This window comes from Carcharodon carcharias, chromosome 13, assembly GCF_017639515.1.
Source record: "Carcharodon carcharias isolate sCarCar2 chromosome 13, sCarCar2.pri, whole genome shotgun sequence".
In the NCBI taxonomy this organism is placed as follows: Eukaryota; Metazoa; Chordata; class Chondrichthyes; order Lamniformes; family Lamnidae; genus Carcharodon; species Carcharodon carcharias.
The window spans coordinates 83,246,171-83,390,349 of NC_054479.1; the positions used below are offsets into that span (position 1 = coordinate 83,246,171).

General features: G+C 47.1%; 1 protein-coding gene across 3 annotated transcripts; it reads left to right on the plus strand.

Annotated features, from left to right (window-relative positions):
* The first annotated feature begins 16,087 nt into the window (after positions 1 to 16,087).
* On the plus strand, positions 16,088 to 97,337 carry ntn4 (netrin 4). Of its 3 annotated transcripts, XM_041202029.1 has the most exons (10): positions 16,088 to 16,342; positions 17,760 to 18,277; positions 46,784 to 47,059; positions 59,283 to 59,409; positions 60,899 to 61,087; positions 75,299 to 75,512; positions 78,688 to 78,821; positions 81,267 to 81,335; positions 85,305 to 85,475; positions 96,280 to 97,337. In XM_041202029.1, exons 1-10 carry the CDS (start codon positions 16,279 to 16,281, stop codon positions 96,411 to 96,413), a joined length of 1,896 nt encoding a protein of 631 aa, XP_041057963.1. In that variant the 5' UTR covers positions 16,088 to 16,278; the 3' UTR covers positions 96,414 to 97,337. The 3 variants fall into 3 exon arrangements, with proteins under 3 accessions (XP_041057963.1, XP_041057964.1, XP_041057965.1); XM_041202030.1 differs by lacking the exon at positions 81,267 to 81,335; XM_041202031.1 differs by lacking the exons at positions 75,299 to 75,512; positions 78,688 to 78,821.
* Positions 97,338 to 144,179: the final 46,842 nt, after the last annotated feature.

The following is a 144,179-nucleotide window of genomic DNA, read 5'->3' on the forward strand; positions in this document are numbered from 1 at the left end:
CCGCCTCGGGGACATGCCCTCTGTGCCTTTTGGCACGGCAAAGAGGAGCTTTTTGTACGGACTGCTGCTGCACACCTTCCATTTTCTCGCCCTTGTCCGTCGACCGGACACGCCCTGGCGTGCCTTGTTGCCGTCCGGCGGCGGAAGCCCCCGATGGGAGGCCCTCTACGGAGGTGTCCTCCCCCTTTCTATCGGAGACCTGGGTTGGAGGGTGTTGCATGCAGCAGTCCCTTATAATAAGAGGATGCATTGGTTCGCGGACTCTCAGGACACGTGCCCTTTTTGCGGTCTTGTGGAGTCCGTGGACCATGTATACATAGGGTGTTGTAGGCTGCACTCCCTTTTTAGTTATTTGAAAAACCTTTTATTGATGTTTTGTTTGCACTTCAGCCCCACGCTCCTGATCTATGGGCACCCGGTGCGGAAGGGGGTCGGGAAGGAGGAGGACCTCCTCGTGAACCTGCTCCTGGGCCTGGCCAAGTTGGCCATTAACAGGTCCAGGCAGCGGGCGATCGACGGGGGAGTCCCGCCCGATTGTTTGTCCCTCTTCCGCGGCTACGTTCGCTGCCGGATGTCCCTGGAGAAGGAGCACGCGGTGTCTGCTGGCACTCTCGAGGCCTTCCGTGCTCGGTGGGCACCGCGGGGACTGGGGTGCTTTGTTGACCCCTTTAATCACATTTTGATTTAAAGTTTGTAAGTTTCCTTTAAAACTTTGTTCTTGGTTTTACAGCTGACCTGAATTAGGGGCTGTGCCTGATTTATCCCAATTTTGTTGATTTGGTTTTCATTTAAAAGATTATCAAGAGTTCAAATCTCACAACAGCAAACTATGAAACAATGTAACTTCATCTGAAACAGATGGAAACGTGTTTGTACTTGAAAGAGTTACATTTTGCCTCCTCTACCTGGGGGTCCATCTCTGCCCCGCTGAGGAATCCTGGCTGGCAAACTGGCAGGAACTGGAGACGAAAGTCACCGCTCGCCTGCGGCGCTGGACAGGACTGCTCCGAGTGCTATCTTACCGAGGTCGAGTTCTGGTCATAAACCAGCTGATCGCCACCATGTTGTGGTATCGGCTGGTCACTTTGACCCCTCCCCCGGACTTTGTCACAAGAATCCAGAGATTGTTAGTCGACTTCTTCTGGGACAAAAGATTGCACTGGGTCGCTGCCGAGGTTCTGAGTCTCCCGCTTAGGGAGGGTGGTCAGGCGCTAGTGTGCCTACGCACACAGGTGGCAACTTTCCGCCTTCAGACCCTGCAGCGATACCTCTACGTCGAGCCTCCTCCTAGATGGTGTGCCCTGATGACGTATTTCCTCCGTCAGGTGCACGGCCTGAATTATGACGTGCAGCTCCTGTTTATAGAACAGCTGGGCCTCGGTGGCTCCTTGCAGGCGTTGCCCGTCTTTTACCAGGACCTGATCAAAGTCTGGAAAGTGGTCGCCTCGCGACGCAGCTCTCCCCCGTCAGGAGTAGCGGCTATCGTCAGAGAGCCGCTGCTCAGGAATCCGCCCCTCCGTCCTTTTCAGTGGTTGGCGGAGAGGAGGGCTGTGGCCGCAGGGGTGACCAGAATCGGGGACGTGCTGGGTGGCGGAGGACTGGGCTGGATGCTCCCGCAGGAGTTGGCGCGACGCGCGTCTGTGAGTGTCCAGGTCGCAGCCGATGCCATCCAAGACCTGAGAACGGTCGTGCTCGGACCCGACGTTATTTTGGGTCTTGAGGCGGCCCAGGTGCGCGGTGGTCTTCCGTCTGAGCGTTCCCCTGTTCGGACGGAATTCCACATTGGCCCCAAGCCCCGAACCCTCCCTCGGGTGCTGGTGCCCTGCAATATGAGCCGCCTCGGGGTCATGCCCTCTGTGCCTTTTGGCATGGCAAAGAGGAGCTTTTTGTACGGACTGTGCTGCACACCTTCCATTTTCTCGCCCTTGTCCGTCGACCGGACACGCCCTGGCGTGCCTTGTTGCCGTCCGGCGGCGGAAGCCCCCGATGGGAGGCCCTCTACGGAGGTGTCCTCCCCCTTTCTATCGGAGACCTGGGTTGGAGGGTGTTGCATGCAGCAGTCCCTTATAATAAGAGGATGCATTGGTTCGCGGACTCTCAGGACACGTGCCCTTTTTGCGGTCTTGTGGAGTCCGTGGACCATGTATACATAGGGTGTTGTAGGCTGCACTCCCTTTTTAGTTATTTGAAAAACCTTTTATTGATGTTTTGTTTGCACTTCAGCCCCACGCTCCTGATCTATGGGCACCCGGTGCGGAAGGGGGTCGGGAAGGAGGAGGACCTCCTCGTGAACCTGCTCCTGGGCCTGGCCAAGTTGGCCATTAACAGGTCCAGGCAGCGGGCGATCGACGGGGGAGTCCCGCCCGATTATTTGTCCCTCTTCCGCGGCTACGTTCGCTGCCGGATGTCCCTGGAGAAGGAGCACGCGGTGTCTGCTGGCACTCTCGAGGCCTTCCGTGCTCGGTGGGCACCGCGGGGACTGGGGTGTTTTGTTGACCCCTTTAATCACATTTTGATTTAAAGTTTGTAAGTTTCCTTTAAAACTTTGTTCTTGGTTTTACAGCTGACCTGAATTAGGGGCTGTGCCTGATTTTTCCCAATTTTGTTGATTTGGTTTTCATTTAAAAGATTATCAAGAGTTCAAATCTCACAATGGCAAACTATGAAACAATGTAACTTCATCTGAATAGGAACAGATGGAAACATGTTTGTACTCAAAAGGGTTTCAGTGTTTCATTTGGAATAGTCTGCATGAGTTACGGTGAAATTAGTTTCATCCTCCAGTATGTCAACATCCAAGTTCATCTGGATATGTTGTGGTGGTGTTAGATGGAAAAGAGGTTCGTCATACAGTTCAGAGAATATTAGAGGATAATCATACCCTGATAATTTTTACTTGTGTTCTGCCCTTTTTTGTTAATGGCTATTTGATTGTAGTTTTCTGTCTGAATTCTTTTTTCTTAGTTGCAACCTTCACCTTTAGGCCACCACCTTCTGTTACCATGTTATAATCTAGAAAGTTAGTTGATGTGTGGTTAAGGAATCTAAAAGCACTACTTGCATTACGTTTGGTCACTACAGAGAGCTTGTATTCCATGTGAAATAGTTGGAGTAAGCCATTTTATAAGTACTGGTGTAATCTAAAGCGAGATACCTATGCTATTCAGTGGGCCTTTTGTGAAAAAGGCACAAATGAAACTTGACAATGGAGCACGATAAGGCAACTATTTTTGGATCATTTTGGTATATCTGCAGTTTTCCCAGGACATATTGTATTCCCTTAACAAAACTTTGCATTTCTCATCAGATTGTTAGACAAATATTAATGGCATCAGGTAATAAGAATAAGTGAGAGGAAAAGCACATACACAAGGCTAACCAAAGAGATTATTGAGATGTGTGAAATCTGTCAAAACTATTGGAGGAAGCCACCACATCCTCTTGTAAGCCTTCCACTGGTATATGACCTTAACAGATCTAAAGGTATGGGACAAAGACAGAAATAGTTTCATTCTGCACTTTGTAGAACTGATGGCCAGATTTAGATTTTCTACAATAATACTGAGTAAAGACAGAATGGTTATTATAGACAAATCATGGAGAAATGGATAGAGACTGGACTTGGGACACCAGTGAAGTTTCTGTGATATGGAGGAGAATATTTGAATGACGAGTTCACAGACATGTGTGAAAACATGAACATTATGTCAGGAAGACCGCAGCTGAAAACCCTTTCTGCAGCAAACTTTGTGAAAGGAATCACATGATGATAGATGAAATGCTGCATAATATCTTAGCTGTAACCAGACTACTATCCTGGCACAGGCAGTTTGTTTTTAATTCTTCCATGTGATGTGGGCAAGGCCAGCATTTGTTGCCCATCCCTAATTGCCCTTGAACTGAGTGGCTTGCTAGGCCATTGCAGAGGGCAGTCAAGAGTCACATTGCTGTGGGTCTGGAGTCATATGTAGGTAAGACCAGGAGGGATGGCAGATTTCCTTCCCTAAAGGACAGTAGTGAGCCAGATGGGCTTTTAGTCACCAGTACTGAGACTAGCTTTCAAGTCCAAATTTTATTTAAACTCCATCAGCTGCTACTGTGGGATTTGAACACATGTCCTCAATGCATCAGCCTAGGTTTTGAGAGAATAAGTCCAGTGAATTACTGCTACACCACCATTTCTCCAGACCATGCAAATGATTCACTCCAGGTGGTTTAAGGGTATAGTCCCTATCAATTAATTAATGGGCAAAATCCCAAATTCCTGTGCTGTGTGATAATCCTTCTGCTTTAGAAGGTACTGCAATTAGTTTCATCTTTTCTGCACATTCGAATGTTTTACATTCCGAGTGATGGACTTCCATCAAGCCTGAGATCTCAAAGCAAATTCGGAGAGCACTGAAACATCACATAACATCATCTGAGAATTTAATTCAGGAGATTTGGTGTATTATAAAAGCGAGAGTCATAGGGAATGGAAACACCCTGGTAAAGAAATAGGTTGTGATACAAAGACAGTACTTATCAAATGTGATAATCAAACTAGTTAATTAGAAAATCTCAAACTCTGATAGAAGTAAACAAGGCATTTTGTACCTCAAATATTCACTTATTTTGTGGTGAAGATTCTGAGGAATAGAAGTAGATCAAGAGATGGATTGTGGTCATGTAAGTGATCATGATAAACATGACAGAGCTTTTACATGCAAAAGCCAATTGCCCAGAGTGGGTGCTCACATGACATATGTTCCAGAGGGTCTATTGACAATTGTGACAATTGTGGGGCCTGCAGGAAAAGTTGAAGCAGAAAAACTGACAAGTTTAATTTTTTTTTTATTCATTCGAGGGATGTGGGCTTCGCTGGCTGGGTCAGCATTTATTACCCATCCCTATAACTGCCCTTGAGAATTGGTGGTGAGCTGTCTTCTTGAACTGCTGCAGTCCATGTGGAGTAGGTAGGAGTAGGAGCAGCACAGCGCTGCTAGGAAGAGAGTTCCAGGATTTTGACCCAGCGACAGTGAAGGAACGACGATATATTTCCAAGTCAGGATGGTGGGTGACTTGGAGGGGAATTGCCAGGCGGTGGTGTTCCCATCTCATAGAGTCATAGAGGTCTACAGAACAGAAAAAAGCCCTTCAGCCCATCGAGTCTGTGTCGGTCAAAGAAGTGCCTAAATATTCTAATCCCATTTTCCAGCACTAGGCCCACGGCCTTGTATGCCATGGCATCGCAAGTGCACATCCAAATACTTCTTAAATGTTATGAGGGCTTCTGCCTCTACCACCCTTTCAGGCAGTGAGGTCCAGATTCCCACCACCCTCTGGGTGAAAAAATTCTTCCTCACATCCCCTCTAAACCTCCTGCTCCTTACCTTAAATCTATGCCCCCTGGTTATTGATCCCTCCACCAAGGTGAAAAGTTCCTTCCTGTCTATCCTATCTATGCCCCTCCGCATAATTTTATACACCTCAATCATGTCCCCCCTCAATCTCCTCTGCTCCAGGGAAAGTAACCCCATTCTATCCAATCTCTCCTCATAACTAAAACTCTCCAGCTCAGGCAACATCCTGGTAAATCTCCTCTGCACTGTCTCTAGTGCAATCACAGCCTACCTATAATGCAGATTCCAGAACTGCACGCAATACTCTAGCTGTGGCCTAACCAGCATTTTATACAGTTCCAGCATAACCTCCCTGCTCTTATATTCTATGCCTTGGCTAATAAAGGCCCATATGCCTCCTTAGTCACCATATCTACCTGTCCCGCTACCTTAAGGGACCAGTGGACATGCACGCCAAGGTCCATCTGATCCTCAGTACTTCCCAGGGTCCTACCATTCATCGTGTATTCCCGCCCAAGTGCATCACCTCACACTTATCCAGATTAAATTCCATTTGCCACTGATCAGCCCATCTGACCAGCCCATCTATATCCTCTTGTAATCTAAGGCTATTCTCCTCACTACTTAACACCCCACCAATTTTCGTGTCATCTGCAAATTTACTGATCAACCCTCCTACATTTATATAAATCACAAACAGCAAGGGACCCAACACTGTTCCCTGTGGAACCCCACTGGACACAGACAACCAGTCACAAAAAACACCCCTCGACCATCACCCTTTGCTTCCTGCTACTCAGCCAATTCTGGATCCAATTTGCCAAATTGCTTTGGATCCCATGGGCTCTTACCCTCGTTATCAGTCTCCCATGCGGGACGTTATCAAAAGTCTTGCTGAAAGCCAAATGGCTATGTCAAATGCATTGCCCTCTTCTACACAGCTGGTCACCTCTTTGAAAAATTCAATCAAATTGGTCAGACGTGACCTCCCCTTAACAAAACCTTGCTGACTGTCCTTGATTAATCCCTGTCCCTCAGAATTGCTTCCTATAGTTTCCCCACCACTGAGGTTAGAATGACTGGCCTATAGTTTCCTGGGTTATCCCTCCTCCCTTCTTGAATAATGGTACCACATTGGCTGTCCTCCAGTCCTCTGGCAGCTCTCCTGTGGCCAGAGAGGCATTAAAATTATTTCCAGCACCCCTGCTATCTCCTCCCTTGCCTCACTTAACAGCCTGGGATACATATCATCCGGGCCTGGAGATTTATCTACTTTTAAGCCTGCCAGACCACTTAGAACCACCTCCCTTTCTCTGCTAATTTCTTTAATTATATTACAGTCCTTGTGCCTGATTTCCATACCCACACCATCCCTCTCACTTGTGAACACCGACACAAAGTATTTATTTAGAAGCCTACTTACGTCTTCCGGCTCCACATACGAATTACCACTATGGTCCTTAATAGGCCCTACTCTTTCCCTAGTTATCCTCTTACTCTTAATGTACTTGTAAAATAACTTTGTAATGGTTGAATATTTAGGATGATGGTCAAGAAGCAAGTTCCATGGACTGGTAGAATGGAGTGTAAGAATGGAAAGTAAGAAAGTCCAGGGCAAGAACTGATAGTGAGTCCTGAAGTGGAGCACAATAAGGCAATTATTTTTGGAAAGTCAATGCATCTGCAATTTTCCCAGGACTTTATTGTATTCCTTTAATAAAACCTTGTGTTTTTCATCACATTGTTAGACAAATATTAATGGCATCAGGTGATAAGAATGAGAGAGAAAAAGCACGTATACAAAGCTAGTCAGATTAGTAAGACATATACATCAAAAAACGATCAAGTACTGGAAGAAGACCCTCTGATAGTGCAAGAGGAAGATCTCACAGTAGTGCCAACAGACATAAAAGTGCAAGTAGAGGCCATAGCTTTAATTGATTAGACAATGAAATAAAGACCATAGAACAGAACGGAACAGAATTAGAAGCAGAAATCCTCATGATCGTGAAGCTTAGGTGGCTGCCAATAAACCTGAAGATAAGCTACCAAGAGAGGCAAAACAAAGAGAGTTAAATAATTGGAGAGAGTTTGGAGTTTATTCTGAGGTCCCAGATAAAGGGCAACCAACTTTGCCGTGTATTCATGAGAGTTTAGATCAACTGATATTACCACCACATTTCTGAAGGGCGATATTTTTCAGAAAGGGATGTTTCTGAAACCACCCAAAAAGGCAACAGATATAGAAGGAAAACTTAACAAATATCTCTATGGCCCAAATGATGTTTCCAGAGTGTGGAATTTTTCAGTGATATCTGTTTTGCTGAAAATAGGTTGAATTCAGCTAAAAGCAGATCCCACATTGTTTAACTGGCATTATAAAGGAAAACTTTCAGGCATCTTCATGATGGGTCTGTGGAATTTGAGAATTGTCTTATTAATAAGATTAGAGTAAAATTTAAAATCGGGAGTCAGACTTGTAGAGATTTTAAAATATATTTTGTTTAAATATTAAGCAACATGGGTCTGAAATAACTTTAAATAAACAACCCAATTCAGAGAATGTTACTTCCATCATGGTTACTCATTCTAGGTCCCCACAGGAAATGACGTGATACTTAAAGAGACAGAGTAATTACAAAGCTTGATTGGTCAGTTGAACTAGTCAGGCACTCAGACTAGACCAGATATTAGTTTTGATGTGTTGGAGTTAAGTACTACAATGAAATATCCTAAAGTCCAAAATGTTCCAAAGGCAAATAAAACATATTTTAAAAAATCTTTTGACATGTATGCTTAAGTTCCTATCCTTAGATGACCCAAAAAACATGAAACTAGTCATTTTTAGAGATATATCACATGATAATCTTCCAGATGAGTATTCTTAGTGCAGCTGGTTTCATAATATTTCTTATGGTTGAAAATGGGCAATGTTGTTCTTTCATTTGGGAAGCTAAGAAAATAAAAAGAGTTGTTAAAAGTACTTTGGCTGTGAAACACTGGTTGTTGTGGTGGTGTTGGATGTGAGATGCTAATTGTCAAATATTTTAAGTAAGATCCTGTAGATTGGGAATATTAAAGATAATATGCCTGTTGAATGTTATGTAGGAAATTGTCAGACAGTATACACTCAATGAGAAGTGTGAGTGAAAAAAGATTACATATTAATGTTGCTGGTTTGAAACAAATGCTGAAGAGAAAGGAAAACTTTATAATTAATTGAGTGGATGCATAGCATCAACAGTCTAATTGCTTTATAAAAGAAATACATGTACAAAGAAATTGTTAGGGGTCCTAGAGGAGGGGCATCTCACAATGTAATGCTTTAGGAACGTAGGAATATAGGAGCAGGAGTAGACCATTCAGCCCATTAAGCCTGCTCTGCCATTCAATATGATCATGGCTGATCAGCCGTCAATGCCTTTTTCCCATGTTATCCCCATATCCCTTTATGCCATTGGTATTCAGAAATCTGTCAATCTCTGCTTTAAACATACTCAATGACTGAGCTTCCACCACCCTCTGGGGTAGAGAATTCCAAAGATTCACGACCCTCTGAATTAAGAAATTTCTCCTCATCTCAGTCCTAAGTGACTTCTCCCTTATTGTGTCCCCTGGTTCTAGATTCCCCAACCATCTTACCTGCACCTACCCTGTCTATCCCTTTAAGTATTTTGTAGGTTTCAATGAGATCACCTCTCATTCTTCGAAACTCTGGAGAATACAGGCCCCGTTTCCCCAATCTCTCTTCATGGGACAGTTCCGCCACCCCCCGGAACAAGCCTGGTGAACCTTTATTGCACTCCCCCTATGGCAGTAATATCTTCCTAAGGTAAGGAGACCAAAATTACACACGGCACTAACCAAGCTTCTGTACAACTGAAGAAGACTTCCCCAATCCTGTACTTAAATCCCCTTATGATAAAGACTAACATAACATTAGCCTTCCTAATTGCTTGCTGAAGATGGAGTTTTTTGATTTAGCTTATTTTGAAATTTTGGCTGTACATATAAACTCTAAGTGTAGAGTTTTATAGCAGCGGGATTTTACATTCCCACCAATGTTCAATGGAGTTTAGAATGGCTCTGGAACTTCTGCATAAATCAACCATGATTATATTCTGAGAAAAAAATGTAAAATCCTTGATCTCTGTGTTAAAGAAAAAAAGGAGTCATTCCAAAACTCCCTGAGAGATGGAAAGACCATCTGAAGAATATTGCACGGGCCTGTTCTCTAGAAAAGTGTGTGCAACAGGGCCGTAAGATTCCAGCCTAATTTTATTTTAAGAGAGAGAAAGGAATTTGTTAATTGTGTTTAATAGTATGCAGGTGATGGGCATTAACTGGGGATTCACTTGTGCCCCGACACACACTGAAACTGTGGTCATTGGGTAAGGAGGTGCATGCTTGTAATATATAACTCTGTAAATAAATGCTCATAAAAGTGTGTAAAGGCTGGCTTGGATTCTATCCTTCACCCACTGGCTTTCTGGAATATAACAGGCAGTGGGCCCCTACTATCTATTTGACTCTGTCCTGGGTTTGAATCCAGCCTGGGCTGATTTGGTGATAATTTGGACTGTAAGTGAAATGTCTGGGCAGTGCCCATTGACCTTCTAGACCAAAGACTACATTGAATTCTGGCACTAATTGCCAATCCCACTCAGAGAGGTGGTAAAGATAACAAGTGTGAAGTGAAACTCATGCCTCTCCAGTATGGTCTGTTCTAATGGTAGGGTTAGGGCATGTTTTGGGGGGTCAGGCAAGACCTTTTCTCCATGTAGAATCAGCATTAAACTTCAGCAAGAAGTCAATTTGTACAGTGTTGGCTGTGCTTCAGTGAATAGTACTCTCACCTCTGAGTCAGAAGGCTGTGGGTTCAAGTCCCGCTCCAGAGATTGGAGCACACAATCTAGGCTAATAGTCCCAGGGCAGTATGTTGGGAGTGCTGCATTGACTGCAGGTGTTGTCTTTCAAATGAGACATTAAACTGAACCCCTGTCTGCCCTCACAGATGAGCGTAATGGATCACGTGGCAATACTTTGAAGTAGAGCAGGGAAGTTCTCCTTGCTTTTCTGACCAATATTTATCCCTGGACCAACATCACTCAAACAGATTATCTGGTCATTGTCAGATTGTTGTTTGTGGATTCTTGCTGTGCACGTATTAGTTGTCCTGTTTCTTACATTACAACAGGAATCACACTTCAAAAAGTACTTCATTGGAAGTGGTCAAAGATGCTATAAAAATGCAAGTTATTTTTTCTCTTTGACCAACAAGCCATCTGTATTCCTTACAGATTTTCTTGGATTTTCACAGTTAACGGGTCTGACAATTCTCCTGGAAATTTGTTTGGGCCGTCTCCAAATTGACCACCGGAAAGTCAACAGTTGATTGGCACAAACACAGCACACACTGTCTAAACAGAATTTTCACTGATTGAGGAACCTTCTGGCTTTTCTCTCTATCATAAATGATTTTCAACAATATTAACTAAACTAGAATTAAACTCCTGTAATTCGCAGGCTCTGGAACTTCTGCATAATCAACCATGATTATATTCTAATGAGAAAAAATGTAAAATCCCTGATCTCTATGTTAAATATGGGAAAGGAGACATTCCAAAACTCCCTGAGAGATGGAAAGACCATCTGAAGAATATTGCATGAGCCTGTTCTCTAGGGAAGTGTGTGCAGACTTGCCCCAGGCATGATTTTTAAAGGAAGCCTCAGGCCAGGATATGGCACATTGTCAAAAGGAGCTCCATTTGGTTCAAAGTACAGAAAGCTATAGGACTGGCTACTACAGGAGCTTCTGGTACACAAACCCATCATTTATCACAGACTCATCACTCAGCACAACCAGAGCCTCCTCAGTGCAGATGTGAACTCTCAGCTCTCCCAAGGCTTCCTCTAACCCCTCTGTCTTTCACTCTGAACCCTCCTGTGTCTGCATTAACTTTATCACAGCTCTTTCCCTTGCTCTTGCTCTCCCACCAAAGTTGTACTTGGTACTGGGTAAGGTTTCCCTCCATAGCCTTCCACCAGGGATTTTTCACAGGAGGAACACAATGAGTGCAGTCGATAGTCACACTAATTATAAAAAGTCACTAGCTTTTCCTTAAATGAATCCTTAGAGGGCATAGAGATTAAGGTTTGTGGAAGATTGTTCCAGCCCTTAACTGTTCTTGGGAAAAAGGAGATAGCAAAGGTAGCACATTGGACTGTATACAGTTGGAGCTGTTGGCTATGAACTCTTTGAGCTCAGTACCTTTTGGGCTTAATGTGCCACTTAAAAATGTTTAATTGTTAATTCAAAACTTTATAGCGGCATGTCAACCTATAGGCTTTTCTTTGGTTCTATAGATTTTGCAAGTCTAGCAATGTGACCAACTAGGAGACACTAGTATCTCAAGTAATTTTTTGCAACAAAACAAACTGCTTGGTATTGAACTTTCTCAAGGATGGTAATGTTTTTAGCAGTATATGGGCTATGCCATACTCTAACTATTCTTATGCACTACTCTATATGTACAACATCCCATTTTCTTTTCCATCTGTTCCTTAATTTTAATCTCTCTATCTCTAATCTCTCTCTTTCTTACAGTCTCTCTTTTTCAAATATCAAGTGATCACAATTTATACTACAGGAGAAAAGGGTGCTGATTGGTTGGCAAGTCAATTCTGATCAGCAGAGATATTGCCATAGAGAAAGCAATGGGGAACTATAGGTCACTCAAAAAAGGTGCAAGACTTGAACTTATTCCTTTTGTTTGCAGGGAATGGGTCCCTGCGAATGAATGTATAACGCTTCTAGCAAACGTAAATGAGCCATGTTATGAACGGGACGGATTATCTTAAATTGGTTGTTAGTGTAGCTATTAGTGCACTCAGGAATGTTCAGCAAGTGCTGCCCAATCGCAGAATCTAACTGTAGATGTTTTGTTTTGGGTTTTGCAAGCGCAAGCTGGCTGACTACGGTCTGTACTCTGTCTATAACTGAAGGAACAATCTTGTATATAAGCACTAGCCAATTACTCACCTTGCAAGCTTGATGCAGAAATAGAGTGCATCCAAGCTATCCTGTGGGACAATGGCTATTCCGATCACATCACTGTTCACTGTGTTCACACAAACTAAAAAATTGGCCAAGGACTGTCACTTTCAAACCTGAAAAGTGCCCGGTCAATCTCAAATTACCCTGGAAAGGCAAAGAATCTCAAAAATTTGAATGACAGGTTAACACTGCTACTATGCAAGAGGTATTTTTCACTAGCAGGAGACCACACCTAGAGCACTGTGTATAGATTTGGTCACCTTACTTAAGGATTGCATTGCAAGATGTTCAGACAACGTTCACTAGACTGATTCCTGGGATGGAGGGGGTTGTCTTATGAGGAAAGGTTGAGCAGGTTGGGCCTATACTCATTGGAGTTTAGAAGAATGAAAGGTGATCTTATTGAAACAGGTAAGATTTTGAAGCTCAACAGGGTAGATGTTGAGTGAATATTTCCTCACAATGGGAAATCTAGAACTAGGGCACAGTTTAAAAATAAGGGATCTCCCATTTAAAATGGAGATGCGGTGGAATTTCTTTTTTCACTAGCAGGAGACAATGAATGCATTGGCTGTGATCTTCCAAAATCCTCTAGATTCTGGGAAGGTCCCACTGGATTGGAAAATTGCAAATGCAACACCTCCTGTTCAAGAAAGGAGGGAGACAGAAAGCAAGGAACTATAGGCCAGTTAGCTTATTTCTCTCATTGAAAAAATGCTAGAATCATAGTATTAAGATTTTCCAAATGTCCTGCTACTATCAGGCTGAATCAATATGGTTTTGTGAAAGGGTAATCATATTTGACAAACTTATTCAAGTTCTTTGGGGATGTAACAAGCAGAGTGGATAAAGGGGAGCCAGTAGATATGGTGTATTTCGATTTCCAAAAGGCATTTGATAAGGTGCCACATAAAAAGTTACTGTACAAGAGCTTATGGTGTTGGGGGTGCTATTTAAGAATGGATAGAGGATTGGCTAACTAACAGGAAAAAGCGAGTCAAGATAAATGGGCCATTTTCAGTTTGACAAACTGTAACTAGTGGAGTGCCTGAGGGATCAGTGCTGGGGCCTCAACTATTTACAACCTATATTAATGACTTGGATGAAAGGACCGACTGTTTTGTTGCCAAATTCTCTGATGATCTGAAGATAGATAGGAATGTAAGATGTGAGGAGGGTACAAAGTGTCTCCAAAGGGATATAGATATAGTGAGTGGGGAAAAAATTGGCAAATTATGTATAAAGTAGGAAAATGTGAGGTTGTCCACTTCAGCAGGAAGAATAGAAAAGCAGAATATTATTTAAATAGAAAGAGACTGCAGAATGCTGCAGTACAGAGGGATCTGGATGTCCTTGTACATGAATCACAAAAAGTTAGCAAGCAGGAACAGCAAGTAATTAGGAAGGCAGATGGAATGTTGGCCTCTATTGCAAGGGGGATGGAGTATACAAATAGAGAAATCTTGCTACAACTGTACAGGGCATTGGTGAGACCACACCTAGAGTACTGTGTATAGATTTGGTCACCTTACTTAAGGATTGCATTGCAAGATGTTCAGACAATGTTCACTAGACTTATTCCTGGGATGGAGGGGTATGTCTAATGAGGAAAGGTTGAGCAGGTTGGGCCTATACTCATTGGAGTTTAGCAGAATGAAAGGTGATCTTATTGAAACAGGTAAGATTTTGAAGCTCAACAGGGTAGATGCTGAGTGAATATTTCCTCACAATGGGAAATCTAGAACTAGAGCACAGTTTAAAAATAAGGGATCTCCCATTTAAGATGGAGATGCGGTGGAATTTCTTCTCTCAGTGGGTCCTTAGTGTTTGGAATTCTCTTCCCCAGAGAGCAGTGGAGGCTGGGTCATTGAGTTTATTCAAGCTTGAGTTAGACAGGTTTTTGATGTACAAGGAAGTCAAGGGTTATGAGGGGCAGAGAGGAAAGTGAAGTTCAGGTCACAATCAGATCAGCCATTGAATGGCGGAGCAGGCTCGAGGGACTGAATGACCTACTCCTGATCCTATTTCTTATGTTAATTACCATCCAAGTGGGAAGGTTGCCCATGAGCCTTCCCCCTCTGAACCCAATCAGGTGGAGACAGGAAGGCAGCATTGTTCCCATCCCTTACCCTCCCTCCGATTAAATGCCCCACCACCAAATTTGATGCAGAGGGGTCATTAATTCCGTCCTCCATCTCAGTCTCACTCTGAACAACTCCCTCTCCCTGTCTCATTCTCTCTGTCCCGCTCCCTCTCCACATCTCACTCCCTCTCCCTGCCACACTTTCAGTCCCACTCCTCTTCCTTTCTCACTGTCTCAGTCTCTGCCTCGCTCTCTCTATCTCAGTCCTCTTTCCCTCTGTATTTCTCACCTCCTTTGCCTTCAATCTTTATGTCTGTTTCTTACTGTGTTCTCTCTTTCCTCGCCTTTTCTTTCCCCCTTCTGCCCCTCTGCCTTCCTCCTTGTTTCGATGTCTCTCTCTCTCCCAACCTTTGATTTGCCACACTTCAAATTGTTTCAGACACCCTGGGTTCTCCGACCGTTCAATGCTCCAGCTCTGCCTATAAGAAGATGACAGGCCCGATTTGATGTTCGCTCCCCAATGTTGGGGTTCCCGGTTGCAGGTAGCCGGGGCTGGGTTGTGTGAACCGGACCCCGAGATGGAACACCCACCCTGAGGGTGGGGAGGGGGCTTATTACAGATTCCGGAGTTTCCCACCCTCCCGCCACAAATTCCCATTGGCTGGAATTGGTTAAAGGGTTGAACGTGATCAAACTGAGTTTCCTTTTATACTGGGGACGATGTTCAGGGTTATTACTGTGTCGGTTAAACAGGTTCAGCTTCCGCCGAGAATAACATGTATCCAACCGGCGGAATGAGCAGCCCGAACCCAGAGCTAGCGACTCCCACACAACAGTCTGAGCGCTGGGGTAAAACAGAACCACAGGATCCAGAGTCAAAACAGACTCCGGAGAGGGTGAAAGAGAGAGAGAGACAATGAGAAATAAACTGAGACAGAGATAAATAGAAAGAGAGCGAGACAGAAATAGACTGAAAGACAGAAATAAAGTGAGAGAGAAATAGACACACAGACAGATCCAGAGTGAGATAGAGAGAAATAGAGAGGGGGAGGAGGTGCAGAAGGATCAGAGAGAGACAGATAGAGACAGATTAAAAGAAATAGATATAAGGAAACACGAAGAGACAGAGAGAGACACAAACAGGGATACAAAGAAAGGCAGATTACATAGAGAGAGAACGAGAGAAAGGGGATAGAGAGATAGAGCGGGAGGGAAAAGAGAGGAGGCAGAAACAGATACCCAGAGAGATAAAGAGAAAGTTATCACCGAAGAGAGAGAGAAAAATATACTGATAAGGAGAAAAAGAAAGAGAGAGAAAGTTACGGCGGGGTGGGAGCGGCGGACAAGAAAGAGAGAGCAGGACAGAGAAATAGAAAATAAGGAAATAAATGGAGAAAGATACAGAGAATGCAGGAGGAATAACTACAATTGGGAGAGAGTGTGTAGGGAGAGGGAGGGGAAAGTAGAGAGGGGGAGCGAGACAGGGTGTGTGTGTGTGACAAAGGAGGTATTAAACTAACAATTAGAGGGAGCGAAATACAGAGAGAGGGAGGGGAAGTATATGTGTATTTATAGATATACAGAGAGAGAGAGAGATGTAGGGGGAGGAGGAGAGAGGGAGAAGGAATCAGAGAGAGGGACAGCCTCTCTTGAGCAGAGCCGGGAGCCGGCAGTTTCCATGCGGAGGAGCAGCAGCGAGCAGGGGGATGCCGATCACAAGGAGGTCCCGGGAAGGAGCAGCCTGACCCCCGTGTCCGGAGAGCCTGAAGCCCCCATTCAGACTGAGTGCAGCGGAGATGAACCGCTTGTGGGTGGCCGCCTGTGTCCTGCTGTCCCTGGGCGGCCAGCCCCGGCTAATCGGTAGGTATCGGGACATGGACAGGAGGGTGGCCAGGGAGAGGGGGGTGGGAGCTGCCAGGTTGTAGATCCAAACGGAGAGTGTCTGCCCTCACCCCCTACCCTCATCCACTGCCCTCATCCCCTCTTCTGTCCCCTACCCTCTCATCCCTGCCCTCTCCACACCCCCTGCCCTGAACCCCTGCCCTCAACTTCTACCCTCACCTCCTTCCCTCACCCATTGCCCTCACCGCTTCCCTCATTCCCTGCATTCACTCCCATCCGCACTCTTTGTCCTCAAGCCCTACCCACAGCCCCTACCCTCACCCCTAACCTCACCCCTTCCCCCGCCACTGCCTTCTCCTCCTGCTCTCACTTCCTCTCATTTGCCTCTTTCTAGAGTTTTTCCCCCCGAGTTTGTGAACCTCTGATGTGAGTCCACAAATCGGGAACATTAAACCTGCTGGATCCTGATGAATTTCAGTTTTTGGCTGAGACTTCCCTTCCAGGGTAACTCTTAACAGTTAAACAGCAGAGACCAACATTACTGCCGTGACTAAAAGCAAAATATCGCGGGTGCTGTAAATCTGAAACAAAAACAGAAAATGCTGGAAAAACTCAGCAGGTCTGACAACATCTGTGGAGAGAGAAACACAAAATTAATGTTTCGAGTTTCAGAGCTGAAGGGAGTCATATGGACTCGAAACGTTAACTCTGGGAGCTCTCAGACCCGCTGAGTTTTTCCAGCATTTTCTGTTTTTGTTACTACCGAGACTACCTGGTCAGCTTCACCATGGATATACCAACCTGACCAATCACAGGGAGAAAACAACTGGACAGTGGCTATAAATTGATCAATCTTAGGGAGAGAGTGACCAAATTGACTAATCCCAGGGGGACAGAAATGGATGGACCATGGCAACAAACTGACCAATCACAGGAGATAGTAACGGGACCAGGGATCAAACTGACCAATCAGGGGAAGAGAGTGACCAGATTGACCAATCACAATGGAAGTAGTAATTGGAACAGGGATCAAACTGACCAATAACCAGCAAGAATAAAGGAGGGAGCAATGAGATACGGAATAATTTCAGATTGACACGTGACCTCAAACGCATTTTTACAACCTTGAGTTTGGACTGATGTCTTTCACTTCACTGCACAAAATCAATGCCTAAAGATTACTACATTTGAAAACAGATAAAAAGTAAATTTATGTTTGAATAGCATTTGTTAGAGGATTATATGTAGATATCTTTTTTTATAGTAGTTTTGTGTCTGTGGTTTTGTCAGACTGGAGTGAAAGTGGATTGAATTTTGAAGTCAGGAACTTTTGATAGCCTTTTTGGAGCAGTGCACCTTGATGACGCGTAGATTGTATGGGTATGATGTGCTAGGTGCTGGTTGTAATTTGGATTCCTGTTTATTTCTTTTTCAGGATCAATAGATGCGCCTGGGGTGAGGCGGCACTGTGAGTCTGGAGCCTGTAACCCTCGGCTGGGGAACCTGGCTGCAGCCAGAGAGCTACGAACCAGTACCACCTGTGGCATTAACTCCACCGAGCTCTTCTGTTCGTACTCAAGGAGGGGTTGTGAGGATCCACCAAGATGTGAGAAGTGTAGTGGGACCCATGGCCACCCAGCCACTGCAATGACTGATTCTTCATTCCAGTTCCCACACACCTGGTGGCAGTCAGCCCTGGGGAGCTACAGGGAAACCATCCAGCTGGATCTGGAGACCTACTTTTACTTCACCCACCTCATTATGATCTTTAAGTCTCCTAGGCCTGCTGCCATGGTTCTGGAACGTTCCCAAGACTTTGGTTCCACCTGGAAACCCTACAAGTATTTTGCCACGAACTGTAGTGACACCTTTGGGCTACCAGATGATCAGAATGGCGTTGGGGCAATTTGTACTTCCAGATATTCAAATCCACTTCCTTGTAGCCGAGGAGAGGTAATAATCTTCCCCATATTTCGCAGAGTGATACTGACTTGGGGTGTAAATGGCCAGTGGACAAATTAAGGTCCCCTGACTCCTTGGCAGGACATCCATTGTTTCCCTATTTAAGATAGAAACAGCTTGCATTTATATAGTACATTTCATGTCCTCATGACATTTCAAAATGCTTCAGGGTCAATGAAGTACTTTTGGAGTGTAGTTCCTGTTGTAATGTAGGGAAGTGTGGCACCTTATTTAGATGATGCACAATCCTACAAACAGCAATGGAAAAAAACACTTAAGCAGCTTTTCGAAGGTGTTCTTTGAGGGATAAAAATTAGCCAGAACGCCCCTGTTCTTCATCAAATCTTCCACATCCACCCGAAAGAGCAGATGGGACCACAGTTTACCACCTCTAACAGTGCAGTACTCCTTCAGGACTGCACCAGAAATGCCAACCAAGGCTATGTGCCCAAGTCTGGAGTGAAACCACTACCCACGAGCCTAAAATCTAAGTGATATAAACAAAATCCTGATATATTCCTTTGGCTCAGTTGGTTGCACTCTCACCTTTGAGTCATTAGGTTCTGGATTCAAATTTCACTCCAGGATTTGAGCACAAAAATTCAGACTGACACTCCAATGCAATACTGAGAGAGTGCTGCACTGTTGGAAGTACTGTCTTTCACTTGAAACATTAAACCGAAGCCATGTCTGCCCTCTCGGAAGGATGTATAAGATCTCCTGGTGCAATTTTGAAGAAGAGCAGGGTGGTTCTACCTAGTGTCCTGGCCAATATTTATCCCTCAATCAACAGCACAAAAAACAGATGATCACTTTGCTGTTTTTGGGGGCTTGGTGTGCACAAATTGGCTGCTGGGTTTCCTACATTACAACAGTGATTACATTTCAACTTCATTGTCTGTGAAATGCTCTGAGATATTCAGTAAGACAATATTAAATACACTTGTTACAGTATATCAGGCGTGACACCTATAACTTTATCTCCCATATATATCACTCTCACTCCATATTAGGGGTGACACATTTGTGCGGTAAGTTTGTTTGACCCAATGTGTACATTATGATTAGTGGTTATGTTAGGGCAGGAGGGCAGATATCAGCACCTAAGTTGAGTTACAAATTGACAAAATCTTCCTTGGGCCACATTGGTGATGTTTCTCCCACTTCAAAGCAGGAATGATAATCGTTTCATTGCTTTTTCCACCTCCAGGACCAGCATGCATGCTGGAGAAGTGTGAGAAATATCATTATTTCGGGTTAGCCAGTAGATAGATCAAATTTGCTTTCCACGACCTCAGCGGGAGGTGAACACTCAGCAGCTTATCATTTTGATTAGTGAGCAATTTAGCTCGTCCCATCAACTCATACCCTGCCCTTTCCCCATAGCCCTGCAAGGTTTTATTCTTCAGAAAAAACAAAAAACTGCGGATGCTGGAAATCCAAAACAAAAACAGAATTACCTGGAAAAACTCAGCAGGTCTGGCAGCATCGGCGGAGAAGAAAAGAGTTGACGTTTTGAGTCCTCATCACCCTTCAGCAGAACTGGGTGAATCCAAGGAGAGGGGTGAAATATAAGGTGGTTTAAGGTGGGGGTGGGGGGGTTGGTTGGGGGGAGAGAAGTGGAGGGGGGGTGGTGTGGTTGTAGGGACAAGCAAGCAGTGATAGGAGCAGATAATCAAAAGATGTCACAGACAAAAGAACAAAAGAACACACAGGTGTTGAAGTTGGTGATATTATCTAAACGAATGTGCTAATTAAGAATGGATGGTAAGGCACTCAAGGTATATCTCTAGTGGGGATGGGGGGGGCATAAAAGATTTAAAAATAATGGAACTAGGTGGGAAAAGAAAAATCTATATAAATTATTGGCAAAAACAAAAGGAAGGGGGAAGAAATAGAAAGGGGGTGGGGATGGGGGAGGGAGGTCAAGATCTAAAGTTGTTGAATTCAATATTCAGTCCAGAAGGCTGTAAAGTGCCTAGTTGGAAGATGAGGTGCTGTTCCTCCAGTTTGCGTTGGGCATCACTGGAACAATGCAGCAAGCCAAGGACAGGCATGTGGGCAAGAGAGCAGGGTGGAGTGTTAAAATGGCAAGCGACAGGGAGGTTTGGGTCATTCTTGTGGACAGACCGCAGGTGTTCTGCAAAGTGGTCACCCAGTTTACGTTTGGTCTCTCCAATGTAGAGGAGACCGCATTGGGAGCAACGAATGCAGTAGACTAAGTTGGGGGAAATGCAAGTGAAATGCTGCTTCACTTGAAAGGAGTGTTTGGGCCCTTGGACGGTGAGGAGAGAGGAAGTGAAGGGGCAGGTGTTACATCTTTTGCGTGGGCATGGGGAGGTGCCATAGGTCGGGGTTGAGGAGTAGGGGGTGATGGAGGAGTGGACCAGGGAGTCCCCGAGGGAACGATCCCTATGGAATGCCGCCGGGGGGGGGTGAAGGGAAGATGTGTTTGGTGGTGGCATCATGCTGGAGTTGGCTGAAATGGTGGAGGATGATCCTTTGAATGCGGAGGCTGGTGGGGTGATAAGTGAGGACAAGGGGGACCCTTGGTTTCTGGGAGGGAGGAGAAGGCGTGAGGGTGGATGCGCGGGAGATGGGCCGGACACGGTTGAGGGCCCTGTCAACGACTGTGGGTGGAAAACCTCGGTTAAGGAAGAAGGAGGACATGTCAGAGGAACTGTTTTTGAAGGTAGCATCATCAGAACAGATGCGACGGAGGTGAAGGAACTGAGAGAATGGGATGGAGTCCTTACAGGAAGCGGGGTGTGAGGAGCTGTCGTCGAGGTAGCTGTGGGAGTTGGTAGGCTTGTAATGGATATTGGTGGACAGTCTATCACCAGAGATTGAGACAGAGAGGTCAAGGAAGGGAAGGGAAGTATCAGAGATGGACCATGTGAAAATGATGGAGGGGTGGAGATTGGAAGCAAAATCAATAAATTTTTCCAAGTCCCGACGAGAGCATGAAGCAGCACCGAAGTAATCATCGATGTACCGGAGAAAGAGTTGTGGAAGGGGGCTGGAGTAGGACTGGAACAAGGAATGTTCCACATACCCCATAAAGAGACAGGCATAGCTGGGGCCCATGCGGGTACCCATAGCCACACCTCTTATTTGGAGGAAGTGAGAGGAGTTGAAGGAGAAATTGTTCAGTGTGAGAACAAGTTCAACCAGACGGAGGAGAGTAGTGGTGGATGGGGATTGTTCGGGCCTCTGTTCGAGGAAGAAGCTAAGGGCCCTCAGACCATCCTGGTGGGGGATGAAGGTGTAGAGGAATTGGACGTCCATGGTGAAGAGGAAGCGGTTGGGACCAGGGAACTGGAAATTGTTGATATGACGTAAGGTGTCAGAGGAATCACGGATGTAGATGGGAAGGGACTGGACAAGGGGAGAGAGAAGGGAGTCAAGATAACGAGAAATGAGTTCTGTGGGGCAGGAGCAAGCTGACACGATGGGCCTACTGGGACAGTTCTGTTTGTGGATTTTGGGTAGGAGGTAGAAGCGGGCCGTCCGAGGTTGGGCGACTATCAGGTTGGAAGCTGTGGGAGGAAGATCTCCAAAGGAGATGAGGTCAGTGACAGTCCTGGAAACAATGGCTTGATGTTCAGTGGTGGGGTCATGGTCCAGGGAGAGGTAGGAGGAAGTGTCTGCGAGTTGACGCACGCTGACCTCTACCTCGCGGAGGCTGAGCGTCAACTCACAGACACTTCCTCCTACCTCTCCCTGGATATAAGTGAATAAACGAAACAGGTTTCCCCTCTCCAAAACTCATAAAAGGGTACAAGAGAAAGCAGATTAAAACCATATGAACAGGGATAAATCCCTGCCAAGACAGTGGGCCACTCGACCAAAAGCTCAGTGCAGGTTCAGCCCCGTCCATCACCCATGGAGAATGCAGTGCTGACCTCAGCGGTAGCAGTGGAGTAGCTTTTATTCCAACTCTCATTCACTGCACAGGGGCAAAGATGAAGTTTCCGAAATAGTTAACATCTTTAAAGACAGCTTGTAGTGTCTGGCCTGCGGGTAAGTCACTTGCTGTGTTTATTTTCGGTCCTGGGCAGTTGAAACCCTCTGCTTCATCCTTTACTCTTCCTCCAGTTTGCATTTGCAACTAACATTTGCTTAACGTTGGAAGATGGACCGTCATTTTTTGAAAATCGAACTATTTCTTGCGTTGTGTTTGTAATTTCTCTTTTTTAAAGTTGAACACAGTGAATGCCTTCACTCCGACATTTAGGCTGGAATTTTCCAGCCCCCCCACCCCCTACCCCACAGCTGGTTCCCCCGTTGGAGGGGCCAGCAAGCCATTGAAATCTCCATTCACATTGGTAGAACCAGAAGATCCCACCAGCATGAGGGGCTGGAACATTCCGACTTTAAAGTTTTCTCCCGTTGGGGTGTGGGGTGTGTTAGTAAACATGTTCTAACGGAATCCCATAGCGATCATGGATTCCTCCTTAACAACATGAGGGCCAACAATTATGTTCAGCCTTGGAAGCAAGGTGTAGTCTTACGTCGACACAGTTATCACAGTCAATAGTGCAGTGCATGCTTGTAACCGAGTGCTCAGTAGCTGGGAGCTGCTGGTGCTCCTTTTCACACACACGCTCAGGGACCCCACCGTCAGAAGAGACTTGTCTAAAAATGTTATGGGGGGCCCACACAGTGTGATTTCCACTTGGCCCTGCACCTCCCTAGGGATGACCCTGATTGTGCCCTTTATTTTATATTGTGTCTCCTCATTCTTCCTAACAAAATGTATCACTTTGCATTTCTCTGCATTAAATTTGATCTGCTACTTGAAGGTAAATAAATGTCAGGGCAGTGGCAGGCATTCCAGGAAGAGATAGTGAGGGTTCTGAACAAATATATTCCCACAAAGAAAATGAGTGGGACTTCCAAATCTAGAGCCTCTTGGTTACCAATGAGTATACAGGGTAAGAGAAAGCAATTAAGGGAAACTTGTGTCAGATCCTGAGAGCTCAATGTTGCAGGAAGCCTAGAGGAGTATAGAAAGTATAAGGGTGAAATTAAAAAAGAAAATTAGGAAGGCAAAGCGAGAGTACGAAAAAATATTGTCGAGTAAAATCAAGAAAAACCCAAAGTTTTATGAATGCATTGAGGGCAAGAGGATTTTTTTTATTATTCGTTCATGGGATGTGGGTGTCACTAGGCCAGCATTATTGCCCATCCCTAACTGCCCTTGTTCAGAGGACATTTGTAAGAGTCAACCACAATGCTGTGGGCCTGGAGTCACATGTAGGCCAGACCAGGTAAGGACAGCAGATTTCCTTCCCTAAAGGATATTAGTGAACCAGATGGGCTTTTGCAACAATCAGTGATGGTTCTGTAAACAAAAACAGAATTACCTGGAAAAACTCAGCAGGTCTGGCAGCATTGGCGGAGAAGAAAAGAGTTGACGTTTCGAGTCCTCATGACCCTTCGACAGAACGTGAGTTCGAGTCCAAGAAAGAGTTGAAATATAGGCTGGTGTAAGGTGTGTGGCGGGGGTGGGGGGGGGGGGGGGGGGGGGGGGGGGGGGGGGGGGGTGGTGGGGGGGGGGGGGGGGGTGCGGGGTGGGGGCGGAGAGAGAGAGAGAGAGAGAGAGAGAAGTGGAGGGGGTTGGTTTGGTTGGAGGGACAAACAAGCAGTGATAGAAGTAGATCATCAAAAGATGTCAACAACAATAGAACAAAAGAACACATAGGTGTTAAAGTTGGTGATATTATCTAAACGAATGTGCTAATTAAGAATGGATGGTAGGGCACTCAAGGTATAGCTCTAGTGGGGGTGGGGAGAGCATAAAAGATTTTAAAATATTTAAAAATAATGGAAATAGGTGGGAAAAGAAAAATCTATATAATTTATTGGAGAAAAAAAGGAAGGGGGAAACAGAAAGGGGGTGGGAATAGGGGAGGGGGAGGGAGCTCAAGACCTAAAGTTGTTGAATTCAATATTCAGTCCGGAAGGCTGTAAGGTGCCTAGTCGGAAGATGAGGTGTTGTTCCTCCAGTTTGTGTTGGGCTTCACTGGAACAATGCAGCAAGCCAAGGACAGACATGTGGGCAAGAGAGCAGGGTGGAGTGTTAAAATGGCAAGCGACAGGGAGGTTTGGGTCATTCTTGCGGACAGACCGCAGATGTTCTGCAAAGCGGTCGCCCAGTTTACGTTTGGTCTCTCCAATGTAGAGGAGACCACATTGGGAGCAACGAATGCAGTAGATTAAGTTGGGGGAAATGCAAGTGAAATGCTGCTTCACTTGAAAGGAGTGTTTGGGCCCTTGGACGGTGAGGAGAGAGGAAGTGAAGGGGCAGGTGTTGCATCTTTTGCGTGGGCATGGGGAGGTGCCATAGGAGGGGGTTGAGGAGTAGGGAATGATGGAGGAGTGGACCAGGGTGTCCTGGAGGCAGCGATCCCTACGGAATGCCGATAGGGGGGATGAAGGGAAGATGTGTTTGGTGGAGTTGGCGGAAATGGCGGAGGATGATCCTTTGATTGCGGAGGCTGGTGGGGTGATAAGTGAGGACAAGGGGGACCCTATCATGTTTCTGGGAGGGAGGAGAAGGCGTGAGGGCGGATGCGCGGGAGATGGGCCTACCACGGTTGAGGGCCCTGTCAACGACCGTGGGCGGAAAACCTCGGTTAAGGAAGAAGGAGGACATGTCAGAGGAACTGTTTTTGAAGGTAGCATCATCAGAACAGATGCGACGGAGGCGAAGGAACTGAGAGAATGGGATGGAGTCCTTACAGGAAGCGGGGTGTGAGGAGCTGTAGTCGAGGTAGCTGTGGGAGTCGGTGGGTTTGTAATGGATATTGGTGGACAGTCTATCACCAGAGATTGAGACAGAGAGGTCAAGGAAGGGAAGGGAAGTGTCAGAGATGGACCACGTGAAAATGATGGAGGGGTGGAGATTGGAAGCAAAATTAATACATTTTTCCAAGTCCCGACGAGAGCATGAAGCAGCACCGAAGTAATCATCAATGTACCGGAGAAAGAGTTGTGGAAGGGGGCCGGAGTAGGACTGGAACAAGGAATGTTCCACATACCCCATAAAGAGACCGGCATAGCTGGGGCCCATGCGGGTACCCATAGCCACACCTTTTATTTGGAGGAAGTGAGAGGAGTTGAATGAGAAATTGTTCAGTGTGAGAACAAGTTCAGCCAGACGGAGGAGAGTAGTGGTGGATGGGGATTGTTCGGGCCTCTGTTCGAGGAAGAAGCTAAGGGCCCTCAGACCATCCTGGTGGGGGATGGAGGTGTAGAGGGATTGGACGTCCATGGTGAAGAGGAAGCGGTTGGGGCCAGGGAACTGGAAATTGTTGATGTGACGTAAGGTGTCAGAGGAATCACGGATGTAGGTGGGAAGGGACTGGACAAGGGGAGAGAGAAGGGAGTCAAGATAACGAGAAATGAGTTCTGTGGGGCAGGAGCAAGCTGACACGATCGGTCTACCAGGGCAGTTCTGTTTGTGGATTTTGGATAGGAGATAGAAGCGGGCCGTCCGAGGTTGGGCGACTATCAGGTTGGAATCTGTGGGAGGAAGATCCCCAGAGGAGATGAGGTCAGTGACAGTCCTGGAAACAATGGCTTGATGTTCAGTGGTGGGGTCATGGTCCAGGGAGAGGTAGGAGGAAGTGTCTGCGAGTTGACTCTCAGCCTCCGCGAGGTAGAGGTCAGTGCGCCAGACAACAGCAGCACCACCCTTGTCAGCGGGTTTGATGACAATGTCAGGGTTGGACCTGAGAGAATGGAGTGCAGTAAGTTCAGAGAGAGACAGGTTAGAATGGGTGAGAGGAGCAGAGAAATTGAGACGACTAATGTCGCGCCGACAATTCTCAATGAAAAGATCAAGAGAAGGTAAGAATCCAGAGGGAGGGGTCCAGGTGGAGGGAGAATATTGGAGATGGGTAAAAGGATCCGTTGAACTGGTAGAGGACTCCTGCCCAAAGAAGTGAGCCTGGAGACGAACACGGCGGAAGAAGAGTTCAGCATCATGCCGAGCCCGAAATTCATTGAGGTGAGGGCGTAAGGGTATGAAATTAAGTCCTTTGCTGAGCACTGAACGTTCAGCAACGGAGAGGGGAAGGTCAGGGGGTATAGTGAATACACGGCTGGGGTTGGGATTGGAAGATGGGGTGGGGACGGAGGGACAGGCAGAGATGGAGGGTCCTAGATGGGTGTTGGTGTCGATGAGTTGTTGGAGCTAGCGTTCCTTAGCACTTGAGAGAAAGAGAAAAAGTTTCTTGTTGAGGCATCGGATGAGACGAAGAATAAAATGAAACTGGGGGCACGCGCAGCTTTGAAAAAAGGTACGGCGGTGCTGCTGGAGGGAGAGGTCGAGTGTGTTCATATGGCGGCGCATGCCACTGATTGTGGATTTCAGAATGTGACGGGAACAGCAGTCCGAGAAACGTTTTATGTCCCGGAGATACCTGTAATCCTGGGTGGGTTCGAAACATGAGGGGTGGAATTTCAGTTGAAATCCATGTGGGGTAAGTCGGAGATGGAGACAGTCACTGAGAAAGGAGATATGGCTGTGAAAGTGGGTTTTAGTAAACACCTTGTCAAACACCAGGAGGGAAATGGAAAGCAATGAAGGTGAGCAAGGCAAAAGAGAGGTATGGAAATCTTGTCGCAGAAAAGAACAGAACTTCTTCAAGGAGGTAGGCATTTCTTGAAGAGCAGTGGCAGTCAATTAAACACAGAGATTAAAACCAAAAAACTGCAGAAATCCAAAACAAAAGCAGAATTACCTGGAAAAACTCATCAGGCCTGGCAGCATCGGCGGAGAAGAAAAGAGTTGACGTTTCGAGTCCTCATGACCCTTCGACAGAACTCGAGTGAATCCAAGAAAGAGTTGAAATATAGGCTGGTAATTCTGTTTTTGTTTTGGATTTCCAGCATCCGCAGTTTTTTTGTTTTTATCTCTGTGCTTCATTGCTTTCCATTTCCCTCCTGGTGTTTGACAAGGTGTTTACTGAAACCCGCTTTGACAGCCATATCTCCTTTCTCAGTGACTGTCTCCATCTCCGACTTACCCCACGTGGATTTCAACTGAAATTCCACCCCTCATGTTTCGAACCCACCCAGGATTACAGGTATCTCCGGGACATAAAACGTTTCTCGGACTGCTGTTCCTGTCACATTCTGAAATCCACACTCAGTGGCATGCGCCGCTATATGAACACACTCGACCTCTCCCTCCAGCAGCACCGCCGTACCCTTTTTCAAAGCTGCGCGTGCCCCCAGTTTCATTTTATTCTTCGGCTCATCCAACGCCTCAACAAGAAACTTTTTCTCTTTCTCTCAAGTGCTAAGGAACGCAAGCTCCAACAACTCATCGACACTAACACCCATCTAGGACCCTCCACCCCTGCCCGTCTTTCCGTCCCCACACCATCTTCCAATCCCAACCCCAGCCGTGTATTCACTATACCCCCTGACCTTCCCCTCTCCGATGCTGAACGTTCAGTGCTCAGCAAAGGACTTAGTTTCATACCCTTATGCCCTCACCTCAATGAATTTCGGGCTCGGCATGATGCTGAACTCTTCTTCCGCCGTCTTCGTCTCCAGGCTCACTTCTTTGGGCAGGAGTCCTCGCCCAGTTCAACGGATCCTTTTACCCATCTCCAATATTCTCCCTCCACCTGGACCCCTCCCTCTGGATTCTTACCTTCTCTTGATCTTTTCATTGAGAACTGTCGGCGCGACATTAGTCGTCTCAATTTCTCTGCTCCTCTCACCCATTCTAACTTGTCACTCTCTGAACTTACTGCACTCCATTCTCTCAGGTCCAACCCTGACATTGTCATCAAACTCGCTGACAAGGGTGGTGCTGTTGTTGTCTGGCGCACTGACCTCTACCTCGCGGAGGCTGAGCTTCAACTCGCAGACACTTCCTCCTACCTCTCCCTGGACCATGACCCCACCACTGAACATCAAGCCATTGTTTCCAGGACTGTCACTGACCTCATCTCCTCTTGGGATCTTCCTCCCACAGATTCCAACCTGATAGTCGCCCAACCTCGGACGGCCCGCTTCTATCTCCTATCCAAAATCCACAAACAGAACTGCCCCGGTAGACCGATCGTGTCAGCTTGCTCCTGCCCCACAGAACTCATTTCTCGTTATCTTGACTCCCTTCTCTCTCCCCTTGTCCAGTCCCTTCCCACCTACATCCGTGATTCCTCTGACACCTTACGTCACATCAACAATTTCCAGTTCCCTAGACCCAACCGCTTCCTCCTCACCATGGACGTCCAATCCCTCTACACCTCCATCCCCCACCAGGATGGTCTGAGGGCCCTTAGCTTCTTCCTCGAACAGAGGCCCGAACAATCCCCATCCACCACTACTCTCCTCCGTCTGGCTGAACTTGTTCTCACACTGAACAATTTCTCCTTCAACTCCTCTCACTTCCTCCAAATAAAAGGTGTGGCTATGGGTACCCGCATGGGCCCCAGCTATGCCTGTCTCTTTATGGGGTATGTGGAACATTCCTTGTTCCAGTCCTACTCCGGCCCCCTTCCACAACTCTTTCTCCGGTACATCGATGATTACTTCGGTGCTGCTTCATGCTCTCGTCGGGACTTGGAAAAATGTATTAATTTTGCTTCCAATCTCCACCCCTCCATCATTTTCACGTGGTCCATCTCTGACACTTCCCTTCCCTTCCTTGACCTCTCTGTCTCAATCTCTGGTGATAGACTGTCCACCAATATCCATTAGAAACCCACCGACTCCCACAGCTACCTCGACTACAGCTCCTCACACCCCACTTCCTGTAAGGACTCCATCCCATTCTCTCAGTTCCTTCACCTCCGTCGCATCTGTTCCGATGATGCTACCTTCAAAAACAGTTCCTCTGACATGTCCTCCTTCTTCCTTAACCGAGGTTTTCCACCCACGGTCGTTGACAGGGCCCTCAGCCGTGGTAGGCCCATCTCCCAAACATCCACCCTCACGCCTTCTCCTCCCTCCCAGAAACATGATAGGGTCCCCCTTGTCCTCACTTATCACCCCACCAGCCTCTGCAATCAAAGGATCATCCTCCGCCATTTCCACCAACTCCAGCATGATGCCACCACCAAACACATCTTCCCTTCACCCCCCCTTTCGGCATTCCGTAGGGATCGCTCCCTCCGGGACACCCTGGTCCACTCCTCCATCACCCCCTGCTCCTCAACCCCCTCCTATGGCACCATGCCATGCCCACGCAAAAGATGCAACACCTGCCCCTTCACTTCCTCTCTCCTCCCCGTCCAAGGGCCCAAACACTCCTTTCAAGTGAAGCAGCATTTCACTTGCATTTCCCCCAACTTAATCTACTGCATTCGTTGCTCCCAATGTGGTCTCCTCTACATTGGAGAGACCAAACGTAAACTGGGCGACCGCTTTGCAGAACATCTGCGGTCTGTCCGCAAGAATGACCCAAACCTCCCTGTCGCTTGCCATTTTAACACTCCACCCTGCTCTCTTGCCCACATGTCTGTCCTTGGCTTGCTGCATTGTTCCAGTGAAGCCCAACACAAACTGGAGGAACGACACCTCATCTTCCGACTAGGCACTTTACAGCCTTCCGGACTGAATATTGAATTCAACAACTTTAGGTCTTGAGCTCCCTCCCCCATCCCCACCCCCTTTCTGTTTCCCCCTTCCTTTTTTTTTGCAATAAGTTATATAGATTTTTCTTTTCCCACCTATTTCCATTATTTTTAAATATTTTAAAATCTTTTATGCTCTCCCCACCCCCACTAGAGCTATACCTTGAGTGCCCTACCATCCATTCTTAATTAGCACATTTGTTTAGATAATATCACCAACTTTAACACCTATGTGTTCTTTTGTTCTATTGTTGTTGACATCTTTTGATGATCTGCTTCTATCACTGCTTGTTTGTCCCTACAACCAAACCAACCCCTTCCACTTCTCTCTCTCTCTCTCTCTCTCTCCACCCCCCCCCCCCCACCACACACCTTAAACCAGCTTATATTTCAACTCTTTCTTGGACTCGAACTCAAGTTCTGTCGAAGGGTCATGAGGACTCGAAACATCAACTCTTTTCTTCTCCGCCGATGCTGCCAGACCTGCTGAGTTTTTCCAGGTAATTCTGTTTTTGTTTTGGATTTTCAGCATCTGCAATTTTTTTGTTTTTATCTCAGTGATGGTTCTGTGTTCATCATCAGACTTTTAATTCCAGATTTTTATTGGATTCAAATTTCACCATCTGCTGTGGTAGGCTTCAAACCTGGGTCCCCAGAGCATTACTCTGAGTCTCTGGAACACTAACACCAATGATAATACCACAATGCCACCACCTCCCTACTAAGGTAGGAGTAGGGTCAACTAGAGACCAAAAGGTAGCCTGTGTGTGGAGGTGGAAGGCGTGGCATGGCTCTTAATGAATAATTTGCATCTGTCTTCATGAAAGAGGGGTTAATGCAGACCTTGTAGTTAAGAAGGAGGTAAGGGGTTTAGCACCCTAGAAAGGCCTGGATGTCATGTATCCCAGGCTGTTAAAAGAAACAAGGGAAGGAATAGCAGAGGCTCTGACCATCATTTTCTGATTCTCCCTGGCTACATGCATGGTGCTAGAGGACAGTTAATGATGTACCATTGTTTCCAAAGGGAGAAAGCAATAGCCCAAGTAGCCTAACCTCGGTGGTGGGAAAATTGTCGGAAAAAGTTCAGAGGGGCAATATTGCTTATCATTTTGAAAGGCATAGATTAATCAAAGACAGTCAGTATGAATTTGTTACGGGAATGTCACATCTGAACTTTTTGAGGGGATCACAAGGAGGATTGAAGAGGGCAGCACATTTGATGTCTTCTATGTGGATTTAACAAGGCTTTTAACAAGGTCTCACATGTCAGACTGGTCAGAAGAATATAAGTCCATGGGACCCAAGGGTAAGTGACAAGCTAGATCCAAAATTGGCTCAGTGGCAGAAAGAAAAGGGTCATGGTCAACAGGTGTTTTTGTGACTGGAAGGCTGATTCCAGTGAGGTTCCACAGGGCTCAGTATTGGTACCATACTCTTCATGGTACATATCAATGATTTTGATTTGAATGTAGAAGATATGTTTCAGAGTTTGGTAGATGATACGAAAATTGGCCATGTGGTTTGATATTTAAGAATTAAGCTGTATACTGCAGGGAGATAGCAATGGATTGGTTGTGGGGGGCAGGGAGCAGAAAAGTGGCAAACTGAATTCAATCCAGAGAATTGTGAGGTGATGCATTTGGGGAAGGTAAACAAGGCGAGGGAATACACAATAAATGGTAGGATATGGAGAAATGTAGAAGAACAGAGGGACTTGGAGTGCATGTCCTCAGATCCCTGAATTAGCAGGACAGATGGATAAGGTGGTAAAGAAGGCACAGGAGATACATGCCATTATAACCTGAGGAAAAGAATATAAGAATATGCTGGAACTGGATAAAACACTAGTTAGATCGCAGCTAGAGTACATCATACAGTTCTGGTCACTGCATTGTAGGAAGGATATGATCACACTAGAGAGGGCACAGAGAGATTTTAAGAGGATGTTGCCAGGAATGGAGAATTTGAGCTGTGACAAAAAGTTGGATAGGCTGGGGTTAATTTCTGTGGAACAAAGGAGGCTATGGGGAGATTTAATTAAGGTGTATAAAATTATGATGGTGTGGATGGAGTGGATAAGAGGGGCTTGTTTCCATTAGCAGTGAGGTCAGTAACCAGGAGGCATAGATTTAAAGTAATTGGCAGATGGATTACGGGGAGGTTGAGGAGTAATTTTTTTCACTCAGAGGGAGGTGGGGGTCTGGAACTTGCAGCCTGAAAGGGAGGTAGAGAGAGAAATCTTCATGACATTTAAAAAAAACACTTGGATATGCACTTGTGGTGTCATTAAGGTTATGGACAAAGAGCTGGAAAATGGGATTAGGCTGGATGACATGCTGGCACAGACATGATGGGCTAAATGGCTTCCTTCTGTGCCGTGTATCTATTATTCCTGTAATATGCACTGGTAATTTCCTTGTTTTTTTTCATGATCAACAGCCTAGAAGCTTAGTGTAACCCTGATTTACTCATAGTATCTGAGGGCCCACCAGTCCTACTCAGATATGACAGCTGCCAATCTTTTTTTCTCTTTATTCTTTTATGGGCTGTGGGCATCACTGGTAAGGTCAGCATTTTTTTCCCATCCCTAATTGGCCTAGCAAGCCACCCTAACTGGGTGACTTGCTGGGCCATTTCAGAGGGCAGTTAAGAGTCAACGACATTGCTTTGGATCTGGGGTCACATGTAGGCCAGAACAGGTAAGAATGGCAGATTTCCTTCCCTAAAGGACATTGTGAGCCAGATGGGTCTATGACAATCAGTGATAGTTTCACAGTCACCATTACTGAGACTAGTTTATATTGCAGACTTATTAAATGAATTTAAATTCCACCAGCTGCCATGGTGGGACTTGAGTCCATGTCCTCAGAGCATTAGCCTGGATCTCTGGATTACTAGTCCAGTGACAGGAGCACCCGTGAGGAAATTCACAGTGATAATCTACAATTAATTTAAGGAAAGTAATTCCAAGGCTCTATCACTATGACTGATAAGAATGGGACCATTAAGGACAGGATAATACTACAGGTCTGATATAGAGAAGTATTAAATAGCTATTTTAATTCAGTATTTACCAGGGAGGTAGAATAAGTAGACATGACGTTGAATGAAATGAGAAATGAAATAAATGCATTTAAAATAAAAACGGGATGTATTGAATAAACTAAACAAACTCAGGGATGATAAATTCCCTGGTCTGGATGGACTGCATCAACACATTTTTAAAGAATCTAGGGAAGAGATAGCAGAGGCATTACTACACATATTCAATAATTTGTTAGAAAAAGGTGTAGTGCCGAAGAACTAATGGATAGCCAATGTCATTCCTGTTGATGCTGTTGAAGGAGCCTTGGTGAGTTGCTGCAGCGTATCTTGTAGATGGTACACACTGCTGTTACATTGTGTCAGTGGTGGAGGGAGTGAATGTTGAAGGTGGTGGATGGGGTGCCAATTAAGTAGTCTGCTTTGTCTGGGATGATGTTGAGCTTCTTGGAGTTACACTCATTCAGGCAAATGGAGAGTATTCCATCACATTCATTTTCCATCCATCAGCAACTCACCTAGGCTCCTTAGACAGCACCTTCCAAACCCAAGACTGCTACCATCTAGAAGGACAAGGGCAACAGATAGATGGGAACATCAATGCCTGGAAGTTCCCCTCCAAGCCACTCACCATCCTGACTTGGAACTGTATCGCTGTTCCATCACTGTCGCTGGTTCAAAATCCTGGAACTCCCTCCCTAACAGCATTATGGGTGTACCTACACCACATGGACTGCAGAGGTTCAAGAAGGCGGCTCACCACCACTTTCTCAAGGGCAACTAGGGATGTAAAGTAAAAATGCTGGCTTAGCGCATCCCATGAACGAATAAAAAAAATCACACTCCTGACTTGTGCCTTGTAAATGATGCATAGGCTTTGGGGAGTCAGGGGGTGAGTTACTCTTTGCAGAATTCCCAGCCTCTGATCTGCTCTTGTTTATGTGGCTAGTCCAGTTCAGTTTCTGGTCAATGGTAATCCCCAGGATGTTGATAGTGGGGGATTCATGATGAAAATGACACGGAATGTGAAGGTGAGATTGTTGGATTCTCTCTTGTTGGAGCTGGTCATTATCTGGTACTTGTGTGGTGTGAATGTTTCTTGCCACTTGTCAGCCCAAGCCTGGATATTGTCCAGGCAGGGATTCACCTCTGACACTTGAGCTCTAACTGACTTTGAATGTGGTCGCAGTTGTGTAAACAGAGGGGTGAATATTTATGAATGGAGGAAATATTTGTGAATGGAGAGAAATACCCTTGAATCATACATAGGATGGTGCAGCACAGGAGACCATTCAGCCCATCACATCTTTGCTGACTTTTTCAAAGAGCAGTCCAGTTAGTCCCACAACCCTTCTCTTTCCCTATATTCCTGCAATTTTTTTCTTCTTCAAGTATTTATCCAACTCATTTTTGAAAGTCCCTGTTGATCCTGTATCTACTTCTGTACCAGGCAGGATATTTCAGATCCTAACCATTCATTGTGTGGAAAGGATTTTCCTCATGCCATCTCCGGCTGCCTTGCCAATTATCTTAAATCTCTGACCTCTGGCTATTATTTCAGCCACTGGAAACAGTTTCTCAATATTTACTCCATCTAAGTCCTTCATAATTTTAAATGCCTCTGTCAGATTTCCTGTTAGCCTTCTCTCCTACGGGAGAAACATCCCAGCTTCTCCAATCTCTGTTATCTCTCATCCCTGGAACTAATCTAGTGAATCTCTTCTGTACCCATTCCAGAGCCTTCACGTCCTTCCTAAACTGTGGTGCCCAGAATTGAACACAATACTCAGCTGAGGCAGAGGTAGTGCTTCATATAGCTTTAGCTTAACTTCCTGTCTTTTATACTGTATGTCTATTAATAAAGCCCAGGAGTCCATAATGCTTTATTAACTAATAACACCTTGGGCTCTCCTCCCACCTAAAAAAATTGTACACATTCATAACCTCTGTTTATTACACCCTTTTAAATTTATACCATTTTGTTCTGAATGAGGGGCAAAGGTATCTGTTGATTGGGGGGGTGTGTGGTATATCTGTGAATGAGGAACTATCTGTGAATGGGTGGGGAAGTATCTGTGAATCTCCTACCAATAAGATAAATAGTGGCGTATTACTGTATATGGATTAGAAAGAATCAGCCTAGGAACAGAACTTTAGGTCTAGTGTAGTGTCCGTGCATCCTGTGATATTGAGCTGTTCCATGCAGTAATTCTGCCAACGTAAAAACGCATCAATTTTCAGCTTTTTGGAAGTCTCTCGGTGGATTCTGAAACTGGGTGAAATTATCGTTCATTAGTTTGCACCACATATGTGGCAATTCCAGTTAAAAGATCAACTGCAAATTTGCACACACATCAAAGAATGGAACTGCTTCAGGGCGTGGGTCATAAAGGAATTGAAGAATTTGAAAAGAATTCTGAAACATGTTTTCTCATGCACTGTGTACAGTGGTGATTATACTCTCTATATGTTTGTACTGTTTTTGACAAAATTGAAAAATATTTAGCATTTATCACACTCGATGACTCACTCCCTTGTTGCTATGGAGACAGGGCTTCATAATAAGCTGCTCAATTCCAAATTGAATCCTCTCTGGATGATTGACAGGTGTAGGGTACATATCAAGTCGTGTCTGCTAGAAAAAAGGACCCAGGTTTATTCCCAGTGCAGGCCCATCACCTGGCAGGGGCCTTGAGCCTCAATGTAAGGTAGGTCCCAGGAGTAAGATATTCTCGCAGCTAACTCAAAGGCACTCTTCCCACATCACCCAATGCCCCCTCCCCACACCCTTCAGCCCATACATAATCTCCACTCACCACCCTTCCCCCAACCCCATTCCACTAATATTCTTCTCCCTTGCCCTACACTGTGCAGTTGGTACCTTCACATGTACAATGGGTGATGGTGTGCTATTTGACCAGATGAAGCATCACACCTGAACCCAAACCCGATAACCGAGCAGCCACATTATCCAACAGGGGTCACTGAATGGCGATCAGCTGTGTTAGCCACCCTGATTTTCCCCTGCCTGGTGTGGTCCAGCGATGATTTCTTCTTCTTCAGTTCTCCGCCCGAAGGCAGGTCTGACCCACAGTGCCACGGCTTCCACCACAGGTAGGCAAGTCCTGAATCCACCTGCAGTTGGAACAAAGGGAACAAAGCCTGTATCGCTGGCACCAATCTGACCCATACTAGCCATCCAGCCAATGGACCACCCCTCCCACCCCGCCCATAAGGACTCCTAGTTGCTGTGACAACATACACTTATACATGCATGCTGTAGTCCAGAGCTATGGTAGAGGCTCTAATTTTCTTTCCATCACATGGCTGACCAGAAATCTCTCCCACTCTACCACCTGCGGTTGATGTGTGTTGGAAGGATTTGCAGGTTGATAATCAACCTGTTTAGCCACATTTTGAACGTACCTTCTATGGATATCAAGTCCTGGAGTGGGACTTGAACCCAGAGCTTCTAGCTCAGAGGCAGGATACTAAACGCTGCACCACATGACCTCTTTGGTCCGGTAAAAATGAAGCAGATGAACAGGGGCACAGGAACTGGAGTAGGACATTTGGCCCCTCGAGCCTATTTTGACATTGAATTTGACCACAACTGACCTGCTCCTGAGTGCCATTTACTTGCCTAAGCACCGTGTCCCTTGATATCCTACCTAACCCTAACCAAAATTAGCCTTGAAAGTTCCAATTGACCCCCATCCATAATAGCTTTTTGGGGAAAAGAGTTCCAGATTTCCACTTGCTTCCTGGTATCACTCCTGACTGGTCTGGCTCTAATTTTAAGGACCGGTCCCCTTGTTTGGGCCTGTCTAACCAGAGGAAATAGTTTCACTCAGTCTGCCCTATTAATTCCTTTAATCATTTTACACACCTCTTAATCAGCCCTTAATCTTCTACGCTCAAGGGGATAGAAGCTAGCTTTATGCAACCCTGTCTCATAATTTAACCCTTTTAGCCCCAGTATTTTTCTGGTGAGTTTGTGTTGCATCTCCTCCCAGGTCAGTATGTCCTTTTGAGGTGCAGTGCCCAGAGCTGAATGTAGTTGCTCCTGATGAGGTCTGACCAAGGCTCTGCACAACAGAAGTATCATAAAATGTGGCAGACATAGAGCTACACTTATATAGCGCCTCTCACAATCTCAGGACATTCTAATTTTTTTTACAGCCTATAGTACCTGTGCAGTATCACATCAGTTTTTTTTCTATTCATTCAAGGAATGAGGGCTTCGCTGGCTGAACCAGCATTTATTGCCCATCCCTAGTTGCCCTTGAGAAGGTGGTGGCAAGCTGCCTTCTTGAACCACTGCAGTAGTCCATGTGGTGTAGGTACACCCACAGTGTTGTTAGGAACATTGTGATGATCCTACATTGTGATGTGGGAAACGCAGCAGCCAACTTGTGTAGAGGGATTTTGCACAGACAGCAATGTGATAGTAACCCAGATAATCCATTATAGATGTTAGCTGAAGAATAAATATCAGCCAGACCACTGAGGAGAACCGCCCCTCCTCCTGCCCCACCACAGCAACCCCCCACCCCTCCACTCTTCTTATGAGTACTGTCATGGGATATCCTACTGTCTGAGTAATGCACTGGAGTGTTTGCTTGAAATATAGACGCAAATCTCAGGAGGGGATTTGTTTGAAAGGTGAAAATGCTGCCACTTAGCCATAGCTGCGTATAGTGCAATGTCCTTTTCAAGCTTTAAGCTTGGTTTGAGGAAACCTGGTCTTGAAGCAGCCTAACCAGTAAACAACTTTCACAATCAAGTTACTATCATGGTAAACAGGAAACACTTTAAATCACAAAAATTTCTCTGGTATCTGCAAATCTCTTTTATCCAGTTTTTTTTTCTGTAAATTCAACAAATGGGCTTTGGCATGAATTTAAAAAGGATTATAGAATCCTACAGCACAGAAGGAGGCCATTCAGCCCATTATGTCTGTGCCTGCTAATTGAAAGAGTTATCCAGTCAGTCCTACTCACCAGTTTTTTCCCCCACAGCTCTGCATTTTCTTCCTTTTCAAGTTTCTATCCAATTCTCTTTTGATAGTGACAATCAAATCTGCTTCTGGCTCTCAGGCAGTGCATTCCAGATCAGAATGCATTTCCTGCTTGGTCTTTTAACAATCATCTTAAGTCTGCATCCTTAACTCTTCTGCCAGTTTCTCCTGTATACTCATGTCAAAACTCTTAATAATTTTGAACACATCTATCAAATTCCCCATTTAAACTGCTGTGCTCCAAGGAGAACATTTCCAGCTTCTCCAGTCTCTTCACATAACTGAAGTCTCTCATCTCTGCTGCTATTCCAGTAAATCTCCTCCACACCTTCTCCAAGACCCTGACACCCTTTCAAAGGTATGGTGCCCCAGCATTGTGCACAATACTCTGTAAACATGTCAGGTCCAGTCAGTTCACACAACCTTGTTACTCTGCGGTTGGGTATGGGCTCTGCAGGCCTGGGCCACACTGTGTGTCTAAGGGGAAAAGAAATGAACAAGTCCTAGATTGGCTCAGATATATTGCATTGGTCAATCTGCCATTGTCAAGACACAGGGCAATCGCCAGGGAAATAGGGTTAGAGGGCAGCAGATAATTGGACCCATTCAACCCCCTTTTTAGAGTCATGCATTCTGTTCTTATTTTGATATTCCTGTTATAAATTCCTATGTCTACATTTATAATGGCACTGCCCATGTAAATGTGTTGTGCTTTGTGCTGTAATTATACCCTTCTGCTAATGGTGGCACTGGTTTCCATTGTGAATGTAAAATTTATCATGGGAAGCTGATAGAGAACTTGCAGAAAGATTTTAAACACATTATAGATATGACACATGCTGTTCTGATCTATATAGTGATCTAATATCCATCATTCTTAGCAAAACCTAATGTCTAAGTTAAAATCTTGTTGCTTTCATTATTTAAGCAGCAATTAACAGCTTGAACAAATCCCAGCTTAACAGAATGGAGGATAACTACAGGCATTACAAGCCCATAATCTAACTGAAGAATTCGCCTTGTAACCAAGTCTTGATGCAAAGCTTCCATGGGGTATATTTATTAATTGGCATAGACTCTTTATTATGGCACAGAAGGAGGCCATTCAACCAATTAAGTTCATGCTGGCTCTCTATAGAGCAATCCAGTCAGTCCCAATCCCCGCTCTATCTCTGTAGTCCTGCAAGTTTATATCCCTCAAGTGCCTGTCCAATTTCATTTTGAAATCATTGATTGTCTCTGCTTCCACCACCCTCGTAGGCCGCGAGTTCCAGGTCATTACCACTCACTGTGTATAAAAGCTCTTCTTCACATTCCGCCCAGCATCTCTTGCCCAAAATCTTAAATCTGTGTCTGTTCAAGAGGGATTTCTAGGATTTTGACCCAGTGACAGTGAAGGAATGGCGATATATTTCCAAATCAGGATGGAGAGTGGTTTGGAGAGGAACTTCCAGGTGCTGGTGTCCCCATATAGCTAAACCCTTGTCCTTCTAGGTGGTAGCGGTCTCAAGTTTGAAAGAAGTCTTAGCAAGTTCTGAGTTCAATCCCACCATGTAGACAATACACGCTGCCATCACCGTACACTGACAAAAGTTTAGGCTACTGGATGGGCCAACAGTTAAGCAGATTGCTTTTTCCTGGATGGTGTCGAGCTCCTTGAGTGTTGTTGCAGCTTCACTCATCCAGATAAGTGGGGAGTACCATAGATGTCAGCATATAAGTCGACCTGAAACCTCCAAAAATCGCTCCAATAGCAGGGGTCGGCCTATACACTGGGTAGCCTTATACGCTGCAATCTACAGTATTCTATTACAGTCCTGACATGAGTTCTCCTGCTCTGTGTGACTCAGTATCACGAGCGGATTGTCCACTGCTAGCAGGGAAATACAACAGACCATTTGCATTACATATGACTATCCCTTATCTGACATACACTTGGAGCTGACTGCCAGTAATTATTACCTTTAGATAAATGATAGTAAAATATTTATTGCCTGACTTTCATTTTACTTCAAAATGTTCGAATTTGCTGCTCTGTGAATTGATGGGAAAAATAAGGCTGTACCAGTGTAGCAGGGTGTGGTGGGAAGGTAAGGAATTTACAGATTCAGAGGGGAACAGGATATGAAAAAGGGGAGTTTATAGATGGGATTGAGGTGAGACAAAGGGGAATTTGTAAGTCAGGATAAGATTTTTTTTACGTGGGGGGCAAAGAACTAGAGAGAATCAAAAAGGATCGGATGCGAGGAGATTGGGACAGAGTATGGGCAGTGGAGTTTAGATTATGTAGGGTAGGCCTCAGGACCAGTGAATGGCACTGGAGAAGTTGGATTGGGAAGTAAACACCAAAACAGCTGCTGGCTGTGGGGTCAGGGCTAGGTGAATGGTACTGCAGAAAGGGAAGCGAATGCCCTTGGATAGGTTATGAGTTCAAAGCTCAAATGTGGGATTGAAGGGGAGTGGAAGTGGTCAGTTAGTGGTGACGTTAATGACTAGTAACGCAAGCAGATCACCAGCACCTTCTCAAGGGCAATTAGGGATGGGCAACAACTGCTGGCCCAGCCAGTGACACCCACATCCCATGAACAATTAAAAATGGAAGAACATGAGTTCAGGTCCCACCATGATAGTTTAAGAATTTGATTTCCCATAAATAAATTTCAGAGTGAAAATCTGCGGTGGAATCATCCCAGATTTGCACTAAGTGCGGTACTGGATGGGGAAAATGATGTTTTACCCACTAGCCACAATGGCGGCTTCTCACGCTGTATTGACCGAAACCCATCGCATTAATTATGCATTCGCGGGAAACATGTTGTTTCAATGGCGGGAGGGCTCTCATTCGTCTGCCCGCCTTCATCTCACCGCTTCTTCACGCCGGGCACCATATTTAAAGTGCAGCTGCATGCGCACCTCTCAGTGTTTCCAACCCAGGACTGCTGCACAGGAGACAGGATGGCCTCGAAAGGCAAAAAGACTGCAGACCCCTGGTTTAGTGACGCATCCCTTGAGCATCTTTTGGATGCAGTGGAGGCCCTCCATGATGTCCTCTACCCCTGCTCTGTCCGCAGGAGGGGCAGCGGCATCACCATTCCAGCATGGGAGGTGGTGGCAGTGGTGGTCAGTGCCAACACCCTGCAAAAGAGGTCAGCCAGCCAGTATCGCAGGAGGATGAACGGTGTCCTCTGTTCTGCCAGCGTAAATCACTCTTCTCATCACTCTCAACTCACACACTCACAAACCCATCACACATCCACAGGTCCCTCACTCACTGTGGGTCCAAGGGACATCACCATTCACTCCCTCACATACATCGTCATTGTCCTCATCCCGTCCATGGGACCACTCACCACCCACACATGCCAGGCATACTTATCATCTGGCCTGGCAGGCGTCCTGCTTACATTGTCTCTATCTCTATTCATGCAGGACAAGCTGGCACACAATAAGAGGGAGAGGTCGCAGATATTAGAAGAATGCCTGAAATCAAGGTCCTCACGGAATTTGAAAACAGAGCCATCCAGCTGGCCGTTGAGGATCTGGACCGGTCCTGTGCTGACAGTAAAATCAGTGCTGCTCTACCAAGTGAGGATCCAGCAGTGCAACATCCATCAGACAACCATGCTGTGAGTGAGTGCCCCTGTTCTGCAGTCCCCTGCAATGCACTAATTACCTCTCCTTGCTTCTGCAGGCATATCTGGGAAACAGCCAAAGGAGCCCATGATCCAGGGCCTCCAACCAAGCCCCAAAGAAACAACTGAAGTGGAATCTGGAGGCACCCTCCCTGAAGTCACGTCACAGCGCTCACCCACTCCCTCCATCAGCACAGAGACACACACCTTGGTGGGACCTAGCTTTAGAATAGCCTCAGGATCACAATCTGGTGAGCACATTGCACTTTCTGATCCACATCAGGCGGTGGCAGGGACTTCCCAGGTGTCCGGCACTCGGAGGACTGCTGGAGGCCAGAAGTCTGCTGAGTCCAAGTCAGATGAAGAGCATCTGGACTCGGTCGCACTGCAGTTGCTGGAGCCACAAAGGCAAGCTCGGGAAGATCAGGAAGGGAAGTTGCTGCACTCCTTAGATTGGAAGGCTATCCTTAGATAGAGGAGTCTGTCCATCTTCAGTCTGAGGTGCTAGCGTGGGCATGCCGATGCACCAAGGTCCACACTGATATGATGGCAGCAGCCTTGGAGACCTTGATCCAGGACGTCGCTCCTGTACTTTGTGGGCTGAACTCCATCGCTGATGCCATAGTTGGGCTCCAATAGTGTGTACGGGAGAGGGGTGAGGGGCAGCTTGATCTCACTCCAGCTACCCCTTCTCAAAGAGTCAGCCAGAGGCCCTTGGGCACCCATAGTGGGGAGGATCAGCAGGGGCAGACCCCGAAGCCATCCATCCAGGTGACTCCAGGAGTGTCCAGCCTATCCAGATCCCCTCTTCCTGTGAACCGACAGCTCCAGCTCCACAGGTCGAGGTAGGTGCCACTCCCACACAGCAGGACAACAAAAGCAGACCAGGGCCCTCCACGTTTCGGCCTTCCACAGGATGCCCATCAAGGTCATCACAGACAGGCTGTAGCAGTCAGCAGGCTGCCTCTACCTCCACTGTGGATGTTCAGGGAGCAACAAGGCATATTGGCAGGGTTGGGAAGGTTAAGAAGATGTAAGTCTCTTTGAGTCAAAACAAATGAACTAAATTAACAAAATTAGGGACAAATTAAAAAACAGCCCCTTAAAAGGAAACTGCAAAAACAAAAAACAAAATTTAAAGGAAACTTACAAACATTAAAACAAAATGTGATTAAGGGGGTTGATAAAACACTGTAGTGCCCACCGAGCATGGAAGGCCTCGACAGTGCCAGCGGATACCGCGTGTTCTCTCTCCAGGGACAACCGGCCGCGAACATAACCGCAGAAGACAGGCAGACAGTTGGACCAGACAATCCCCTCGATCGCCCGTTGCCTGGACCTGTTAATTGCCAACTTGGCCAGGCCCAGGAGCAGGTTCATGAGGAGGGTTAAGAAGATGTAACTGTTTTGAGCTAAATTAACAAAATCAGGGACAAAGTAAAAGGAAGTCCCTTAAAGAGAAACTGCAAAAACAAAAGACAAAATTCAAAGGAAACTTACAAACATCAAACTAAAATGTGATCAAAAGCATCTATAAAACACCCCAGTCTCCACAGTGCCCACCGAGCACGGAAGGCCTCAACGGTGCTGGCAGACACCGCATGCTCCCTCTCCAGGGACACCCGGCTGTGAACATAGGTGTGAAAGAGGGGTAGACAGTTAGGTTGAACGACCCCCTCGATCGCCTGCTGCCAGGACCTGTTAATGGCCAACTTGGCCAGGCCCAGGAGGAGGTTCACCAGAAGGGTTAAGAACATGTAACTCTTTTAGAGTTAAAACAATTAAACTAAATTAACAAAATGAAAGACAAATCAAGCACAGCCCCTAATTCAGGTCAGCTGTAAAACTAAGGACAAAGTTAAAAGGAAACTTACAAACTTTAAACCAAAATGTGATTAAGGGGGTCACTAAAATACCCCAGTCCCCGCGGTGCCCACCGAGCATGGAAGGCCTCAAGAGTGCCAGCAGACACCACGTGCTCCCTCTCCAGGGACACCCGGCCGTGAACGTAGCCGCGGAGGAGGGACGAACAATCAAGCGGGACTCCCCCGTCAATCGCCCGCTGCCTGGACCTGTTAATGGCCAACTTGGCCAGGCCCAGGAGCAGGTTCACGAGGAGGGTTAAGAACATGTAACTCTTATTGAGTTAAAACAATTAAGCCAAATTAACAAAATTGGGATAAATCAGGCACAGCCCCTAATTCAGGTCAGCTGTAAAACCAAGAGCAAAGTTTAAAGGAAACTTACAAACTTTAAACCAAAATGTGATAAAAGGGGTCAATAAAACACCCCAGTCCCCGCGGTGCCCACCGGACACGGAAGGCCTCGAGAGTGCCAGCAGACACCGCATGCTCCCTCTCCAGGGACATCCGGCTGCGAACGTAGCCGCGGAAGAGGGACAAACAATCAAGCGGGACTCCCCCGTCGATCACCCGCTGCCTGGACCTGTTAATGGCCAACTTGGCCAGGCCCAGGAGCAGGTTCATAAGGAGGGTTAAGAACATGTAACTCTCGTTTTAGATGAAGTTACATTGTTTCATAGTTTGCCATTGTGAGATTTGAACTCTTGATCTTGGGGTTACAAACCCAGTACCATAACCACTTGGCTATTTGCACAACCTGGGCACAGCTGTTAATCGCTTGTACTTAATGTTCACTATTGTAAATAAACTCCCAAAAATGTCTCCCTGCCTATGGCTCCTTGTTCTGATGAGCAGTGTCCGTGTCACTCAGATGTGAAACCTTGGTTTCTGCACAAAATAAAAACAGGTGCCTCAGTCCAGGGCCTCTTCCCTGTGCCCTGTGCAGCCTTCAGACCAAAGTGATGATTTGGCCTCACACTCCCTGGACACATCACTAATGCTTGCATCTCGACGGTGCTGGTCATTGCTACCAGAATGTCGTGGGCAGGCGTCACAGAGTTCTCTCATTCTCTCTGTGTGCTCTCTGCACCTTTAAGGTGGGACTGGCCTCCATCTCTTCAGCATCTGTGACCAGAGATGCTGTGCTCCTGAAGGGGTCAGGTGCTGTAGGTGGACAAAGGATCAGATGCATTTGAAGTTTCATGGCTGTGTCTCCATGATATGACCCTGATCACAGAACGCAAGCGAGCTGTCCCCAGCCAGACAGGAGTCAGACATTCTAAGGCTATGTGAATATGGTGTCTCCTCACTGCATGACATCATCCACAAATCTGGTAGCTATGAGAGCCTCCCAAGCACGCCTGTCTTGTCTAGCCAGTGTGAGGGCCTCATCACTGTCATCATTGCCTTCAAGGACCTCCTCACTCTCATCCCCATCTACATGGTCCTCATCAAGGGAGACCTCCAGCTCCTCTATCTCCTCCTCAGCCAGCTCCTCTCCCCATTGCAGTGCCAGGTTGTAAAGGGCACAGCAGATGATGATGATGTGTGAAACCCTCTGCAGACTGTGTTGCAGGGCTCCACCAGACCGGTCCAGGCACCGGAACCTCATCTTCAGCATCCCAATGGTTTGCCCCACCAGGTTGTCATCCACGGGTGTCATCAGCCATGTCCTCTGTGGGTAGCCCTTGACTCCAAGGGGCCAACCCTGCAGCCTCTGTGGACCCTGGAAGACGTCAGTGACCGACTGAGAATGTAGGAGACATGGACACTCCCTGGAAACTGTATGCAGACCCGCAGGATGTGTTTCTGGTGGTTGCACACCAGCTGCACATTCAGCAAGTGGAACACCTTGCTGTTAACATAGTTGACCACTTGTTGCAACAGAGATCTGAGCGCCACATGAGCGCTGTTGATTGTACGCTGCACCTGTGGGAAACCCGAGATCTGGGAAAATCCAATCGCTCTTGCATCCTGGCTGTCTTGGTCCCGGGAGAAATACATAAAGTTGTGTGCCCTTGCGAAAATGGCATCCGTGACCTCATGGTTGCAGTTGTGGGTGGCAGATTGTGAGATCCCTACAAGGAGCCACTGGTGTAAAAATTGAGCGCCACAGTCACTTTCGTGACCACAAGCAGTGGATGCCCTTCCTGTCCCTGTGGTGCCAAATCCTGCAGCAGGTGGCAGATGTGACCGACTGGTTCCCTGAACATGCACAGTCTTTGGTGACTCTGGTTCTCAGTCGTCTGCAGGAATGAAAGGCGGTGTCTATAGACCCTGGGTGTCACGAGGCACCAATCAGCGACGCCTCGCTGTGACTCTTCAGTAACATGTGCGGGAGCCCCAGCCGCCCCTTCTTCCAAAGGGCGCTGCTCCTCCCTCTGTGCAGCCAGGCACCTCCATCACTCTTTTCTTTGTTGTCTTCGCTCTCTGTAAGCCATCAGGCATACAAATAATTCACCAGGCTCCATGCTCCTGATGTACCCCTCCTGCAGGATGAAAGAGAGAGACATGTGGGTTAGCTTGGCTGTTCTAAGAACCTCTCCTGGTTAAGCCTGAAGGCCCCTTAACACATCCTGGAGAGTGCTGGCCATCACTTGGATGGCCAGTGTGTAGTGTGCTGCACGGCTGTCTGAGACCCCACCCACCTCCGTCCCACTCCACCTGACTGATTGGCAGCAGCTTTGCCCATTGGATTACATGCTGTGCTCTCAGCTCAGGCACAGGCATTCTCCTAACCCGCACTGCAATACTGCACTGTTGGTTTGAACCATGGGGTGGACTGGTCCAAACCGTGATGATGACATTGCAAGGGGCTGTGAGCGACTCCAGCACTGACTGCTCTATGGCCAGCTTTAGTGAAGAGATTGTACAACGTGCCTAGTCATCCAACTGATTTGCAGTCCACTAAAATGCTCATTAGTTTTGCAGTCTGTGCCCAAGGGGTGTAAAGCTCTAGAGCACTTGGTGGCACTTTCAGGCCTCTGCGTTCATGAGAAGGCAGATAAGCTAGAGGCCCGACTTCATGCATGTCAATGTGGCTGCATCTGAGCTGTCTCAGCTGTGGAGGAATGGTCACTTTATACAAGGTTTCCCTGATGCATGGCCACTTTCCTCCCCCAACTCTGCACATGCTTATACACTACCTTCAACCACAGGGCAGCCCTTGTCCCCTCTCCAAGTCGCGTCAACCACAGGGAGGCCCTTGCCCCCACCCCCACCCAAGCTGCCTCAACCTTGAAGTGCAACCAGTGACCCTCGTCTGTTTGTAATCTGCTAAAAAGTGGATTTCAGTCCCCATTGTCTAATTTATTCCTGTGTTTCTCCTCTCTAAACAGGTTATATTCCGTGTTCTCTCCCCTCCGCATTCTGTAGAAGACCCGTACAGTATTCAAGCTCAGGAGCTGTTGAAAGTTACCAACATCCGTGTCTGCCTGCTTAAACGTCAGCCGTGCCCCTGCCCGGCCCAAGCCACCAGCCTCAAACCCCAGCGATTTGCGTACTATGGAATCTATGACTTCATTGCGATGGGGAGCTGCTTCTGTAATGGCCATGCTGAGCAGTGTGAGCCGGCTGATGGTTTCAGAGCAGTGAGGGGCAGGTTTCTGACTGTGGTATGTATGCTCACCATTACTCTGCAGAGAGTCTGTACACACCAGGAAATAGCCTGGCACGAGGAGAGGTGTTGTCATGGAAGCAATACGCACCATTTCCGTCCCATTCACAGAACCGCACTAAATCCCTTCATTCATTATCCTGCTGCAGGTTTAAAGAAATAATTTACATTTTATACAACGTGTTTCATGTTCTCAAGACATTTTAAAGTACTTTACAACAAATGAGTTACTTTGACGTAGAATCACAAAATATTTACAGAACAGAAACAGCCCATTCAGTCCATTCACACTGATGTTTATATTCCACATGACTTCCTCTAACTTGATCAACACCCCCTAACCAGGTCAACATATCCTTCTGTTCCTTTCTGCCTCATATCCTTATCCAACTGCCCCTTAAATGGATCAATGCTATTCACATCAATCACTCCACACGGTAGTAGGTTTCTCACCACTGCCTGGGGAAAGAGATTTCATCTGAATTACTTCTTGCATTTATTAGTGACTATTTGATATTTATTCTAGTTCTGGTCTCCCCCGACTAGTGGAAGTGTCTTCTCTATGAGAAGATTTCTCTAGCTCATATCTCTATTTTGGATGCTGAGAGGAAGTTTCCCCTTGTGGGGGGGTGGGGGGGAGGTGGCTAGAACTAGGGGACACAGTTGGAAAATAAGGGATCTCCCATTTAAGACGGAGATGAGGAGAAACTTTTTCTCTGAAAGTCATGAGTCTTTGGAACTCCCTTCCCCAGACAGCGGTGGAGGCAGGGTCAAGATTTTTAAGGCAGAGGTAGATAGATTCTTGACTAACAAGGATGTCAGAGGTTATCGGGGATAGGTGGAATGTGGAGTTGAGGCCACACTCAGATCAGCTTTGATCTTATTGAGTGGCAGAGCAGGCTCGAGGGGTTGAAAGACCTACTCCTGCTCCTAATTTGTATATGTATGTCTGCATTTCACACTTCTAAAGATCTCAATCAGGCCAGCCCCCTCAGATTCTCTTTTCTGGAGGAAAGAGCCCCAGCCTAGCCACTCTTTTCTGAAATCTGTAACCTCTCAGTTCTGGCATCAACCTCGTAAACTAATTGTTATAATATCAGCACTGGGAGCATCCACTTTACACACAGAAAAGACCCACAGACAGGGAAATGAGTGACCTGCTAACCAGCCTGGTGGTGTTCGATGAGGGAGAAATGTTGGCTAGTATTCATCTGCGCATGGTCCTGATAGTACCAACATCCTATCAGCCTCAGTTTAATACCTCCTGTGAAAGACAGCACTTCCAGCAGTGCAGCCCTCCCTCAGCACAGCACTGGGAATGTCAGCACAGATTATAGTAGGAATGATCCTTCCACATGGTAATCAGGCCCTGCTGTATGTATATGTAACTAACTACCCGTACTGAGAAAAACCAGGCCTATTTCACTGCAACTTATTCCCTGAAGCTTTTCAGTTGAAAAAAAAACTCCAGCTTGCAGAAAATAATAATTCAAGCCTCGCATTTCAGTCATTGGGCCTTTTGTTCATTTGTCAATTGATTCTTTTCTGAAAATCCTGCTTCAGCCCCACCCCCATCCCCACTTCACCCCCACCCCCATCCCCACCTCACCCCCACCTCAGCCCAATCCCCACCCCCACCTCAGCCCCAGGCCCATCTCACCCCCACCTCATCCCCATCCCCACTCCCACCTCTTCTAATGGCCACCGGGTCAACACCTGTGTTACTTCGAACCACCTATTGCAGCACATCATTGGTTCATATCTCAGCCAATAGGAAATGTCCCAGGATGAGTGAAATGCCCACACCTTCCTGAGAACTGGAAAGCTGAGGGTGAGGGAGAGATCCCTGCAACCAGAGTTTCACTTTATACTGGGTGACAAAGAGGTCACTGTCTGTTTGATGTGTAGAGTAAAGGGCTCAGGGAACAGGAGCTCCTATCCACATGGAGGTTAGGAAGTGATGGACACAGGAACTGCCTGATTAGCTTTTCCACAAAAAAAGCAACTAACACTGAAAAGAAAAGGCAAAGAGTTTCCCTTACCCTGGATCTCCTGCCTCTCAAAAAATAGTCTCAAAGTGCTTAACAGACAACATGTGGAAATCATTGAAGATTCCACACACAGTGATAATACAATTGATCATTTAGTCCAGTGGTGGGGCTGTTGACTGAAGGGAGAAAAGTTGGCCAGGATCCTGGAAGAACTCCCTACTTATCTTCAAGCAGTACAGCAAGATCATTAAGGTTCACCTAAATCACCAAATCAGGCAGCCTGAATATAATAATGGCGCACACCCTCAGTGCTTCAGGCAGTGCCAGCTGAGGCTGTATACCCCACCAACTCAAACGAGTTGGCACAAGATGAATGCAACCTGAGTTGTCAAGCAACAGCAGTTTAACATCAAGCAGACATTATATACACAGAGCTAACTGGTAGCATTCTTCAAAACTAACAATGAAAGACTTCAACACTGCCTTTCAATTAAATCCAAAATTCAGTTAAATATCTTCAGAACTTTGTGGTGTCGAGGTAGTTTGCTGTACTCCCACTTGTTGGATCAGCATTCATAAACAAAGCAAAAGGCTCACATCTTCTACAGCACCTTCCATGATCTCAGCACCTCCCCAAACTGCGTTGTATTCGTAAGCTGTTGTATTGTAGGAAACGCAGTGGTGAATTTGTGCACGGCAAGATCCCACAAACAGCAATGTGATGAATTAACAGTTAATGTGTTTTGGTGATTTCAGTTGAGGGATCACTATTGGCCAGAATGCTGAGGAAGACTCCCCTGTTTGTGTTTGAAATAGTGCCATGGAATGTATTACATTGACCTGAGAGGGCAGACAGGGCCTCAATTTAACCTGGGCACCTCTGACAACGAAGCATTCACTCAGCATGCACCAAGTCTTAGGGATGATGCTGAACCAATGACTTTGTGACTCAGAGACAAGGAAGCTGCCACTGAGCTACAACTGGCATTGATGCTTAGAATTTCAAAATGGAAACTTTTTTTTCCAATCCCTCTTTGGTCACACTCCTCCCTATATCTAAGCTCCTCCAGCCTCACAACCCTCTGAAACATCTGGCCTCTTGTACATCCCTGATTTTAATTGCCCCACCTTTGGTGGCTGTGCCTTCAGTTGCCTAAGCCCCAAGCTCTGGAATTCCCTTCCTACACCTCTCTACCTCTCTACCACACTTACTCCTTTAAGACGCTCCTCAAAACCTATTCCTTTGACCAAGCTTTTGGTCACCTCTCCTAATGTCTCCTATGTGGCTCAGTGCCTAATTTTGTTTGATAACACTCCTGTGAAATGCTTTGGGAAATTTTCCCACCTTAAAAATGCTATATAAATATAAGTTGTTGTGTAATCAGAATTGATTGCAGATCTATACACCCCCAAAGATCTTGGCCCTTGCCTTAATTATCCCTTGTTTAAAATAAACCCATCAGCAATACATTGAAAAGAGAGCCTGCAGCGATGGTCACGCTGTGATGTGGTGGTGCTTGCTTATCCAGATACATGTAGTCAGGGAGTGAGGACTACATCTTGATCTGGAGTGTTTTTTGTTGATAGGCTCGCCCATTTTTTAGTTCATTCTTGGGATATGGATATCGCTGGCAAGACTCACATTTATTGCCCATCCCTAATTGCCCTTGAGAAGGTGGTGATGAGAACTTCTTGAACTGCTGCAGACTATGTTGTGTAGGTACACCCACAGTGCTGTTAGGGAGGGAGTTCCTGGATTTTGACCCAGTGACAGTGAAGGAATGGTGATATATTCCCAAGTCAGGACGTTGTGTGGCTTGGAGGGGAACTTCCAGATGGTGGTGTTCCCATGCATCTGCTGCCCATGTACTTCTAGGTTGTAGAAGTCATGAGTTTGGAAGGTGCTGTCGAAGGAGTCTTGGTGAGTTGCTGTAGCGCATCTTGTAGATGGTGCACACTGCTGCAAATGTGCGTCGGTGATGGAAGGATTGAATGTTTAATTTGGTGGAGGGGGTGCCAATCAAGTGGACTACTTTGTCCTGGATGGTGTTGAGCTTCTTGAGTGTAGCTGGAGTTGCACTCATCCAGGCAAGTGAGGAATATTCCATCACACTCTTGACTTGTGTCTTGTAGATGGTGGACAGGGTTTGGGGAGTCAGGAGGTGAGTTACTTGCCAAAGAATTCCCAATGTCTGACTTGCTCTTGTACCCACAGTATTTATATGACTGGTCAAGTTCAGTCTCTGGTTAAAGGTAACCCCCAAGGTGCTGATAATGAGTGATTCAGTGATGGTAATGGCATTGAGTGTCAAGAAGAGATGGTTAAATTCTCTCTAGCTGGAGATGGTCATTGCCTGACACTTGTGTGGCACGAACGTTACTTGCCACTTGTCAGTCCAAGCCTATATGTTGCTCATCTCTTTTCCTTGGCCCTGCAAAAGTCTCAGCTTCAGTTCACCAAATGTGGAGCTCACCCTGGCAATCTGGCCAATTGCGCCATTGTACACTGTGCTGTTCTGTGAGGGAATGCTGCTGATCGAGCCGTGTTTGTCCATGACCTTGGTGGTACATCATTGATTGTAACCACAGGGTATGTGACTGGGTCCTTCACTGGCTGTGGAGTGCTTTGGGGCATCCTGAGTTCCCACCAATGAGGTACTTTCATTGTAGGAAATGTGACACCCAATTTGCACACAGCAAGATCCCATGACTAGCAAGTGATAATGAGCAGATAATTTGTTTTTAGTCAGTTGCTTGAGGAATTGAAATTAGCCAGGATACTCGGGAGAACTCATCTTTGAATAAAGCAGTAGTCTCTGTAGAAATGCGTCCATTGTGACCATTGAATAGTGTTCATGGTAATAAGGGAACCCTGGAAGACAGCAGGGAGAATATGTTATCCCCTTTAATAACATTTAGAATTAGGTGGATACACTTTTCCTGTAAACTGTAAGGTATTTAGTCGGTTTACAGGGATTAGCCTCACCACTCTAATATGCAAGAGATCAGATTTTATGTTTGTAGCAAGGCCTGTTGTTTAAGTATTGCTCAAAGCAGGCTGCGAGCCATTTAGAATAAATACAATTATATTTTGGAAGTGCAGAGGAAAAGAAATAATGACACCACAAAATGGTGAACTTAACTCTTTATCACCTGAACTGAAAATCAAAGGGAATTTTAGCTGAGGAAAGTGGTGCCTTGCAGTCAGTGCGATGGTTCATGAAGTGGCAATAACAGGTTAGTAGATCAATGGTAACTGTTCCACACCATGAGTGAGGGGGCTGGTGAACTCTCCCTTCTACTCTGCTTGGGTCCTGATTTATGCCCTGCACGTAAGAGGCGGTCATGGGAGGTTGTGAGCAAAGATTCACAGAGGAGAGAAATCATTCCAGACTGCATTCACCCCCACCCCCACCTGCTAACAGTCAGTTGCTTAGCAACATCAGTAGAGGTCTGAGAGCAGATTACAAAGAAAGATCCTTCATCGCTCATGATTGAATGGGAATATTGGTGGCAGGAATGTTGGGAATGATTTGCTCTCTGGAGAAGTACGGAGGTTGTGACTTGAACATTGAACAAGCCCATTAGGCAGTGATTGAGAGGTTGTGACCCCATTGAGAGGCAGAACTGAATAAAGGGATTAAAACAGGTGTCAGAATACCAACAATCCACTCCTGTATCAACTGACTGCTCCTTTCCCTGAAGCACATTGCTGCTGCCTGGGAATCTTTGATCATTAGTATTGATGGGGACTGGAGTTATACTGATGGCAGTTTGAAGAAGGAATTACAGACTCATCCCAAGGTTATTGAAGGAACCAGCTACACTCACTCTGCGGAGGGATATCACTCACCAAAACACAATAATCGCCCAGTGTTGGGGTCAATTATAGATACAACATTGAGACTGCCATTAGAGGGGGTGCTCTACTGTTACATCATCTTCCATACTGGGCACAGCACCTGCAACAAACATTTACCTGGGGCCCTGCTGAAGTCACCAGCATGCTGATCTTTGTTAATTCATGAGCCTCCGGCTGGAGTCTCATCCATTGCCAAACCAAAGGCTTCAAGTAGGAAATAGTTGGGAAGGGAGTGGAAAACGGAACTGCTCTATTGGAACTACCATCCTACTCCATATCTGCCATGAGGAGAGTTAGAACCATCTGTCCAACCCCATGAATTAAACCCAGGGTCAGTCCTACATTTGCCAAGTCCCATTCCGGAGGTTAGTGGCTTCATCTTCAGAAATACCAGCGATCCAAAAGAACTCAACACAAAGATGCATCAAATCATGGCAGCTTTAGAAGATTAAGGGGTGATCTTATTGAAACCTGCAAGATCCTGAGGGACTTGACAGGGTGGATGTTGAGAGGATGTTTCCCATTATGGGGGAGACTAGACCCAGGGGACACAGTTTAAAAATAAGGGGTCTAAGAAATTTTTTCTCTCAGAGTATTGTGAATCTTTGGAACTGTCTTCCACGGAGAGCAGTGGAGGCAGGGTCAATGAATATTTTTAAGACAGAGGTAGATAGATTCTTGACAAACAAGGGAGTCAAAGGTTATTGGGAGTAGGCGGAATGTAGAGTTGAGGCCACAATTGGATCAGCCATGACCTTACTGAATGGCAGAGCAGGCTAGAGGAGATGAATGACCTACTCTTGTTCCTAATTTGCATGTTTGTATGAAGTTAATAATTAAACCATCAAGGTAGTGAGCATAATAACCAGCACAGAGTGCTGCTTAACCACAGCTCTTAGCATGAAGTGTTTTGTCATCAAAGTTAATGAGGAAGGCAGACAGATAGCAGCAGCAAGCATCAAGTGTTTCATATAGAACTCTTGGTGTTAATAATAAAAGGTTGGTGAATGGATAGTCCTCTTTTTGGGGCAATGTGTTGTTCAGACATTCAGTGTTACCATCTATCTGAACATGCCTCACAATCCTTCACTGTTGCTGCGTCAAGATTTTGGAACTCCCCCTAACAGCACTGTGGGAGTGTCTTCAGCACACAGGCTGCAGCGTTATAAGAAGATGCCTCACTGCCTTCTCAAAATGGGATGGACAATGGATGCCAGCGATATCCATATTTTTAAAATGATTTTCTTTTTAAATCCACCTTGTACACTGGATGATTAAATCTAAAGGAACCGTGATATATAATAATCAAATTTAGTTTGTTAACCCTCTACCTTCATTATTAGTCTGCTATGTTGAAATTAGCAGCAGTAAAGCATAAAAAGAGTAGGAGGCCAGAGTTGGGCCACCACCTTCCTGAGGGCAACTAGCTGCTGCTGCTGCTTGTAGCTCCTCCTGTCAGGAGATCTGCTGTCATAGTAGGTCACACTCGCCTTTCTTGCGCCATCCTCACACATCCACCGAAAGGCAACCACTCTGATGTCCATTATCCAACTACACATAGGTTGGCCCCCCTTTTTGCTGCCTTTCACTTTTCCTCTAGAAGAGATCTCTGTAGCTTTTCAGCTCTGATCAAATGGTGAAAATACTGACATTTTTTTTCACTTTTTAGAGTTCTTTTTGCTCTTGCAATTTCGAGCACCTCTTCATTTGACTTACGGTCTGTATATGGAGATTTTAGCATATTTCTTAGCATCCACATTTCAAAGGCCTCTAATTGCCCCCGCAGATCTTTATTTATTGTCCAGCTTTCTAAGGCAGACAGGGAACGTGGAAAGAATGTGACTACTTATGAGTTTTTTCCTTGTTACAAGCTTGAGTTTTCTTGTTGGTAATTTCATATAGCCAAGGCAATTAGGAATGGACAATAAATGAGATCTTACAAGTGATACCCACATCTCGAGAATCAATAATTTGAAAAGAAAAATATAAAATTAAAGCTTCTGGAAGTAAGGTTAGGGAAAGGAAATATACCTTCTAGGTTGCGATTTAAAACGGAATAGACTGCAGGTCAGTAAAGGTGGTCATGAAGGTGTGGGCAGAATCCTTTGCTTTGCATCTAGAGACACAGTCTACCATGAAGTAATTTTGAACATGTGAGGACCTTAGCTAAGATGGCTATGGATTATTGTTCATACGACTCTTCTTCAGAACTGAAGAGAGGTAGGGATGTGATGAGTTTTATGCTATTGATAAAGGGGGGAGGGGCAGGTGGAACAGAAGAGGTCTGGGATCGGTTAGAGAGCGGGGAGATTAAGTGACAAAGATGTCATGGAATGTGAGGCAAAGGGAGTGATAATGATACTATTAAAGACACAAAGTATTGGTCCAGCATAGGTGTTAATAAAGGTTAGTGCTGTCTGAAAGCAAAAACACAAGACCAAGATACAGACTGACATTTGGGGAAATAATTCAAAATGGAGGAGGGAGTTCATGGTCTGAAGTTGTTGAACTCAATATTGAGTCCAGAAGGCTGTAAAGTGCCTAATTGGAAGATGAGGTGCTATTCTTCAAGTTTGCGTTGGGCTTCACCAGAACATTGCAACAGGCCAAGGACAGAAATGTAGGCATGAGAGCAAGGTGGTAAATTGAAATGGCAAGCGACAAGAAGTTCGGGGTCATGCTTGCAGACTGAAGGAGGTGTTCTGCAAAGCGGCCACCCAGCCTGTGTTTAGTTTCACAACGTAGAGGAGACCACATTGTGAGCAGTGAATATAGTAGACTAAATTGAAAGAAGGACAAGTAAATCACTGCTTCAACTGGCAGGAGTGTTTGAGGACTTAGACAGTGAGGAGGGAGGAGGTAAATGGGCAGGTTGTGTGATTACATTGGAAGGTGCAGTGGGAAAGGAATGAGGTGTTGGGGGTGATAGAGTGGACCAGGATGTCACAGAGGGAACAGTCCCTTCGGAATGCCAACAGGGAGGTGAGGGAAAGTTGTGTTTGGTGGTGGCGTCACGCTGGAGTTGCAGAAATGGCGAGGATGATCCTTTGATGGTGGAGGCAGGTGGTGGGGTGGAAAGTGAGGTCAAGGGGACCCTATCATGGTTCTGGGAGGGAGGGGAAAGGGTGAGGGCAGAGGTGCAGGAGATGGGTCAGGAACGGTTGACGGCCCTGTCAGCCACAGTGGGGGAGAATCCTTGGTTAAGGAAAAAGGAAGACATGTCAGAAGTTCCGTTGTGGAAGGTAGCATCACCAGAATAGATGTGATAGAGAAACTGGGAGAATGGGATGGAGTCCTTACAGGAAGCAGAGTGTGGAAGATAGGAGGTAGCTGTGGGAGTCGGTGAGCTTGTAATGAATATTGGTAGACAATCTATCACCAGAAATGGAGACAAAGAAGTCAAGGAAGGGAAGGGAAGTGTTGGAGATGGACCATGTGAAGGTGAGAGAGGGGTGGAAATTGGAAGCAAAGTTGATAAATCTTTCTAGTTCCAGATGAGAAATATGAAGCGGCTCCGATATAGTCATCGATGTCCCGCAAAAAGACTCGTGGGAGGGGGCCAGAGTAGGACTGGAACAAGGAATGTTCCACATACCCCACAAAAACACAGGCATAACTGGGGCCCATGCAGGTACCTATAGCCACACCTTTTATTCGGGGAAAGTGAGATAAATTAAAGGAGAAATTGGTCAGAGAGAGAACAAATTCAGCCAAGTGGAGGAGGGTGATGCTGGATGGGATTGTTCGGGCCTCCATTGAAGGAAGAAGCAGAGAGCCCCTAGACTGTCCTGGTGGTGGTGGAAGTGTAGAGAGATTGGGTGACCATAGTGAAGAGGAGACGGTTAGGCCCAAGAAACTGGACATTGTTGAAATGATGTAGGGTGTCAGAAGAATCACAATCATAGGTGGGAAGAGACTGGACAAGGGAAGAAAAAGTGGAGTCAAGATAGGAAGAAATAAGTTTGGTGAGGCAGGAACTGACTGAAAACAATGGGCCTGCAAAGACAGTCCTGTTTTTGGATTTTGGGAAGGAGGTAGAAGTGAGCTGAACAGCCTATGAGGTTGGAAGCTGTGGAGGGAAGATCTCCAGAGGAGATAAGGTCAGTGACAGTCTTGGAAACATGGCTTGATGTTCGGTGGTGGAGTTATGGTCTGGGGGAGGTAAGAAGAAGTGTCTGACAGTTGGTGCTCAGCCAGGTAGAGTCAGTACACTGAAGTTATTGGAATTGAGGAAAATTGAGAGTAGACTGGGTAGGATGTTAAAGGGTATGAGGAACAGAGAGGATAGGATTAGACTCGGTGGCATATTTTATAGAGTCAACCTTGGCTTGATGGTAGCATTTTTACCTTGGAAGCATGAAGGTCACAGGTTTAAACACTTGAACGTTTTATCCAGGCTGACACTCCAGTGAAGTACTGAGAGAGTGCTTAACTCTCAGACGAGTCAAACTTTCTCAAACCAAGATCCCATCTGTCTTCTCAGGTGAATGTAAAAGATTCCATGGCACTACTTTGAAGAGCAAGAAAGATTCCTGACCAATATATATCCCTCAGCCAACACCAACCAAACAGATTAACTGGTCTTTATCACATTGCTGTTTCTGGGACCTTGCTGTGCATCAATTACCTGCCATATTTCCCCACATTACATAGGCTGTAAGATTTGTTGGACTGGCCTTAGCTTGTGAAAAGCATCGTATAATTGCTAATTATTTCTTAAGGGTTTTGGGGAATGTGTAAAAAATGGGAATAAGTGGCTCACAGGGAAATATTAGGGTAGATTTGATAGGGTGAATGCTCTGTTTCCGTGCAAGACCTTCCATGGCTCCATATTTTGAAATCACTACGGAATTCAACTGAGATGCTGATATTTAACATGCTGATGAAGTGCAGAGATTATGTGATTTTAAAAAATGTTCCCTATCTCAGAAACTGTTGTCCAGAATTAGCTTTACACCAATCTATGTCCCTTATCAGAAAATCTTATGACCGGAGATATGCGACTGTGGTCTGGCTGCAGAGAGTGAGTCACATAACAAGGAAGTGCTCGCAGTTTCAGAGAAGCCAGAAAAGCTGCTTTGTTGCTTCTGCAATTTGTCAGCCTCCCTACTATCTGCCAGCTCAGTCTGCTTATCGACTCTGTGCTGACTCTCTACAAGAGCAATTTAGCTAGCCCCACTACCTCGCCCTTTCCCCATAGCCTTGCAATTTTTTTCTCATCAGGTGTTTATCCAATTCCCTTTTGAAAGCCATGATTGAACCTGCCTCCATCACTCTTTCAGGCAGAGCATTCCACATCTTAACCGCTCACTGTGTAGAAAAGATTTTCCTCATGTCGCCTGTGGTTTTTTTTGTCAATCACTATAAATTGTTGTCCTCTGGTTCTCGACCCTTCCACCAGTGGGAACAGTTCCTCTGTATCTACTCTGTCCAGCCCTCACATGACTTTTGAAAGCCTCAATAAAATCTCCTCTCAGCCTTCTCTTCAAGGAAAATGGCACTAGCACGTAACCATGCAACTGAAGTTCCTCATCCATGGAACCGTTCTTTAGGACATCACTGAGATGAGTAATTTGCAGAGGGTGATTTCATCAAACTAGTGTCCTCACTGTGTACTCCATGTACTTGTTCGTGTGAGCCTCATGTCATCCTTCAGAACTTCTCTCACTCTCTAAATCCCCTCCTTCAACCCAGCACACATCATTCCCCAACTGACAGCACAAGCTTGAATCTAGTGGTTGTGGTTCTAGATGAGGAACCCAGAGATGCTGAGTTCAAGTCCCACCATAACAACTCATGAACTTGAACTCAGTAAATTTCTGAGCTGTGTTGTTAAAATGACCATGTAGACTGTCAGATTATCACCAAAAAGTGATCTAGTTGCTGCACTTCCCCCACCCCCTCCCCGCCATAAGTCAGAAATCTCAGCCCTGAGAGCTGCCGGCCAATCAGAGGCCAACAGCTCTCCATTATCACAGTGTCACCAAGGTTCATCATGGGGGAGAGGGGTTGGAGTAAAGGGCAGGGGGGTGGCTCTCAGGGGACCCCCTTCCCGATGCAAGGTCCCTCTTTCAGTTGCACTCAGAGCCTGATCAAGGGACCCCACTCCACCACCTCCCCCCACCACAATCCTTTGGTTTGCTTGTCAGTCTCCCGCATGGTGAGTCCCCCAACCGTTGCTGGGCAACAGATTGAGGTACTTAAGTGATTAATTTCCCATTTAAGGGGCCTCAATTGATGTCCGGGTGGGAAGGCTGCCCACAAAAAGTGCTATATAAATGCAAATCTTTCTTTATTTCTTTCGGTGTGTCACTGACTGACTGGCTCCTTCCCTGATTTATTAGGTTCTCTATTCATCTCTATAACAGGTCCATGGGAAGTGTATCTGTGAGCACAATACTGTGGGTAAGCACTGTGAAAGGTGTGATCCTTTGTATAACGACCAACCTTGGAGGCCTGCAGATGGCAAGAGGGGAACCGCGAACCAATGCCGGAGTAAGTATTGAGATGGCTGCAGTTCTCTGCAAAGTTTTTGAAGCCAGTGCAGAGGAGATTTACCAGAACGGGAACAAGAATGAGGGAGCTCAGTTATTTGGAGAGACTGGAGAAGCTGGGATTATTTTCCTAGAACAGAGGAAGTTTAAGAGAGATTTAATGGAAGTGCTGAAAACCAGGAAGGGCTTTGATAAAGTAGATAGGGAGAAACTGTTTCCAGTGGCTGGAGCTACACAGTTTGAAGATAATCAGCAACAGAATCAGACAGGAGATGCGGAGAACATTATTTATGCAGCGAGCTATGATCCAAAACACACAACCTGAAAGGCTGGTGGAAGTAGGTTTAACTGTACCACCCAAAAGAGAATGGGATAAATATTTAAAAAAGGGAAACTTGCAGGGATATGTAGAAAGAGCACAGGGGATTGGGATGAATTGGATAGTTGTTTCCAAGAGCCAGCACAGGTATGATGGGCCGAATGACCTCCTTCTGTATTTTATGAGATTCTAACAAGCAAAGGTTGAAGCGGGAACAACTGGAGAGAGATGTGACTCAGGGTACATTCCAAACATACATGAAATAAATTGGTGAACACAGTATTGAGGGGCATTGGTGAGTATGGAGGGTGTTCACCTTAACCCAGTCTAAAATCAATCAAGAATGAGACAAATTCAGGCAGATGAGACCCTATCACCACCTTAACCCCCATCTCACCACCTTGCCCTACTATCACCTCACCACAAGCTCCTTCCCAGTCATCACATGCAAATGGTGGTGGACTACCATGGGGAGATAGTATATTATCTTTCCAGGTCCCAGGGAGCTTTACCTCTTTTTATGCAGGGGCTGACTGCGGGCCCAGGGGAGCTGCGGTGAAGCTCGCTGGTTCCTTCCAGTGGTGGGACAGGGCCCTGCTGTGGTCAGCTGTCCCTCTAAGAACTCACCCACTGAAGGCCTCGGTCTCGGGCCCCGGCAAGAGATCACAGTTGCCATCTTGCAGCGTGGCCCAGTGTCCCCTGGCCCTAAGAGATTTTCATAAATAGTTCTATCATTTTTAACAGGGTCTGTCCATGATGGGTCTGTCAAGAAAGGATGGACATTGTCTCTACTCCTTCCTCGCCTCATACCCCCTGCCACTCCAACTAAATGCTGCACTCGTATCTGGTGCAGGGGGGTTAAAATCAGGCCTCAAGTTTTACATTTATATTAGGTAAGTGGCTAAGGAAAAGGGAAATAAAGAGAGATTGGAGCAGTGTTGGCACAGGGGATTAAGAAACTGCTTGTGTGGAGTATGAACATTAATGGGGGCTGGTTAGCCTGAATGGCCTATTGCTGAGTTGAAATCTATGTGTTTGAGGGAAAACTTAAATGTGGACAAATTAATGATTAATCATTTCACTCAAACAATCATGTTTGTTCCAACAAGTTTTAATTCTGTCTCGCTCATTTGCAAGTATTTTAACTCCCTTATCTTTCCCCTTGTGACAGAATGCAAGTGCAATAACCATGCAAACAGCTGCCATTTCGACCTGAGCGTGTGGTTGGCATCGGGTAATCGTAGTGGTGGAGTGTGTGACAACTGCAAGCACAACACAGAAGGCCAGCACTGCCAACAATGCCAGTCAGGTTTCTACAGGAATCTCAATGTCCCTCTCTCTGCCCCAGACACCTGCCTGGGTAAGATAGTTTCTGCCTTAACATTTGTGATATATGTATTGATATATCTCTAAATTCTGCCTGAACTGCTTCCTGATATCCAGGAGTGTTCCTATATTGCACTAATGTGGCTATCAGCCCAGCTAATCCCCTTACTTAATTATCTACAACTAAATACTAAAGAGGTGGAAGTTGATGGTTGGAGAATTAATGGTCATTATCATTATGGGTGATGGCACAAGAAACCTTCTTGGATGTCAAGGAGGAACTAGACAGGCTCTTGGCAACAAATGGGATTAGAGTTTGTAGAAATTGGAATACCGTGGATAGGTGGGTTAGATGGGCTGAATGGAGCAGGGCTGGAATTGGTCTTCGAAAGCAGCCAGTCTTGAAATCAATACAAAAGAAAATTGGGGTAAAAGGATTTGCTGATTCGCTATGCCCTATTTACATTCCTGGCACTCCTCTCTGACGCTGTTGTGGCCACATTTGTTCACAGGGCAAGTATACCAGAGAGAAACTATTGGACAAGAAAAACTCCAGCTCCATCTAGTTCACCTGCCATCATCCTGGCACTCCCATGATACAATAATGGAGACTTTGACAAGTCAGAACAATCTCTATCAGTTAGTCTACAACAGGCCCAGACATGGGGCAAGGAAAACCCAGCTGTAGAGAGCTTTGGGAACCACTGATTCAAAACCACATGTTCTTGCCAAACATGTTACACTCACCCAAACAACAAGGTCAACAACTTATATTGATACAGCACTTTCAACATAATAAAACATTCCAAAGTGCTTCATGGGAAGTTATGTAACAATATATGATACCGAGCCACATAGGTGATATTAGGTCAGATGCTTTTGAGATAGTTTCTTAGAGCAGCATGTTCTGGAACCAACCAGAAAGCAGGTTATATTAGGCTTCATACTGTGTAATGTGACAGGATTAATTAATTGCCTCAGTGTAAAGGCACCCCTAGGTACCAACAACCACAATATGATTGAATTTTACATCCCTTATGAAAGGGAGAAGAATGGGTTTAAGACTAGTATTTTAAACTTAAAAAGGGCAAATATATGGGCATGAAAGCTGAACTAGCTGAAGTGAACTGGGATACCAGGCTAGGAAATAGACCAATAGAGAAGCAGTGGCAGACATTTAAGGGAATATTTCAGAATACTCAAAATAAGTATATTCCTACTATAAAGAAAAATTCTAAAGGGAGGACCCACCATCTGCGGTTAACTAAAGAAGTTAAGGAAAAGCATTAAATTTAAGGACAAAGCATATAACTGCACAAAGATGAGTGGCAGGTCAGATGATTGGTCAGAGTATAAAGATTGGCAAAGAATGACGAAAAGGTTAATCAGGAGAAAGAAATTGGAATATGAGAGGAAGCTAGCTAATAATGTAAAAACTGATAGCCAGAGTTTCTACAGGTATTTAAAAAGGAAATGAGTAAAGTGAGTGTTGGTCCTTGAGCGAGTGACAGTGGGGAGTTAATAGTAGATAATAAGGAAATGGCGGATGAAATGAACTAATATTTTGCTTCTGTCTTCACCATAGAGTATACAAAAAATATTCCAGTAATAGCTGTAAATCAGGAGGTGGAGGGGAGAGAGGAATTTGGTGAAATTGCAATCACTATGGAAGCGGTACTGAGCAAACTGCTGGAGCTACAGGCTGACAAGTCCGGGTCCTGAAGGACCTCATCCTAGGGTCTTAAAAGTGGTGGCTAATGAGGTAGCTGATGCATTGGTGTTCATTTTCCAAAATTCCCTATATTCTGGAAAGGTTTCATCAGACTGGAAAGTAGCAAACATAATCCCTCTATTCAAGAAGGGAGGGGGCAGAAAAAAAGAACATATAGATCAGTTAGCTTGATGTCTGCTATGGTAAAGATGTTAGAATCAATCATTAAAGAAGTTATAGCTGGACACTTAGAAAAACACAAGCTAGTCGGGAAGAGTCAGCATGGTTTTGTGAAAGGGAAACATGCTTAACTAATTCATTGAAGTTCTTTGAAGGAGTACCATGTGCTGTGGGTAAAGGAAAGCCTGTAGATGTACTGTACTTGGATTTCCAGAAGGCATTTGATAAGGTGCCTCATCAAAGGTTATTGTGGAAAATAAAAGCTAATGTGTAGGGGTTAACATATTAGCCTGGATAGAAGATCCATTGGCTGGCAGAAAACATATTTGGGTCTTTTTCTGATTGGCAGGATGTAATGATTGTAGCCCCACAGGGGTCTGTGCTGAGGCCTCAACTTTTTACAATTTATATCAATGATTTAGATGAGGGGAGTGAAGGCATGGTAGCTAAATTTGCAAACAACACAGTAAGGAAAGTATGTTGTGAAGGAGACAAAGAGTTTGCAGATAGATATAGAGAATTTGAGTGAGTGGGCAAAAATCTGGCAGATGGAGTATAATGTGGGAAAATGTGAAGTTGTTCACTTTGGCAGGAAGAATAAAAATGCAAAGTATTACTAAAACAGAGAATGACTGTAGAATTCTGGGGTGCAGAGGGATCCATGTGTTCTCATGCATGAGTCACTAAAGTTAGTATGCAGGTACAGCAAGTAATTAAGAAGGCTAATGGAATGCTATCCTTTATTATGAGAGGAATTGAACATAAAAGTAAGGATGTTATGTTTCAGTTATACAAGGCATTGGTGAGACCACATCTCGAATACTGTGTGCAGTTTTGGTCTCCTTATTTAAGGAAGGATGTAAATGCGTTGGAGGTGGTTCAGGGGAGGTTTACTAGATTGATACCTGGAATGAGTGGATTGTCTTAGGAGGAAAGGTTGGACAGGCTGGGCTTGTTTCCACTGGAATTTAGAAGACTGAGGGGTGATTTGATTGAAGTATACAAGATCCTGAACCGTCTTGACAAGGTGGACGTGGAAAGGATGTTTCCTCTTGTGGGTGAGTCCAGAACTAGGAGGCACTGTTTTAAAATTAGGGGTCACCCTTTTAGGACAGAGATGAGAATTTTTTTCTCTGAAGGTTGTGTGACTTTGGAACTCTCTGCCTCAGAAAGCGGTGGAGAAGACCACTGAATATTTTTGAGGCAGTGGTAGATAGATTCTTGTTAGGCAAGGGAATCAAAGGTTACCAGGGGTAAATGGGAATGTAGAACTTGAAACACAAACAGACCAGCCATGATCTCATTAAATGCCAGAGCAGGAGTAAGGGATCAAATGGCCTACTTCTGCTCCTATTTCATATGTTCGAATGACTAAAAACTTGGTCAAAGAGGTAAGCTTTAAGGAGTGTCTTAAAGGAGGAAAGCAAGGTAGAGAAGTGGAGAGGTTGAGGGAGGAAATTCAAGTGCTTGGGGCCGAGTCATTTGAAGGCACAGCCACCAATGGCCCATGTTGTCACACCATGTCTCAAATTACTCATGTACCATATCTCCAATGAACTATTTGATGAAAGACAACAAAATTTTAAAAAGACAAATTCAATGACTGACACTGCCAGAGATTTGCAGTTGGAAATAATTTTCGTGCATTTATTTTTGATGTTGGTTTCCCTGTTCTACAAAGTTTTAACATCCACAGCAAAAGCATCATTCCTTCCTACATCACAGCAGAGGCAGATTGTTCAAAATAATTCAAAAACGGCAGCATTCAGAACCAAATACCATCCCCAAATGGGGTTACCCACCCATCCAAAATACAATTCCTAAAATGGCTATGCAACCATCCAAACTATACTCTCTGGTTACTCCCTCTGTCCAAAATACACTCCCCAAACTGGTTACTCCCTCTGTCCAAAATACACTCCAAAAACTGGTTACTCCCTCTTTCCAAAATACACTCCAAAAACTGGTTACTCCCTCTGTCCAAAATACACTCCCCAAACTGGTTACTCCCTCTGTCCAAAATACACTCCAAAAACTGGTTACTCCCTCTTTCCAAAATACACTCCAAAAATTGGTTACTCCCTCTTTCCAAAATATACTCCTCAAATTGATTACTCCCTCTGTCCAAAATACACTCTAAAAACTGGTTAGCCCCTCTGTCCAAAATACACTCCCCAAACTGGTTACTCCCTCTGTCCAAAATACACTCCAAAAACTGGTTACTCCCTCTGTCCAAAATACACTCCCCAAACTGGTTACTCCCTCTGTCCAAAATACACTCCAAAAACTGGTTACTCCCTCTTTCCAAAATACACTCCAAAAACTGGTTACTCCCTCTTTCCAAAATATACTCCTCAAATTGATTACTCCCTCTGTCCAAAATACACTCTAAAAACTGGTTAGCCCCTCTGTCCAAAATACACTCCCCAAACTGGTTACTCCCTCTGTCCAAAATACACTCCAAAAACTGGTTACTCCCTCTGTCCAAAATACACTCCCCAAACTGGTTACTCCCTCTGTCCAAAATACACTCCCCAAACAGGTTACTCCCTCTTTCTAAAATACACTCTCCAAACTGGTTACTCCCTCTGTCCAAAATACACTCCCCAAACAGGTTACTCCCTCTGTCCAAAATACACTCCCCAAACTGGTTACTCCCTCTGTCCAAAATATACTCCAAAAACTGGTTACTCCCTCTGTCCAAAATACACTCCCCAAACAGGTTACTCCCTCTGTCCAAAATACACTCCCCAAACTGGTTACTCCCTCTGTCCAAAATACACTCCCCAAACAGGTTACTCCCTCTGTCCAAAATACACTCCCCAAACTGGTTACTCCCTCTGTCCAAAATATACTCCAAAAACTGGTTACTCCCTCTGTCCAAAATACACTCCCCAAACAGGTTACTCCCACTGTCCAAAATACACTCCCCAAACTGGTTACTCCCTCTGTCCAAAATATACTCCAAAAACTGGTTACTCCCTCTGTCCAAATACACTCCCCAAACTGGTTAGTCCCTCTGTCCAAAATATACTCCCCAAACAGGTTACTCCCTCTGTCCAAAATACACTCTCCAAACTGGTTACTCCCTCTGTCCAAAATACACTCCCCAAACAGGTTACTCCCTCTGTCCAAAATACACTCCCCAAACAGGTTACTCCCTCTGTTCAAAATACACTCTCCAAACAGGTTACTCCCTCTGTCCAAAATACACTCCCCAAACAGGTTACTCCCTCTGTTCAAAATACACTCTGCAAACTGGTTACTCCCTCTGTCCAAAATAAACTCTCCAAACTGGTTACTCCCTCTGTCCAAAATACACTCCAAAAACTGGTTACTCCCTCTTTCCAAAATACACTCCAGAAACTGGTTACTCCCTCTGTCCAAAATACACTCCCCAAACTGGTTACTCCCTCTTTCCAAAATACACTCCAAAAACTGGTTACTCCCTCTTTCCAAAATATACTCCTCAAATTGATTACTCCCTCTGTCCAAAATACACTCTAAAAACTGGTTAGCCCCTCTGTCCAAAATACACTCCCCAAACTGGTTACTCCCTCTGTCCAAAATACACTCCAAAAACTGGTTACTCCCTCTGTCCAAAATACACTCCCCAAACTGGTTACTCCCTCTGTCCAAAATACACTCCCCAAACAGGTTACTCCCTCTTTCTAAAATACACTCTCCAAACTGGTTACTCCCTCTATCCAAAATACACTCCCCAAACAGGTTACTCCCTCTGTCCAAAATACACTCCCCAAACTGGTTACTCCCTCTGTCCAAAATATACTCCAAAAACTGGTTACTCCCTCTGTCCAAATACACTCCCCAAACTGGTTAGTCCCTCTGTCCAAAATATACTCCCCAAACAGGTTACTCCCTCTGTCCAAAATACACTCTCCAAACTGGTTACTCCCTCTGTCCAAAATACACTCCCCAAACAGGTTACTCCCTCTGTTCAAAATACACTCTCCAAACAGGTTACTCCCTCTGTCCAAAATACACTCCCCAAACAGGTTACTCCCTCTGTTCAAAATACACTCTGCAAACTGGTTACTCCCTCTGTCCAAAATACACTCTCCAAACTGGTTACTCCCTCTGTCCAAAATACACTCCCCAAACAGGTTACTCCCTCTGTCCAAAATACACTCCCCAAACAGGTTACTCCCTCTGTCCAAAATACACTCCCCAAACAGGTTACTCCCTCTGTCCAAAATACACTCCCCAAACAGGTTACTCCCTCTGTTCAAAATACACTCTCCAAACAGGTTACTCCCTCTGTCCAAAATACACTCCCCAAACAGGTTACTCCCTCTGTTCAAAATACACTCTGCAAACTGGTTACTCCCTCTGTCCAAAATACACTCTCCAAACTGGTTACTCCCTCTGTCCAAAATACACTCCAAAAACTGGTTACTCCCTCTTTCCAAAATACACTCCAGAAACTGGTTACTCCCTCTGTCCAAAATACACTCCCCAAACTGGTTACTCCCTCTTTCCAAAATACACTCCCCAAACTGGTTACTCCCTCTTTCCAAAATACACTCCAAAAACTGGTTACTCCCTCTTTCCAAAATACACTCCAAAAACTGGTTACTCCCTCTTTCCAAAATATACTCCTCAAATTGATTACTCCCTCTGTCCAAAATACACTCTAAAAACTGGTTAGCCCCTCTGTCTAAAATACACTCTCCAAACTGGTTACTCCCTCTGTCCAAAATACACTCCCCAAACAGGTTACTCCCTCTGTCCAAAATACACTCCCCAAACTGGTTACTCCCTCTGTCCAAAATATACTCCAAAAACTGGTTACTCCCTCTGTCCAAATACACTCCCCAAACTGGTTACTCCCTCTGTCCAAAATATACTCCCCAAACAGGTTACTCCCTCTGTCCAAAATACACTCTCCAAACTGGTTACTCCCTCTGTCCAAAATACACTCCCCAAACAGGTTACTCCCTCTGTTCAAAATACACTCTCCAAACTGGTTACTCCCTCTGTCCAAAATACACTCCCCAAACAGGTTACTCCCTCTGTCCAAAATACACTCTGCAAACTGGTTACTCCCTCTGTCCAAAATACACTCCCCAAACTGGTTACTCCCTCTGTTCAAAATACACTCCCCAAACAGGTTACTCCCTCTGTCCAAAATACACTCCCCAAACAGGTTACTCCCTCTGTTCAAAATACACTCTCCAAACTGGTTACTCCCTCTGTCCAAAATACACTCCCCAAACAGGTTATTCCCTCTGTCCAAAATACACTCCCCAAACTGGTTACTCCCTCTGTCCAAAATACACTCTCCAAACTGGTTACTCCCTCTGTCCAAAATACACTCCCCAAACAGGTTACTCCCTCTGTCCAAAATACACTCCCCAAACTGGTTACTCCCTCTGTCCAAAATACACTGTAAAAACTGGTTACTCCTTGTGTCCAAAATACACTCCCTGAACTGGCTACTCCCTCTGTCCAAGATACACTCCCCAAACTGGTTACTCGTTATCCAAGATACACTCCCTGAACTGGCTACTCCGCCCATTATCACATTCCAGTTTGTGGGATCTTGCTGTGCACAAAATGATTGCTGTGCTTACGGCAGTGACCACACCTCAAAAGTATCTCGTTGGCTGTGAAGCGTTTGGGACATGCTGAAGTTGTGAATGTGCTGTCAGCCTTTTCTTCCCAAAGTCTAAAGCACCGAGTCTGAAAGAAGATCATGGGCAGAATTTTGCCCTCGTTGGGCGGGCGCGGTGGGTGGGCCCGGGAACGGTTGCAAAGCCGCCCGCCGCCTGTGATTGGGCCCCTATATGGATTCCACACTGGCCTGGGGACAGCAGGAGCATGAATGCTGATGTTCATGCATGTGCAGGTGTATGCAGTAAAAGCTCCCTGACCCACAGAGCTGCCTCAGGGAACTGAAGATTTTTTATCAATATAAATAAAGAATTTTAAAATTGTGAAAACATGTTCTCTCATGTGACTCTGCTCGGCCTTTTTGCCCGCCTGCCAACTGTACAGTTGGACAGGCAGAGAAAAATTCCAAACGATTAGTTGATTAAGGGCCTTAATAGGCTGCTTAATTGTCGGCGGGCGCGCTGCTGAATCCCACGTGTCTGCCAACCAAAATATCACGTCATTTTACGGTCATTCAGGACAGACGCGCACCCAACCAACAAGCGCAATATTCTGCCCTGTGAATCCAACCATTCACCAGTCCTGAGGTGTTCACACTACAAATTAATGCAGGATAGAATAGAGACATCATCAATGTATCCTCCCTGGGCAACTGCTGCTTTGCTACGGCTCAAGTGTTTGCACTCAGCTCTTTAATTATTCTACTGTCATTATTGACACCTAAAATAAGCTTAGTAAATATTTCCAGTTGATTGTTTAAACCCCTGGAACTTGTTGCTTTCTCAGATTGCAACAAGTGATGTTCTGGCGTTCAGAGATGGGGCCAGTGCAGGGAAGCTGCAAACCAACCACTCAAGGCTCCCCCAGCAGAATCGGTGATAAGATTGTTTAGTAAGATGAAGAAACCCCAATCAGCACCTTTACCTGGGGACACTGCAAGTAAAGCACTATTCCTGCAGACAGAACAGTTTAAACTAATGCTAAATCCAGTCCTGGGTAAAGGGGGGAAAGGGTCAGACTGAGATTCCCCCATTGTAACTGGGTCTGCCTGTCAGCCAAGATTTGAAACTGTGCTGAAAGAAAAAAGAGGCTGTGCTAGAAAGATTTGGGGCATTTGTTTTATTGTCTGAGTGTTTCATGAGGATGATGGAGTGGCTGTGCCACCTTGTTCCTGAGTCAGCATAACCATGCTGTCTTCATTAAAATAAACCCCCAATCACAAATGGTAAAAGGTATTGAAATGTTAACAAACACCAGGATAAAAAAAATAGGCATTGCCTACGTCTCGATGCTCATGTTCTCCATGATATCACTCAAAGAAGATGGGATCAAAATGTACTTGTCTGATATTTGTATTTTGCTTTCTGTGTGAAGGAAGACTATGATTGGCAAAGACCACCTCAAACAGTTGGGGAACTGTCTCTGTTTCCCAGCTGTATCCAAGGAAAAACTGTATCCCAGCATGCACTGTATCCCGAACTACACTGTATCCCAGCGTGAGCTGTATCGCATCCTGCACTATATCCCATCCTACACTGTATCCCTTCCTGCACTGTATCCCCTCCTACATTGTATTCCATCCTACACTGTATCCCAGCCTGCACTGTATCCCAGACTACACTGTTTCCCAGACTACACTGTCTCCCATCCTGCACTGTATCCCAGCCTGCACTGTATCCCTGACTACACTGTATCCCAGGCAATACTGTATCCCAAGCTGCAGCACTGTAACCCAGATTACACTGTATCACAGCCTACACTGTATCCCAGCCTGCACTGTATCCCGGACTATACTGTATCCCAGGCTATACTGTATCCCAAGCTGCACTGTATCCAAGCTTGCACTGTATTGCAGCCTGCATTGTATCCCAGACTACACTGTATCCCAGCCAGCACTATATCTCAAACTACACTGTATCCCAGGCTATACTGTATCCCAAGCTGCACTGTATCCCAGCCTACACTCTATCCCAGCCTGCACTGTATCCCAGCCTGCACTGCATCCCGGACTACACTGTATCCCAGCCTGCACTGTATCCCAAGCTGCACTGTATCCCAGCCTACACTGTATCCCAGCCTACACTGTATCCCGGACTACACTATATCCCAGGCTATACTGTATCCCAAGCTGCACTGTATCCAAGACTGCACTGTATCTAAGACTACACTGTATCCCAGCCTGCACTGTATCCCAGCCTACACTGTATCCCAAGTTGCACTGTATCCAAGCCTGCACTGTATCCAAGACTACACAGTATCCCAGCCTGCACTGTATCCCAGCCTGCACTGTATCCCAAGCTGCACTGTATCCAAGCCTGCACTGTATCCAAGACTACACTGTATCCCAGCTTGCACTGTATCCCAGCCTGCACTGTATCCCAAGCTGCACTGTATCCCAGCCTACACTGTATCCCAGCCTACACTGTATCCCGGACTACACTATATCCCAGGCTATACTGTATCCCAAGCTGCACTGTATCCAAGACTGCACTGTATCTAAGACTACACTGTATCCCAGCCTGCACTGTATCCCAGCCTACACTGTATCCCAAGTTGCACTGTATCCAAGCCTGCACTGTATCCAAGACTACACAGTATCCCAGCCTGCACTGTATCCCAGCCTGCACTGTATCCCAAGCTGCACTGTATCCAAGCCTGCACTGTATCCAAGACTACACTGTATCCCAGCTTGCACTGTATCCCAGCCTGCACTGTATCCCAGGCTACACTGTATCCCAAGCTGCACTGTATCCAAGCCTGCACTGTATCCAAGACTACACTGTATCCCAGCCTGCACTGTATCCCAGCCTGCACTGTATCCCAGGCTACACTGTATCCCAAGCTGCACTGTATCCAAGCCTGCACTATATCCCAGGCTATACTGTATTCCAAGCTGCACTGTATCCCAGCCTACACTGTATCCCAGCCTACACTGTATCCCAGGCTACACTGTATCCCAGCGTGAACTGTATCCCAGACTACACTGTATCCCAGCCTGCACTGTATCCTGGACTACACTGTTTCCCAGGCTATACTTTAAACCAGGCTATACTTTATCCCAAGCTGCACTGTATCCAAGCCTGCACTGTATTGCAGCCTGCACTGTATCCCAGCCTGCACTGTATCCCCAACTATACTGTACCCCAGACAGCACTCTATTCCAGGCTACACCTTATCCCAGGCTACACTATATCCCAGGCTACAGTGTATCCCAGACTACACTGTATCCCAGCCTGCACTGTATCTCAGTCTGTACTGTATCCCAAGCTGCACTGTATCCAAGCCTGCACTGTATTGCAGCCTGCACTGTATCCCAGGCTACACTGTATCTCAGCCTGCACTGTATCCCAAGCTGCACTGTATCAAAGCCTGCACTGTATCCAAGACTACACTGTATCCCAGCCTGCACTGTATCTCAAACTACACTGTATCCCAGGCTATACTGTATCCCAAGCTGCACTGTATCCCAGCCTACACTGTATCCCAGTCTACACTGTATCCCAGCCTGCACTGTATCCCAGCCTGCACTGCATCCCGGACTACACTGTATCCCAGGCTATACTGTATTCCAAGCTGCACTGTATCCCAGCCTACACTGTATCCCAGCCTACACTGTATCCCAGGCTACACTGTATCCCAGCGTGAACTGTATCCCAGACTACACTGTATCCCAGCCTGCACTGTATCCTGGACTACACTGTTTCCCAGGCTATACTTTAAACCAGGCTATACTTTATCCCAAGCTGCACTGTATCCAAGCCTGCACTGTATTGCAGCCTGCACTGTATCCCAGCCTGCACTGTATCCCCAACTATACTGTACCCCAGACAGCACTCTATTCCAGGCTACACCTTATCCCAGGCTACACTGTATCCCAGGCTACAGTGTATCCCAGACTACACTGTATGCCAGCCTGCACTGTATCACAGGCTACAGTGTATCCCAGACTACTCTGTATCCCAGACTACATTGACTCCCAGGATATGCTGTATTCCCACCTGCACTGTATTGCAGCCTGTAGTGTAACCTTGCCTGCACTGTATCCCAGGTACACTGGATCCCTACCTGCACTGGATCCCTGCCTGCACTAGTTCACAGCCTGTGCTGTATCCCAGGCTACACTGTATCCCAGGTTGGTGCTGTATCTCAGCCTGTGTTGTATCCCAGGCTACACTGTATCCCAGGTTGGTGCTGTATCTCAGCCTGTGCTGTATCCAAGGCTTCACTATACCCCAGCCTGTACTGTATCCCTGGAAATAACGGACTGTAAGAGTTTATTTAAATATATAAGAATGAAGAGCAAGGCCACAATTATTTACGATATATATTAATGACTTGGATGACGGAAGTGAATGTACTATCATCAAGTTTGTGGATGACACAAAAATAGGTCGGAAAGCAAGTTGTGAGGATAACACAGAGCTTACAGAGGGATATAGACAAGTTAAGTGAGTGGGCAAAAACTTGGCAGATGGAATATAATATGGGAAAATGTGAGGTCATGCACTTTGACAGGAAGAATAGAGGAGCTGAATATTATTTAAATGGAGAAAGACTGCAGAAAGTTGCAGCACAAAGGGATTTGGGGGTCCTCATGCTTGAATCACAAAAAGCTAACATTCGAGTTCAGCAGGAAATAAGGAAGGCAAATAGAATGTTGGCCTTTATGTCAAAGAGAATGGAGTATAAAAATAGGGAAGTCTTGCTAAAACTATACAAGGCACTGGTTGGATCATACTTAGAATGTTGTGAACAATTTTGGTCCCCATATATTCCCCATAAGGAAAGATATACTGGCATTGGAGGTAGTCCAGAGAAGGTTCATTAGGTTGATTCTGGGTATGGTGAGATTTTCTTATGAGGAGAGTTTGAGTAGGTTGGGCCTGTGCTCATTGGAGTTTACATAGAAACTAGGAGCAGGAGTAGGCCATTTGGCCCTTTGAGCCTGCACTGCCATTCATCATGATCATGGCTGATCAAGCAACTCAATAACCTGCTCCCGCTTTCTCCCCATATCCTTTGATCCCTTTCATCCTGTGAGTTATATCTAACTCCTTCTTGAAAACGTACAATGTTTTGGCCTCAGCTACTTTCTGTGGGAGCAAATTCCACAGGCTCACCACTCTCTGGGTGAAGACATTTCTCCTCATCTCAGTCCTAAATGGTCTACCCAGTATCCTCAGACTGTGACCTCTGGATCTGGACTCCCCCATCATCGGGAACATCCTTCCTGCATCTCCCCTGTCTAGTCCTGTTAGAATTTTATAGATTGCTATGAGATCCCCCCTCATTCTTCTGAACTCCAGCAAATATAATCCTAACTGACTCAATCTCTCCTCATATGTCAGTCCAGCCATCCCAGGAATCAGTCTGGTAAGAAGAATGAGAGGCGACCTTATTGAAATATATAAGATTCTTAGGGGGCTTGACAGGCTAGATGCTGAAAGGTTGTTTCCCTTTGTGGGAAAGTCGAGGACCAGAGGGCATAATCTCAGAGTAAGGGGTCAGCCATTTAAGGCAGAGATGAGGAGGAATTTCTTCTCTCAGAGAGTAGTGAATCTGTGGAATTCTCTTACCACAGAGGGTTGTAGAGGCTGGGTCGTTAAGTATATTCAAGGTTGAGATAGACTGATTTTTAATCATTAAGGGAATAAGGATTATGGGGAAAAGGCAGCAAAGTGGAATTGAGGATTATCAGATCAGCCATGATCTCATTGAGTGGTGGAGCAGACCCAATGAGCTGAATGGCCTACTTCTGCTTTTATGTCTTATGGCCAGTGATGCAAAATGTATCCCATCTACTGCTCATTGTTATTCACTCTCTTTTTTATTCAATGGTTAGCTGTGACAGTGTGAAATCAGTGGCAAGCATTCAAAAGCAAGATTCTACGGGCACAGTGCAGACATGTCTCCACAAAGATAAAGGGCGGCACTGCCAAATCTAGAACCCCCTTGTTATCCAGAAGCATACAGTGTAAGATAAAGAAGATAAAGAAAGCTTATGACAGTCACAAAAAGCTTAATACTGTAGAAAGCTTACAGGAGTATAGAAAGTTCCAGAATTTTGACCCAGCAACAGTGAAGGATCGATGATATAGTTCCAATCAGGATGGTGAGTGGCTTGAATGTGTACTTGTGATTGGTGATGTTCCCATGCATCTGCTGCTCTTGTCCTTCCATGTGGTAGAGGTCGCAGGTTTGGAAGGTGCTGTCTAAGGAGCCTTGGTGAGTTGCTGCAGTGCATCTTGTAGATGGTGCACACTGCTGCTAATGTGCATTGGTGGCAGACGGAGTGAATGTTTGTAGATGTGGTGCCAGTCAAGTGGGCTGCTTTGTCCTGGACAGTGTCAAGCTTCTTGAGTGTTGTGGGAGCTGCACTCAACCAGGCAAGTGGACAGTATTCCATCATACTCCTGACTTGTGCCTTGTAGATGGTGGACAGGCTTTGGGGAGTCAGGAGGTGATTTACAGAGTTCCCAGGGCCGTACGCGGTGGACATGGGGCCAAAAAATGTGGCAAGCTGTTCAAAAGTCCATTGTCTTCGGCAGGACTGGAAAGTCACGCCAGCAGGAGGGGCCATAAAATTCTATTCCCAGTCTCTGACTTGGTCTTGTAGCCACAGTATTTAAATGGTTGTTCAGTTAAGTTCCTGGTTAGTGGTAACACACAATATGTTGATGGATACACTGAAAGTCTTCTCTTTTTTTTGTTTGACTCTAGCTTGCACGTGCCACCCTGGTGGCTCTGCCATCTTACCTTTACAGCCCCACATCCCCTGTGATCCCATGACTGGTGACTGTTTGTGTAAACCTGGCGTGGCTGGGCCCCGCTGTGCCAAGTGCATGCTGGGATACTGGGGTCTTGGAGAATATGGCTGCCGACCATGTGACTGTGCGGGAAGCTGTGACCCTTATACCGGGGACTGTACCAGCAGGTGGGTACATGGGAACCTTAGCTCAATGGGAAGAAACAGATGAACCAGCTTAGAGGGTGTAATTAGAAGGCAGCAGGGATAATCCAGGAAATTACAGGCCAGTGAGCCTTACGTCAGTGGTAGGGAAATTATTGGAGAAGATTCTTCGTGACAGGATTTACTACCATTTGGAAGCAAATGGATGTATTAGTGAGAGGCAGCATGGTTTAGTGAAGGGGAGGTCGTGTCTCACTAACTTGATCGAGTTTTTCGAGGAAGTGACAAAGATGATCGACGATGGAAGGGCAGTGGATTTTATCTACATGGATTTCAGTAAGGCCTTTGACAAGGTCCCTCATGGCAGACTGGTACAGAAGGTAAAGTCGCACAGGATCAGAGGTGAGCTGGCAAGATGGATACAGAATTGGCTTGGTCATGGAAGACAGAGGGTAGCAATGGAAGGGTGCTTTTCTGAATGGAGAGCTGTGACTAGTGGAGTTCCACAGGGATCAGTGCTGGGACCTTTGCTGTTTGTAGTATACGCAAATAATTTGGAGGAAAATGTAACTGGGCTAATTAGTAAGTTTGCAGATGACACTAAGGTTGAAGGAGTTGCAGATAGTGAAGAGAATTGTCAAAGGATACAACGGGATATAGATCGGTTGGAGACTTGGGCGGAGGAATGGCAGATGGAATTTAATCCGGACAAATGCAAGATAATGCATTTTGGAAGGTCTAATACAGGTAGGAATTATACAGTAAATGGCAAAGCCCTTAAGTGCATCGACGGGCAGAGGGATCTGGATGTACAGGTCCACAGGTCACTGAAAGTGGCAATGCAGGTGGATAAGGTAGTCAGGAAGACATATGGCATACTTGCCTTCATTGGCAGGGGTATTGAGTATAAAAGCTGGGAAGTCATGCTGCAGCTGTATAGAACCTTGGTTAGGCCGCACTTGGAATATTGCGTGCAATTCTGGTCGCCACATTACCAGAAGGATATGGAGGCATTGGAGAGGGTGCAGAGGAGGTTTACCAGGATGCTGCATGGTCTGGAGGTTATTAGCTATGAGGAGAGGTTGGAGAAACTTGGATTGTTCTCATTACAGCGACGGAGATTGAGGGGCGACTTGATAGACGTTTACAAAATTATGAGTAGCATGGACAGAGTAGATAGTCAGAAGCTTTTTCCCAGAGTGGAAGAGTCAATTACTAGGGGACATAGACTTAAGGTGAGAGAAGAAAACTTTAGAGGAGATGTGCAGGGCAAGTTTTTTACACAGAGGGTAGTGAGTGTCTGGAATTGGCTGCCTGAGGAGGTGGTGGACGCAGGTACGATAGTGGTGTTTAAGAGGCAGCTTGACAAATACATGAATAGGATGGGAATAGAGGATACGAACCCAGAAGCGCAAAATGTTTTAGTTTGACAGGCAATATGATCGGCGCAGGCTTGGAGGACCAAAGGGCCTGTTCGTGTGCTGTACTTTTCTTTGTTCTTTGTTCTTTAGCGTATTTTTGCTTAACTATGGGGTATGGGACCTGGACTAGTGACTCAGAGGTCGTGAGTTCAAATCCCAGGTTAGCACATGGAATAATTAAATAATTCCAGGAATCTGTGGGAAGATGTCAGGGAAAAATGACCATCAAAAGCCATTGGATGCCATAAACACGAATTGCTTCACTGATAGAGGAGTGAACCTGCTGTCCTTACCTGGTCTGGGCCTAAACGTAATTCTAATCTTACATGGTTAACTCTTAATGCCCTCTGAAGCAACTTGGCTTAATGTACAGTGCATGCTGCTGTTTGGATTATAGGCCACATTCAGCCCCTCAAGCCTGTTCTTCCATTCAGTTCGACCATGGCTGATCTGTAATGCAATTTCATTTCTGTGCCTTTGTTCCGTATCCCGATACCCCTACCCAATAAAAATCTCTCACTCTCGGTCTTAAAAATGTCAATTTATGCCCAGCATCCAAAGCTTTTTGGGGGAGAGAGTTCCAGAATTCTATTACCCTCTGTCTGAAAACATGCTCCCTGATTTCCCCACCCCTGGGAACGGCTTGGCTCTAATTTTAACTTTTTGCCCCCTTGTCTTGGACTCCCCCTCACCAGAGGAAATGGCTTCTCTTTGGTTTACCAAATAAAATCTCTTTATTATATTTTAAACAACTCCATTAAATTGCCTTCCAATCTTCTAAGCTAAAAAGAATACAAACCAAGCTTATGTACCTGTCCTCGTAATTTATCCCTTTAAATCCTGTATCATTCTGGTGAATCTGTGCTGCCCTCTCTCCAAGGTTATCATGAAGTACAGTGCCCAGACCTGAATGCAGTTCTCCAGATGGAGTCTGACCAAGGCTCTGGACGACTGAAGGATGGGCGCGGGTGGGGAGTGGGGGCAGAGGATGGTGGAGCTGGTGTTGAGGTTAACATTTCAAATTCACAACCTGCAAACTCTGAAGGGGCCTAGCCAGCTACTCAAGACCCAGGGCAACCAAGGATGAGTATTAAATGCCAGCCTTGTCAGCAATGCCCAGACCCCACGGATGAATGAAATGAACTCAAGATGTCAGTTCAACATGTCAAGGACTCTTTTAGGCCAGCAGAGAAATTTAAATTTGCCTGCAAATCACAGCATCTGCTATAAAATGTGAACGGGGACTGCTTCCCCTTTAAGTAACTATTACGGTGTAAAGATAACTCATAGCTCCTGTTACCGAAAGCAGAAGGGCATGTGAACTCAAGCAAATGAGGTGTGCCATTTGAAGCCCCAACCCTCCCCACCCACCTCATGCAGAACATGCCCCCTCTCTCGCCCTCTACAGGGGAAAGATTCCCCCTCACCCCCAAACTCTGCACCCAACAGGAGCAGAAAGTGGGGAGGTTGGGTTTAAATAGCTTCAAATACAAATTGAAAGCATACTTTATTAAGAGAGCCTTGGGGTGTGGGGTGGGAGCTATAGCCTCCAGGTTGATACTTCATTGGAGTAGAATGGTCCCTCCTGATCATGTCTAAACCAGTTCTTCTGGTAGGGGATTGGGAATCAGGCTGACAGTCTGAGGGACTTTGTTAAGGAAACAACCTAGTTCTGGAAACAGATTGTCATCATGGGCCTGTAGGCATTGAAAACTAATTGAGAGCAAAATATTTGGATTTCCTTCATGTTCCTGATATGTCTTCATTGAATCTGCCAGCCCTGCTGAAATGAACTGGTATCAGCGGCCTGCAGACACAGTGCAGAACCAGGGCCTTTTCTCTGCACTCACTGGGAAAGAACTCACCTGGGACTGGGAGGACGAGCAAGGTTTCTCCGCTCTCAGACATTCAGGTGAGGAACCTCATTCATCACACTTCACATCAGAATCCTCGCCAAAGATTCCAGTTTCCATTTTGCTGTTACTGCGGCAAGTGCAGGTTTGTCTTATGTGACTTTGAGCGATAATAGTGGTAGTGAGTCACTAGCCGGTATCACATCTCTCCCCACTTATATTCCCATTGAGTTCAACAAGGAGAGATATAACACAGGCTGCCGACCTGCTAACACCTGTTTGACACCATTGCATAAAGTCAAGACCTACTCCAGAGTCTGGATTTCTGATGTGGTGAATACTGTAATCAGCTCCAAAAATACTGCTCTTAAAAAAAGTGTATTCTCAGCAACAATTAACTTTCCCAAACTTTTAGACAGTGTTCCTTTAATATGCTAGAATCATAAGACCTTACAACACCGAAAGAGATCATTCAATCCATCATGTCTGTGCTAGCTCTTTGAAAAAGCTATCCAATTTGTTCCAATCCCCCTACTCTTTCCTCATAGCTCTGTAACATTTTTGCTTTTCCAAGTTTTTATCCAATTCCCATTTGAATGTAATTATTGAATCTGCTTCCACCACCCTTTCAGGTAGTACATTCCGGATCGTAATCACTTGCTGAATTAAAAAATTTCTCCTCATCTCCTCTCATTTTCTTCTGTCAATTATCTTAAATCTGTGACCTCTGATTGACCCTCTGTGTTTCTCATTATTTAAAAACCCGTCATGATCTTGAATGCCTATAGTAAATCGCCTTTTAACCTTCCTTGTTTTAAGGAAAATTAGTCACGTTGTTTGTTGTGATAACTTCCCATCTATCTTTGAATATGGCAGGATGATGGGATCCATTTCATAACTCCTCACAGTGAGCTATTGAATTCAGTTTGGTTGCTGATGCCAGAAAAAGGAATTGGAAAAGGTAGCCATTGGTTGTGGAGGCCTGAAATCAGAGTGGGTATGCAGCCTCTCAGTCCAGGAATGTGTGTACATCTGTGCACGTGCATGCGTGTGTATGGGGGTCGGGGTTGGGGTGGGGGGGGGAGAGGGGGCACAAAAATAATATATAACACTATCATATAATATACAACAAGCACAAACAATTATACAGAAAGACATTGCCCACCGCATTGTGAATGTTGCAAACAGCCATGGTGTAATGGAGTGTTGTAACTCTCAGTGTTCCCTTCCTACCAGCTGCCAGGTCATCTCCTGGGAGAAGTAAAGAGCCCAGATTAAAAAGACAAGGCAATGAAACTGAATCCCAGGAAGTCACAGTGACCATGAGGGTGAAACCCATTGTTCCACCTTCTGTACACCCGTGAAATCAGCAACAGTGAGGAGATTACCCAGCTCCTTCTGAATCATTGAAACTAATCAACACTCACCACATGAGCCAGTAACTTTTTCCAAGAATCAATAACCCTCCATGCAAAGAAAAATCTCTGAAAACCGCATCTACCTATCTTGGGTTCACATAGTTTATACTCATGACTCCTTGTTTCCCCTACACTATCTAGTTTAATGATCTGTCCACACAGGCACAGTCTAGTGCACAGATTAGGTAGCAGTGACAGTGATAAAAACAAAAACAAAAAACTGCGGATGCTGGAAATCCAAAACAAAAACAGAATTACCTGGAAAAACTCAGCAGGTCTGGCAGCATCGGCGGAGAAGAAAAGAGTTGACGTTTCGAGTCCTCATGACCCTTCAACAGAACTAGATCTAGTCATTCAAAGAATTTTGGCATCTGATCAACTTTTTTCAAAGTCTTAATAGATCTCTGGACTTTAAATTAATGTAAAACTCAAAGCACAGTGTCTAGATGATCCATTTAAATCAGATTCCCAATTCTATTGAATGCATAAGAGCACTTTATCCATCGGATAAAGTACTTAAATGCATGTGAACATTACACAGTGCTAGTCACTTAAGGACCAGAATCTGATGATTGATCATTGTATTGAAAAACTACTTAAATCATCATACACCATTCAATTATGACATTTGAAGTTGGCAAGATCTTTCAAACTTACCTGTCAAAAGATTCCTGACTCCACAGCAGCCTTTCTTCAAGGTTCACAATGTACTTACCTGATATGGTTCCTACAGTCTTCAGGAACCCACCTGCCTCGATGAAAATACCAACATCGGGAAAAATTGCATTTGTAGCAGGCATTTAATTGGGGATCCTGACTTCACTTTACGTGAGCATTCACAACCACCCATGATTCCAGGCCTGGGGAAAATGGGGTCTGTCGGGAATGGCCTGGTAAGTTTAAGATTGAAGCCCTGCATGCCTCTTGATACGGGTTCACTCAGCATTGGGAGGGGAAAATCCAGCCCAACGTTTCTGTTGGGAATATTCTTTTCCCCCCAATTTGTTTAGTCTCCATCAAATCTCAAACACACAAATGGACCTAATGCTTTTCCCTCTGAGCTCATATTTTAACTGTTTCTTTCAGGAAAGTGTGAGTGCAGAAACCAGATCTTGGGAAATCCCAAAGTCTTCTGCAACATGAAGTATACATTTGGTGAGTTGTGGAGATAATTTTATCATTATTCAGTCCTCGAGATTCAAAATACTGAACCTGATTCCAACAGGAATTGCAGTATGGGCAGATCTTCCCACCAGCCCCGCTTGGGAAAAGTGTCCTAGAAATGCCCCCCCACCATGGTATGCCCTTACCAGGCCTCAGCAGAACTCTCACCAGCTGAAGTCCTCTGGGAAGCCCCCTAGTTTTTAAAAAATAATTGAATCCAGATGTGCTGGATACTTTCCTGAGATATCAGGCTGGTTGTTTTCTAAGCTGAAGACTGCTGGAACTCCTTCAGCGCAGAGCAGAATGTGGGCACCTCAGGGGAGGGGCAGGCTTGTGCTACTTGGCCTCTCTATACTACATCAAGGTTGGCAGAGCCAATAAAGTTCTGCCAAGTCACCTTGAGATGCAGCTGATCCCATTCTCATCATTCAAGGTGAGTGCCACTTCACCTCACTTCTACTGGCAGAGCTAGCCTTTAAAATTTGCACAGCCTCCTCCAACCCCAATATGCACAGGCTCCATAACATGCCTTGTGTGAAGAAACCATTTTGCTGAACCATTTCCCCAATTTTATGCTTTAAAGAGGGTGTCATAGACACAACCAGGGCATTCGGGGAGTGAGGAGACCTGAAGTTCTGCATTCTGCATTGTCTGATCCAGGTTTCAGAACTGAAATTGGCTTCACTCCTGGTTTACCCAACAGACTGAGGTTTGCCAATCTCGGATCACTTACATGGGAACACCAGAATAGATTCACTGGGATTGAGCTCCTTTACTTCCTGCTCAGAGGGTCTCTGTGGAGATCGCGCTCTATCCCAACCTGGTGATGAAGAGGAATTAATGTGGTTGTGACTGAGAATCTATTGATGGTGGCAAAAAAATAAGGTGAATGTAAAGTTCAATACTAATAGCCTGTCGCAGTAGCCAAGGTTTAAGAGTATTCAATTGCATTTATATAGCAACATTAACAGAAAAAAGCATTCCAAAGCACTTCACAAAGGATACAAGTGATGGCTAAAAGTTTGGTCAAAGACGCAGGTTTTAAAGAGCATGTTAAAGGAGGCGAGAGACATGGGGATGCTAAGAGGATTAAGGAGGGAATCCCAGAGCTTCAGACCTTGGCATCCGATGATACAGCCAGCAATGATGGAAGGCAGACCAGGGTTGAAGGAGGGGGTAGTAGGACTGGAGGAGGTTGCAGAGATGAGGAATGGGTGAGATCATGATGTAATTTAAACACAAGGGTAAGAATTTTAACTTTGAAGCATTTGAGTTCTGGTCAACAAAGACAGGCATGATGAATGAACAGGACTAGTGCAGGATAGGGTACAAGCAACAAACTCCAACCTGTGTCCTCAATCCTAATGGACAGAAAAACAAACACAGATGGCAATTCTTAAAAATTTCATTGCACATTTGCGAGGAAAAAGCTTCTTTAATCAAAACATTATGAAATGATTTTTAAAAAATGGAATCCAAGAGTAACAGATAAAATCTGTTTGATGTTCCCGATGGGATTCAGTGAGAGTAAAACATTTCCTGATTCAGATTTTCCCATCATTTCCCTTTAATGAGACATCGAGAGTGTTTCCATGAGCACATCGCGACAGAATTTGGTAATATCCTTCATTCCTATGTTTAAAAAAATTCCTGTAGATAGTTGAATAATTTGCAGTCTTGCCTGGAGTGACTGCTATGAACTCACAAACATAACACTACATATTGTTCATTAGGGTTACTGTATAAATTCATGTAAAAGTCAGTCTCAATTATAAGTTGACCCCATGACTTTTGGCATTAAAAAACTAATTTTTTATATACGTCACATAAAAGTTGACCCTAGTTTCTCCAGGGTTTCAGACCAAAATATAATCCTGGAGCTGTTAATAATTCGATTTCATGCATAAATACTAATAAAAATGAATACTGGTAAGTAAATTCTTAAAACATTCAGATGGTTCAGTTTCATTTGTATTTATTAATATTATTATTTTGGTCAGATTATGAATGACATACCATGTTGTGCTGGTGCCTCAACTTTTTACAATTTATATAAATTACTTGGATGAAGAGTCCAAAGGTATGGTTGCTAAATTTGCTGATGACACAAAGATAGGTAGGAAAATAAGTTGTGAAGAGGACATGAGGAGGCTACTAAGGGACATAGATAGGTTAAGTGAGTGGGCAAAGATCTGGCAAATGGAGTATAATGTGGGAAAATGTGAAATTGTCCATTTTGGAAGGAATAATAAAAGGAAACAAATTATCTAAAAGGCGAGAGATTACAAAGCTTTGAGATGCAGAGGGATATGGGTGTCCTAGTGCATGAATCGCAAAAGGTTAGTATACAGGTGGGGCAAATAATTAGGAAAGTTAGTAGAATGTTATCATTTATTGTGAGGGGAATTGAATACAAAAGTAGGGAGGCTATGTTTCAGTTCTAAAGGGCATTGGTGAGACCACATCTATGTAAAGTATTGGTCTCCTTATTTAAGGAAGGATGTTAATGCATTGGAAGCAGTTCAGAGCTAGTTTACTTGACTAATACCTGGAATGGGAGGGTTGTCTTATGAGGAGAGGTTGGATAGGTTAGGCTTGTATCCGCTAGAGTTTAGAAGAGTAATAGGCAACTTGATTGAAACATATAAGATCGTGAGGGGTCTTGACAGGGTGGATGTGGAGAGGATGTTTCCTCTTGCGGGAGAATCTAGGACTAGGGGCTACTGTTTAAAAATAAGGGGTCGCTCGCTTAAGACAGAGGAGGAGAATTTCTTTCTCTCAGAGGTTGTGAGTCTTGGAACTCTTCCTCAAAAGGCAGTGGAAGCAGAGTCTTTGAATATTTTTAAGGCAGAGCTAGATAGATTCTTGATAAGCAAGAGGGTGAAAGGTTATTGGGGGTAGGCAGAAATGTGGAGTTGAGGTTAAAATCAGATCAGCCATGGTCTTATTGAATGACAGGGCAGGCTCAAGTGGCCTACTCCTGCTCCTAATTCATATCTTCATATGTTCGTAATTAATTACTTACCAAGAATGAATGTGAATTCTTCAGTATTGTTGGTTTTTACTTTATTCCATTGTGACCATCTTTCTTGGATTTCACTTGGGCCCAAATCAAGCTAACGTGCCAACCACTCAAAAATGTCACAAGTGTAAAGGTCGACCCCATGACCTTTGGCCTAAAAATTGGTCTGCAAAATTCGACTTTTTCACGAGTATATACGTTAGATGATGATTTATTTAAGACATTGATGCAAAACATATAACCCAAAAGAAAATAGCAACAAGTGGAGGCACCCACTCAATTGATATCACTCTCACATCTAAGGTAGATCATTGCATTCCAAAGACTTAAGCACAAGATCCAGGCAGACATCCCAGTACAGTACTGAAGGAGTGCTGATCTGTCAGAGGTACCATCTCGTGGATGCAATGTTAAGCTAAGGCAGTATCTGCCCTCTCAGTTGGATGTAAACATCTAACAGCACTATTAAAAGAGAGGCCAATTCACTTGGGACTGATATTTATCCCAGGTTATCTGTTTTGGGATCTTGCTGTATATGAATTAGATGTCACATCTGCCTACATTATAGCGATGAATACACTTCAAAAGGACTTTATTGGCTGCAAAGCACTTTGGGATGTCCTGAGGTTGTGCTACATAGTTGCTATTTAAATGCAACTTTCTTATTGTACATCAGTACAGTCATTGCCCTTTCTCACTCTTAAATAGCAGGAATAATATCAGGAATAATGGACACCCAGGAGTAATTAGAAATAGCTTCTTAAATCATCCTTCAAACCTTGTGTTGTGCTGACTGCCCTGAAATTATTCCTGTGCACTAATTTTCCAAATTATATACTTCCTATGCAGAACTTGTTATTCTGAAGCACTTTAGTGTACTGTCATGTCAGGGTGAGCTGGTTGAATGGTTGTCTATTAATTCCCTTTCATTGCCACAGTCCTGAAAGTAAAGATTCTCTCAGCTCATGACAAAGGCTCACATGCAGAGGTCAATGTGAAGGTCAAGAAGGTGTTGAAACTGACAAAGTTAAAGATTCACCGGGGCAAGCGAGTGCTGTACCCAGAATCCTGGACAAACCGAGGCTGTACCTGCCCAGTACTAAATCCTGGTAAGAAACATGTCAACAACAGAACACGCAACACAAACATATCACCGTCCTGCTGAATATTCATTGCTGATGTAATACAAATGAACCCACAATGCCAGATTGACAGCAAAGACATGAGCAGAGCTGTGCTCTAATCAGTCCTCCCCTCTGGAATCAGTGATGAGTGGGAATAAAGGAATGTCTTTGTACGACACTAACAATCATTAGTGTTATTGTCTCAATGCTGAGAGTCTAGGAGCTGTGAGGGAGCAAGGGAATTTTGGTGTCCCCATGCAGATAAATCACTAAAAGCTAACGCATAGGTTACCAAAATTGGCGTGTGGGGGGGGCAAGGCCTGTTCGCCGATACGTAAAATGACATGGGATGACGTTGAGTGGAACCCCTGATGTCACAGCGCCTCATTTCAATTTTCAGGTTGGCGGGGGCACAGCCGAATCACCTGTGCACCTGCTGACCTGTCAACGACCTACTGAGGCCATTGAAAAACTAATTGAACTAGTTAATGGACCTGCCCGTCCAACCTTATGTTGGTGGGCAGGCTGGGAGCCATGGCGGGCTTCAGAAAAAACATGAAACCTCATCCATTGGCGGGATGAGGTTTCATGTCGGTTTTTAAAAATTTAATAAAAGTTTAATTAAAAGTGATGGACATGTCCCAACTCATGTGACAGGGTCACATGAGGGGACATGTCAGGAAAATTTTATTTATCTACATTTACCATTTTTATATTTAAAGCTGATCTCCCTGAGGCAGCACTTCGCCTCAGGGAGATGAGTGTGCTTTTTCACGCGCATGCACAAAAGAGTGCACTCCTGACTTAGGGAAATTCCCCTCCCCCCAACCCCCCAGCCCACACAGGGAGCACATAAGGCTTCCTGATGGATGTCACGCTTGGTGGGCCTTAAATGGCCCGCCCACATAATATAGTGATCGCAGGCGCACCCACACACTCCCGCTCCTGAACTTCCCCCCCAACGGGGGGAAAATTCTTCCCCAAGAGTAGAAAATGATGCTTCAGTTGTACAAAGCCTTAGTCAGACCCCATCTGGCATAACTGTGTTCAGCTCTGGGTACTCAGCTCAGGAAGGTTACGAACATACAGATGAACATATGTGATAGCAGTAGAAGTAGGCCAAATGGCCTTCAAACCTGCTCTGCCATTCAATAATATCATGGCTGATCTGTTTGCCTTTTGAGTTTCACGTTCCCATCTACCCCCAATAATCTCTAGTTGCCTTTCCTAACAAGAATCTATCTACCTCTGCCTTAAAAATGTTCAATAACCTCGTCTTCTGAGACATAGAGTTCCAAAGTTTCACAACCCCCTGAGAGAAAAAATTTCTCCTCATTTCTGTCCTAAAAGGGTGATCCCTAATTTTAAAACAGTGCCCCTGGTTCTGGACTCACCCACAAGAGGAAACATCCTTTACACAGAATTACCTGGAAAAACTCAGCAGGTCTGGCAGCATCGGTGGAGAAGAAAAGAGTTGATGTTTTAAGTCCTCATGACCCTTCGACAGAACTTCTGTCGAAGGGTCATGAGGACTCGAAATATCAACTCTTTTCTTCTCCGCCGATGCTGCCAGACCTGCTGAGTTTTTCCAGGTAATTCTGTTTTTGTTTTGGATTTCCAGCATCCGCAGCTTTTTTGTTTTTATCCTTTCCACGTCCACCTTGTCAAAACCATTCAGGATCTTAAATACTTCAATTAAATCACCCCTCACTCTTCTAAACTCCAGTGGAAACAAGCTCAGCCTGTACGACCTTTCCCCATAAGACAATCCACTCATTCCAGGTATCAACCTAGTAAACCTCCTCTGAACCGCCTCCAATGTATTTACATCATTCCTTAAATAAGGAGACCAAAACTGCACACAGCGTTAGAGATGTGGTCTTACCAACGCCCTGTATCACTGAAGCATAACATCCTTACTTTTATGTTCAATTCCTCTCATAATAAAGGATAGCATTCCATTAGCCTTCTTGATTACTTGTTGTACCTGCATACTAACTGTTGCGACTCATGCACAAGAACACCTAGATCCCTCTGCATCTCATAATTCTGTAGTTGTTCTACATTTAAGTAACATTCTGCTTTTTTAATCTTCCTGCCAAAATGAACAACTTCACATTTCCCCACGTTATATCCCATCTGCCAGATTTTTGCCCAGTCATTCAACCTATATATATCCATCTGCAAACTCGTTAGGCATTCTTCACAACATACTTTCCTACCTATCTGAGTCATCTGCAAATTTAGCTACCATGCCATTGCTCCCCTCATCTAAGTCATTGATGTAAATTGTAAATGTTGAGGCCCCAGCACAGACCCCTGTGGGATTCCACTAGTTACATCCTTCCAATCAAATAAAGCCCATTTATGCATATTCTTTGTTTTCTGCCAGCCAATCTTCTATCCAGGCTAATATGTTACCCCCTACACTATGAGCTTTTATTTTCCACAATAACCTTTGATGAGGCACCTTATCAAATGCCTTCTGGAAATCCAAATACAGTACACCTAGAGGCCCCCCTTTATCCACGGCACATGGTACTCCTTCAAAGAACTCCAATAAATTGGTTAAACATCATTTCCCTTTCACAAAACCATGCTGACTCTTCCCAATTACCTTGCATTTTTCTAAGTGTCCAGCACTAACTTCTTTAATGATTGATTCTAATAACTTCATCATGATAGACATCAAGCTAACTGGCCTATAGTTTCCTGTTTTCTGCCTCCCTCCCTTCTTGAATAGAGGGGTTATATTAGCTATTTTCCAGTCTGATGGAACCTTTCCAGAATCTAGTGAATTTTGGAAAATTGACATCAACACATCTACTACCTCATTAGCCACTTCTTTTAAGATCTTTGGATGAAGTCCATCAGGACCCGGAGATTTGTCAGCCCACAGAGCCAGCAGTTTGCTCAGTACCAGTTCCCAGTGATTGTAATTTCACATCTTTCTCCTGATTTACAATTATTCCTGGAGTGTTTTTTGTATCCTCTATTGTGAACACAGAAGCAAAATATTTGCTCCTTTCATTCACCATTTCCTTATTATCTGCTATTAACTCCCCATTCTCGATCTCTCAAGGACGAACACTCACTTTACTTACTCTTTTCCTTTTTAAATACCTGTAGAAACTCTTGCTATCCATTTTTACATTTCTAGTTAGCTTCTCTCATACTCTAATTTCTTTCTCCTGATTAACCTTTTAGTCATTCTCTGCCATTCTTTATCTTCTGACCAATCATCTGACCTGCCACTCCTCTTTGCGCAGTTATATGCTTTTTCCTTAAGTTTGATGCTTTTCTTGACTTCTTTAGTTAACCACAAGATGGTGGGTCCTCCCTTTAGAATTTTTCTTTATAGTAGGAATATACTTATTCTGAATACTCTGAAATATCTCCTTAAATGTCTGCCACTGCTTCTCTGTTGATCTATCCCCTAGCCTAGTATCCCAGTTCACTTCAGCTAGCTCGGCTTTCATGCCCACATAGTTGCCGTTATTTAAGTTTAAATTACTAGTTTTAGACCCATTCTTCTCCCTTTCAAACTGGATGTAAAATTCAATCGTATTGTGGTCAATGCTACCAATGCCTTTACTCTGAGGTCATTAATTAACCCTGTCACATTACACAATACCAAGTTTAATATAACCTGCTCTCTGGTTGGTTCCAAATGTGCTGCTCTACAAAACTACCTCGAAAACATCTTATGATCTCCTCATCCAGGGCCTGTAGACCACTCCCATTAATGACTCCTTTTCCTTATTATTCCTCATCTCCACCCAAACCAATTCTACATCCTGATCTCCTAAACCAAGGCCATCTCTAACTATTGTACAAATGCCATCCTTCATTATCAGTGCTACCCCTCCACCTTTACCTAGCTTTCTATTCTCCTTGAATATCATTTGGCTCTCAATATTCAGGACCCAATCCTTGATATCCTGCAGCCATGTCTCCGTAATGGCTGTCAGATCATGTTTATTCACTTCAATATGCACTATCAATTCATTTACTTTATTCTCAATGCTACATGCATTCGGATCTAGAACCTTTAGTTTTGCCTGTTTCTTCTTTTTGTAACATCTAGTCTTGATTGTTGGTGCATTCTTAGGTTTTTTCTCTCTGTCCCTTCCTGCCATTCTCTGACCCTCATTTCCCATATCACTATTTCCCTTTCTTACCTTGTCTCTACTCTTTGATATACCACGTCTTTCTATATTTGATCCCTTGCCCCACTTCCCTAGTTATACAGTTTGTGAGAGCACTGGTCCCAGCACAATTCAGGGGCAGACCGACCCAATGGTACAGCCCCCACTTTCCCCAGTACTGGTGCTAGTGTCCCACAAACTAGAACCCACTTCCCCCACACCAGTCTTTGAGCCACATCTTCATCTCTCTAATTTGCCCTATGTCAATTTGCATGCGGTTCAGGTAATAATCCAGAGATTACTAGGTTCTGCTTTTTTAATTTAGTGCCCAGCTCCTCATACTCTATGCAGAATCTCTTTCCTAGTTACCTACATGGACCATGACAATTGGATCCTCCCCCTCCCACTGTAAGTTCCTCTCCAGCCCTGAGCAGATGTCCTGAACCCTAGCACCAGGCAGTTCTTTGCTGCAGAGAACAGTGTCAATCCCCCTCACTATACTATCCTCCACTACCACTATGTTCCTTTTTGCTCCCTCCACTTGAATGCCTTCCTGTACCACGGTGCCAAGGTCAGTTTGTTCAACCATCCTGCAGCCCCTGCTCTCATCCAAACAAGCTAAGAACCTCAAACCTATTGGACAATTGCAGAGGCTCACACTCCTGCTCTCCTGCTCTCTGGGTCCCCTTACCTTCGTCACTAAAAGTCAAACCCTCCTGTCCCTGACCGTTGGCCAAATCACAAGACCCTATCTTAAGTGGTTTGTCTGCGTCCTGGTACAAAGCATCCAGGTAACTTTCCCCCTCCCTGATGTGTCACAGAGTCTGCAGCTCAGCCTCCAGCTCAATGACTGTGAGCCGAAGTTCCTCGAGCCATAAACAGTTACGCGTTTGCCCTGGAACATACTGGCACCCAGGAGTTCCCACATGCTGCAGCCTTGACACATCACCTGTCTTGCCATCCTTAATGTGTTTTCATTAATTAGTTAATTATATTATTCACTTAATTATTTTTCTTTTTTATATATTTTATTAACTTTGCCACAATTTGTATAATATTTTAAACCTTAATAATAGAATAGACCTTAACCACTTACCAGATACTCACTCCTTTTCCTGTAGTAAAGTAAGAACGAATTCCTACAGGGTGCGAGAGGTAGAAAAAGCAACAGAAACTGAACACTTCCTTCCTCCCCCTCACTGACTCCCCCAGTCACCAAACTCAGGTTTGCACTCAGCTTCCTCAGCTGCACTTATTTGCCTATATTGGTCTTGGAGGGGTGCATTGCAGATTTACCACAATGATACCAGGATTCAAAGGGTTGAATTATGAGTGCAGGTTAAACTTTGCTTATATTCCTTAATGTCTAGAACATAAGAATGTAAGAAATAGGAGCAGGAGTAGGCCATATACCCCCTCGAGCCCACTCCGCAAAGAAGATTGAGGAGTGATCTAATCAAAGTATTTAAATTGTAAAAGAATTAGATTAGGTAGCTAAAGAGAAACTATTTTGTCTGTATAGGGGAATTCAGAACAATCTTAAAATAAGAGCAAGTCCATTTAGAATTTTTTTATTTGTATGACTGGGGAAGCAGGTATAGATTAATGTTGAGGTTAACAATCCATTCAACGGCTTCAGCTGCCACAGTGTGAATGGTGGTGATGCACCAGGAATGGATCTCTCAGGGCAGGAGTTCAGTATGTGGGCGATAGTCTGACTTGGATGGGCCATGGCCACAATTCGAGCTGCTCCTCATGTTCCACTTGTGGAGCATGAGGCCATATCTCCCCTGACCCATCCTCAAGCAGTTGAGGGTTGTCCAGATTTTGGTTGAAACCTGGGACTTCACCGCTTGGGTCAGTTATCAGGTTGTGGTTGGTAATGTTTGCAGTCAGCCAGGAGGTATGCTATTGAGAGGTGAGGCTGTCTCAGTTTGTAAGGTGTAGAGTGTGTTCCAGTAGGGAGTATGGAATTTCAGACCAGTGTATAGGTTTTTTGAGGTCCTGGATCAGTGGGAGTGCTTTGTTAGCTGTCAGACAGTGGTGCTCCTTGAGGAGGATGTTTTTCCTGCGGACCTCAAGAGATTCAGTATGTGCTGGCACAAGAAGGCACTTGAGCTGCGTTAGTCTTAGCATCCCAGAAATAATCCCAATGCCTTCTCGGAGGTGAATACCTACACGTTTGTAGGGTGGCTCCTGAGCCAGGTTGAGCAGCAGTACTGTGCTGTTGGATAGACTAGGGTGAGTGAATAGTGTGCAGTGTGTTAACTCTGCTGCCCCAGTTTGTTCACACCAGCTACACTGAATTACAGAATCACAGAGTGCAGAAGAGGCCCTTCGGCCAACATCACACATTGGGGACCTCGACAACAACACTGCTAGAAAACAACTGTCAGACTGGGCCTCCGTGCACGTGTTAAAAATCATGTATGATGCAATGCAGTCTGGACTTTCTATTCCTCCAGGCAGAAGAAGGACTACTCACCTGGCCTTTGCTTCATGATCCACGACAGCAACGTCTGACCACTGATGTCCTCCTGACAAGTGCTGCCCATCTTTGTCTATTCCCAACATTGACAAAACCTCACTCACATCAACTTTGAATTACCACCCATAAGCTCAGAGCCAAAACCACACAAGAATTTGTGCGAAGACAACTGGGATACTTGCAGCAGGTACATAGAAACCACCTTTAACCAGATCCAAGTCCTTCCTGAAAACTACACCCACTTTACTCAACTTCTCAAACTAGTAGACACCAAATTACTTCCCTTGAGCTTCAGAAAACCTTTCATCCCTTGTTAGTCCCCAGAAAGTGAACAGCCCCTGGAAGAATACAGGGAAAATGAAGACCCCAACGTGTCAACAGCATTCCTCAGGCCCCTTGATGAAGGACACCTTCATGCGATGTTGGGAAATAGTGGAGAGCATTAACTTAATACATTCAAGTCGAAAGGCATGGAACCTCTTCTGACGCCAGGGAGCAGCCGAGCAACAACCACACCAGCGATCCAGACTCAATGCTGATGCCTTCGCTCCACAATTCCTAATAAGCTCCGAGATACCAGCCAGCTGGGGAGATAAGTGGATGGTAAAAATAGTCCCGATGTAGTCGCTCAACACTGCCCCAGAGCAGACAGACTTCTCTTACACACAGGCCCTTACACACAAGCGGAAGTGAACAGTGCCCTGATGACAATCAAGTCAGGCACAGCAGCAGGAGTTGATGGGATTTAGTCAGAATTCCTAAAGAACATTGGACCACTGGGAAGGAAGTGGCTAGGAAAGCTGTTTACCAACATCCACAGTACAGGCACCATTCCAAATATCTGACATTAATCCAAGATAGTGACCATTACCAAGCCAGGGCTGCCCCTCCACAACCCATGCAGCTGCTGTCCCATCACCATGCTCTCAATAATATATGAGGTCCTGGAAAGCCTCCTGCTAAACAAACTGAGTCCCACTCTGGATGCCCCCACCCCTCCCCAAACCTCCCCAAGAGGCAGCTTTTCACATCAATTGCTCCGAGCAGGTCCTGACACTAACCTTGCATATTGAGACCTGTTCTCCAGAAGGCCTGAAGACAGGAATGGCAGTCATTGATTTACCCTGGGCCTATGACACAGTTTGGCACACAGGCACGCTGCTGTGTGAAAACTCCATGAATAGCAACCGACAGCTCTGTTCATACCTTGGAGATCAAATCAGCTGCCCAGGCATTCAGGAATGAAATCAGGAAACACCTTTTCACACCATGGCTGGTGGAAATTTGGAACTCTCTCCCCAAAAGGCTGTGGATACTGGGATCAACTCGAGCTTTGAACACTGAGGCTGGTGGATTACTTTTAATTAAGGATATTAAGTGATATGACACAAAAGTAGCTTAATGGAGTTGAGGTGCAGATTAGCCATGATCTAATGAATGTCGAAACACTCTCAAATGGCTGAATGGCCTCCTCCTCTTCCTAATGTTCCTATGTCTTCAGCTGAAGTGGGGTTAGAAGGTAAGGGATAATTAGACAAGCGTGAGCAGATGTAATTCAACCCCCACTTCAGTTTTAGTCATACATGCTAACATTAGTGTCTGATTTCCAAATCCACATTTCTAATAGGAACTGCCTATGTAAACCTGTCATGCTGTTATTACACCCTCACACCAGAGATGGCACTGCTCAAGGGTTTAATTACAATATTAAAAATAATTTCAAGGCTTTAAGAAATATGTTGCATTAATTAAGCCCCTGTTGGCATAGGACTTCAAACAGACAGTGAGTTTTGTGTCTGCTGATTCAGTCTCAATTTGTCTTGAGTGATCTACTTTGCTAATTGGAACTTGCCTTATACAATGAGATTCACAGATGGCAGGAGAATCCAGGGGCTAGGGTTGTGCCAGGACCAAAAACCGAACCCTTCCCTCACACCGCTCCCCACTGCCCCCAAATTTACTGGGTGTGACTACGCTTTATAAAAACTTATGGATAGGAAACAGGGATAAAAAGCCCCAATTTCAAGCATGCCCGAAATACATTGGACTTCCTTTTGAGTCGGGCAGTTCTTTAGCATCCCTGGTGGCTATTTAAAAAGGCATAAGGCCCCTTGCATATGTTAATGAGGGGCCTTAAACCTATTTTGGATCCTTTCTGCCAAACCGGGCCTGCTCCGTGAAGCTTTTCCTGTGCTAGCACATGGCCACCATTAAAAATTTTTTAAAAGGCTCACAGTTTGATGTGGAGCAATAGATGAGGTAGAAGTGCTCCTCCCCACTACACCGCAGTCCAGAAGACTGGAGTCACTCCGTGAATGTTCCTGCTCCTTCCCCACTATCTAAGAGCCAAAGCCAGTGGGAAATCAATCTCTTGGAAATGAGTGAACAGCCTCTGGCTTGGGGTCACGATGGGTTTACCCAAAGTATTTAAACAAGGACTGCAGTCCAATTTAGGAAAACATCAAGTCTCCCAGTTCAGAAGATAGTTGGTTACGTTACATGCCCAAGAGTGGACATTGGCCAGTTAATTAACTACCCATTGAACTCTTTCTATCAGTAAGTGACTTTGAGCCAGCACCGAGCTGAACCTTCAACGAACCTGACAATGAACGTAAGGAATTGGACTAAGATCAAGTCAGGCCCAGTTCAAGCCTCTAGTTTAAATTAGACTGGATCAAACGCAATTGAACTTTGCCAAGCAGCCACTTCAGGGCTGTGCCCTCATTCCCCATGAGATACTGCACCATTTTGTAAGACATAAAAAATAGGAGCAGGAGTTGCCCATTTAGCCCCTCGAGCCTGCTCCACAATTCAATAAGATCATGGCTGATCTGGCTGTGGCCTTAACTCCACTTTCCTGTCTGCCTCCTATAACCTTTGACTCCCTTGTCGATCAAAAATCTGTCTAACTCAACCTTGAATATATTCAATGACCCAACCTCTACTATTCACTGGGAAGAGAATTTCAAAGATGAATGACCTTCTGAGAGAAGAAAATTCCTCCTCATCTCCATCTTAAATGGGAGACTCCTTCTTTTAAACCATGTCCCCTAGTTCTAGATACCCCACAAGGGGAAACATCTCTCTCAACATCTACCTGTCAAGCCCCCTCAGAATCTTATACGTTTCAATAAGATCACCTCTCATTTTTCTACACTCCAATGAATATAGGCCCAAACTGCTTAATCTTTCCTCATAAGACAAATCCCTTCTTCCCAGGAATCAGCCTCCAATGTAAATCTCTTCTCCAATTCTTCTCGAGTTCTCTGCTTGAAGACAGGCCCTTCACCAAACCACAACAAAGCATCATGATTTTTCAGTACAGATAGGGCAAGGATGCAGGCCCACATTTACCTCAGCAAAACCCCGCACCGTTGGCATTAATCTGATCTACTCAGTAGCTGTCTAGCCAATTGAGCTATCTAGCCCTCTCCAATACAAGTATATCCATCCTTATATAAGGTCACCAAAACTGTACACAGTACTCCAGGTGCAGCCTCACTAAGGCCCTGTACATCTATAACAAGCCTTCCCTACTTCTATAATCCTTGCAATAAAAGCCAATGTTTCATTTACCTTCCTAATTACTTGCTGTACCTGCATGCTAACTTTTTGTGATTCATGGACATGGACACTCAGATCCCTCTGTACCCCCAGCATTCTGCAGTCTCTCTCTATTTAAATTATATTCTGCTTTTCTATCTTTCTTGCCAAAGTGATTAATCTCACATTTTCCTACTTTACACTCTATCTGCCAATTTTTTGCCGACTTTCTTAACCTATCTATATCCCTTTGCAGACTCTTTGTATCCTCCTCACAACTTGTTTTCTTTGTATATTCAGCAAATTTGCCTACCTTACACTCAATCCCTCCATCCAAGTCTTTAATATAGACTGTAAATAGTGGAGGCCACAGCACTGATACCTGTTGCACTCCATTAGTTACAATTTTCCAATATATAAGTGACCCATTTCTCCCAAATCTCTGTTTCCTGTCTGTTAACCAATCCTCTATCCATGCTAATAAACCACCCCCAAGATGTATTAACAATCAAATGACGTTGGTTTTATTCCTTAAATCACGCACAGGAAGCATTAATCCTTCTCCCAGTCATGAGCGCTGGCATTGACCCTTATCTTTCACTCTTAACAGGTACAGAGTATCTTGTAGCAGGGCATGAGGATGTTCACAGTGGCCGACTGATAGTCAACATGAAGAGCTTCGTCCAGACTTGGAAACCAGATCTAGGCCGGAGAATGGCGCACATCCTGAGAGCAAAATGCTAGTAGTGCCTGTTGTTTTACACCAGGATGATGTTTCCCAATGGTATTGAGCAGGTCTCTGTCCTAGGGGAATCTGTAAGCCAAGGATTGTTACGTTAAAGCTCCAAACAGAATGGTTGCACATCTAAGTATCTGCTGCGCTGGTTGTGAACCAAAGTTGGCCTTGAATTCTTTTCTTTCTAAAAGAAAACTCTTGCTTTTTTTATATGTAATAACGCACTTTATTAGCTGACGGGTCATGATGGAGGAGAGATTATTACATACACGACTTGAAAAGTTAATGAGTTATGGGTGACAGGAGATCTACTAGCGTTAATCCAGCTGTACCACCCCCCACTCCTCAATTTGTAACATTGACATAGACTTTGAATCAGAAGGACTCAGGGGGACTTTACTTTAGGAGAGTTTTGTGCATTTACAAATCACAGAAGAAAGTCAATTGGAATGTTTTGACCTGATAATTGCCTGTTGGCTTCTTTCATGTTGATATCAAGGACTGATCCTACAGACCAAGAATAAGTGAAATTGGACACTTCAGAATGTTCATCAGAACACAGGACCGTTGCCTTTTGTGGTGAGAAAGTGTCCTCAAACGGTGTCATTTCTCTAATTTTAAGTCCCCCTATACCACTGGACTCAGTGTCTAACATTAAACGTTTTCTGCAAATGAATGATAGTTTTATGTAGATGTACACCTTATGCACTGGACCTTAAAAGGGAAAATTGCAGTGTTACATGATAATACGATGTGTAGACTTGGAACAATAATGTATAGATATGTGTATGCACTTAGCAGTCCTATGGATTTGCAAAAATTGACATTTTGCCATTTATTTTTTATTTCTTAAGTTACGCAATAAAATTGACAAAGCTGTACAGTTGCTGAATCCTCTCTGCTCGATTCAATAATAAACTATAGGCCTGAAATTCCATCTTGTACTGGCAATATTCTTGGTGTAGCTCCAGGTGGGAAAAGGTTCGGAATTGGGGCAAATTCAGTCCTGTGGAGAGGAGGCCAGGTTTTTTAATGGGTGTAGCTCTATTACCAGCATCTCATGTCCCCACCTTGAAAGGGACATGGCTCAGGAAAATATCAGGCTTCCTGTCAACTAATAGGCCCAATAGAATCTGCCAAAGAGCTACGAGCTGCGACTTCAGAATGCTGCAGGGAGCAGGAGGCCGATTCTGATCACCCTGTTGGAATGGCCCAATCTGTCATCATCATTGTGGATCTTAGATGTGGTCGTCATGGATCTGGTCTTACAGATAATGCTGGAGGTTAGGCTGTTGGTAAACTCTAACTTTTATTGAACATTATACTAACTCAGTGCAACACAGACTCAGCACGAGGCTCTACATAGAACTATCTCTCTATGCTCTGTTGTCATATGATCTTACGTCACTGATGATATAAACTATATAGTAACATATTTAATATTAACCCTTTATACTACACCCAATAGCAAATTTGAGCAGCTCCATTTGGGGATCCGTCCTTTCCTGAGAGGCCTGTTCCCATAGCTACACCTGCCGTGTTGCAGTGACCTAGGAGTCACCTGGTTTTCCAGCCCTCCATCAGCAGGCTGACACGAGTAGAATAGGTATTCAGCCCAAATGTGTTAATGCAGCATGTCTGCAATTTGGGATTGTGCAGAGGTCCTCAGCTCAGAGGTCATGGGTTCTGCTTTACTTTGTTTGTAATTGAGGGGGGAGGGGGAGGTACAATTGGGATTTTAGCCCCAGTGTTTTCAATGTAATAAATTATAAGGAAAAGAACTCAACATCTCAGTACAACTCCTCAAATATACCTTGCAGTTAAACCAAGTATTAAAACATGTACACTATTTAAGAATAGAAAGAAATGCTGTAGCCTGCTTCCCTCCATCTGACCAATCAGGCACCTCAACTCCAATTCCCTACCTTTGCTTCACATACCTCGATACTCTTACCCAGCAAAAATCTGTCTCTAGTATCATTGAGTGGCAAGAAGGCAACTGGCTTGTATTCCTCCGAGTTTAGAACTTTGTGATGTAATCTAATGAAGGTGTTTGAAATATTAGTTTGATAGTCTACAGAGAAACTATTTCCTCTTGGGATGGGGAAGTCCAGAACAAGAGGACAAAATCTTAAAATTAGAGTTAGGCAGTTCTGGAGTGAAATCAGAAAGCACTGCTTCACACAAAGGGTGTATCTGCAACTCTCTCCCCTGAAAGGCTATGAATGTTGGGGCGATTCACTCAAAACAGAGATTGATAGATATTTGTTAAGCAAGGGTATTATGGATATGGGTGCATGGAGTTGAGATACAGATCAGTCAGGGTCTTATAGATTGGTAGTACAGACTGGAGGGGCTGAATGACCGCTGTCTGCTCCTAGTTTTCTGTCAGTACCACAGTAAGGATGCTTCATCAGAGGACAATTACAGAATTCCTGGAAAGAATCAAAAGTTGCAACAGCAATGAGAATCCAACAGCTTCATGGTCACTTTTACTGAAACCATAGTCAATTCAAATTCTCAAACTGCCATTGCGGGATTATGAACTCACTGGATTATTAGTTCAGGCTTTTGGATTGCCAGTCCAGCAGCATAACTGTTACGTTACCTGTCCTTCTGCAATATATAAATGGGTTTTAGTTCTAACTGCAGTTAAGACATAAGACATGGATGAGCAGAATAATAACCTGAACTAATCTTCAATAAGTGTATGATTACTGGTAGACAATGATTGGATGCTTTGGGGAACTCCTAAGTATTTAAGGGGTATGAAAGCAAAGTGGTCATGTTACTGGACTAGTAATGCAATCCAAAGCCAAGGGCTCAAATCCCTGCATGGCAACTGAGGGAATTTTTTTTAATTATTTGTTTCTGGGATGTGGGCATCACTAGGCTAGCAATTATTGTCTACCCCTAATTGCCCTTGTTCAGAGATCATTTTTAAGCATCAACCACATTGCTGTGGGTCTGGAGTCACATGTAGGCCAGGCAAGGTATGCAGATTTCCTTCCCTAAAGGACATTAGTGAACCGGATGGGTTTTTAGAATAATCAACAATGGTTTTATGGTCATCATGAGACTTTTAAATCCTGATATTTATTGAATTCAAATTCCACTGTCTGCTATGGTAGGATTTGAACCCCAGTCCCCAAAGCATTACCCCAGGTCACCAATCCAGTGACAATACCACTACACCATCCCGGTAAGTTCAGTTAATTCATAAATCTGGAAGAAAATGCTAGCCGCGTTAATAATGACCATAAAACTACTGGATTATCATAAAAGTCCACAAGGTTTAGTTCAGGGGAGGAAATCTGCAGTCTGACTTTGGCCCATCATGTTTGGACCCAGTTCTCCCAATGAGTAATTCATCAAGTACCATCTCCCTGCCTTCTCCACATAACCCTGCACATTCTTCCTTTTCAGATACCTGGTCTGGCCTGCACATTATTTCAGATCCACAGCAATGTGGTCGATTCTTAACTGCCCTCTGAAATTGCCTAGCAAACCACTCAATAGATGTTACATGAAGTAGCATTGTGGATGCCCCTACATTACACAGGCTGCAGCAGTTCAAGGAGGTAGCTCACTACCACCTTCTCAAAGACAATTGTGAGAGGCACCAAGTATCAGCGATAGAGTCCAAGGCTTAATTAAAAATTCCAATAATGTAACCATTATGCTACCATACCTGTTTTAACCCTCTACTTATGATAAAGCTGCTCTAATTTGGCTATTAAGTGAAAACATTTTTTTTAAATTATTTCACAGGATGAGGGTGTCACTGGCTGGACCAGCGTTTATTGTCCATCCCTAATTGCCCTTGAGAAGGTGGTGGTGAGCTGCCTTCTTGAACTGCTGCAGTTCATGTGGTGTAGGTACACCCACAGTGCTGTTAGGGAAGGAGTTCCAGCGAAGGAATGGCGATATATTTCCAAATCAGGATGGTGTGGGACTTGGAGGGAAATTGCAGGTGGTGTTCCCATGTATCTGCTGCCTTTGTCCTTCTAAGTGGCAGAGGTTGTGGGTTTGGAACATGCTGTTAAAGGCGGCTTGCTGAGCTGCTGCTTCGTGAGTGGTTGTTGAAGGTGGTGGTGCCAATCAAGCAGGCTGCTTTGTCTTGGATGGTGTCAAACCTCTTGAGTGTTGATGGAGCTGCACTCATCCAGGCAAGAGGGGAGTATTCCATCACACTCCTGACTTGTGCCTTGTAGATGGTGGACAAGATTTGGGGAGTCAGGAGGTGAGTCAGCATGTTCCAAACCCACAACCTCTGCCACCTAGAAGGACAAAGGCAGCAGATACATGGGAAGACCACCTGCAATTTCCCTCCAAGTCCCACACCATCCTGATTTGGAAATATATTGCCATTCCTTCGCTGGAACTCCTTCCCTAACAGCACTGTGGGTGTACCTACACCACATGAACTGCAGCGGTTCAAGAAGGTAGCTCACCACCACCTTCTCAAGGGCAATTAGGGATGGACAATAAACGCTGGTCCAGCCTCTGATCTGCTCTTGTAGCCACAGTATTTATATGGCTGTTCCAATTCAGTTTCTGGTCAATGCTAACCCCCAGGATGTTGAAAGTGGGGAATTCAACGATAGTAATGGCATTGAATGTCAAGGGACGATGGTTAGATTCCCTCTTGTTGGCTATGGTCCTTGTCTGGTACTTGTGTGTTGCAAATGTTACTTGCCACTTGTCTGCCCAAGCCTGGATATTGTCCAGATCTTGCAGCATTTGGGCATGGACTACTTCAGTATCTGAAGAGTCACAAAAGGTGCTGAACATTGTGTAATCATCAGTGAACATCCCCACTTCTGACCTTATGATGGAAGGAAGATCATTGATGAAGCAGCTGAAGATGGTTGGGCCTAGGACACTACCCTGAGGAACTCCTGCAGTGATATCCTGGAACTGAGATGATTGACCTCCAACAACCACAACCATCTTCCTTTGTGCTAGGTATGATTTCAACCAGCAGAGAGTTTTCCCAGATTCCAGTTTTGCTAGGGCTCCTTGATGCCACACTTGGTCAAGTGCTGCCTTGATGTCAAGGGCAATCACTCCAACTTCACCTCTTGAATTCAGCTCTTCTGTCCATGTTTGGATGTTTGCACTAAGACTGTAATTAGGTCAGGAGCTGAGCGGCCCTGGCAGAACCCAAACTGAGCATCAGTGAGCAGGCAATTGCTGAGTAAGTGCCGCTTGATAGCTCATGACACTTTCCATCACTTTGCTGATGATCGAGGGTGGACTGATGGGGGTGATAATTGGCTGGGTTGGATTTGTGCTGCATTTTGTGATCAGGACATACTTGGGCAGTTTTCCACATGCCAGTGTTGTAGCTGTTGTACTGAAACAGCTTGGCTAGGGGTGCAGCTAGTTCTGGAGCACAAGCTTTCAGTCAGGGTCCATAGCCTTTGCTCTGTCTAGTGCCTTCAGCCATTTCTTGATGTCATGTGGAGTGAATCAAATTGCCTGAACACTGGCATCTGTGATGCTGGGGACCTTAGGAGGAGACCGAGAAGGATCATCCACTCAGCGCTTCTGGCTGAAGATTGTTGCAAATTCTTCAGCCTTATCTTTTGCACTGATGTGCTGGGCTCCCCCATCATTGAGGATGGGATATTTGTGGAGCCTCCTCCTTCATTGAGTTGTTTAATTGACCACCACCATTCACGGCTGGATGTGGCAGGACTGGAGAGCTTAGATCTTATCCATTAGTTGTGGAATCTATGGAGCTCAGTCTATTGCTTGCTGCTTATGCTATTTGGTACGCAAGTAGTCCTGTGTTGTAGCTTCACCAGGTTGTCATTTTTAGGTATGCCTGGTGCTGTTACTAGCATGAACTCCTCCACTCTTCATTGAACCAGAGTTGATCCCCTGGTTTGATGGTAACAATAGAGTGGGGGATATGTCGGGCCATGAGATTACAGATTGTGTTCGAATACAATTCTGCTGCTGCTGATGGCCCACAGCGCCTCATGGATGCCCAGTTTTGAGTTGCTAGATCTGTTCGAAATCTATCCCATTTAGCACGGTGGTAGTGCTACACAACATGATAAAGGGTTTCCTCAGTGTCAAGGCAGGACTTCGTCTCCACAATGACTGTGCAGTAGTCACTGCTACCAATACGGTCATGGACAGATGCATCTGCGGCAGGCAGGTTGGTGAGGATGAGGTCAAGTATGTTTTGTCCTCTTGGTCCCCTCACCACCTGCTGCAGAACCAGTCTAGCAGCTATGTCATTTAGGACTCAGCCAGCTCAGTCAGTAGTGGTGATACAAAGCAACTCTTGGTGATGAACATTGAAGTCCCCCCCCCAACCCAGAGTACATTCTGCACCTTTGCCGCTCCCAGTGCTTCCTCCCAGTGGTTATCAACATGGAGGAGCACTGATTCATCAGCTGAGTTGGGGCAGTGAGTGGTAATCAGCAGGAGGTTTCCTTGCCCATGTTTGATCTGATGCCATGAGACTTAATGGGGTCCGGAGTCGATGTTGGGAACTCCCAGGTCAACTCCCTCCCAGATGTATACCACTGTGCCGTCACCTCTGGTGGGTCTGTCCTGCCAGTGGGACAGGACATACTGAGGGATGGTGATGGTGGTGTCTGGGACATTGTCTGTAAGATATGATTCTGTGAGTATGACTGTGAGACAGCTTTCCCAATTTTGAAATAAGCCCCCAGATGTTAGTAAGGAGGGCTTTGCAGGGTCGACAGGTCTGGGTTTTCCGTTGACGTTTCCAGTTCCAACACCAGGTGGTCTGACCAGTTTCATTCCTTTCTGTAGACTCTGTAGCAGTTTTGATATAATGGAGTGGCTTGCTGGGCCATTTCAGAGGGCATTTAAGAGTCAACCACATTGCTGTGGGTCTGGAGTCACACATAGGCCAGACCAGGTAAGGATGACAGATTTCCTTCCCTAAAGGGTAATAGTGAACCAGACAGGTATTTATGACAATTGATTCATGGTCACTATTACTGAGACTTGGTTTTTAATTCCAGATGTATTAACTGAATTTAAATTCCACCAGCTGCCAAGGTGGGATTCAAACCCAGAGCATTAGCCTGGGCCTCTGGATTACTAGTCCAGCTACGCCACTGCCTCCCCTTCACTCTTTAACAGGAGCATATGTTACTGACTCCCACAAGTGTGTGAGGAGGAAGCACGTTGACTCATGGCTACACTGTATTTAGTCAGTCCAAAGGGCTCGAGACTCAATATCATGAAGAGGGCTATCTGAACATCCCGCCAACTAGGTGAAGGAGGGATCCAAGTAACAACCTTCTTGGGTTACAGAAAAAGTGTCCTTGACTTTAATTTCTCAAAGTGGAAACTATGGAAATAATGAAAACCCTTAAAAATACAGCTGCATCAACAGATACAGTTACTAAAAATAAATTGGTATTTGTCCTGTTACAGGGTGTAATTCACTGTGAAGCATTTGATATCTTGTAGCAAGATATAATTTTTTATTTTGTACTTGACTTCTTATCAAAGGCGATAGGGAAAGGAACTCATTTTCAATAAATTGCATCTTGAGCATCTTTGTTATTGAACTTGTCAGCAAGTTAACAACCTTTTTCAAATAAACAGATGGTGGTGAAATTCCTGAAATCTGCAGTGACCACATAACAGAGTAGGTATGAGATACTGAGTAAACAGCAGAAAAGCTGACCCGCTATCCTTAATCTTTGAAACTCCAGCAAAACAGCTATTGATTAGTGTGGCGGTCATTTATAGAATCATCAAATCTTACAGCACAGATTGAGGCCATTCTGCCTATCGTGCCTGTGCCAGCTGTTTGATTCCCTTCTTTCAGATTACCACGTCTGCCAAAGTACTGAAAAGAATTGTTTCAAATTTGCAAATTGCACCCAATATGATCATTACCATAGTGAATTATCCCTCCTCGTCCTTCTCAACCTTTGCCTTTGACATGGCTGATCACACCATCCTCCTCCAACACCTCCCCACTCTTGTCCAGCTGGGTGCGATTGCCCTCACTTGGTTCCACTCTTATGTATCTAATCATAGCCAGAATATCACCTGCAATGGTTTCTCTCCCTGCTCCAGCAACATTAGCTCTCGTGCCCCACTCCAGACAGATCAATCCTTGGCCCCCTCCTATTTCTCATCTACTTACTGCTCCTCGGTGACGTTATCTGAAAGCACAGCATTAGATTCCAAGTGTGTGCTGACAACACCCAGCTCTACCTCACTACCATCTTCCACGACCCTGCCTCTCTCTTCAATTGTTGCATTGCTTGACCAACACCAGTATTGGATGAACTGAAATTTCCTCCAATTAAATATTTGATTAAGTACCACATAATAGACCTATTAGCAAAATTAAAGCTCATTGAACTGAAGGGACAGTGACAACATAGGTACGAAATTGGATAAGGGCAGAAAGGAAAGAGTAATGATGAACAGTTGTTTCTCAGTTTGGGGATAGTACATAGTGGTCAGTATTAGAACCTTTGAAATTGTGCCTTGTCTGCCAAAGTCCAGGGCATTGATATATATCAACAAGAGCAAAGTTTGCAGACAATACAAAATTCAGAAACGTAATAAACAATGTGAAGGACAGAAATGGACTTCAGGAGGGCATTGACAGACTCGGGAATCACCAAATACTTGACCAATGAAATTTAAAGTTGAGAGTTGTGAAGTGACACACTTTGAAAGAAAAAATAAGGAGAGGATATGTGAACTTAATGGTACCATTTTAATGGGGATGCAGAACATAAAAGCTGGTGTGTCTAGATACAAATATTTGAAGGAGGCTTTTTGAAGGGAAGTTGAAACAACCTTTTAGGAATTTTTAATTTATTAATAAAGGCCTAGAACACAAAAGAGAGAGGTCTTGTGGCACAGTGGATGGCATCCCAACCTCTGGGCTAGAAGCTGTGGGTTCAAGTCCCACTTCAGAACTTGATGGCCACAGGCGTGTTTATAATATGGCCAAACAGTCAATTGTCAGCCTGTGAATCCTTCCAATATGCCTGATGGCAGGTGGTGAGAGTGAGAGAGTTGCAAACCACTGCAGTACTTTGCCAAGCATAATCATGGACAAAGTCAATGGTCACCAATGTACTGGAGGGAGGAGAATACAAGAGGAGAAAAGTTGTGTTAAACACTAGTTAGACCTTAGCAGGAGTACCATGTTCAGCTCTGAGCACTACTATTTTAGAAGGATGACAAGGCCTTCGAGGGAGCATCAAAGAGTTTTACCAGAATGGTACCAGGGATGTGGGACTTCAGTTATGTGGAGAGACTGGAGAGCTGGGGTGAAGAGGAGATTTGATAGAGATGTTCAAAAGCATGAATAGTTTTGATTGAATAAATAAGAAGAAACCCTTTCCAGTGTCTGAAGGATCAGTAACCATAGGACAGAAGAATCAGAGGCAACATGTGGAAATTTTTTTTAACACTGAGAGTTGTTCCAATCTGGAATGTGCTGTCTGATGATCATAACTCTCAAAAGGAAATTGGATAAATACTTGAAGGAAAAAGATTTACAGGCTATGGGCAAAGAGCTATTAACACAATCTACAATGTTACCTTTATGTCATCATCAGCACCTTCTTTAGTCTTTAACACTACCATTAACACTCCCTTTGTCTTGTGTCCATGTCTTTGTCAGTCTTTCCTGAGCTTCCACCTATCCCCGACCTTCTGTTCCACCCCCTCTTAAACAGTATAAAATCTATCACATTTCTACTTCTCTTTAGCTCTGAAGAAGATTCATACGGACTCAAAACATTAACTCTGTTTCTCTCTCAACTGACGCTGCCAGACCTGCTGAGTTTTTCCAGCATTTTCTGTTTTTATTTCAGTATTTTATTTATTTCAAAAATAAAATAGGAGTGGTGCTCAGAATTCTAAGAGAGTAGAAAACAATTGTATTTACCTAGCATAATTTGCCTTTGTGTTTGATTAAAGGAATTTCACACATATTTGGGTGGACAATGGACAGGTATTCAGCAGTACTCATTGTCCTGTCAGCCAACAACAGCAGTAAGGTAAAACAAAAACAGAATTACCTGGAAAAACTCAGCAGGTCTGGCAGCATCGGCGGAGAAGAAAAGAGTTGACGTTTCGAGTCCTCATGACCCTTCGACAGAACTTGAGTTCGAGTCCAGGAAAGAGCTGAAATATAAGCTGGTTTAAGGTGTGTGTGTGGGGGGCGGAGAGATAGAGAGACAGAGAGGTGGAGGGGGTTGGTGTGGTTGTAGCGACAAACAAGCAGTGATAGAAGCAGATCATCAAAAGATGTCAACAACAATAGTACAATAGAACACATAGGTGTTAAAGATAAAGTTGGTGATATTATCTAAACGAATGTGCTAATTAAGAATGGATGGTAGGGCACTCAAGGTATAGCTCTAGTGGGTTTTTTTTTATATAATGGAAATAGGTGGGAAAAGGAAAATCTTTATAATTTATTGGGAAAAAAAAAAGAGAAGGGGGAAACAGAAAGGGGGTGGGGATGGGGGAGGGGACTCACGACCTAAAGTTGTTGAATTCAATATTCAGTCCGGAAGGCTGTAAAGTCCCTAGTCGGAAGATGAGGTGTTGTTCCTCCAGTTTGCGTTGGGCTTCACTGGAACAATGCAGCAAGCCAAGGACAGACATGTGGGCAAGAGAGCAGGGTGGAGTGTTAAAATGGCAAGCGACAGGGAGGTTTGGGTCATTCTTGCGGACAGACCGCAGGTGTTCTGCAAAGCGGTCGCCCAGTTTACGTTTGGTCTCTCCAATGTAGAGGAGACCACATTGGGAGCAACGAATGCAGTAGACTAAGTTGGGGGAAATGCAAGTGAAATGCTGCTTCACTTGAAAGGAGTGTTTGGGTCCTTGGACGGTGAGGAGAGAGGAAGTGAAGGGGCAGGTGTTGCATCTTTTGCGTGGGCAAGGGGTTGTGCCATAGGAGGGGGTTGAGGAGTAGGGGGTGATGGAGGAGTGGACCAGGGTGTCCCGGAGGGAGCGATCCCTACGGAATGCCGATAAGGGGGGTGAAGGGAAGATGTGTTTGGTAGTGGCATCATGCTGGAGTTGGCGGAAATGGCGGAGGATGATCCTTTGAATGCGGAGGCTGGTGGGGTGATAAGTGAGGACAAGGGGGACCCTATCATGTTTCTGGGAGGGAGGAGAAGGAGTGAGGGCGGATGCGCGGGAGATGGGCCGGACACGGTTGAGGGCCCTGTCAACGACCGTGGGTGGAAAACCTCGGTTAAGGAAGAAGGAGGACATGTCAGAGGAACTGTTTTTGAATGTAGCATCATCGGAACAGATGCGACGGAGGCGAAGGAACTGAGAGAATGGGATGGAGTCCTTACAGGAAGTGGGGTGTGAGGAGCTGTAGTCGAGATAGCTGTGGGTGTCGGTGGGTTTGTAATGTGTTGAATTCCACCTCAGGACAAAAGGTTTTGATAAGTGTAATGGAAACTATTGTGATTCTATATCATTACAAAATGAAATATTAGACAGGCGCAAACTGAGCAGACCATTGCGAAGTGGTAACCAGATCTGACACCAATGCTACTTCAGGTTTTCTTGCTAAAACTCTTCATGTATAAATAAATATTTTTTTCTAGCAGTTGAACTTTGAATGTGTGAAATGAGTGACCATAAAGGAAATACATTTCCTCCTATAGGAACGGACTGTCAATGCCTCATTGATTAAATTGTTAAGGTTTGTTAATGTCATTTATATGGTTAAGCGAAACAAGGTGATAGGTATTTGAACACACGTAAATAGGGGATAGCTGGGACACTGGGTTTATTTTTAAAAATTTATTTACAGGATGTGGGCATTGCTGGCTAGGTCAGCATTTATTGCCCATCTCTAATTGCCCTTGAGAAGGTGGTGATGAGCTGTCTTCTTGAACCACTGCAGTCCATTTGGTGTAGGTACATCTACAGTGCTGTTAGGGAGGGAGTTCCAGGATTTTGACCCAGCAACAGTGAAGGAATAGTGATATATTTCCAAGTCAGGATGGTGTGTGGCTTGGAGGGGAACTTCCAGGTGGTGGTCTTCCCATGCATCTGCTGCCCTTGTCCTTCTAGATGGTAGAGGTCGTGGGTTTGGAAGGTGCTGTCTAAGGAGCCTGAACTAAGTTAATAAATCCTCTCAGCAAGGAATGGCTTTGTGTCTTTGATTTTGACTTCACTCTCTGATGTAGATCCTGTTAACACTGATTGCAGTGCTAGGAAGAAACCCTAAAGGATTCTCTCCATTTCTGATACAATCTACTAGGATATCTGTGGGGGTGAAAGAACAAAACAGGACAACTGTGCGTAGTTTGGACCTTTGACAAAGGAACGACTGACATTTCTACATTGCCCCTCAAGATGTCCCGAGGTGGTTTTACAACAAAATAGGCAGTTTTGATGTGGGGTCCCTATTCTCATGGAAGAAACGCAGCAGCAAATTTACACACAGCAGCTCCGAGGAACAAGAATGAAATAAATGACCAGTTAGTCTGTTTTATTGATGTTGGTTGTGGGATAAATATTGTCCTAGACACCAAGAAAACGTCCCTGCTCTCCTTCAAAGAGTACCGCAGGATGAGGATCCATCGCATTCTCCTGCGAGAGCAGACAGGGCATTGACTTATCATTTCATCTCAAAGGTGGTGCTTCCAACAATGCAGCACTCCCTCAAGTATCAGCCTGGATTGTGCACTCAAAATCTCTGGAGTGGGGTTTGAACACACAATGCTGGGACTTAGAGGGAAGAGTTTTGGGTGCCATGGGTGACACTAGCACTGCTGTGTAGCTGCTGTAATATTGAAGGACCCTGGTTCTTGGGAACACATACTTGGAATTCTTTCAATCGAAGTCTGTAAACAGGTTCATTCTGATCATAACTCTGGCATGACATTTAAGATAAAAGAATTTTGTCACAGTTTGCTATTCTACCGCTACAATAAGTCAAGAAATGACCTTGACGGATTAAACCCAGACAATACAGTACTTGTGTGCTAGACAGTCGCATTTTTGCTTTTGTTAAAGTTGCATTCCTATGTTTAAACTGCTCTTTGTTGCAGGAGGAATTAAACCTCAGGAATTCCTCAGCCTGATTGTGGATGTAATCAGCTGCCACAAGAAAGGTGGGAGGACTTTGTAACAAATTTAAACTCGTAGGTAAATTTCTGACAAAAGGAGGTATCCTGAATTTTTATGTTAAAGTAACTGAGACAAGGAACACATGACATTTTGAAATTCTCATGTGAGAGCCTAGCACAAAAACTATTGAATGAATTAATGCCTGTGTTACAGTAGCAGGGAGGAATTTCAACCAAAATTAAAATATTGCAGATGCTGGAAATCTGAAACGAACACAGAAAATGCTGGAAATACTCCAGTTCTGGCAGCATCTGTGGAGACAGTAACAGAGTTGACGTTTCAGGTCGATGATCAGAATTTCAAACAAATGTATTAAGCAGCTAAATACATTTAGAACTTGTATTTGGCAGGACAGTATCCAGCCCACCCAGAAGTGTCAGCAGTGCCTTAATCAGGTATCTCCCTTGCCTTGAGTTTGTAAGATTATGGGTTCAAGTCCCACCCCGTAAGACTTGGGCACAAACTTCTAGGTTGATGTTTCAGTGCAGGGCTCAGGGAATGCTGCACTGCTTAAGGCATGGTCATTCATGCCAGATGTTAAATCAAGGCCCTGCCTGCTCTTAGGTTGACGTTCAAGATCCCACACCACTCAGGGGGGTTCTCCCAGATGTTCAAGGACATATCTGTGTAAAGAATGTGGTCAATGTCATCTGTAGGGGATACTTGTTCATCAATCTCTCAGTAACTGACTCTGGCTGACAGTTCAGTTAAGGTGAAGCTAGACACAAGCTTTGATAGTTGTAATTGATAAGGAACAAGGTACAGTAATGGGAACATAGGGACACCAAAGCAGGAGTAGGCCATTCAGCCCCTCGATCCTGCTTTGCCATTCAAATAGATCATGGCTGATCACCTGTGCCAATGCCACTTTCCTGCACGATCCCCATATCCCTTGATGTCATTATGTCTAGAAATCTATCGATCTCAAACTTGAACATATACAATGATTGAGCTTCCGCAGCCCTCTGGGATAGAGAATTCCAAAGATTCACTGCCCACTGAGTGAAGAAATTCCTCCTCATCTCAGTCCTAAATGGCCTACCCCTTATTCTGAGACTGTGTCCCCTGGTTCTAGATACTGTCCTCCAACTGCCCCCACTCCTGCTACAGCCAATGGACACATTCTTTCTGCAATAACCCTGTCTAGTCCCTTAAGAATTTTGTAACTTCAACGAGATCACCTCTCATTCTTTTAAACTCTGGAGAATTCAGGCCCAGTCTCCCCAATCTCTCCTCATAGAACAGTCCCACCATCCCAGCAATTAGTCTGAAGAACCTCCACTGTACTGCCTCCAAAGCAAGTATATCCTTCCTTAGGTAAGGGGACCAAAACCATCCACAATACTCCAGGTGAAATATCACCAAGGCTCTATATAATTGAAGCAAGACATCATTAGTCCTGTACTCAAATCCTCTTGCGATAAAGGCCAAAAGAGCTAATTAAATGAGATAATGGGCAGAATTTTCCAGTCGGCGTGCAGGGACGGGCCCAACATGTAAAATGATGCACAATGATGCTGGGTGTGCACCCCGACATCATCACACGCCATTGCAATATTTCGTTCGGAAGGCTCGCGCCAGAGTTGGCCGCACAATCACATGAGGAGACATGTTTAAATAAATTTTTAAATCAATTCTTTAATTATTTTAATATCCATTCAGTCTCCCTGAGGCAGCTCTGTGCCTCAGGGAGATTTCTGCACTCTTTCACACACATGCGCAGGCCCCGACTCTCCCTCCTTCCCCCCACCCCCCACCACCCTGCACAGGTAGCGCTGAGCATTACCAGCTGCTGGGTGGGCCTTAATTGGCCTACTCACATAAAATGGCGGTGCGGAGCCAATCACAGGTGGCAATTGGCTCCGTGCCTGCCCCCGCCTGCTCTTGCCCAGCTCACCTGCTAAAGGAAAAGTCCTGGCCAATGCCACAAAACATGTGGATTCCTACATAGGAGGGTTGAGAACAAGCTTAAAAAGAATACAAACATACAAAATAGGAGCAGAAGTAGGCCTTTCGGCCTCTTGAGCCTGCTCTGCCATTCAATAAAATCGTGGCTGATCTGTTTATGTTTCGAATTCCACATTCCCAACTATCCCCGATAACCTTTGATTCCCTTGCCTAACAAGAACCTCTTGGGCAAAAGGGATCAAAGGATATGGGGAGGAAGCAGGAGCAGGCTATTGAGTTGGATGATCAGCCATGATCATGATGAATGGCGGAGGAGGCTCAAAGGGCCAAATGGCCTACTCCTGCTCCTAGTTTCTATGTTTCTACCTCTGCCTTAAAAGTATTCAATGACCCCGCCTCCACCGCCTTCCAAGGCAGAGAGTTCCAATGTCGCACAACCCTCTTGAGAGAAAATAATTTCTCCTAATCTCTGTCCTAAAAGGGCGACCCCTAATTTTAAAACAGCGCCCCCTAGTTCTGGACTGATCCACAAGAGGGAACATCCTTTCCACCTTGTCAAGGCCGTTCAGGATCTTGTATACTTCAATCAAGTCATCCTCACTCTTCTAAACTCCAGTGCAAATAAGCCCAGTCTGTCTGACCTTTCCTCATAAGACATCCCACTCATTCCAGCTATCAATGTAGTAAACCTCCTCTGAACCACCTCCAATGCATTTACATCCTTCCTTAAATAGGGAAACCAAAACTGCAAACAGTATTCGTGGTGTGATCTCACCAATGCCCTGCATGATAGGAGAATTACCTCAGAATTCGCTGATGCCTGATCAGTCTTAAAGATCCTCAAACTCAAAACTATGACACCTTTAAATTCTGCAGTAAACTTACAAGGTATTGTCATAAATGTATGTTCCATTACTGTCGTTAGAAGTTATTACTGGATACTTAATTCCTATGAAAATCAATAAATGCTTTAAATTCTATCATTTTGAGAAGTAATGCATCACCTTATATGTAACAGCACCCATCCCCTAACAAATCACCCAATGCCTAAATTTATTCCTACAATCTTCAACCTCATTTTCTCTCAAGTAAATCATCCAAGTGATTAACTAACACTGCACACCATTCTCCAACTCTGACCTCGTGTGGGTTGAGTGAACAATGGGGGAATTGTAGAGACAAGGAAGGAATGAGGGAGGTATAGAGCTCCATTTTGTTGAAGTATTGGGAAGGAATGAGTTAATGTAACAGGCTGTGTTCAGAGTCTTCATTTCAACCCTGTGAGGATGAGAAAAGTGTGTGACATACTTGGAGCCAAAAAGGAACAAGGGAGGAAAATTGTGGGGAGATTGCTTGGTTATTGGCGTATTGATGAACGCAATAATAGAAAGAAAAGCTCAGATGGAGACAGAAAATTGGAGGTGCCAGAAGCTTCAAGTCTTGATTGGACTTCCAATTACAGAAAAATTGCAGAGTAAATTAGTTCAGAAACCTATGATAAAAACAAAAAAACTGCGGATGCTGGAAATCCAAAACAAAAACAGAATTACCTGGAAAAACTCAGCAGGTCTGGCAGCATCAGCGGAGAAGAAAAGAGTTGACGTTTTGAGTCCTCATGACCCTTCGACAGAACTTGAGTGAATCCAAGAAAGGGGTGAAATATAAGCTGGTTTAAGGTGTGTGTGTGTGTGTATGTGTGGGGGGTGGGGGGGGTTTGGGTTGGGGGAGAGAAGTGGAGGGAGTTGGTGTGGTTGTAGGGACAAACAAGCAGCGATAGAATCAGATCATCAAAAGATGTCACAGACAACAGAACAAAAGAACACATAGGTGTTAAAGTTGGTGATATTATCTAAACGAATGTGCTAATTAAGAATGGATGGTAGGGCACTCAAGGTATAGCTCTAGTGGGGGTGGGGGGAGCATAAAAGATTTAAAAATATTTAAAAATAATGGAAATAGGTGGGAAAAGAAAAATCTATATAATTTATTGGAAAAAACAAAAGGAAGGGGGAAGAAACAGAAAGGGGGTGGGGATGGAGGAGGGAGCTCAAGACCTAAAGTTGTTGAATTCAATATTCAGTCCGGAAGGCTGTAAAGTGCCTAGTCGGAAGATGAGGTGTTGTTCCTCCAGTTTGCGTTGGGCTTCACTGGAACAATGCAGCAAGCCAAGGACAGACATGTGTGCAAGAGAGCAGGGTGGAGTGTTAAAATGCCAAGCGACAAGGAGGTTTGGGTCATTCTTTGCAGGTGTTCTGCAAAGCGGTCGCCCAGTTTACGTTTGGTCTCTCCAATGTAGAGGAGACCACATTGGGAGCAACGAATGCAGTAGACTAAGTTGGGGGAAATGCAAGTGAAATGCTGCTTCACTTGAAAGGAGTGTTTGGGCCCTTGGACGGTGAGGAGAGAGGAAGTGAAGGGGCAGGTGTTGCATCTTTTGCGTGGGCATGGGGTGGTGCCATAGGAGGGGGTTGAGGAGTAGGGGATGATGGAGGAGTGGACCAGGGTGTCCCGGAGGGAACGATCCCTACGGAATGCCGATAGGGGGGGGTGAAGGGAAGATGTGTTTGGTGGTGGCATCATGCTGGAGTTGGCGGAAATGGCGGAGGATGATCCTTTGAATGCGGAGGCTGGTGGGGTGATAAGTGAGGACAAGGGGGACCCTATCATGTTTCTGGGAGGGAGGAGAAGGCGTGAGGGCGGATGCGCAGGAGATGGGCTGGACACGATTGAGGGCCCTGTCAACGACCGTGGGTGGAAAACCTCAGTTAAGGAAGAAGGAGGACATATCAGAGGAATTGTTTTTGAAGGTAGCATCATCGGAACAGATGCGACGGCGGTGAAGGAACTGAGAGAATGGGATGGAGTCCTTACAGGAAGCGGGGTGTGAGGAGCTGTAGTCGAGGTAGCTGTGGGAGTCGGTAGGTTTGTAATGGATATTGGTGGACAGTCTATCACCAGAGATTGAGACAGAGAGGTCAAGGAAGGGAAGGGAAGTGTCAGAGATGGACCACATGAAAATGATGGAGGGGTGGAGATTGGAAGCAAAATTAATAAATTTTTCCAAGTCCCAACGAGAGCATGAAGCAGCACCGAAGTAATCATCGATGTACTGGAGAAAGATTTGTGGAAGGGGGCTGGAGAAGGACCGGAACAAGGAATGTTCCACATACCCCATAAAGAGACAGGCATAGCTGGGGCCCATGTGGGTACCCATAGCCACACCTTTTATTTGGAGGAAGTGAGAGGAGTTGAAGGAGAAATTGTTCAGTGTGAGAACAAGTTCAGCCAGACGGAGGAGAGTATTGGTGGATGGGGATTGTTTGGGCCTCAGTTCGAGGAAGAAGCTAAGGGCCCTCAGACCATCCTGGTGGGGGATGGAGGTGTAGAGGGATTGGACGTCCATGGTGAAGAGGAAGTGGTTGGGGCCAGGGAACTGGAAATTGTTGATGTGACGTAAGGTGTCAGAGGAATCACGGATGTAGGTGGGAAGGGACTGGACAAGGGGAGAGAGAAGGGAGTCAAGATAACGAGAAATGAGTTCTGTGGGGCAGGAGCAAGCTGAGACGATCGGTCTACCGGGACAGTTCTGTTTGTGGATTTTGGATAGGAGGTAGAAGCGGGCTGTCCGAGGTTGGGCGACTATCAGGTTGGAAGCTGTGGGAGGAAGATCCCCAGAGGAGATGAGGTCAGTGACAGTCCTGGAAACAATGGCTTGATGTTCAGTGGTGAGGTCATGGTCCAGGGAGAGTTAGGAGGAAGTGTCTGCGAGTTGACGCTCAGCCTCCGCAAGGTAGAGGTCAGTGCGCCAGACAACAACAGCACCACCCTTGTCAGCGGGTTTGATGACAATGTCAGTGTTGGACCTGAGAGAATGGAGTGCAGTAAGTTCAGAGAGAGACAGATTAGAATGGGTGAGAGGAGCAGAGGAATTGAGACGACTAATGTCGCGCCGACAGTTCTCAATGAAAAGATCAAGAGAAGGTAAGAATCCAGAGGGAGGGGTCCAGGTGGAGGGAGAATATTGGAGGTGGTTGAAAGGATCCGTTGAACAGAGAGAGGACTCCTGCCCAAAGAAGTGAGCCCGGAGACGAAGATGGCGGAAGAAGAGTTCAGCATCATGCCGAGCCCGAAATTCATTGAGGTGAGGGCGTAAGGGTATGAAACCAAATCCTTTGCTGAGCACTGAACATTCAGCATCGGAGAGTGGAAGGTCAGGGGGTATAGTGAATACACGGCTGGGGCTGGGATTGGAAGATGGGGTGGGGACGAAGGGACAGGCAGGGGTGGAGGGTCCTAGATGGGTGTTGGTGTCGATGAGTTGTTGGAGCTAGCGTTCCTTAGCACTTGAGAGAAAGAGAAAAAGTTTCTTGTTGAGGCATCGGATGGGAAGAATAAAATGAAACAGGGGGCACGCGCGGCTTTGAAAAATGGTACGGCGGTGCTGCTGGAGGGAGAAGTCGAGTGTGTTCATATGGCGGCGCATGGCACTGAGTGTGGATCTCAGAATGTGACGGGAACAGCAGTCCGAGAAACATTTTATGTCCCGGAGATACCTGTAATCCTGGGTGGGTTCGAAACATGAGGGGTGGAATTTCAGTTGAAATCCACCTGGGGTAAGTCGGAGATGGAGACAGTCACTGAGAAAGGAGATATGGCTGTGAAAGCAGGTTTTAGTAAACACCTTGTCAAACACCAGGAGGGAAATGGAAAGCAATGAAGGTGAGCAAGGCAAAAGAGAGATATGGGAATCTTGTCGCAGAGACGAACAGAACTTCTTCAAGGAGGTAGGCATTTGTTGAAGAGCAGTGGCAGTCAATTAAACACAGAGATAAAAACAAAAAAACTGCAGAAATCCAAAACAACAACAAAATTACCTGGAAAAACTCAGCAGGTCTGGCAGCATCGGCGGAGAAGAAAAGAGTTGACGTTTCGAGTCCTCATGACCCTTTGACAGAACTTGTGTGAATCCAAGAAATGGGTGAAATATAAGCTGGTTTAAGGTGTGTGGGGGTGGGGGGGGGGGGGTGGGTGGGGTGTTTGGATGGGGGGAGAGAAGTGGAGTGGGTTGGTGTGGTTGTAGGGACAAACAAGCAGTGATAGAAGCAGATCATCAAAAGATGTCAGAGACAACAGAACATAAGAACACATAGGTGTTAAAGTTGGTAATATTATCTAAACGAATGTGCTAATTAAGAATAATTAAGAATAATTAATAATAATTAAGAACCATCCATTTTCTGATGATGAGGAAACCGTTAACCTAAAACCCAGTGGGGAGATGTTTAAATTTGTGCAAGCTCTTCCGAAGTTTGAGGAAAAAGATGTGGAAGCATTCTTTATTTTAGCTGAGAAGATAGCTAAACAGATGAAATTGCCACAGGAAAACTAGACATTGTTGTTACAATCCAGGTTGGTGGGTAGAGCACATGAGGTTTATACTTTACTGCCAGAAGAAATGTCGCTAAGCTATGATGTAGTAAAAAAAAAAAGGCTATTTTGAATGCATATGAATTGGTTCCTGAGGCATACAGGCAGAAATTTAGGAATTTGAGAAAACAGCCTGGGCAAACTTATGTTGAGTTCAATTCCTTGAGTAGTGAGAACATGTGTAGGAACAAAAGGTTCAAATGCCAAGACAAGGATCAGCTGCTGATTATGGGCAGAAATTTTTGCTCGGCTGGCGAGTGCGTACCTGACCTGCTTGAGCATGAAATGAAACGTGTTGACGTCGGCTGAGCGTGCCATCATTAACATGCAGTCGTGCAATAATTCGGTCAGCGGGCACGCGCCAGAGCCGGCAGCGTGCCCGCCGGCAATTAAAAGGCCTATTCAGGCCATTAAGTAATCAATTAAATTAAATTTTTTGCTGTGTGTCCAACCTAATAGTTGGTGGGCAGGCGAAAAGGCCAAGCGGCCTTTGCACTTTTTTGGAAAGCCTCATCCATGGGCAGAATGAAGTTTCCAAAAGCAAATTTTTAAAAAACTTTAATTTTTCACTAATAACATGAGTCACATAAGGGGGCATGTTTTCGTTACATTTTACTTTTTAAAATTTTTTTTCATATCTCTTCATCTCCCTGAGGCATCTCCATATTTCAGGGAGATTATGAAGCGCTCGGCCCGCTCGACCTCCTCCCCTACCCGCTCAGGCAGCTCTGCCACTCACGTTTCACGCTGGGCAGGCCTTAATTGTCTCACCCAGTGTGAAATCATGGTCCGGTGCCAATCATGGGCGGTGGTTGGCTTCATGACTGCCCCCACCCGCCCCCACCAAGGGCAAAATTCTGCCCTTTGAGTTAGCTCATAGAGCTAAGCCCTTTTCCATCACCCTTTTAAATCAAAGAAGTTTAGAAAGTGGGAAGGTGAAAGGGAGGTGGGTAGTCAGGGAAGAGAAGGTTTAAGTGGAAATTCGCAGGAAGTTTTCTCTCAGAATAAAAAGGAAGGTGCTGAGGGTAGAAGTGATATTCTAAAATTGAGGTGTTTTCATTGTAATAAAGTTGGACACATGAAGTCAGTGGGGAGGATTTTCTCCCCATCAGGTGGGAGCGGGCACAGGCCCAGGCAGTTGCACAGCCGATCGCCGCCCTTGATTGGTTGCGTGCCACCATTTTACATGAGCGGGCCAATTAAGGCCCGCCCAGCATGAAGCACACCCGGAAACGCTGAGCACTCCTTGTGTAGGCGGTGGGAGGAGGGAGAGTTGGGGCCAGCGTTCTTTCGCAAAAGAGCACAGAAATCTCCCTGAGGCAGCTCCTTTACTTATGAAAAATTGAGATAAACAAAAAAGAAAAAATTATAAGACATGTCCCCTCATATGTCAGTATCACATGAGCTGGGACATGTCAATGAATTTTAATAAAAATTTTTATTACATTTATAAACACTTCATAAAGCCTCATCCCGCCTGTAGATGAGGTTCCAAGGAAAATGCGAAGGCCGTCTGGGCTCTTCGCCTGCCTGCTAACCTTAAGGTTGGACAGGTAGCCCTGTTAATTATTTCAATTGCTATTTAAATGGCCTTAGTAGGCCTTTGACAGTTCGGTGGGCATGCAGCTGACTCCAGTGTGCACCCGCCGAACTGAAGATCTGAATGATGCGCGGTGACGTTGGGACACATCATTTTAGGCATCAGCGTGTGGGGCCAACCCCTGCACACCGACCAGAAGATTCAGGCCAGTGTGTTTGAAATTGCAGGGAAGATCTGTTGGGATTATGAGGGGAATAGATAGAGTGGACAGGATAAAATTGTTTTCCTTGATGGAGAATTCTAGAACCAGGGGACATAGATTCAAGATAAGTGGCAGAAGGTGTAGGGGGGACATGAGGAAGAACTTTTTTTATGCAGAGGGTAGTGGGTGTCTGGAATTCGCTGCCCGAGTTGGTGGTAGAGGCAGAAACTTTAAACTTTTTTAAAAAGTACCTGGAACTGCACCTAAAGTGCTGTAAGCTGCAGGGCTATGGGCTGGGTGCAGGAAGGTGGGATTAGAAAGGGCGCCTGGGTGTACTCAGGCTGGCATGGACAAGATGGGCCAAATGGCTTCCTTCTGTGCTGTAACTTTTCTATGGTTCTATGGTTCTATTGGGGTACAGAAAAGTTCTGGAAGTAAAAGTACTGTGGTTTCTGAGGTTCAGGCTCAGGGAAAAACAATGTTTTGTGTACAGGTAAAACAGGAAGAATCAGCGATAGGTAAAGAAGTGGGAATGAGTTCACAAGTTATCCAAGGGAGATCTGAGGAGCAAGTTGCAGAAACGTTTAAAGACTTTGAATGTGAAGGGGAAGTCTTTCCATATATACAGGGTGGAGTAGGTAATGATATTAGAATTTTAAAAGACACAGGGGCTAGTCAACCTTTAATGTTGTGGGGTAGTGATATTTGTTGTTCAGAGGGAGCATTGCAGGAATAGGTGAAAATAAATGGGGTTCATGAAGATACTAAACCTATTCCATTGTGGAAGGTAAATTTAAGGAGTAAGTGGAAAACAGATGAGGTGATTGTTGGAGCAGTGGAAAAAATGACCACTGTGGGGGTTCAATTTATTTTGGGTAATGATATAGCTGGTCACAGATGTGGGTGATGCCTATAGTAGTTGATCAACCTATAGAAGTGTTTTCAACAGAAGTGTTGCAGAGACAGCATCCTGGATTGTTTCCAGATTATGTGGTAACAAGATCACAGGCCCATAGGTTGAAACAAGAAGAACAGGAAGTTCAAAGGCAGAGAGAAGGTGTGGAAATCCAATTAGCTGACATTGAGTTTGATACGGTTGTTCCGGAAGAAAGACTGGAAGACAATGCAGCTGGAGTGTTTAACTCAAGGCTTTTAGTAGAATTACAGAAAAAGGATTTGCAAATAAGACAATTATATCAAACAGCTTACTCAGAAACAGAGGCAAAATGTATTCCAGAATGTTATTACCCTAAGGGTAATTTTTTAATGAGAAGAAGGCAGACTTATTATGTTTCAGCAAATTAAAGCTGGAGGAAAGTGCTTTAGATTGTAATACCATTTGGATATAGAAATGAGATTCTGAGGATAGCTCATGAAACTCCAATGGGGGAACATTTAACGATATCACAGCAAGTGATGAAAGTGAGGGCAGACAGGGAAGCTACAGCTTGTAGTTTTGTTGCTGGGGAGAAAGTGTTAGTTCTGTTACCTGTACTGGGTGACTCATTAAAGGAAAAGTTTATTGGGCTTTACAGGATTGAAAAGAAACTGAGTGAAGTAAATTATTTAATAAATACTACAGATAGAAGAAAGAAGCAGCTGGTAAAAAGTACTTTGACAAAGAAGAGGACCAAAAGGAGATGTTTGGAGTTGTAGATAAGAGGTAGAAATGCAGGATTCTGAAATTAACTTTCCTTTAACTGAATTGGATAATGAGGGGGCACTTGAAAATTTAAATGTAATATTGAGTTACGTTCCAGACAAGTTTCAAAGTGATTTGGGAAGTTATTGCAGTCACACAAAGCTATTTGTGGAAATAAGTTGGGGAGGGCAAATTTAGCTATACATGATGTGTCTGTAGCAGTTTCATCTTTGCTAAGGCAATATCTTTATAGATTAAATCTGGCAAAGTTATCACAAGTACAGAAAGATATCAAATTCATGCTTCAAAATGATATCATTGAGTCTAGTTGCAGTAACTGAAATTCGCCTGTTGTGCCGGTACTGAAACCGGATGGAACACAAAGACTGTGTGTGGACGATCAAAAGGTGAATGCAGTGACAAAAGCTGATTCATATCCTATACAATAGTTGGAAGATTGTATTGAGAAAGCGGAACAATCAAAATTTATCACAAAGATTGACTTGCTAAAAGAATTATCGGAGAAAGCAAGGGAGATATCGGCTTTTCTGACACTGGATGGACTATGTCAGTTTAAAGTCAAAACATTTCAAAGACTGACAAACAAAGTAATTGCAAGCCTGAGCAATTGCGCTGTTTATATTGATGACTTGATAGTTTTCAGTCAGAAGTGGGAGGAGCATTGACAGCATCCAGAAGAGTTGTTTTGTCGATGATGAAGCTAATTTGGTGATGAACTTGGCTAAAAGTGAATTTGCAAAAGAACAATTTACGTACCTAGGCCATGCCATTGTACATGGTAAGGTGGCTCCGGGAGATGTGGAAGTCAAGGCTATCGTGGATTTCTCCATGCCTACAACAAAATGAGAAGTTTTGAGATTTCTGGGCATGAGTAGGTTTTACCAGATTTTAGCAGTGTGGTAATTTTAGCATTGACTGAACTATTAAAAAGAACAAGAAGGTTCAATGGACATAGGACTGTCATAAGGCACTTGACAGTTTGTATTGACTACGACACCAGTTTTGGCAGAACTCAATTATGCCAAGCAATTTAAGTTGGCCATTGACACAAGGGATATAGGCATTGGGGCCATACTGTTATAAGATGAAGAAAATGGAATTGAAGAACCGATAGGGTATTTTTCACGAAAGTTGAATGTACAGCAGAGAACATATTCAATGATTGAAAACGAAACTTTGGATTTGATGTTAGCATTGCAGAATTTTGAGATTGATGTGGCAATTCATCAGAAACAATTGTTTATACAGACCACAATCCTTTAAAGTTTCTGGACAAATTTTTGAGAATGAAGTGCAAGGCTATTCAGATGGAGTTTATTGCTGCAGCCATTTAATCTAGAGATTATATATGCGGCTGGATGAGAAAAACTGATTGCAGATGCATTGTCAAGAGTTTAAAGCTTAAAGGGAAATTGGACATTTAAAACCCGAACACTGGACTGGAATGATTTCTGTTGATACCAAGGATTTGTGTATACATATTATGTTGATGCATGTTTCTGGTAATATAATAGTGTAATAAATATAGGAGGTAATGTAAGATGGGTTCAGAAAATGAAGCTGTCTTTTTAAATTATGATGGTTCATTTTTTTTAATAAGAAGGGGGATGTCAGGAAGATACAATAATTTTCATAATGCTATTGGAATTTATTGTAAAATAGAGTAATAGTGGGATCTGTGTCTATGGGTCTGTGTGTGTGGAGGGGGTGGGGGTGTTAACTGAATTACAGACAGCTGGTCCGGGTGCTTTGATGTATCAGATGAGAAGCAAGGTTTGAAATGCTAAGTAGGTAAACATGGGTGAAGTTTTAGAATGTGAAATCTAAAAAGAACATTTGCATTTTTAAATAAACCAGGCTAGCTTGAACATAAAAGAGGGGGTAAAATGTTTCACTTAGGCAGGAGAAGTTAAGTTACGATGTGTTTATTTTTCCCAAAGATTGCTAGTAAAATTAGTACTATGATAGATTTTTATTATTAGAGAGGTAAAGTCCAAAGACATAGTGAAACAATGCTAATTTGCATTCAAAGAGGAAATATGTATAAAGGAGTGAAGGTTGTGTATAAAGGCAGGAATTCTAAGATCTCACAAGTGTTAAAAGCTTCCAGCCTCTAAGCCTCAAACTGTTGTCTGCAGGAACGGAAGTTAAGAAAACTCACTTTGACTTTGACTGTTCAGGGTATCGTGTTACTTTGCCTTTGTCTTTTCAAATCTATGGGCAGAATTTTACAGGCCCAGTTGTGGCCTGAGCAGGGCTGTAAAATCCGGCGAGCCCTTCAAAAGTCCATTGACTTTGGCGGGACCATAAAATCCCGCTGGCATAAAATTCGGCCCAATGTGTTTTACTGTTGCCTTAACAGAGGTGTTATTGGGGGTTAGATTAACTAGGAGAGCTAGAAGTTATTATAGTAGTAATTTGTAAACCTATGTATGTGCTTAAATCATTTTTTATTACAGATGGTTTAATTTAGTTTTGTAAGAAACCTGTAAGACTCGGTGGTCTTATTACTACTGAATTGAAGGCTCGTATCTCAAAATTTATACAAATTGTAAAATGGTTGTGGCAGTTGTTTCAAGTTTCCCTTTGGGATTTGAGCAGCTCGGCATTTACCATCGGCTGTGCCATAACAGCCCCTTGGTAAGGATTGGTAGCAATCTTGGTAGGATGTTATTTCAAAAAGAAAGACTTGCATTTATATAGCACCTGTCATGGCCTTGGGGTATCCAAAAGCGCTTTCCAGCCAGTGAACTACTTTTGAAACCATCACAGTTATAATGGAGGAAACACAGCAGCCACTTTGACAAAGTGTTAGACTACTGTAAAATTATTTAAATGATCAAAGCATCCCAGCAATTTAGTATCTTAACCGAACATTGAATGTGGAGGACAGAGGAAAATGTACAAACAAGGGCAGTTTGAAAACTCGAAAGACGGAGAATGATGAACATTCAGGTCAAGAGGAACCCTATACCGAGATAAGGAGACAATTGCTAAGACACCACATAGCACAATAAAGAGATAGTATGGGATAGGCAGAGTTATGGAAGATTGCAAAGTCCACCCGGCACATGCATTAAACAAAGCTTGTAGAGAGCAGGGCGAAAGATTAGAAATGGACTAAACACCCAAATGGCCTCCACCAGTGAGCAGCTACACAGAGGTGGTCAAATTGTATAACAATGGGACCTGCCTCCACTTAACCTTCAGAGCACCCTCAAGAGAGTTGTAAACACAGCCGTGAAGATTCCAAGTCCGATCGCCTTGACCGAGACTGAAGAATGAAACAGGTCGGATTAGTTTATTGCTATTTAATGTAATCCACTTGTATAAATCCAAAACTGCTATTGGTTAATATTTATTAAAGCTATTGTTTAAAAGCACTCAGGCCTGAATTGCACAAATGTTATTGTTACCAGAATGACAAACCTTTGGTGCCACTGTAACCATGGGATATCCATCAACAAACAACAATGCACTAATGACCAGATAATCTATTTTTCATATTATTGGTTATGGGATAAACTTTGGCCAGAACACCCAGAGGACACCAGGAGAACTCCCCTGCTCTTCTTTGAATAGGGCTACAGGATCTCTTCCATTATCCGAGAGGCAGACAGGGTGTTGTCCACTCTAAAGGCAACACCCCTGACAGTGCAGCACCCCTTCAGTACTGCTGGCCTAGCTTACCTGCTCGAGACTATGTAATGGGTCTTGAACCCACAGCCTTCTAACTGGGGTTGCCAACTCTAGCTGGACATATTCCAGGAGACATCGGCAGAAATGTTGTCACGGAAGTGATGTCACGGAAAGCTGGTGGTGTGGTGTGAGAAGGTGAAACTAGCTCTTCTGTTGGAGGAAATCAATGAAGAGACAATGGGTGGAATTTTCCCAGATTGGCACTAAGTGCAGTAGCGAGCAGTTAAAACAACGTTTTACCTGCTGGCCGCAATGGCGGGTTTTCACCAAAACCGCCTCATTATTTATGCATTCCTGGGAAACATGCCGTTTCCATGGCGGACAGGATCTCATTTGCTCGCCATCACCTTGCCATGTTGCACCACAACATCGCTCATCGATACCAGCTCAGAACCACTGCCCAGGAGGCAAAGGAAAAAAGACTGCAGCACCATCCGCAACCCTCCCCCCGTCCGGTTTAATGATGGGTTCCTCAAGCAACTGCTGGATGCCATGGAGGCTCGCTGGGATGTCCTGTACCCCGGCTGTGGCCGCAGGATGGGCAGCAACATGACCAATCCAGCTTGGGAGGCAGTGGCAGTGGTGATCAGCATCAACGCCCTTCAAAAGAGGACAGCCACCCAGTGCCAAAAAAGGATGAATGATCCTCTCCATTCTGCCAGGGTAAGTCACTCTTCTCATCACTCTCAACTCACACACTCACAAACCCTTCACACATCCACAGGGCCCTCATTCACTGTGGGTCCAAGGGACATCACCATTCACTCTCTCACACTCACCATCATTGTCCTCATCCTGACCATGGGACCACTCACACCCACACAGGCCAGGCATACTTATCATCTGGCCCGGCAGGAGTCCTGATTACACTCTCTTCGTCTCTATCCATGCAGGACAAGTTGGCACACAACAAGAGGGAGAGGTCGCAGACCGGTGGCGGAATGACCGAAATCAAGGTCTTCACAGAATTTGAAAACAGAGCCATCCAGCTGGCCGGCGAGGATCTGGACCGGTCCTGTGCTGACAGTGAGGTCGGCGCTGCTCTACCAAGTGAGGATCCAGCAGTTCAACATATATCAGACAACCATGCTGTGATGTGTCCTCTTTCACAGGACACTGCCATGCACTAATTATCTCCCCTTGCTTTCGTAGGCACATCTGGGAAACAGCCAAGAGAGTCCACAACCCAGGGCCTCCAATCAAGGCCTGAAGAAATCTCTGAAGAGGAATCTGAAGGCACCCTCCCTGAAGTCCCCTCACGGCGCTCACACACATCCTCCTCCAGCACAGAGACACACACCACAGTGGGACCTCGCTTTAGAGTAGCCTCGGGATCACAATCTGGTGAGCACATCACACTGTCTGATCCACAGCAGGTGGAGGCAGGGACTTCCCAGGTCCCAGGTACTCGGAGGACTGCTGGAGGCCAGAAATTTGCTGAGTCCGAGTCAGATGATGAGCCTCTGGACTTGGTCATGTCAAGTTGCTGGAGCTGCAAAGGCAAGCTCGGGAACATCAGGAAGGGATATCCACTGCACTCCTCAGATTGCAAGGCACGATGGAGGAGTCCATCCACCTTCAGGCTGAGGTGATAGTGCCGGCATTGCAAAGCACCGAGGTCAACACTGGCAGGGTGGCGTTTGCCATGGAGACCTTGGTCCAGGATGTCACTCCTGCACTGCTGCATGGGTTCAACACCATCGCTGATGCCATTGTTGGCCCCTGACAGCGTGTACATGAGAGGGATGCTGAGCAGCTCGATCTCATTCCAGCTACCCCTTCCGTTCGTGGAGTCAGCCAGGGGCCCTCAGACACCCATAGGGAGGAGGATCAGTATGTGCACACCCTGGGACCATCCACACAAGTGACTCCGGGAGCGTCCAGCCCGTCTGAATACCCTCTTCCTGTGACCTCCACAGATCCAGCTCCACAGGCAGAGGAGGGTGCCACTGCCACACAGCAGCACCACAAAAGCAGTTCGGGAGGAGCCAGGTCTCAGCCCTCCAGAGGACACTTGCCAAGGTCATCACAGACAGGGCGTAGCGGTCAGCAGGCTGCCTCCACCACTGCTGGGGATGTCCGGGGAGCACCAAGACGTAGCAGCAGAGTAAGGACAGTTAAGGAAAAGTAACTCTTTCGAGTACAAACGTTTCCATCTGTTCCTATTCAGATGAAGTTACATTGTTTCATAGTTTGCCATTGTGAAATTTGAACTCTTGATCTTGGGGTTACAAGCCCAGTACCATAACCACTTGGCTATTTAGGCTGGGCACAAGTGTTTATCACTTGTACATACTGTTCACTATTGTCAATAAACTCCCGAGAATGTCTCCCTGCCTATGGCTCCTTGTTCTGATGAACAGTGTTCGTGTCACTCAGATGTGAAACCTTTCTGTACAAGATAACGGCAGGTGCCTCAGTCCAGGGCCTCTTCCCTGTGCCCTGTGCAGCCTTCAGACCAAAGTGATGGTCCAGCCTCACACTCCTGATGCCTGTACCTCGATGGTGTTTGTCATTGCTGCCAGAATGTAGTGGGCAGGCGCCACAGAGTTCCATCATTCTCTCTGTGTGCTCTCAGCAACTTTAATGTGGGGCTGGCCCCCATTGCACCAGCATCTGCGACCAGTGACATTGTGCACCAGCTCCTGAAGTGGTCAGGTGATGAAGGCAGATACAGCATCAAATGTGTCTAAAGTTTCAGGGCTGTGTCTCTATGATATGTCCCTGATCACACAGCGCAAGTGAGCTGCCCTCAGCCAGAAGGAGTCAGACATTCTCTGAGGTTATGTGAAGATCTATTGAGTATCCTCACTGCATGTTGTCATCATCCTCCTGCAATCGAGCAACTATTAGGGCCTCCACTGTGTCTCTGTGATAGGAGCATTCTCACAGAGGCTTTTGGTGCTGCCATAAGCCAGACTGGAGTCAAACATTCACAGTGAGGATCTATGGGGACACCTCACTGCATATTGTCATCATCTTCCACAAATCTGGCAGCTATAAGGGCCTCTGGAGAGTGCCTGCCTCGTCTAGCCAGTGCAAGAGCCTCATCCCCACCATCATCACCACTAAGGACCTCCTCACCCTCACCCCCCCCCCCCCCCCCCCCCGCCGTCCTCCTCAACCGAGGAGACCTCCAGCTGCTCCATCTCCTCCTCAGCCAGCTCCTCTCCCTGTTGTAGTGCCAGGTTGTAAAGGGCACAGCAGACGATGATGATGTGTGACACCCTCTGCGGACTGTATTGCAGGGCTCCACCAGACCGGTCCAGGCACCAGAACCTCACCTTCAGCATCCCAATGGTTTGCTCCTCCAAGATGCGAGTTGCAGCATGAGCCTCATTATAGCGTCGCTCTGCTGCAGTCTGAGGCCACCGCACGGGTGTGATCAGCCACGTCCTCTGCGGGTAGCCCTTGTCCCCGAGGAGTCAACCATGTAGCCCCTGTGGACCCTGGAAGACTCCAGGAATCTGTGACTGACTGAGGATGTCGGCATCGTGCACGCTCCCTAGAAACCTTGCACAAACCTCCAGGATGCATTTCTGGTGGTCGCACACCAGCTGCACATGCAGTGAGTGGAAGCCCTTGTGGTTGATGAATGTAGTGATGGAGATCTGAGCGCCACATGAGTGTAGTCAATCGCAGCCTGCACCTGTGGGAATCCCGAGATCAGGGCGAATCCAATGGCTCTTGCATCCTGGCTGTCCTGTTGTGTGCCATGGAACAGATGGCATCTGTGACCTCATGGATGCATTTGTGTGTGGTGGATTGTGAAATCCCACAGAGGTCACCTGTGCAGTCCTGAAAGGAGCCACTGGCATAGAAATTGAGCACCGCGGTCACTTTCACAGCTACTGGCCGTTGATGCCCTCCATGTCCCCTTGGCACTAAGTCCTGCAGTAAGTGGCAGATGAGAGTGACTAGTACTCTAGACATGGTTCTCAGTCATCTGCAGCAATGGCAGGTGGTGTCTATAGACCCTGGGTGTCACTAGGCACCGATCAACCACAGCTCACTGTCGTTCCTGGGCAGTGTGTGTGGAATCCCAGCTGCCCCTTATTCATGAGGTTACTGCTCCTGCCTTTGCAGCCAGGAACCTCAGTCGCTCTCTCCTCTGTCTTCTCCTCTCTCTGTAGGTCATGAGGTGTACAGCTGAGTCACCAGGATCCATGATCCTGACATGGTCCTCCTGCAGCATGAAAGAGAAAGATGTGGTTATCATGGCTGTACTTATCACCTTTCCTACCCCTGTGTGACCACCCTTAATACTTCCCAGAGAGCGCTGATCACCCCTCGGATGGCCAGAGATGAGTGCGCTGCATGGCTGCCCTGTCAACTTGTGACATGGGGGACACTGGTCCAAACCGGGCTGCTGAGATTGCAAGGGGCTGTGAGCATCTCCAGCAGTGACTGCTACATGGCCAGTGTTGGCCAGGAGATTGTACAACGTGCGCCACCCAACTGTCCCACGGTCCAGTAAAGTGGTGGAGGACTCGCAGTCTGTACCGGTGGGTGTGGGTGGGGGGCGGGGGGAGAATTAAGGTGTGGAGCGCTTGGTGACCCTTTGGTGCCTCCGCGTTGCTTGCCTGGGTGGGCAGGCTAGAGCCTGACCCCAATCATATCACTGTGGCTGTGCCTGATCTGTCTCAGTTTCAGAGGGATGGTCAGTTTATGCAGGTGTCCCTACTGTGTGGCCACTTCCCTCGCTCACCCTGCCCCCACCTCGATTTCTTGTGGGCGAGATCCAAAGCCAGGGCAGCAATTGCCCCTGGACACCCCCTGCCGCAACAGTTGCCCCCGGGTTTGGGCGGCACTTCACTCTGGCCCCCCGGCGTCCCTGAAGCCTGCAAAGCAACAGGCGACCCTGGTGAACTCGGCAGACCGATGCTGCTCACTCACCTCCAGATCCCCCAAAGTGAAGGCCGCCATGTGCACGTCGCCTGTGAGCTGTTGTGAAACACGTCGACCTGCTTTCCCGCTGACATGGACGGAGGATCCAGTGGGGATCCAGAGCCTGGCAGGATGGCCTCTTAATGAGATGCTGATGTATCACAATGAGCTCCCTGCTGAGCATTGATGGGAAATGGGCTCCGCTATTGGTGGGCTGAGCGGACGATCGCGACCTGCCTTCCCGCCATCGTGAAACTGATCGCGCCACGTTGTCCGCGCCCACCAACTACCACACTGGCTGCCAGTGGGCACAGAAAATTCCACCCAATAATGTTAAAGTTGGAGCCAAATGGGCCCTCCACCGAAATCCTCTAACATCCAATGGTCAGCTTTACACCCTGCCAGCTGACAAATAGGACTTCTTGGCTGCAACGTTCCCATTAAACTGATCCCGTGTGTGAGGATGCAGTGGTCTGGAAGGTACTGTACCAGCCCTGTTCTATGTTAAATACAGAGAGTGAGCAACTGTGTAAATATATCAAAAGATACATAGAAGAAAGTGGGTGCCCACAACATTTGGGGATTCGCACAGGCCAGCTTTGAGTCTCCATCTGACTTCATCAAAAATCTTTCTAAATAACATCTGATTACCTTTCACTGAAGCACCTTCAGCAACTCCCTTTAAGATTGGCTGTGATTGTTGACACCGCAAACAAAGCACTGAGGGCCCGGGCCCCATGTGCAGGGTCAGTGGTCGGCATTAACGATGGAGGAGACCAAGCACAGAAAAGAACTTCCCCCCGCCTCCCCTCACTGAACTTCCCCTCCTCCTCTCTCTGAGCTTCCCGCCTACCCTCACTCAGCTTCTACCCTCCCCCCCCGACTGAGCTCCACCCTCCCTTCACTGAACTTCCCCCACCTCCCCTCACTCAGTTTCCCCATCCCCTCACTCAGCTTCCCTCCTCCCCTCACTCAGCTCTCCCCTCCCCTCACTGAGCTCCCTCCTCCCCTTACTGAACTTCCCCCCTCCCCTAACTGAGCTCCCCCTCCCCTCACTGATCTATACCTCCCCTCACTGATCTATACCTCCCCTCCCTGAACTTCCCCCCTCCCCTAACTGAGCTCCCCCTCCCGTCACTGATCTCCCCCTCCCCTCACTCAGCTTCACCACTCCCCCGACTGAGCTCCCCCTCCCCTCACTGAGCACCCCCCCTTCCCTCACTGATCTACCCGTCCCCTCACTGAACTTCCCAGCTTCCCTCACTGATCTCCCCCCTCCCCTCACTCAGCTTCCCCCCTCCCTTCACTCAGCTTCCCCCCTCCTCTCACTCTGCTTCACCCCTCCCCTCACTGAACATGCCCCCCTCCCTGACTGAGCTCCCCCCTCCCCTCACTGAGGTTCCCCCCCTCACAGAATTTCCCCCCTTCTCTCACTGACCTTCCCCCCTCCCCTCACTCAGTTTCCCCCCACCTCTCACTGAGCTCCCCCTCCCTTCACTTAGATTCTCCCCCTCCCCTCATTGAGTTTCCTTCCTTCCCTCACTCAGCTTCCCCCTCTCCCCAAACTGAGCTCACCCTCCCCTCACTGAGATCCCCTCCCCTCACTGAACTTCCCAGTCCCCTCACTCAGCTTCCCCCCTCCCCTCACTCAGCTTCAACCCTCCACTCACTGAAGACCCCCTACCCTCACAGAGCTTCCTCCTCCCCTCACTGAGCTCCACCCCTCCCTTCACTGAAATTCCCCCCTCCCCTCACTGAGCTCCCACCTCCCCTCACTGAAGTTCCCCCCTCCCCTCACTGAGCTCCCACCTCCCCTCACTAAACTTCCCCCCTCCCCTCACTGAGCTCCCACCTCCCCTCACTAAACTTACCCCCTCCCCTCACTGAGCTCCCCCCGCCCCTCACTAAACTTTCCCTCTCCCCTCACTGAGCTCCCCCTCCCCTCACTGAACGTCCCCCCTCCCCCGACTGACCTCCGCACTCCCCTCACTGAGCACTGCTACCCCTCACTGAACTTCCCCCATCCCCTCACTCAGCTTCCCCCCTCCCCACTGAGCTTCTCCAACTCCCCTCACTCAGCTTCCCCCCTCCCCACACTCAGCTTTCCCCCTCCCCTCACTGAGCTTTCCCCCTCCCCTCACTGAGCTTCTCCCCCCCATCACTGAGCTCCCCCCTCCTCTCACTGAGCACCCCCTCCCCTCAATGAACGTCCCCCCCTCCCCTCACTCAGCTTCCCCCCTTCCCACACTGAGCTTCCCCCCTCCCCTCACTGCTGCCCCCCTCCCCTCACTGAACGCCCCCCCGCCCGCAACTGACCTCTGCACTCCCCTCACTGAGCTCCGCTTCCCCTCACTGAACTTCCTCCCTCCCCTCACTCAGCTTCCCCCCTCCCCTCACTGAGCTTCCCACCTCCCCTCATTGAGCTTCATCCCACGTCTCACTGAGCTCCCCCCTCCCTTCACTGAGTTTCTCCCCCTCCCCTCACTGAGTTTCCCCTGCTCCCCTCACTCAGCTTCCCCCCCACACTGAGCACACCCTCCCCTCACTGAACTTACCCCCTACCCTCACTCAGCTTCCCCCCTCCCTTCACAAACTTCCCCCCCTCCCCTCACCGAGCTACCCCTCCCCTCACTGAACTTCACCACCCTCACTGATCTTCCCCCCTCCCCTCACTCAGCTTCCCCCCTCCCCTCACTGAGCTTCACCCCTCCCCTCACTGAGCTTCCCCCCACATCACTGAGCTCCCCTCTCCCCTCACTGAACTTCCCCCCACCCCTCACAGAGCTCCCCCCTCAATGAAATTCCCCCTCCACTCACTCAGCTTCCCCCTCCCATCACTGAACTTCCCCTCTCCACTCACTGAGCTTCCCCCTCCCCTCACTGAGCTCCCCCTTTCATCACTGAACGCGCCCCCTCCCCCGACTGACCTCCGCACTCCCCTCACTGAACTTCCTCCCTCCCCTCACGCAGCTTCACCCCCCTCACTGAGCACCCCCTCCCCTCGCTGTGCTTACCCCCAACCCCTCCCCTCACTCAGCTTCCCCCCTTCCCTCACTTAGCTTCCCCCCTCCCTTCATTGATCATCCCCCTCCCCTCACTGAGTTTCCCCCCTCCCCTCACTGAGCTTACCGCCCTCCCCTCACTGAACTTCACCCTCCCCTCATTCAGCTACCCCCCTCCCTTCACTGAGCTTCCCCCCGTCCCCTCACTCAGCTTCCCCCCTCCCCTCACTGATCTTGCCCCCTCCCCTCACTCAGCTCCCCCCGTCCCCTCACTCAGCTTCCACCCTCCCCTCACTGAACTTCCCCCCATCACTGATCTCACCCCCTCCACTCACTGAAGTCCCTCCCTCCCCTCACTGAGCTTCCCCCCCTCGCCTCACTCAGCTCGCCCCTCCACTCACTGAACTTCCCCCTTCCCTCACTCAGCTTCCCCAATCCCCTCACTCAGCTTCCACCCTCCCCTGACTGAGCTCCACCCTCCCCTCACTCAGCTTCCCCCTTCCCTCATTGAGCTTCCCCCCTCTCCTCACTGAGCTTCCCCCCTCCCCTCACAAAGCTTCCCCTCTCCCCTCACTTAGCTTCGCCTTCCCCTCACTGAACTTCCCCCTCCCCTCACTGAACTTCCTCCCTTCCCTCACTCAGCTTCCCCCCCTCACTGAGCTCCCCCTCCCCTCGCTGTGCTTAACCCCTCCCCTCCCCTCATTTACCTTCCTCCCCACCCCTCACTCAGCTTCCCCCTCCCCTCACTCAGCTTCCCCCTTCCCTCACTCAGCTTCCCCCTCCCCTCACTCAGCTTCCCCCCTCCCCTCATTGAGCTTCATCCCACGTCTCACTGAGCTCCCCCCGCCCTTCACTGAGTTTCTCCCGCTCCCTTCACTGAGTTACCCCTGCTCCCCTCACTCAGCTCCCCCTCCCCTCACTGAGATCTCCCTCCCATCAATAAACTTCCCCGTCCCATCACTGATCTTCCCACCTCCCCTCACTCAGCTTCCCCCCTCCCTTCACTGAGTGCCCCCTCCCCTCACTGAGCTTCCCCCTCCCCTCACTGAGCTGCTGCCTCCCATCACTGAACTTCCCCTCTCCACTCCCTGAGCTTCCCCCCTCCCCTCACTGCTGCCCCCTCCCCTCACTGAATGCCCCCCTCCCCCGACTGACCTCTGCACTCCCCTCACTGAGCTCCGCTTCCCCTCACTGAACTTCCTCCCTCCCCTCACTCAGCTTCCCCCCCCTCACTGAGCACCCCCTCCCCTCGCTGTGCTTACGCCCAACCCATCCCCTCACTCAGCTTCCCCCCTCCCCTCATTGATCTTCCCCCCTCCCCTGACTGAGCTCCACCCTCCCCTCACTGATCCTCCCCCCTCCCCTCACTCAGCCCCCCCCGCTTCACTGAACTTCCCCCCTCCCCTCACTGAGCTTCTCCTCTCCCCTCACTCAGCTTCCCCCTCCCCTCACTGAGATCCTCCTCCCCTCACTGAACTTCCCCATCCTCTCACTGATCTTCGCCCCTCCCCTCACTCAGCTTCCCCCTCCCCTCACTGAGCTCCCCCTCCCCTCACTGAACTTCCCTCCCTCCCCTCACTGAACTTCCCTCCCTCCCCTCACTGAACTTCCCTCCCTCCCCTCACAGAGCTCCCCCCTCACTGAACTTCCCCCTCCCCTCACTGAGCTTCCCCCTCCCCTCACTGAGCTCCCCCTCCCCTCACTGAACTTCCCTCCCTCCCCTCACTGAACTTCCCTCCCTCCCCTCACTGAACTTCCCTCCCTCCCCTCACTGAACTTCCCTCCCTCCCCTCACAGAGCTCCCCCCTCACTGAACTTCCCCCTCCCCTCACTGAGCTTCCCCCTCCCCTCACTGAGCTTCCCCCCCTCCCCTCACTGAGCTTCCCCCTCCCCTCACTGAGCTTCCCCCTCCCCTCACTGAGCTTCCCCCCCTCCCCTCACTGAGCTTCCCCCTCCCTTCACTGAGCTTCCCCCTCTCCTCACTGAGCTTCCCCCTCTCCTCACTGAGCTCCCCCCTCCCCTCACTGAGCTTCCCCCCTCTCCTCACTGAGCTTCCCCCTCTCCTCACTGAGCTCCCCCCTCCCCTCACTGAGCTTCCCCCCTCTCCTCACTGAGCTTCCCCCCTCTCCTCACTGAGCTCCCTCCTCCCCTCACTGAGTTTCCCCCCTCCCCTCACAGAGTTTCCCCCCTCTCCTCACTGATCCTCCCCCCTCCCCTCACTCAGCCCCCCCGCTTCACTGAGCTTCCCCCTTCTCCTCACTGAGCTTCTCCTCTCCCCTCACTCAGCTTCCTCCCTCCCCTCACTGAGCTCCCCCTTCCCTCACTGAACTTCCCCCCCTCCCCTCACTGAGATCCTCCTCCCCTCACTGAAATTCCCCATCCTCTCACTGATCTTCGGCCCTCCCCTCACACAGCTTTCCCTCTCCCCTCACTGAACTTCCCTCCCTCCCCTCACTGAGCTTCCCCACTCTCCTCACTGAGCTTCCCCACTCTCCTCACTGAGCTTCCCCCCTCTCCTCACTGAGCTTCCACCCTCCCCTCACTGCTGCCCCCCCCTCCCCTCACTAGCTCCCCCCTCCCCTCACTGAACGGCCCCCTCCCCCGACTGACCTCCACACTCCCCTCACTGAGCTCCGCTTCCCCTCACTGAACTTCCTCCCTCCCCTCACTCAGCTTCCCCCCCTCACTGAGCTCCCCCTCGCCTCGCTGTGCTTACCCCCTCCCCTCCCCTCACTCAGCTTCCCCCCTCTCCTCATTGATCTTACCCCTCCCATCACTGAACTTACCCCCTCCCCTCACTGAACTTCCCCCCAACTCACTGAACTTCCTCCCCCTCCTCACTAGGAGCTTCCCCCCTCCCCTCACTAAGCTCGCCCTCCCCTCACTGAACATCCCCCTCCCCTCACTGATCATCCTCCCCTCACTGATCTTCTCCCCTCCCCTCACTGAGCGTCCGCCCCTCCCCTCACTAAGCTTCCCCCCTCCCCTCACATAATTTCCCCCCTCTCCTCACTGAGCTTCCCCCCTCCCCTCACTGAGCTCCCCCTCCCCTCACTGAACTTCCCCCCTCCCCTCACTCAGCTACCCCCTTCCCCTCACTGAGCTCCCCCTCCCCTCACTGAACTTCCCCCGTCCCCTCACTCAGCTACCCCCTTCCCCTTACTGAGCTTCCCCCTCCCCTCACAGAACGCCCCCCCTCCTGCGACTGACCTCCGCACTCCCCTCACTGAGCTCCGCTTCCCCTCACTGAACTTCCTCCCTCCCCTCACTCAGCTTCCCCCCATCACTGAGCACCCCCTCCCTCGCTGTGCTTACCCCCTGCATTCCACTCACTCAGCTGCCCCCCTCCCCTCACTCAGCTTCCCCCTCCCCTCACTCAACTTCCACCCCTGCACTCACTCAGCTTTCCCCCCCTCTCACTCTTCTTCACCCCTCCCCTCACTGAACATGCCCCCCTCCCCTGATTGATCTCCCCCCTCCCCTCACTGACCTGCCCCCCTTCACTCACTCAGCTTCCCCCCTCCCCTCACTGAACTTCCTCGTCCCCTCACTGATCTTCCCCCCTCCCCTCACTCAGCTTCCACCCTCCCCTCACTGAGCTCCCCCCCTCCCCTCACTGAACTTCCCCCCTCCCCTCACTGACCTTCCCCCCTCCCCTCACTGAGCTTCCCCCCTCCCCACACTAGCTCCCCCCTCCCCTCACTGAACGCCCCCCCTCCCGCGACTGACCTCCACACTCCCCTCACTGTGCTCCGCTTCCCCTCACTGAACTTCCTCCCTCCCCTCACTGAACTTCCTCCCTCCCCTCACTCAGCTTCCCCCCCACACTGAGCTCCCCCTCCCCTCGCTGTGCTTACCCCCTCCCCTCCCCTCACTCAGCATTCTCCCTCTCCTCATTGATCTGCCCCCCTCCCCTCACTGAACTTACCCCCTCCCCTCACTCAGCCCCCCTCCCTTCACTGAACTTCACCCCCTCCCCTCACTGAGCGACCCCTCCCCTCACTGAAGTTCCCCCCAACTCACCGAACTTCCTCTCCCTCCTCAGTCTGAGCTGCGCCCCTCCCCTCACTGAGCTCGCCCTCCCCTCACTGATCTTCCCCCTCCCCTCACTGATCTTCCCCCTCCCCTCACTGATCCTCCTCCCCTCACTGATCTTCTCCCCTCCGCTCACTCAGCTTCCCCCCTCCCCTCACTGAGCGTCCGCCCCTCCCCTCACACAGCTTCCACCCTCCCGTCACTGAGCTTCCCGCTCCCCTCACTCAGCTCCCCGCTCTCCTCACTCAGCTCCCCCCTCCCTTCACTGAACTTCCTCGTTCCCTCACTGATCTTCACCCCTCCCCTCACTCAGCTTCCCCCCCTCCCCTCACTGAGCGACCCCTCCTCTCACTCAGCTTCCACCCTCCCCTCACTGAGCTTCCACCCTCCCCTCACTGAACATCCTCCCTCCCCACACTCAGCTTCCCCCCCACACTGAGCACCCCCTCCCCTCGCTGTGCTTACCCCCTCCCCTCCCCTCACTCAGCTTCCCCCCTCTCCTCATTGATCTTACCCCTCCCCTCACTGAACTTACACCGTCCCCTCACTCAGCCCCCCTCCCTTCACTGAACTTCACCCCCTCCCCTCACTGAGCTACCCCTCCCCTCACTGAACTTCCCCCAACTCACTGAACTTCCTCCCCCTCCTCACTCTGAGCCTCCCCCCTCCCCTCACTGAGCTCGCCCTCTCCTCACTGAACTTCCCCCTCCCCTCACTGAACGTCCCCCTCCCCTCACTGATCCTCCTCCCCTCACTCAGCTTCCCCCCTCCCCTCACTGAGCGTCCACCCCTCCCCTCACTAAGCTTCCCCCCTCCCCTCACATAGTTTCCCCCCTCCCCTCACTGAGCTTCCCCCCTCCCCTCACTGAGCTCCCCCTCCCCTCACTGAACTTCCTCCCTCCCCTCACTCAGCTTCCCCCCACTCACTGAGCACCCCCTCCCTCGCTGTGCTTACCCCCTGCCCTCCCCTCACTCAGCTGCCCCCCTCCCCTCACTCAGCTTCCCCCCTCCCCTCACTCAACTTCCCCCCCTGCCCTCACTCAGCTTTCCCCCACTCTCACTCTGCTTCACCCCTCCCCTCACTGAACATGCCCCCCTCCCCTCACTCAGCCCCCTCCCTTCACTGAACTTCCCCCCCTCCCCTCACTGAGCTACCCCTCCCCTCACTGAGCTACCCCTCCCCTCACTGAGCTACCCCTCCCCTCACTGAACTTCCCCCCAACTCACTGAACTTTCTCCCCCTCCTCACTCTGAGCTTCGCCCCTCCCCTCACTGAACTTGCCCCTCCCCTCACTGAACTTCCCCCTCCCCTCACTGATCTTCCCCCTCCACTCACTGATCCTCCTCCCCTCACTGATCTTCTCCCCTCCCCTCACTCAGCTTCCCCCCTGCCCTCACTGAGCATCCGACCCTCCCCTCACACAGCTTCCCCCCTCCCCTCACTCAGCTTTCCCCCTCCCCTCACTGAGCTTCCCCCTCCCCTCACACAGCTTCCCCCCTCCCCTCACACAGCTTCCCCCCTCCCCTCACTCAGCTTTCCCCCTCCCCTCACTGAGCTTCCCCCTCCCCTCACACAGCTTCCCCCCTCCCCTCACTCAGCTTTCCCCCCCCATCACTGAGCTCCCCGCTCCCCTCACTGAAATTACCTCCCTCCCCTCACTGAACTTCCACCTCCCCTCACTGAGCTCCCCCCTCCCCTCACTGAGTTCCCTCACTGAACTCCACCCCCTCACTGAGCTTCCCCGTCCCCTCACTGAACTTCCTTCCCCTCCTCACTCTGAGCTTCACCCCTCCCCTCACTGAGATTCCCCTCTCCTCTCACTCAGCTTCCCCCCTCCCCTCACTCAGCGTCCCCCCTCTCCTCACTCAGCGTCCCCCCTCCCCTCACTCAGCTTCCACCATCCCCTCACTCAGCTCCCCCTCCCCTCACTGAGCTCCCCCTCCCCTCACTGAGCTCCCCTCTCCCCTCACTGAACTTCCCCTCTCCCCTCAGTGAGCTTCCCCCTCCCCTCACTGAGCTTCCCCCCTCCCCTCACTCACCATCCCCCCCTCACTGAGCACCCCCTCCCCTCGCTGTGCTTACCCCCTCCCCTCCCCTCACTCAGCTTCCCCCTCCCCTCAGTCAGCTTCCTCCCTCCCCTCATTGATCTTCGCCCCTCCCCTCACTGCTGCCCCCCTCCCCTCACTGCTGCCCCCCTCCCCTCACTAGCTCCACCCTCCCATCACTGAACACCCCCCCTCCCCTGACTGACCTCCGCACTCCCCTCACTGAGCTCCGCTTCCCCTCACAGAACTTCCTCCCTCCCCTCACTGAACTTCCCCATCCCCTCACTGATCCTCCCCCTCCCCTCACTCAGCCCCCCCTTCACTGAGCTTCCCCCTCTCCTCATTGATCTTCCCCCTCCCCTCACTGAACTTACCCCCTCCCCTCACTGAACTTACCCCTTCCCTTCACTGAGCTTCCCCCCTCCCCTCACTGAGCTCCCCATCCCCTCACTGAACTTCCCCCCTCCCCTCACTCAGCTTCGCCCTCCCCTCACTGAACTTCCCCCCTCCCCTCACTCAGCTTCGCCCTCCCCTCACTGAACTTCCCTCTCCCCTCACTGAACTTCCTCCCTCCCCTCACTCAGCTTCCCCCCCCTCACTGAGCTCCCCCCTCCCCTCGCTGTGCTTACCCCCTCCCCTCCCCTCACTCAGCTTCCCCCCTCCCCTCATTCAGCTTCCCCCCTCCCCTCATTGAGCTCCATCCCACGTCTCACTGAGCTCCCCCCTCCCTTCACTGAGTTTCTCCCCCTCCCCTCACTGTGTTTCCCCTGCTCCCCTCACTCAGCTCCCCCTCCCCTCACTGAACTTCCCGGTCCTCTCACTGAACTTCCCCCACCCCTCACTCAGCTTCCCCCCCCCTCAATGAGCACCCCCTCCCCTCGCTGTGCTTACCCCCAACCCCTACCCTCACTCAGCTTCCCCCCTCCCTTCATTGATCATCCCCCCTCCCCTCACTGAGTTTCCCCCATCCCCTCACTCAGTTCTCCCCTCCACTCACTGAACTTCCCGCTCCCCTCACTGATCTTCCCCCCTCCCCTCAAATAGCTTCCCCCTCCCCTCACTGAGCTTCCCCCCTCCCCTCACTGAGTTTCCCCTCTCCCCTCACTCAGCTTCCTCCCTCCCATCACTGAGCTCACCCTCCCCTCACTGAGATCTCCTCCCCTCACTGAACATCCCCCTCCCCACACTGATCTTCGCCCCTCCCCTCACTCAGCTTCCCCCCTCCCCTCACTCAACTTTCCCCCTCCCCTCACTGAACTTCCCCTTCCCCTCACTGAGCTTCCCCCCTCTCCTCACTGAGCTCCCCCTCCCCTCACTGAACTTCGCCCCTCCCCTCACTCAGCTTCGCCCTCCCCTCACTGAACTTCCCCCTCCCCTCTCAGAGCTCCTTCCCTCCCCTCACAGAGCTCCCCCCTCACTGAACTTCCCCCTCACCTCACTGAACTTCCCCCTCCCCTCACTGAGATTAACCCCTCCCCTCACTGAACTTCCTCCCTCCCCTCACTCAGCTTCCCCCCCTCACTGAGCTCCCCTACCCTCGCTATGCTTACCTCCTCCCCTCCCCTCACTCAGCTTCCCCCCTCCCCTCACTCAGCTTCCCCCCTCCCCTCACTCAGCTTCCCCCCTCCCCTCACTGAGCGCCCCCTCCCCTCACTGCTGCCCCCTCCCCTCACTGAGCTTCCCCCTCCCCTCACTGAACGCCCCCTCCCATCACTGAGGTCCCCCCTCTCATCACTGAACTTCCCCTCTCCACTCACTGAGCTTCCCCCTCCCCTCACTCAGCTTCCCCCCCTCACTGAGCACCCCCTCCTCTCGCTGTGCTTACCCCCAACCCTTCCCCTCACTCAGCTTCCCCCCTCCCTTCATTGATCATCCCCCCTCCCCTCACTGAGTTTCCCCCTCCCCTCACTGAGTTTCCCCTCTCCCCTCGCTGAGCTTACCGCCCTCCCCTCACTGAACTTCACCCTCCCCTCATTCAGCTTCCCCCCTCCCTTCACTGAGCTTCCCCCGTCCCCTCACTCAGCTTCCCCCCTCCCCTCACTGATCTTGCCCCCTCCCCTCACTCAGCTTCCTCCCTCCCCTCACTCAGCTTCCACCCTCCCCTCACTCAGCTTCCACCCTCCCCTCACTCAGCTTCCCCCATCACTGAGCTCACCCCCTCCCCTCACTGAAGTTCCCTCCCTCCCCTCACTGAGCTTCCCCCCTCCCCTCACTCAGCTTCCCCCTTCCCTCATTGAGCTTCCCTCCTCCCCTCACTGAACTTCCCCCTCCCCTCACTGAACTTCCTCCCTCCCCTCACTCAGCTTCCTCCCCTCACTCAGCTCCCCCTCCCCTCGCTGTGCTTACCCCCTCCCCTCCCCTCACTTACCTTCCTCCCCAGCCCTCACTCAGCTTCCCCCTCCCCTCACTCAGCTTCCCCTCACCCCTCACTCAGCTTCCCCCCTCCCCTCACTCAGCTTCCCCTTCCCCTCATTGAGCTCCATCCCACGTCTCACTGAGCTCCCCCCGCCCTTCACTGAGTTTCTCCCCCTCCCCTCACTGAGTTACCCCTGCTCCCCTCACTCAGCTCCCCCTCCCCTCACTGAGATCCTCCTCCCCTCACTGAACTTCACCGTCCCCTCACTGATCTTCCCCCTCCCCTCACTCAGCTTCGCCCCTCCTCTCACTGAGCTCCCCCTCCCCTCACTGAGCTTCCCCCTCCCCTCACTGAGCACTCCCTCCCCACACTGAGCTCCCCTTCCCCTCACTGAGTTGCCGCCTCCCATCACTGAACTTCCCCTCTCCACTCACTGAGTTCCTCCCCTCCCCTCACTGCTGCCCCCTCCCCTCACTGAACTCCCCCCTCACCGACTGACCTCCGCACTCCCCTCACTGAGCACCGCTTCCCCTCACTGAACTTCCTCCCTCCCCTCACTCAGCTTCCCCCCCTCACTGAGCACCCCCTCCCCTCACTGTGCTTACCCCCCCTTCCCCTCACTCAGCTTCCTCCCTCCCCTCGCTCAGCTTCCCCCTCCCCTCATTGATCCTCCCTCCCCTCACTCAGCTTCCCCCCCCACTGAGATCCCCCTCCCCTCACTGACCCTCCTCCCCACCCCACACTCAGCTTCCCCCCTCCCCTCACTAGCACCCCCTCCCCTCACAAAACGCACCCCTCCTGCGACTGACCTCTGCACTCCCCTCACTGAGCTCCGCTTCCCCTCATTGAACTTCCTCCCTCCCCTCACTCAGCTTATGGCCCCTCACTGAGCACCCCCTCCCTCATTGTGCTTACCCCTTGCCCTCCCCTCACTCAGCTTCCCCCCTCCCCTCACTCAACTTCCCCCCCTCCGCTCACTCAGCTTTCCCTTCCTCTCACTCTGCTTCACCCCTCCCCTCACTGAACATGCCCCCCTCCCCCGATTGAGCTCCCTCCTCCCCTCACTGAACTTCCCCCTCCCCTCACAATTCTTCCCCCCTCCCCTCACTTAGCTTCCCCCCTGCCCTCACTGAACTTCCACCCTCCCCTCACTGAGTTTCCCCTCTCCCCTCACTCAGCATCCTCCCTCCCCTCACTGAGCTCGCCCTCCCCTCACTGAGATCCTCCTCCCCTCACTGAACATCCCCCTCCCCACACTGATCTTCCCCCCTCCCCTCACTCAGCTTCCCCCCTCCCCTCACTCAGCTTTCCCCCTCCCCTCACTGCTTCCCCCATCTATGAGCTCGCCCCACCCCTCACTGAACTTCCCTCCCTCCCCTCACTGAACTTCCCCCCTCCCTTCACTGAGCTCCCCCCTCCCCTCACTGATCTTCCCCCCTCTCCTCACTGAGCTTCCCCCCTCCCCTCACTGAACTTCCCCCTCCCCTCACAGAGCTCCCTCCCTCCCCTCAGAGCTCCCCCCTCACTGAACTTCCCCCTTCCCTCACTGAGCATCCCCCCTCCCCTCACTGAGTTTCCCCTCACCCCTCACTCAGCTTCCTCTATCCCCTCACTGAGCGCGCCCTCCCCTCACTGAGATCCTCCTCCCCTCACTGAACATCCCCCTCCCCACACTGATCTTTGCCCCTCCCCTCACTCAGCTTCCCCCTCCACTCAATCAGCTTTCTCCCTCCCCTTACTGCTTCCCCCATCACTGAGCTCCCCACACCCCTCACTGAACTTCCCTCCCTCCCCTCACTGAACATCCCCCCTCCCCTCACTGAACTTCCCCTTCCCCTCACTGAGCTTCCCCCCTCTCCTCACTGAGCTTCCCCCCTCCCCTCACTGAGCTCCCCCTCCCCTCACTGAACTTCCTCCCTCCCCTCACTCAGCTTCGCCCTCTCCACACTGAAATTCCCCCTCCGCTCACAGAGCTCCCCCCTCACTGAACTTCCCCCTCCCCTCATTGAGCTCCATCCCACGTCTCACTGAGCTCCCCCCTCCGTTCACTGAGTTTCTCCCCCTCCCCTCACTGAGTTACCCCTGCTCCCCTCACTCAGCTCCCCCTCCCCTCACTGAACTTCCCCGTCCCCTCACTGATCTTCCCCCTCCCCTCACACAGCTTCCCCCCTCCCCTCACTCAGCTTCCCCCCTCCCCTCACTCAGCTTCCCCCCTCCCCTCACTGCTGCCCCCTCCCCTCACTGCTGCCCCCTCCCCTCACTAGCTCCCCCCTCCCCTCACTGAATGCCCCCCTCTCCCGACTGACCTCTGCACTCCCCTCACTGAGCACCGCTTCCCCTCACTGATCTTCCTCCCTCCCCTCACTCAGCTTCCCCCCCTCACTGAGCACCCCCTCCCCTCCCTGTGCTTACGCCCAACCCATCCCCTCACTCAGCTTCCCCCCTCCCCTCATTGATCTTCCCCCCTCCCCTCACTGAACTTCTCTCCCCTCAATCAGCTTCCCCCCTTCCCTCACTGAGCTCCCCCTCCCCTCACTCAGCCACCCCGCTTCACTGAGCTTCCCCCCTCCCCTCACTCAGCTTCTCCTCTCCCCTCACTCAGCTTCCTCCCTCCCCTCATTGAGCTCCCCCTCCCCTCAATGAACTTCCCCGTCCCCTCACTGATCCTCCCCCCTCCCCTCACTCAGCTTCCCCCACTCCTCACTCAGCTTTCCTCCTCCCCTCACTAGCACCCCCCTCCCTTCACTCAGCTTCCCCCACCCCTCACTCAGCTTTCCTCCTCCCCTCACTCAGCTTCCCCCCTCCCCTCACAGAACGCCCCCGTCCCGCGACTGACCTCTGCACTCCCCTCACTGAGCTCCGCTTTCCCTCACTGAACTTCCTCCCTCCCCTCACTCAGCTTCCCCCCCCTCACTGAGCACCCCCTCCCCTCACTGTGCTTACGCCCAACCCCTCCCCTCACTCAGCTTCCCCCCTCCCCTCACTCAGCTTTCCCTCCCTCTCACTCTGCTTCACCCCTCCCCTCACTGAACATGCCCCCCTCCCCCGATTGAGCTCCCCCTCCCCTCACTGACCTGCCCCCCTTCACTCACTCAGCTCCCCCTCCCCTCACTGAGCTCCATCCCACGTCTCACTGAGCTTTCCCCTCCCTTCACTGAGTTTCTCCCCCTCCCCTCACTGAGTTACCCCTGCTCCCCTCAATCACCTCCCCCTCCCCTCACTGAGATCCTCCTCCCATCACTGAACTGCCCCGTCCCCTCACTGATCTTCCCCTCCCCTCACTGATCTTCCCCTCCCCTCACTCAGCTTCGCCCCTCCCCTCACTGAGCTCCCCCTCCCCTCACTGAGCACCCCCTCCCCTCACTGAACTTCCTCGTCCCCTCACTGATCTTCCCCCCTCCCCTCACTCAGCTTCCCCCCTCCCCTCACTGAGCGCCCCCTCCCCTCACTCAGATTCCACCCTCCCCTCACTGAGCTCCCCCCCTCCCCTCACTGAGCTTCCCCCCTCCCCTCACTGAACATCCTCCCTCCCCTCACTCAGCTTCCCCCCACACTGAGCACCCCCTCCCCTCGCTGTGCTTACCCCCTCCCCTCCCCTCACTCAGCTCCCCCCCTCTCCTCATTGATCCTACCCCCTCCCCTCACTGAGCTACCACTGCCCTCACTGAACTTCCCCCTCCCCTCACTCAGCTTCCCCCTGCCCTCACTGAGCTCCCCCCTCCCCTCACTGAACATCCCCCTCCCCTCACAGAGCTCCCCCCTCACTGAACTTCCTCCCTCACCTCACTGAACTTCCACCCTCCCCTCACTGAACTTCCCCGTCCCCTCACTGATCCTCCCCCTCCCCTCACTCAGCTTCCCCCCTC

What these genes read in the sequence shown, in the direction of transcription:
- ntn4 (XM_041202029.1), top strand. Translation starts at nt 16,279, where the DNA reads ATGAACCGCTTGTGGGTGGCCGCCTGTGTCCTGCTGTCCCTGGGCGGC. An exon ending in GGGGCAGGTTTCTGACTGTG is followed by an intron (nt 47,060 to 59,282) that starts GTATGTATGCTC and finishes TCTCTATAACAG; the next exon opens with GTCCATGGGAAGTGTATCTG. An exon ending in CTCCGCTCTCAGACATTCAG is followed by an intron (nt 78,822 to 81,266) that starts GTGAGGAACCTC and finishes TGTTTCTTTCAG; the next exon opens with GAAAGTGTGAGTGCAGAAAC.